The sequence below is a fragment of the Sarcophilus harrisii genome, chromosome 6, assembly GCF_902635505.1.
Source record: "Sarcophilus harrisii chromosome 6, mSarHar1.11, whole genome shotgun sequence".
NCBI classification, from domain to species: domain Eukaryota; kingdom Metazoa; phylum Chordata; class Mammalia; order Dasyuromorphia; family Dasyuridae; genus Sarcophilus; species Sarcophilus harrisii.
In genome coordinates this window covers 231,095,189-231,239,367 of record NC_045431.1, presented here as the reverse complement: position 1 = coordinate 231,239,367, position 144,179 = coordinate 231,095,189, and the positions used below count along the sequence as shown (strand labels likewise).

At 41.2% G+C, this 144,179-nt stretch overlaps 2 protein-coding genes and 1 long non-coding RNA gene across 3 annotated transcripts in view; 2 read left to right on the top strand and 1 right to left on the bottom strand.

The window, feature by feature from the left end:
* LOC100934550 (transmembrane protein 263) overlaps nt 1–14,417 on the bottom strand; it is a 333,570-nt gene extending 319,153 nt beyond the window's left edge. The window contains exon 1 of the mRNA XM_023506380.2: nt 14,217–14,417. Coding sequence (XP_023362148.1) covers nt 14,217–14,222 — 6 coding nt within the window. The 5' untranslated portion in view covers nt 14,223–14,417. The remainder of the gene's footprint in view (nt 1–14,216) is intronic.
* On the top strand, nt 4,697–23,136 carry LOC116419706. The gene is made up of 3 exons (XR_004229995.1): nt 4,697–4,897; nt 6,719–6,789; nt 22,906–23,136. It is a non-coding gene; the product is annotated as an uncharacterized LOC116419706 (long non-coding RNA).
* Nucleotides 23,137–77,776: 54,640 nt separating this feature from the next.
* Nucleotides 77,777–128,277, top strand: SYT13 (synaptotagmin 13). Its single transcript, XM_031941338.1, has 6 exons — nt 77,777–78,460; nt 98,497–98,722; nt 104,258–104,392; nt 110,823–111,118; nt 121,477–121,606; nt 126,744–128,277. Exons 1-6 carry the CDS (start codon nt 78,272–78,274, stop codon nt 127,046–127,048), a joined length of 1,281 nt encoding a protein of 426 aa, XP_031797198.1. The 5' UTR covers nt 77,777–78,271; the 3' UTR covers nt 127,049–128,277.
* Nucleotides 128,278–144,179: the final 15,902 nt, after the last annotated feature.

The window sequence follows — 144,179 nt, the reverse complement described above, 5'->3', positions numbered from 1 at the left end:
ATTAGAAAACACTAGGGAAATGAACTTCCTTCATTTCTCAGAGAATCAATTTCACTTGTTTCTACCAATTGACAAATCTACTCCTTATAAAAGGGTCTTTGAGAACCTCTATAGAGGAGAAAAAGACCATTTGTGTGGCCCACCTGGGAGATGAGAATCTCCAAAGCTAGGGGGCCTGGCTTTGGGCCAGCCCACTTGAGGCTTCCCTGGGGCTGCACTTGGGGCATTACTAGCTTCTGTACCCCAGGAAGAGCCTTAAAGAACTGGGGGTTTGTCTCCTCTGCTTTGACTTTTAATCCCTAGCACCTAGTCCAGTCCCTGGTTTACAGTGGTACCTCCATATGCAAAGCACCAAGCTAGATGCTGAGAAAGAAACAAAGATAAATTAGTAACCCTCAGGCCTCAGGATTGTGGAGAAGGAATACTAGAGGGACTGAGCTCTAATCCAGATTGTGTCATTTACTGACTAGCTGGGTGAGACATTGTGAATCACTTGCCCTCTCTAGCCATAGCAGGGAAAATTAGATTGAATGATTTCTAAAGAACCTTCATCTATAAACCTAATGATTCCATGACCGAAAGGGCTTAATAAACAAGTAGAGCAACTACTAACAGTAGGAGAATCTGCTTCCCGTTATAGCATCTAAGAGGGGGTAAGAATTAAGAAAAGCTACTTGTGGAAAGTGGCCTTTGAACTGATTTTTGAAGCAAACTGGGGATTATCTAAGGCAAAGGGGGATGAAGAGGCATTGGAGATCTAGCAGTTGGCCTGAGGAAAGGCTATAGAGACAGAACACTGAGTGCTGGACCAAAGAGCACATGGAGGGGCACAATACACCATAAAGCTGAAAAAGCAGGCTGGAGCCAGAGGGAGACTTTCAATGCCTGTGAGGTTGATACTATCCCCACTTTACAGATGAGGACAATGAGGCTAAATTAAGTAACTTGTTCAAGAAAGGATAAAAGAACAGAAGGAACAACTATTTAAGCTTCTACTTTGTGTCAGACACTATACTAAGTGCTTTACAAATAGTACCTCACTTGATCTTGGATTCTCATCCAGATGCCGCCCTCTAACCCCAGCTGTCCCACAAGGTTCTGCCTTGGGCCTCCTTCTCTTATCCTATAATGCTTCACTTGGTGATCCCATCAGCTCTCCTAGGTTGAATTATCATCCCTAAACTGATGATACTCATATCTATTTCTCCTGCCCCAATCTCTTGGCTGACCTCCAATCTCATATCTCCTGACTCTTAGCCATCTCAAACTAGATGTCCAGGAGACAGTGTAAACTCAGTGTGTCCAAAACAAAATGCATTACCTTTCTCCTTAAGCCCTCTCCCCTCCCAAACTATTTAGGCACAGGGAAACATCCTTCTCCTAGTCCCTCAGGCTCACAACCTAAGAGTCATTCTGGACTCCTCATTCTCTCTCACCCCCCATGTTTTAAGTTGTTGCCAAGGCTTGTTGATTTTCCCTTCCAGCAACTTTGGATATATCTCCATCATGCTCCCAACCCTAATACTGGTGCAAACCCTCATTGCCACAAACCTGGATTCTTGCAATAGTGGCAGGTAGGTGGTCTTGCCACCATCCAACGACTCCAATCCATCATCTATTCAGCCCCCAAAGTGATTTTCCTCAAGCACAGGTCCAACTATGTCACCCACACATATTCAATACATTCCAGAGGCTCCCAGTCACCTCCAGGAGCAAATACAAAAAGCTGTTTGATGTCCAAAGTCCTTCATCACCTAGCCCCCTCCCTCCTTTCCAGTCTTTATACCTTACTTCCTGACATGTAGTCTTCAATTAAATGACACAGGTTCCTCAAGATTCTCCATCTCTCTGGCTATCCCCCATGCTTGGAATGACTCCCTTGTCCATTTTGATTATGACCTCTCTAGCTTCCTCTAAATCCCAGCTAAAATCTATCTTTTACTGGAAGCTTTTCCCAACCCTTCTTAATTCTAATGCCTTCTTTCTGTTACTTATTTCCTATTACTCTTTTGCTTCTTTCTGTATCCCTAGCATGTAGCACAATGCTCACCACCTAGAAGGCACTTATTAAACATTTATTAACCGATCTTTACAATAACTTCCCCATTTTATAGCTGAAGAAACTGAGAAAGGGAGACAAATTGCCCTCTATCACATATCTCCTAAGTGTCTGAGGCCAGATTTAAGCTCAGGTCTTCTTGAGTCCAGGCCTACCATGTCATTGAGGCAAAATTCAATTTCAGATCCTCCTGACTCCAAGTCTAGCATTCACATTTAAAAATTTTCACTCTATATTTTTGTGTGCAGGGAGACCTGGGTGTCTGCCACAGTTGACTCAAGATCTCAGGATCCAGGCAGTGCCCTAAGTCCCTAATGTATGGATGAATTTCTGAAGTGGATCGGTGGAGGGAATTTCCATCCTGAGAATTCCAAACAAATAAAATCACAGGTATAGGAAGGGGGGAAGCATGAGAGGAGAGGAAGTGGAGGCAGCTTTTTCTAGAAATGTGGTTAGAAAAGGAAAGAGGGAGAGGAAGTCAGCTTGAGGGGATGGTAAGGTGGGGGAGGGCATTAAGAGTGAGATCTAAGCATGGCTGCTGACAACAGGGAATGAGAGAAGAAGATTCTCAAAAGATAATCATGTAGGATAATCTGCTAGAGGGCAAAGGAAGGGGCACAAGTGAAGGATTGATTGATGAGGAGAAAATCATCTCTTTGGGGAAAACAGTACTTACTTCATAGGATTGTGGTAAGGATCCAAAACCCTTTGCAGAGAGTTTCATGAATCTTTTAAGTCCTATTGAAATTGAACTATTATTAATATTACTACATCTAGGATATATAAATCACATCAATTCAATAAGCATGATTTTGCATCTACTATGGGCCAGACAGCATAGACCATGGCATCGAGTAGTGTTTTAAATGGCATGAAAAATTTGAAGTCATTACTCTTTATTTCCCTTCTTTTGACAAGATTGCTTGGAACATTCTGTGCTTTTCAGCCCTGATACAGATTGTACAAGGGAAGGAGACTTTGGCTCCTTGATGTTCAGTACAGTACGTTGCACACATAAGGCACTTCCTGTCTCCTGAATGTGTTTAATACAGAATTACCTGTGCCAGCATCATTTTGTAGGACATAGGGAATTCAAAAAGAGAATCCAGAATCTATACATGGAACAGCTTTCTAGACAGGGTAGTGGATAGCAAGTACTGGATCAGGATTCGATGGTGACCTCAGTTGGGATTCTGCTTTAGACACTTACTGGTCTTATCAATCAGTCATCTTTACTGAACACCTACTATGTGCCAGTTACTATAGGGTTATGTACAAAAGTGAGACTATTCCAGCCCTCAGGGAACTTCTGTTCTTCTTGGAATGACTAGGCATGGTCTTAAAATACAGGATATATGCAAACATAGGGAGACTGAAATTTTCCCTGGTTAAACTACAGCAGAAAATGAAAGATGTTAAAATACAGCACCTAAACACACAGGGTTTACTACTTACCAATATGCACAACAGAGACAAGACTTCAGGCAGTGAGTAGAGAATACTGATCCTGCTTTCTTAGTCTGGCTTATGTTCCTGCTAAGGCTCCACTATGAGTCCAGCCCTGGGTGAAGTGTTTTTATATAAAGGACAAAAGATAGTCGCTTCCTGAGCTTGAGGAGTTCAGTCTAGAGGGGGAGACACCATGCAAACAAGATAGAAACAGAGTAATCTTGAGATAATCAACAGAAGGAAGCCATTAGCATCAAGGGGAATAAGGTAAGACTGCCACAGAAGATGGGATCTTAGCTGAGACTTAAAGAGAGCCAAGAAAGGCCAGGAGGCAGAGATGAGAAGGCAGAGCATGTCAGTATGGGCAGCCAGAGAAAATACCCAGAGCTGAGCAATGGAAGGTCTCACTGGAAGAACAGCAAGAGGCCAGTGGCACTGGGTTATAGAGTTCATGGTGGGAAGTAAAGTATAAGAAGATTGGAAAGACAGGAGGGAGCCATGTTGTGAAAGGCTTTGAATGCCAAATAGGATTTTTATATTTGATCCTGGAGATAAGTAGTCACTGGAGCTTCCAGAACGGGGGAGTGTGTGATGTGCATGACAGTCAGATCTGCTCCTTGGGAAGATTAAATTGGCAGCTGAGTGAAGGACAGATTAGTGGGAAGAGATTTATGGCAAGGAGACCAACCAGTAGCCATTGCAATATTCTAGGTCGGAAGTGCTATGGGCCTGCACCAGAGGATGGCAATGTCACAAGAGAGAAGGGGGAACAAATACGAAATATAAAAAAGGTGAAATTGATAGGATTTAGTAAGGATTGGATATTAGAAAGCAGAGTGAGAACAACTGAGTTGCAAGACTTAATTGGGATTCTGCTTTAGACACTTACTGATCTTATCAGTCATCTTTACTGAACACCTACTATGTGCCAGATACTGTAAGCATATGAATACAAAAGTGAGACTATTCCAGCCTCAGGGAACTTCTGTTCTGTTAGGGATGACTAGGCATGTTCTTAAAATAGAGGATATATACAAACATAGGAATAGGGAAGTTCAGAAGAGAGGATGATTTGGGGAGAAAGATAATGTATTCTATTTAGAACACATTGAATCTCAATTGTCTAGGGGACCTCTAGATCAAGATGTCTGATTGTCAGTGAGAAATGAAAGTATGGAGATTGGGAGAGAGGTTAGGGCATAATATATAAGATTGGAGAATCATCATCATAAGAGAGGATAATTGAATCTATGGGAACTGATGAGATCACCAAGTGAAGTAATATGGAGGGAAAATAAAGGCAGCCAAGGACAGAACCCTGACACCCACTTTAATGGGCGACTTGGATGAAGATCCGGCAAAGGAATCTGAGAAAGAACAGTCAGACAGGTAAAAAGAGAACCAAGAGTATCTAGGGGAAAGGGGTGATTGACAGTGTCAAAGGCTGAAGACTGGTCAAGCAGGATGAAAATTGAAAATGGGCCCTGAGATCCTAGAAATGAGTCAGATTATATAAATCCTAAGATTCTAAGCAACAAAGTCTTTGATCTCACTGCCAATTTGGAGTGAGGAACATTCTGTCTGGCTTTTGTTGGGTGGACGTGGTGATTATGACCATAGGCATATCTGCCCATTGAACACTAATCCCATTGACTTTCCTGGCCAAGTAGTATGTTTTACTCCAGGACATCAAGTATGTTTTACATCCAGGACTCCAGGACCTGCCCATGCTCTTTGGCTGTGAATAAAAAAGGTGTTAGTCTGTCCTTCTCAAACAGAGGTTTAAGTGTTTGCAGCTGAGATGGCTGAACTGACTGTAGAGATGAGCACCTCAGCAGACAAGAGTAAGACCTACCCCCTACCCATAAGAATGGGGCCAAGAGAAAGGCAGTGCTCAGAATGGAGCAAGTCAAATAAGTCTGGTGAAGGGTGATAATTTATTGAGAAAAGCACAATGTCTTCACCAGAAAGCACCAGTGATCATGCAATATCAGAAATATGGGTTGCTTCTCTACACATTTTTCTAATGTGTACATAATCATTTTTCAGGTTTATTCTCTCCACTGGTACTGTGTTTATGTGTTGGAGAGTACACCCTATGTTTACAGGAAAATGTTCTACTTTAAATGTTTGTACTATGCTATTTTGTTAAATGCTTTTGCTTTGAACCATCTCCTTTGGCTAACTAGAAAAAATGTAACCACACAGTAGAAGCTAAGAGCTATTGTTTTGAGTGTACTTACACAGCACATTAAATCTGGGCTGGCTATTACAGGGACCTCACTGTGAGAGAAAGTAATACAGAAACTACATGAAAAAAATGACTGGAGGTGGGCCCTAACAACTTGGGGAATTTAGGAAAGACCTCCTAACAGAGTTGGCCCTTGAGATAAGTCTTGAAGACAGAATATCTAAGAAGCTGAAGGAAGGATATCTTTAACATTCTAAACACAGAGCATAGCATATTCAAAAGCATAGAGACACAGAATATTGTGTATAAGGGATAGAAGGCAAGTCGGTTTGGCCAGAGCATAAAAAGAAGGGGAAAAGAGTAATGTATAATTAGGCTGGAAAGGCAGGTAGGGTGAGAGGCTTAAAATGCCAAACAAAGGAGGTTGCATGTTATCCTGGAGCAAGGAGAAGAAAGCACTAAAAATTCCCGTACAGAAGAATGACATGAGCTGTTGTGTGCTTTAAAAATGTCAATATGGAGAGAATGGAATGGAGCAGGAAGAATGGAGTACAGAAAGACCAATCAGGAGGTTATTGCAATAGTGTAGGCAAGAGGTGATAAAGGCCTGAATCAAAATGGTTGTGGTATGGAAAGAAGAGGGGGATGTAAAAGATAGGGATGAGGGGCAAATCTCTTGGCCTTTCTGCATCCTGATTTCCTTAACTGTAAAGTGGAAAGTCAATAATAATGGTGGCACCTACCTCAGTGGCCATGAAGATTTCCCTAGAGTGCAGAATAACAGCTGCAATTCAATTCTACAAGCAATTATTAACTGTCTGCTATGTGCCAGGCACAGAAATCACAGTGTCTCTAATCTTATACACAGTCACACACTTGCATGCAGGTGAGAATCAAATTAAAATGAACATCGGGGAAATGAGAACCAGGAGAACAACATAAACAATGCCTACAATAATGTTAATAAAAACAACACTTGCAAGGAGGCTGAATTTGACTTGAAATTGATCTTATTCCAGAGGAGAGGATGAAGCGGTCTGTAGAAGTGAGGGGACTCCAAGGCGAAGATGTAACAAGCTGGTGGACGCAGGTGCTTGTTCAATTGCTTTTTTAAAACCATTTTCCAGTCATGAGGATGGGTTGAATGGGATTGAAAATGGGAGTAGGTTTAGAGGGAAATGACTATGTTGCAAATAGGTATCAATAAAAGTTAAAAAGAGGTGAAGAAAGGATAACCTTTGAGACATGTTTGGAAAGAGGAAATTTTTATCCAAAGGTCTGGTGACAGTTGGAAGGTTCAAAGAGGAAATGTAAATTCCTAGAAGGCAGGGATTATTTCATTTTTGCCATTTTGTATATAAACCCAGAACCTAACATTGTACCTGACACATAGTCTGTGCCTAAATCAACAAAATGCTTGCTGATTATTACCTACTCTATGTATAAGATACTTGGGTCTTAATACCAGGTAATATAGTAATAAAATAATAATAAATTCTTTTAAATCAGAGGATTTAGCATTGGAAGGCACCTTATAGCTCAGAGTGCTGAGGTTCAGAAAGGAGACACCAAAATGTTGGGGTTGCAGATCTGTCATGAGGTGTCTCAAAAGAATTTGCAGGCTTGAATCCATATCCAAGTCAAGGAGCAAAGTTTATTGTAATTGTAATGCCAATTGAAGCAGGCTAAGTTCCAAAAGATTTAGCAAAGAACTGGGAGCAAGAAGACAAATTTATAGGAAAAGATAGACAGATCTGGTTCTTTGTGTCACTGATATGCTAATTTTATGGCCCAGAGGTAGATCTGAGGAGTGGTCTATTCACAATTGTCTCAGGAACTTGGTTATCATTGACCTGCAGATTAATCTGACAGTCGGCCATGTTTATAGGACTATTTTAAGACCAGAACATTTTAGAATCATTGATAGATTGCTAGAACAATTGGCATTCTAAGGTGAGGGGACCTCAGGATTATGGCTATATTTCCCCTAAAAGCTATACCTTATCATTAGGTCTAGACGTAGAAGACACATTTGAGGTCAATTAATCCAACCTCTTTTTACAAATGAAGAAAATGGGTCCTAGAGAGAAGTCATAAACCTTCTATCCCCCTGGTAGCAAGTAGGTCACAAGCTGGGGTGCTGGAATCCAAATCCTGACCTAAAGCTTATGAATAAATTGAAGTTTATTGATCTTAGCTTCATGCCAACATAAACAGCATCAATTGCTGGCTCCTACCATTCTCTAGTTATCAGGAAGAATCTTTAATAAAATGATATGATATGGTCAAGTGCTATTTGAGTATAGGAATTATTACGATGCATACATCAGGCACACAAGTTAGTGGGTAGCCCTTAGGAGCAGGCTTCAAAAGAAATTAGTCTGCTTGCTACTCCCTCCTACAAAAAGAAAAATCAGATTTTGGAGAAGTATGAATTTTTAATGAAATCAGAAAAGAAGCCCCATGGCACAAATGTCACATTTAGAATTCTAAAAATTCACAGGGGGAAGGGCCTTAGATATCAGAGTATAGGCGTGCTTAACCATTTTTTTGTGTCGTGGACCCATCTGGCAGTCTGGTAAAGATCGGAAATTCTTCTTGGAATGTTTTTGGAAAAAAATGCTAAATTTCAGTAACAGATTAGTGAAAATAAAGATGCGATTTTTTCTCATTAAAGTTCAAGGACCCATCTAAAACTGAACTCCTTGGAGGGTTGTAGATCTTAGGATAAGGAACTCTCCCTCCCCCCTTCCCCTCCCACCCAAATCTGGTGCAACAACCCCTGCTTTCTAAGACTGACACACAGAAAAATAATACAAGTGCCAAGATCATGCTGTGAATAGATTTCCGAGGGACCAGAAATGAGGTCTCTCACTCTTCAGCACACAGCAATTCTTAAGGCTATTGTTGCTAACTCTAACTTTGTCTAATCCCCTCATTTTACAAATAAGGAAACTAAGACACAGAGATGAGAAGCAATCTGTCCTAAGGCACCTGGATAGTAGATGCTAAAAATCAGAATTTAAACCCTGGTTACAGATCCACAGCTCTTTCCTTGCTGTCTGCCTCCAAGGTATAGCACAACTAGAGCTCACTTCAAAGAATAAGAACTTGTGAATATTCCACATAATGGGTTTTTTGAAAGGTAAGATTTTTAGAGCCCATCTTAAAGCCCTGACCAATTGCTGTTCATAACTTCTTGTGTAAACTACTCCAGGGACCAGTAAAACTGAGGTGTATTGTCCCTGGCCTTGTGACAGGGTAGTCAGCTGCACCCTTATTCACATGCGTACACACACACACACACACCCTTATATGGACACAAAATAATAGCTAACATGCATGGGGTACTTTTTAAGTTTTAAAAAGTGCTTTGTATCATTTAATCTTGTCAACTCTATGAAATAGGTGCTATCATTATCTCTACTTTATAGATGAAAAAACTGAGGGTAAGAAGTTAAATGACTTGTGCTGGGTCATATAGCTCATAAATGTTATGTCTTTGGATCCTTATAAAAACCTTGTGAGGTAACTGCTATTATTAGCCTCATTTTACAGACAAAGAAGCTTAAATCTTCCTGACTCTGATACCCAAATTCCACGTGACACTTAGGTGCCAAGGTAGTTGAAGACCCTGACTGCCTTATGATATATGGGAAAGAGGGGACAAAGATAGCCAAGAATGCAAGTCAGTCATGCGTTATAAATTTATGTGTGTGTGTATAGACATATGTGCTCATATATAATAGATATACACACAAAGAATTTTCAGAGCTTAGTAGAACTGTATTATTTCCAGATAGGCTTAAGCAGACATTCAATCATTGTGTCACTCTAAGCAGTTGTTAAAGGTATAAACTAATTAAAAAATGTAAACTTGTGATTTCATCTTAATCTCACTTACTCATCAACTTTACTTAATATCTCTACATACAATTTAGCTGCTGTCTTCATTTAGATAAATGACTGAGTAGCCTACCTAGTCTTTTTATTAGCTAACCAGTGAACTGCTAACATTCTGCTGCTCATGATTAAAAAAAAAAAAAAAACACACTAATTTAAAAAGCATTTTTATTAGCAACATCATTTCGCTCCAGACACAAAGGAAATACTCTTTAATTAGTATTACATTAAGTCTGCTAACTGTGCAAACAAGTCTTCCTATTCTTTCAGTCAAGTTGCAGTGTGCTGTATGTAAGAGGGAGAGTCAATAAATAAGGTGAACTGAAAAGAGCACCAAAACAGTTTATTACTGAACTAAGAAGATCAACAGTTTTTTTTTCTCCCCCTTTCCTAATTAGGGAATGACCACAAGTTTTGAAGGAATACTGTTGTGCCTTAAAAAGAAATTTCAGAGAATTTTGAACTGATGAAAAGGGAAATGAGCTTAACTAGGACAATTTATACAAAAGAAAAATAATACTATAAAGAAAAACAATTTTGAAAGACTTGGAGAACTGCAATTGATACTGTGTGACAAACCATGTATCCAGAGAAACCATGATGGAGCATGTTACCTCTTTCCTGACAAACAGAGGTGACAGACTCAAGATAAAGAAAGATGTATTTTGGGGGTTACTGAATGGATTTGTTTGGCTTGACTAGATATATCTTAATACATGAGCCTTTCTTTCTTTCTTTATCTTACTTTTAAAATTGAAAGATTGGGAGGAAGAATTAATAATAGTGATGTAAGAAAAAGGGCTACTGAACATTAAAAGGTCATTCAGAAGGAAGCACAGACAAGTGGGGCAGTTTTGAAAGTAATGTAAAAATAATCCTCTGGATTCTTTTTTTTAATGGAAATTTTTTTTAAGTTCAGAATGAAACAAAACAAAACATAAATTAGCATCCTCCTATCTCAGTACATTTGTTCTAACAACCGACAAGTTGTTAGATCCCCTTGATCTTGATCCCTATAGAAGACATTTTTGGTAAAGAGCAGAACCAATTATGTATATCAATCTGATCATTTGTATTAGCCCTGAACTTTAATTCCCTTGAAACATATTTAAGGCCTCAAAACGTGAAAATTTGAAGACAAACCTGAGGTATGTATGGCAGATGTGGTAGGAGTTCAAAATTCCACTTCTCTATGCAATGCCAAGGGGGCAAGGTGGGGATGAGGATTTGCCTGCTAAAGAATGATTCTTAAGCATTGTACCTTTCCCAATAGGATTGCTGACTTCACTGTGTCATAAGGAAATTTTTTAAGGAAATACTTGCCACCATATTCTTGCCTTCATGGAAGTATATCTACCAACATAGGAATAAACTCATCCTCAAACCTCACCACCTTTTACTCTCTGTTGGTGAGGAATGTGTGGGCTACTACCAGAGGGTCTTGGAGATATGATTGTGGACTTACACGTTACCTTCCTTGTTAGTGGACAGCAGAACTATGTCTCCTGTGGCAGTTGGGTGGGTGCTTACCTGCCCCCATGTATGCCATTTCTGTACTGTAGTTTGTTATTCCTGATGACCATGCCTTTTTTTCAGTATTGGGCATATTTTATCTACTGGGATGGAATGGATTTCCTGAATAAGCATGTCTGCATGGAGAAATGTGTTAAGTGCGAACTGCTTCGAGCACTCTAGAGAGGCATCTAGTCACTATGCATGGGCAACCATTTCAGGATGGAGCACATCACGAGTGCCCATTTTTGGAAGTGAATAGCTCTCACGTCCTAGGCCAAGATAGTATAGTAAGTCACTTGGTTTAATGCCTTTGGAAAGCAACAAGCAGGTGAGACATCATCATTCAATTGCTGTGCAATCAAATCAAGTGGCCACCCTTTGGAAAACCCTTCATGAAACTCTGCATAATTTATACAGAAACAATGCATAAATTCAGACAGTCTCATGGGATATGGCAATGAGGACAGAACTGGTATATGTGTCTGTGAAAATTTTTAATTCACTTTAGCAACTGACCTTTCCCGACTTAGAGTGAGTCCTTAGAAAATATTAGCATCCCTCCCCCTGAGTGCAGTCCATTATACAAGCCAAACTGCAAGTTGTGCCAAATTAAGAGGATTCACAACCTTCTCAATTACCTGAGGGCCTCAGCCGTACCCTACAAAAAAAAAAAAAAAAAAAAAAAAAGAATTCAGGCTAAACAGCATCAAAGATGTCACTATATACAAAGTGAATGGAGCTGGTGGAGATGTTAAGAGGGGCTTCAATGTTTCCAAGCAACCGTTCAAGTTAAGGAAATATGGGATGATTTAGGGGCAAACATATTACAAACTGCAAAATCAAATTTCAGCTTAAAAGGAAAAACAGGACAAGCTGCTTTAACAGACTGGATTACCAATTGTTGGCAACATCTTTAAAAGGGATTTCTGGTCAGATGCAGTTTAGATGAGGCAGGATGATGGAAGGGATATATATAGTGGGGTACTTCAGAGTCAGGTCTGGAGTAGAATCCTGTCTCGGAAATTGGCTGAATCACCCAAGAGCAACTTAACCTCCATGGGTCATAGTTACCTCATCTAAAAAAATATTGTAACATGTAGCTCACAGGATTGCTTTAAATATCATAAAATATATACAAACACACAAATATATGTGAATATATGGATCTATGTATATAAAGTGTTTTGCAAACCTTAAGATGATGTGTGTGTATGTGTATATAAACACATATTGATTATTATGCCCTCTGAAATAATTCATCAGGGGATAATGACTATCCAGATTTATCTTACCATGCAAATTTGACAAAACTGTTACTTTCCCAAAATAATGCCTATAGCTCTAGCTCTAGCAAGTGTCGTATGTGCTTAACATGTGTAACAAGAATCTTCAGTACACATTGCATTTTATTGAGTCTTGTGTTAAACCTAGTTTACTAGACACATTTTACTGTGATTATCTGTCCTTTTAACATCTCAAAAATACTCCCAAAAGAGGTGCTGACGCATTTAAATCAGTTATCACTGATTGATAGCTTGGAGAAATGGATCTAGATGGAGAGACTTTGTTCACAGTGTAGCCATATTTGGACTAGAGAGATGAAGAGCTTGGTAGAAATACAACAAAATCTTACTAGAGAGAACACTAGATTCTATCTCCTCATGTTTTTTGGTGACGACTATGTAGACTTAGGTGCTGTAACTCTTATTAACTGGATACTGTTAAGACTTCACTATCCCCCGCTTAGACCCTCTACATTGTCCTGCCTGGGGCCACGTCTTAGTTCAAACAGGCCCAACAATTTCTGTCATTCAAACTGGTTAGTGGTCGGGGAGAAGGAAGGCATTTCTGTCCCGTAATCGTCCCTTCTCACCTCATCTCTGTCAACTTCCCCAATGAAATCCTTATCTACCATTCCCCATCTTCTACTCTTCCTCTCTTCTCTCCATTTCTTAGTCCTTGAGCTTTCTACTTTCCATCATATGACACAGCGAAGAAGCACTGGGCCTAGAGCGAAAAGACCTGGGGTCAAGGTGAAACAACTTGCGGTGCTCAGCAACAAAACTGCTGTGTCTGAGGTAAGGTCCCATGGTCTCCAATTCCAAATCAGAACTGCTACCGCTGGGTCACAACACAGACCATTAATAAGGTCTCCAAAGACCGTCTGGCCATTTCCGGAGAACGCTTCTCAGTACCTCTAAGTAAGGAGAAGGAGCTCAGGTCATTTCTGAAACTGTGCCGACACTTCAACTTCCAAGCACCTGCGCGGCTCCATAACAACGCTGCGGGTTTGCGGCAGGTACAGAGAAGACAACCACCTTGGACACCACGCCCCCCCTCGGGCACTCATGAGCACGGGGCTCGAAGGGAGGAGATCTGACCTAGAACTCCAGATATGCCGCTTCCTACCGCTGTGGTCCTAAAAAAGTCCCTTGTTTTTCCCGAGAGGAGCTGGGGAAGAGGGAGGCTGCAGCCCCTTCCAGTGGGGAGATTTTGGTTTGGTTCCGGACACTCCCCCAGCTCTGTCACTTTCTGTTCTCAGGCCCGGCCGCTTCTGTCATTCTCGGTCCCACAGTCCCTCTCAGCTCCGATCGCTGTGTGCCTAAGGCGCCTTCCGGGGATGAAAGTGTGGGTTCTCTGCCGTTCTAGGCCACTTCCGGCCTCCCGTCCCGACACCCTACGTGCTAGGCCCTCAGCTCTCTCTCAGGTCGAAGACTTTTACAGCTGCAGGCAGGGGCGGCTCCTTCGCGCTCCGACCCACCGTCCGCCTCGGACGCTCTGCGCGTCTAGGCTTCCTCCCAGGCTCCCCGCCCCCCACCCCAGTGACTCCCGCGGCCCCTCCCCCACCCCAGCTCTCCGCTCTCCCTTTCTTCCGGGCACGGGCTCCGTTCGGTGCCTCCTCCTGATCCGCCACCGGGCTCCAAGACGTCCTGGACTTCCGAAGATCAGCCCTTGAAGTCCAAAGGCCTTTCAACCAGTTCTAAGGCCCCTCCCACACTCCGCGTCCTCTGACATCCCTCCCTCCCCACTCCCCACTTCCCGCCCCCTCCCCCTCCTCCTTCCCCGGCCGGGCCGGGGCCGCCTCCCTCCCACACTCACTTTCATGCTGGGCGCTCGGGGCGGGGTCGCCGCGCCGGCAGAGGAGGGTTGGCCAGGGCGGGCAGGGCCGGGTTGGGGCTGGGGCGGAGCCCGGGGGCTGGTCGCGCTCCCGTTTCCCCAGCTCCGCTCCTCCCTCACACCCTCTTAGGCCCCAGCGGAAAGAGGCCGGAGGCGGGGAAGCGGAAATGGCGTCGTGGAGCCGGAAGCGGAAGTCTTCCCCACAGCCGCGCAGGCGCACAACCGCGCCCGTTTCCTCGGCCTTTCCTTGACCCGTGACCCTTGTCTCCCATCAGCCCCACGTTCCATCCTATGTCCTTCTTGGCCCAGTTTCTTGTTTCTCTGGCCCGAGTTTACAGAATGATAGTTCCCGCACAACACTCATTATAATAATAGTGACGAGACCTTTAAGACTTGAAAACTTCTGAAGCTCCATCTGGAGGGGGAGGGGGAGAGGGAAGTAGATGAGACACAGGTGGATGGAGAGAGAGCGGGAAGATGCTTAGGTAGGATCTGAACTCCCGTCTATGGTTTGGAATAACACCAATCTATTTAAACATTTATTAAGCACCTACTGTATACCAGGCTAAGCACCTACTGTATACCAGGCTAAGCACCTACTGTATACCGGGCTAAGCACGAGGGATACAAAAGAGCAAAGTACATTTCCAGATCTCAGGGAGCTTACAAATTTGCTGCTACTGATTTTCTCTGTTTGGATATCTTTGTATCCAAGCGGGGGTATGAGGTCCTCGAGCTATAAATGCTTTTTCCATCTTTAAACTTATTTAAAAATAAGTAAATGTAAAAAATGTAAAACACCTTAGCTTAAATGTAAATGTTCATTCTGAACTTTAAAAAAATGTAAAAACCCTTAGAATATAGAGACAAAAACAAACCCCTGGGAGTTTGCTGTCCTCTGCCTTGTAAGAAAAGAAATAACTGATGAGAAGTGAAATAGGTTCTGTAGACACTGAAGGGAATCAGAGAAGGTTAGTCAAATGCCACAAGTAGTTCAAGGGGGGGAAAAAGAACAGGAAGTTAATCTTCCTTATGTATAGTCAGAGAGGTAGAAAGTTTCTTCTTCAAGAAGGAAGAGTTAGACTACCAGGGGTCCTCAAACTTTTTAAACAGGGGCCCAGTTCACTGCCCCTCAGACTGTTGGAGGGTCGGACTATAGTAAAAACAAAAACTTTGTTTTGTGGGCCTTTAAATAAAGACACTTCATAGCCCTGGGTGAGGGGGATAAACGTCCTCAGCTGCCGCATCTGGCCCACGGGGCCGTAGTTTGAGGATCCCTGGACTAGACTTTTAAGATCTGGTGGAATTTGACTTTTTCTCGGTTTCCCTCCTTCTGGGACTCTCTGCAGCCTTCACCTTCCCTGGCTCCCCTCCTGCTGGATTATTCCTTAGCTGCTTTCGCTGGCTCTTCATGTCACCAGTTGTGGGGGTCAGCTGGGGCTTTGTCCTAGACCTTCATCCTCTCCCACGAATTCAATGATCCTCCCCATGCTGGTGATTCTCATCTCTATTTGTCCAGTCCTAACCTTCCTCCTGACCCCAGTTCCATAACCTGCTTCACAGCTGCCATGTCTTCTGAAGTCTCTGGGCTACTTCAGACCCTTGCTACTTCTCACCTGTACCCTTGCAATACTTATTAATTGTACTCCTGGATTCTAGTTTCTTCTCACTCTTATCCACTACCCACAAAAGCTGCCACAGTAATCTTTCCACAGTTAAAAGTCCCGGCTCAAGAAATTCCTTTGAAGGATTTTCTTCTTCCTTATTGATTCTAGAATAAAATTCAAGTTTATAAAAGTTTAAAAGCATTCGAAGCTCTTAGCTTGGCTCTGCCTATCTTTCTATGATTATTTCATATTATTTCCATTTCATTCCAGTCAAACCTACTATTCCCCAAAGTCATCATTCCATCTTCCAAGTCAAATCTTTTGAGCAGGCCGATCCCTATACCTGGAATGCATTCAGACCTCATCATTTCTTAGAATGGACTCAGAGCCCCTCTAGGCTCTCAGCTTCTGGACCATGTCCTTGGGAAACTTTTCCTGATCCTACTGGTGCTCTTTCCTCAAACCACCATCTATATATTTACCTGTGGCTATATTATATTCTTTTGGTAGGATATAAGCTCAACAGGGAGAATATTTTAAATTTTCTTTTGGTATCCATTGTCTAGCATGGTTCAGTGCCTTGCGTATAATATCTATTGGAAAAGACTGAATTTGATTTCAGCACTGACACTGCTAGTTCCAAGTCTATGAGCCTATAAAATAAGATGGATAATAAAGATGATCAATCTATAAACAGTTTGTGGTGGGGTTTTTTTAACCTGACTTATGATTGCCATGCAACAATTCTAGTTTGTAAATCAAGAGAACTTCCTGAGGCCATTGAGATTTTGAGTAACATCCAGACTGACATGGTCAATATATATCATAGGCAGTACTTGAACCCTGGACTTCCTTGCTTAAGCCAGCGTTTTCTCCCCTAAATTTTCTCTAATACACTAAACTTTATGTTTTGAAGGCAGAAATCCTGTCCTAGTGACTTAAGTTTTGACCTGGGAAAAGTTTGAATAGAGTAGTCAGATACTACTCTCTTATTAGGATGTCTAAAGAGCAAGGTTCCACAGGATAAAGTGATTTTAAAGCATAGTAAGAGGATTCCAATTTGTTTGAGCACTAGTCCCAAATTACCAATTGCCAGATGGACATTGGACCTAGCAGAGAGACATGAGATTATAGAGATGAGTGACTTCAACTATCTAGACATTTTCTGGAGCTCTTTCTGACAAAAGCATTGCAGCTTTGAACCTTTTGACTTAGTGATACTCATCACTACTCTGGATGTGATTCTTACTAACAGAGAGGAACTAATTTATTGGGTGGAAATGATGGAACCTTTGGTGGGGGGGAATGACTACTTCATGATGCAGTTTATAAAAAAGGAAAGAAAAACTGGGAATAATCTAGGTTTAGGGAAAGCAGATTCCAGTTGGCCCAGAGGAAAGTTAGATATATAAAATGGTTCATGTAAAATTAACCCAGTAGGGATAGGAGAAATTCCAGAATGAAATACTGATGACATCAAGGAAAACAATTTCAATGAAGAGGAACAATGAAAAGACCAGTGTGCATTCATGGAGACCTCACTGACTTAGAGTTTATTATGCAGAAGATAGGTGTCAAGGCAGGTCACAGAAGACAAATGTAAGAGCACTGCAAGGTTGTGTGAACATGGTGCCAGGGATGCTAAAACTCAGAATGAGCTAAACTAGAAAGGAAAGGACAACAAGCTTTACAGAGCACTTTACAAATATTTTCTAATTTAATTACTACACTACCCTGCTAAGTAGTGGTTATTATTATCTCCATTTTATAGGGGATGAAACCAAGGCAGAATAATGGTGACTACATGCCTGAGGTTGGATTTAAACTCACATTTCCCTGGCTACCAGTCGGGCATTTTATCTGAGTGCCACCTAGTTATCTAAAATAGACTTTTTGGAGGACAGCTAAATGGTGCCGTGGATAGAGCCCCAGCCCTGAAGCCAGGAGGATGAGTTGAAATCTGGCCGCAGATACTTAACACTATCTGTGTGATCCTGGACAAGTCCCTTAAGCTCAATTGCCTTGTCAAAAAAAAAGAAAAAATAAAAAGACTTTCTAAGATATTTTTGGAGAAAAGGGATTGAAAAAAAGATGCTACTTTTGATTGTGCTAATGAGACAATGATAACAGATAATAAAGAAAAGCAGAGATAGTCATTTCTTATTTTGTTTGCTTTCTTTGCAAAGGAAAATGACTTTTATAGTGGAAATGCCAGACCCAAACTGACATAATAGGGCTTGGATACCCAAGATAAATAGAGATTTCAAGAGATCATTTTGCTGTCATTAATAAGTTTATTATTTGGCCCAGTTGAAATACATCCTTAAGTCTTTGAAAAAACTGTAAAATGTGCCTTGTAAGCCACTGTCCATGATAGTTGAAAGATGGAAACTGAGAAAGGTTCCACAAGATAAAAGTGCAAATATTCTCTCATCTTTCAAAAACAGGGAAGAGAAGAGAATTTACAAATCATGGGCTTAACTTGGATTACTGGGAAAATTCTATTAAAAATAATAATAGCTTTTTATTTTTCCAAATACATGCAAAGATAGTTTTGAATATTCACCTTTGCAAAACCTTGTGTTCCTTTTTTTTCTCCTTCTCTTTCTCCCTCTTCCCTTCCCTAACCAGCAAGTAATCCAATATATGTTAAACATGTGTAATTCTTCTAAACACATTGCCACATTTGTCATGTTGCATGAGAAAAATCAGATCAAAAGGGAAAAAAAAACATGAGAAAGAGAAAAACGATAACAACAATAAAAAAGGATGAAAATTCTATGCTTTTATTCACCAGTCTCCATAGTCCTCTCTCTGGATGCAGATGACTTTCCATCCCAACTGTATTAGAATTGCCTTGGATCACCTCATTGCTGAAAAGAACCAAATCTACTGGGAAAATTCTAGAAAAGATCATTAAACAGTTGACTGATGAATATCTAACAGAACATACTTGACCAACCTCATTTCCTTTTTTGATAGGTAAACTGGTAGATGAGGAGAATAATATGGATATGATTTTCCTAGAATTTGTCAGAGTTTTTTATACAAAGTACAGTCTCTCATATACTGTGCACATGGAGAAGATGGAGTGATACAGATTAGATGTTAATAGAATCAGATGGATTCAGAATTGGTTGGATGATCAGACTTATTCATTGTTCCTGGTTCAATGTCAGCATGACAGGAGTCTTGGCGGAGTGCTCAAAGTAAATTACTTGACCTTGTGCTGCTTCAATTTATATTAATGATTTGGAAAAAGCTCAACTTTGCAGATAAGACACACACACGGATGAGATAGCTGCTGCTGTTGTTTGTCCTTTGTTCTCCAAGAGGACCAGTGACTCAGGAAGGTGATGTCTTGACTTGCAAGTGAATTGGAGTTAATTAAGTGGCAGAACTATGCAATCATCAGCCTCACTCTAAGTCCAATGGCAACATATAGATCAAAATGACCAGAGATGGCTTCAGGTGCAGTGGGAGACCTTGGCTTTTTCCAGCTGAGGTCTAAGATACTAGTTGCCAGAAGCAGAATCCAAAAGGATCTTGATAGATGTTTGGGCTGAATTTAATAGAATAAAATTCAGTAGGGATAAAGACTTACATTTGGGCATAAAAAATCATGGGGAAATCACAGGTGGACAGCTATTTTGTGATTTAATGAGCTGCAAGATTGAAATGAGTCAATAATGGGATGTGGCAACTAAAAAAGCTTGGTCAACATTACGAAGGGCTGTCAGGAATTGGGAGGTGATCATCCAAGTGAATTTTATCTTTTTAAGACCAATTCTGGAGTACTTCATTCACTCGAGGGCATTCTAATTTAAAAAAGATGTTGATCAAACAGAATGTCCAAAACAAGCCTTTATCATGGTGGTGAAGGGTCTTAAGTCCATGATATATATGAGGATCATTTGAAGGAAATGGAGAATGTTTAGTCTGGAGAAGAGAAGATTCAGGGGATGGGGAACCTAATAGGTGTTTTCAAATATCTGAAGATTGTCAGGTGGAAGAAGGATTGGCCTTTATTATTTTTGACCCCACTAATTAGAATCAAAGAAGCAAGTTTATTCTCAAGATCAGGAAAAACTTGGTAACATTTAAAGCTGCCCTAAAATGGTGATGGCTTGCTTTAAGAGGTGTTTGTTTTCTACTACTTAGAGACCTTTTGGCAGAGATTAGACAACCACTTCTCAGGGAGATTATAATAAGGATTGGATGGTCACTGAGGTCCTTTCCTAACTCTCAAATTCTGTGATTTTGTTATTCTATGGTACCTGTGTAACCTTGGACAAATCATTTAATTCAATAACTATTCATTTGCAAGACCTGCTCTTGGGATGGGGATATAGGAATAAAAAGTTTACATCTATTAAATTTCCTAGGGGAAAAACATTTGGGAATCCTACATGTAGACAGATAAGCATAATAAAAGTATGGTGTGATGGGGCAGTTTGTTAGCCTTTAACATGACATGACATGACATGACATGACATGACATAAGGTAAATTGGATTATTTGACTCTTAACGTTCTTTCCAGGTCTAAGCCCGACCCTCCTGCCCTCTTTCTCTTAGCACAATCAGAAGGGTAGGGCAGTAAGGTAAGCAGCCTCTGAGTTTTCCTGTAGCCAGTTTAAGGGATTTTATGAATTTTGGGGTGGTGTTGAACTGGTTTTTACATTATGATTATGGAACTGAGTGTTTCAGAAGAAGGGAGAGTAAAAGAGACCTATTAAACTTGTTTGTGCCAGACAAGTATAGGTTTAAGAAATCATGGTGTCCATTTTGCTTTCCCCATGAGCCTTGAGATCATAGGTACTTTTGTTCTGTCATTTTAATTGTATTCAACTTTTCATGACTCCATTTTGGGATTTTCTTGACAAAGATTCTGCAGTGATTTGCCATTTCCTTTTTCATCTCATTTTATAGATGAGGAATTGAGGCAGTTAGGGTGAAGTGACTTGCCTACAGCCACAGGTAGGAAGTATCTGATTTAGAGCATTTTTCATATGACTAGAAATGGTTTTAATTTCTTTATCTGAAAATTGTCTGTTCATATCCTTTGACTATTTATCAATTGGAGAATGGCTTATATTCTTATAAATTTGAGTCAATTCTCTATATATTTTAGAAATGGGGCCTTTATCAGAACTGTTAGATGTAAATTTCCCCCCCCCCCAGTTTTACTGCTTCCCTTCTAATCTTGTCTGCATTGGTTTTTTTTGGGGGGGGTACAAAAAACTTAATATAATAAAAATTATCTATTTTGCATTCCATAATTTACTCTAGTTTTTCTTTGGCCACAAATAACTTCCTTCTTCACAGATCTGAGAGGTAAACTGTCCTTTGTTCTTCTAAATTGCTTATAGTATCACTCTTTGTGTCTAAATCATGAACCCATTTCAACTTTATCTTGGTATAAGGTGTTAGGTATGGGTCAATAGCTAGTTTCTACCACACTAATTTTCAATTTTCCCAGCAATTTTTGTCAAACAGTGAGTTCTTATCCCAAAAGCTGGGATCTTTGGGTTTATCAAACACTAGATTACTATAGTCAGAGTGACTATTGTGTCTTGTGAACCTAACCTATTCCCCTGATTTCTTAGGCAGTACCAAACGGTTTTGATGATTGCTGCTTTATAATATAGTTTTAGGTCTGGTACAGCCAGGCCACCTTCTTCTGAGTTTTTTTCATTACTTCCCTTGAAATTCTTGACATTTTGTTCTTCCAGATGTACTTGGTTATTACTTCTAGCTCTGTAAAATAATTTCTTGGGAGTTTGAATGGCATGTCACTGAATAAGCAGATTAATTTAGGTAGAATTGTCATTTTTATTATATTAGTCCAGCCTACCCATGAGCACTTGATATTCTTCCAGTTGATTAGATCTGACTTTATTTGTATGGAAAGTGTTTTGTAATTGTATTCATATAGTAATTGTAATTCATATAGTTCCTCACTTTGTCTTGGCAGGTAAGCTAGGAAGTATCTGAGACCAGATGGAAATTCAGAAAGAGGGGTACCTCCTAACTTTCCCCTAGGAACACAATACACCAAAGGTCTAGACAATTATGGATCTATTCCTGACAATACTTTCTGAACTTAACTCTTCTTTCTGGGGAGTGCCTGTCTCAGAAATGGGGTGATCCTTGTAGCCAGCAATCTTTAATTTAATTTATTTTATTTTATAATTTTAATAATTATATATAATATAAAAATAAATTTTATAATAATTTAATTTAATTAACTTAATACTTTTAAAGCCCACCTCAATCTGTCTGACCCTTCTATTAAATTCACACTTTGCCTCTTTCAATTCATTTGATTCCCTCAGATAATCTTCATCTCTTAGGGACAACTGTACCCCCAATCTCTTAGGCCTTCCCCTCATACCTACTGGAAATGATGAGTGAAGAGCTTTTAATGAAATGCTAAGTAGAAGAAAAGAAAGATCTAGTTGAAAGCAGCCTGGCTATCTAGGGTGGAACAAAGAATCTTGGTCCCCAGTGCCCAATTTTTATGTTAGTGACTGTCTCTCATTTTATATAGGTTTGAGAAAAGGAGCAATGGTTTCACTGTGAAAGGGCACTGTGCCTAATCCGCTGTTTGATCTCTGAAGAAACTTCAAAAATAAATGTTTGAAAGAAAGACTCTTAGATTTAGAACATAGAATAATATCAAAGAATTCTCCTTGAGAGAAGCTGTGCCGATCTCCACTTTTTGGTGATCTAATGCTATTCTGCAGGTCATTTGTGACAGGCACATTTATGGCAAAGAAAATTGTTTTACGATTTAACAAGAGGTTTCACCTAACAGACTTCATTGCTTCCTTTGCAAAAGGCCACTTTTTAGAGATCGTCTCATTTTTGCTGCAAAGAATGACCTAACATTTGAACAAAGCCTCACTAAAGTCTACTTTAGAAGTTCAAAATGCTGTACTTTGCCATTTATGTGACACACCACATGAACAGTACTGCTCTCACTGTGTCTATAGCTCAATTAACTGCTGACATGTTGCCTCCTACTGCAGTGATTTCCAAGATTCTCTTCTTTCTCCCTCAGGTTTTTAAAATTTCACAATACCCCCTGAGACATTTAGCAACATCGTGAAGTGTTGCCGAAGCAAGATAGAAGATTCCTGCTTTATTAACTCATTCTTCACCAACTTTTGTGCCATTCAGCACTAAATCAAAGAGATATTTGCACACCTTGGGTAAATTTGAGATTTATATTTCTAGTGTTAGAGTTGAAAATTTTATTATTACATATTGGACTGAAAAAATTAATAACTCACATTCATAGACTGCTTTATAATTTACAAAACACTTTTCTTACAAAAATTTTGTGGGGCAGGTAGTGGACAAATGTTATTCACATGTATAATATAGATTATGTGGAACAGAATTGTATGACATTATATATTAATGAATATATTAACAAGTATGAATATACTAACAAATATGTAAAAAGGAATGTCTTATTATATCCTATATATTAACAAGTATGACTATACTAACAAATTATAAGAAAAAGAATGACTTATTATACCCTTGTGTCCCTTGTTGTATCATGTCCTAGGCAGCTGCCTACCCTTTGGTTATAATTTTATATATTACTTCTTCTAAGTTAAGAATTAATTAATTAATCAGAAACCTCATTTTTCTTTGATGCATAGAGAAAAAGGTAAGAAGAATAGAGAGGCAGAAAAAGGAAGCACTTTGGTTGTAGATGATCTCCAAATGCAGTTATTTGATTTGCCATGACTGAGAGTTCTCTGTGTAGAAATAGACTACAACATTAACAATAGAAGTGTTGTTAGGGCAGACTGAGCATGATGATTTTTGCTTATTGGATTATTTCAAGATAAGAAGTAGACAAAATGAAGCTAGAAAAATTGGAATTTAGTTGAGATGACTCGTCTAACAAAGACAGAGCACTGTTACAGGATAAAGAGCACTAGTTTTGGATTAGAATTAGGTTTGGATATAAATGCACTATCTGGGATAGTTTAATGAACTAATGCTTACTTAGCAGCCCACCTCCCATACCATTGGCTGTGGCTGACAAAAGGACTGTGGGTTTGCAATAAGAGCCAAGGACCCAACAGAAACACATTGAAAACCCAGATTTACACCCTGATGCCAGTACCCTCTCCCTAGTTGCATGGAGAGCCCCATTCCAGGCTACAGAAGTTTGCTTAGGTCACAATAGAGTCAATGTGGAGTCGGCTGCCAGGGACAGGAGCTTTCTAAGACCCAGGTAATGCTGGGGCACGAGTATTCTGTGCTGCAAAGAAACAAAAATCTATAGGAAGGTGGAGAAACTGAGGGAAAGGATACGTCATAGATGCGAAGGGGCAGGATACAAAATGGACTCCACCACAGCCCTTATCCCAGCCCTCCTTTAGAGCCTAAGGGACCCAACCTACCAAATTCAGCCCCATGATACCCCGAGGTGGCTCTCCACTGGAGATGTGGGCCGGAGAACTGAAGAGTTGTTAGTGATGGAGGGCAGGGGCTCTGCAGCAAGCCTGGAGAAAAGGGCCCAGCATCCATCTGGCAGCTGCCGGGTAGAGACCTGGGCCACTGAACGGTGGGTTCTCCAGCACAGGAAGGAGACAGTGAAGCTGTCTTCACTTCACAATAGGAAGCTGAGACATTCTGAGATCCCACCCCCAGGGAAACCACCCTGAGAGGAGGGGGAGACAGTGAGCAATAGGGAGGAATAAAGGGGCAGGGAGAGTGGGGAAACGGGAACCACCAAAGATGTCAGGAAGAAGAAAACTTAAAAACCCGGGGAGAGACAGAGAGACAGAGAGACAGAGAAAGACACACACACACACACACACACACACACACACACACACAGAGAAAGAGAGAGAGAGAGACAGAGAGAGACAGAGAGAGAGAGAGAGAGAGAGAAAGAGAGACAGAGAGAGAGACACAAAGAGACAGAGAGAGACACAGAGAGAGACAGAGAGAGAGAAAGAGAGACACAGAGAGAGAGACAGAGAAAGAGAAAGACAGAGAGACAGAGAGAGAGAGAGAGACAGAGAGATAGAGAGACAGACAGAGACAGAGAGACACAGAGACAGAGACACAGAGACAGAGACACAGAGAGAGACAGAGACACAGAGACAGAGAGAGAGAGACAGAGACACAGAGACAGAGACACAGAGAGAGAAAGAGAGACAGAGAGACAGAGAGAATGGAGAGACACACAGATAGAAACAGACAGAGCAGATAGAGAAACTCAGACACACACAGAGACAGGAGAGAGAGGGAGAGACAGATATAGAGAGAAAAAGACAGAGACAGAGAAAGACACACACAGAGACAGAGACAGAGGCAGAGAGGACAGAAACAGAGACAGAGACACACACAGAGAGAGGCAGAGAGAGAAAGAGAGGGAGGGAAACAGAGAGAGACAGAGAAAGAGAGAAACAGCAGGAGAAAATATGGACTCTAGACCTAGTAATTGAATTCAGGCATCTATGAATAAATACTGTAAAATGAGAAAATGATTCATCTCCCATGAGACAGAACTCTGTGGGATTTGAGGAGAACATGGACCCACCACATATAGTTCCTGAATTGTTTAAGAGAAATGAGAATTATGAGAGTAGAATTTATGTTTTGTACATTAACAATAATGGGCACAATAGAAAAAATGGAACCTGCAATGGCAAATTTTGCCAAAGAAAAGAAAGAATAATAGATTAGGAATGTAAATACAGAGAAGTGAAGGACAATCTAGAAGAAGAGAAACAAAACACTAGCAACATTAAAAGAAAATATGCTCTTTATCCAAGTAAAACACAACTTAAGGATCAGAGGTCTCCTAAAAAAATGACAAAACCAAAAACTTTATGACAATGCAGGCAATAATACAAGAGAGCTGCCAAGTATTTCTGAATAAAAAAAATAAAATACCAATTGGAAGAATTCCACCTCCTCCAGGAAAAAAATAAACAAAATAAAAACAAACAAATCCAAGGCTGCAAAGTCCAAAACACAGAGTGATTTAAATTTAACAATTCAATTCAGGAACAAGTACGACAAGTAATCAGAAGAAAGACTTTCAAATACAAAGGAAAGGACATTTTAATAACTCAAGATTATTCTTTCTACTGGAAAATGAAAAAAGGGAATGGTACAATGTTTTCTGAACAGCTCAGGATGACACTCAAGGTAACCTATCCTAAATCTGAGCTTAACCATAAATAATAAAAGATGGGTGTTCAATAAGAAAGAGGCATTTGAAACATTTTTAGAAAGAAAACCAGACCTGAAGTGATTTTTTGCTTCTCAAACACTCTGAACAATAGAAATGCAGGAGGGGTAAAAATGTAGCAATCAAATTTACAGAGTAACACAAAGAGACCAAGAAGAATCTTTTTTCTAAACATACACAAAGAAACAGCACAAAGGTGAAAGTTAGATGGAAATAACAGTGAAGCGGCAGACCCAGAGCATTATGGGCAGAATTTTGTAACATATTATTTACAATGTGTTTTAAGGGGCTACATTACAAAATTGGAGATTGGATGAAAGTGGGATAGAGGAGTAAGGAGATAAAGGGTGTATGTAACGTGCTTGGTTCAAACTGATGGCTAGCAAATACATGAAGTTGACCCTTATGGTCTTAGGAAGACTCTCTGCAGAGGAATGGGTGAGGAGGAAGGAGGGAGAATTGAAAAGATGAAGAAATGCCCTTATGGATGAAGAGTGATGGTCTGAGAAGATGTTACCTGGAGGATTTGGTACTTGAAAAGAATACTCATCCTACCTCAAAAGAGAGAACTGGAATTTTTAGAGGCACTTAGGAGACTGAGAGGATATGGACTCAAGGAGGAAATGTTGGGATAAATCAATCAACCATTTATCAAACATCTACTGTGTATCAAGCACTGTGTTGAACAATGAGGGATACAAAAAAAGGCAAAATACAGTCCAAACTCTCTTAAGGAGTTTATAATCTAATTGATTATATGCAGATTATATGCCGAATAACCTATAAACAAAATAAATAGAAAATAATTAAATAAGGGAAACCACTGACACTTATTAGAGGGGTTAGGGAAGACATTCTAGAAGATGGGATTTTAGTTGGGACTTAAAAGAAGTTGGTAGTCACAGTGGAGGAGATACTATCTTCCAAGCATATGGAAATAACCTAAATCAGGGAAACCATGTCTACTTCATGGAACAACGAGGAAAAGGCAAAAACTCTTGGTGAGTTGTATAGTCAGTCTGTGTGTAGCATCCTATTCTATTGCTATGTCCTGTTTTCTGTGGGAATTGCTATTGTTTTGAGAGTGAAACACAATGGGAAAAGGTAATCCATGGAGCAACTTCTATAAGAGAAATTGCTTAGAAAGGAAAGCCCCTAAATAGACAACTTAGCAGTTTTGATTCCATGAGAAACACAGAGACTAGATAATAAGGGTTGTAAATGAGAGACTGAGGATTTAGAGAAAAAGAGACTGGATAATGAAAAAAATAAGAGAAAGTCTCCCTGAAAAGGGACACAAAAAAATGAAAATAAAAATAATAACAACGATTAATGAACAAGACTAATTGAACAGGAGGAGAAGAAGGGAAAATCTATTTGACTGAGAGGAAAAAAGGTAGAGAGGAAGAACTAATAAGATGAAATCAAGAAAGAAAAAAGAACTAATAAAACTCTAAAAGAAAAGGAGTTTAAAAAAAAAAAAAGCAGATCAGGTAGGAAGGTGAAAAAGCCAGTGGTAATAGAGCTCCCTTGAAAAAGAATAAGTTAAAATAACTGAAGGAATGTGGTATTGTGTTTATAGTGGAAGAGGAGGAAAACCAAACAACACTTGGATTAAAAAAAGAATTTTAGAGAACAAGAGGAAAATATAAATTTAACTCACAGTTTTAAGTGTGAATGGGTTAAACAATCCCATAAAACAAACAAACAAAAAAGAATAATAGGCTCAATAAGAAAATAAAACCTCACAATCTGTTACTTTCAAAAAACCCATTTAAAAGAAAACAAAGATGTACAAAAATAAAAAAGGATGGGAAAAATTACTATTCATAAAGTGAATTTTTTTTAAAGTTGCAACAATGCTATCTGACAAAGCAAAAACAAACATTCAAAAATAAAAGGAACAAATGATGAACCGACATTATGCTGAAAGGCATCATATGTAACAAACTAATATCAATAAGAAACTTATATGCTCCAAATATCTTAACATCTAAATTTATAAAGGAAATATTAAATACAAAGAGACATAAATACTAACACAGTACTGACAAAAGACTTCAGTATTCTCTCAGTTTTGGATAAATCTAACAAAGATAAAGACAAAATACAGAACAGAACAAATTTCTGGAGAAAATAGAGTTAAAAGATTTATATTGCCTTTTAAATAGAATTGCAAAAACATTTGTCTCAGGACCACATGTAACTTTTATTTTTAAAAGTATATCTTTGTGTCCTGTCATGTATTACTAGGTAATTAAATAATAATGATACCAAACCACATGATCATCTCAACAGATACAGAAAAATGATTTGACAAAGTATATCACTCTTTTATGCTAAAAACCTTACAGTGTATAGGCATAGAGGAACATTTTTTAAATATAAAAAGTATTTACCAAAAATGGAAAGCAAGCATCATGTGCAGTGGGGATATACTAAAATCTATTCTAATAAATATGAGATTGAAACAAGGATGCCAACTTTCCCTGTTATGATATGCAAGGAAATATTGTGGATTCAATTCCAGACCACCACTATAAAGCAAATATTGCAATGAAACAAGTCACACAGATTTTTTGGTTTCCCAGTGCATATAAAAGTTATGTTTATACTATACTGTGGTCTATGAAGTGTGCAATAGTTTAAAAATACAGCATCTTGATTAAAAATACTTTATTACTAAAAATGTGAACCATCATTTGAGCCTTTAATAAACCGTAACTGGTTTTTGTTTTGTTTTGTTTTGCTGGTGAAGGGTCTTGTTTCTAAGTTAATGGCTTCTAGCTGATCAGGATGATGTTCACTGAAGGTGGGGGTGGCTGTGGCAGTTTCTTAAAATAAATTAACAATCAAGTTTCCCACATCAAATAGCTCTTCCATTCATTTCAAAACTTAGAGGCTTTTGTAGGGTTATTCATTGGTGTAATTTCAATACTGTTGCATCTCAAGAAACAGGGAGGTCATTTTGGGCAGCTAGATGGTGCAGCTGATAGACAGCTGGACCTGGAGTCAAGAAGATCTGAGTTCAAATCCAGTCTTAGATAATTTTTAACTGAGTGACCCTGAGCAAATCCCTCTGGGTCTCAGTTTTCTTATCTGTAAAGTGGAAGGAAGGAAGCAAATGGCAAACGAGTCCAGTGTCCTTGCCAAGAAAACCCCCAAAGGGGGTCACAAATGCTTGGACAGGACTGAAAATGACTGGACAACAATAAGTCATCCAGTCTTTGCTTGAAGAACTCCAAGAAGTGGGGAACCCCCGACCTTTTGAGGTATCCTATTGTGTTTTTAGACAGTTTTCATAATAATTTTTTCTTGAACCTCAAGCCTAAATTTGACTCTTTCTAATTCGCTGCCCTCTGGTGCCAAATAGAATAAGGCTCCCCCTTCTCCACATGGCATCCATTCATCTACTTGATCATAATTATTATTTTCCTCCCTGAATCTTCTCTGATCCAGGCTAAACGCACCCAGGTTTTCACCTGATGCTCTTGTGGTCTGGTTTCAATGTCTTTCACCATTCTGATTCCTCTTCTCTCAACATTCACCCCTCCATTGTCCTTCTACTGGATTTTGATGGATATGTCTTCTCTCCTCTCACATTACCCCCACCATGCTGCAGGTCCCCATCACCGCACACCTGGAAAATTGCTGTGGGATGCTTGCTGGTCTGTCTGTTCCTCCGTAGTCTACCTTCCACTTAACTGTCAGGTTAGTCATCCTAGGGTACAGCTCTAACCGTGTCACCCCCACTCAGCAAACTCCAGCGGTTCCCTATTAGCTCCAGGATTGAACAGAAAAATCCTCTATTTGCATTTGAAGCTCTTCAGAATCAACCACCACTACCACTTACCATTTCCAGCCTTTCTATATTTTCTGGGAGCAGAGACACTGGCTCTTTACTATTCTTCTTGCAAGACACTCCAGACATTTTTACTGTCTGTCCTCCAAACCTGTAACACTAGCCCTCCTCATCTCAGCCTTCACGTACCAGCTAAAATACCTCCTTCTATGGGAAGTCCTTCCTCCTCCCGTTTAATGCTGGGATCTTCTTGTGGATTATTTCTTATTTCACATATATGAATATGTTTTATACATACAAATAATTCGTATGTGATTGTTTGCATGTTGTTGTGTCCCCTATTAGATGGTGAGCTTTTTATGGACAGGAACATCTTTAGCCTTTCTTTGTATCCCCAGAGATTAGCACGGTGCCTGGGACATAGTGGGCACCCACTTATTGCTTATCAACTGACTGGCAGCCAGCCATGGCCCGTGTTTGCCCTTTGTGTGTCTTTACATGGTCCTTTATGCGATTTGAAAACTTAATTCTTCTGAAGCTATGAAGCTTCCTGATTCATAGGTACATGACATCAGTGGGAAATTTGGCCACGCTAATTTGTACTTCCAGACACAATGGCAAGGTCCCACAAAGTTTCCTTAGAGTCAGATTATTGGGGATGCATTCAGAGAAGTGGCCAGGTCATGGGGAGGCACTCTATGGTGCTACACCAGCAAGAGCCTTGGGAGGGGAGTTTGTCCCCCAGGTTCTACCTAGCTTTAGCTCCATCACTAACTCAAGTGGGATCTTGCTTAGGGTCCTCAGCTGTAAAATGAGGGAGTCACGTTTCAATTCAACACACATTTAAGTGCTTCCCATGCATAGGACATATTCATGTCCTCGCAGAATTTTGAGTCTATTGTGAGGATGAGCCTTTCATACATAAAAATGAGAGGGACAAGGAAGAGATCTTGACCACGTCCTTTAAGAAAATTTGAGGTAGAAGAGAACACTTTTATTTGGGGAGAGTAGGGAAGACTGTGGGGGAGATTAAACACTAATCCTAACTAAGGCTTGAAGAAATAGGATTTTAATGGAAAGGGCTGGGGATGAGGTGGAATAGAGAATAGAGAATACATTTTTTTTGGTATGGGAAATGGTCTTTGTGAAAGTATGGAGTCAGGAGATAGCAGAATGATAATATCACTCAATTAACAAGCATCATACTGTGTGTGTATACTAAGTACATTGATCAGGTACTTTGCATGTGTCAGGCTCTATGCCATTTGCTGGGGATACAAAAACAAAAAGTAGGTTTTGGTCTCAAGGAAGGTTTGTTCGGACATAGAAAACAGATCCGTCATGATTTGGAGCTTAGGAATTGGACTAGCAATGAGGTCGGGGTCAGAGATCAGAAAAGACCTCATGGATAAGCTGAACTTTAAGGAAATTAGCCATCATCAAAAGCAGGATGATAAATTACTTATGGGAAATTAAAGCCACATAAACTTTGAAAAAATTTGTGATGATTGATTGATTAATAAGTAATTAAGAATTTCTGTTGCAAAAAAAGCAGGATGATGTGAAGAGGGAGAACGTTTGGGGCACAGGAGTCAGACAGAAAGCACGAAGCCATAGAGGTATTGTGTATGGAGAACAGTAAAAGGCCAGTTTGGCTGAACCACAATGTAAGAACATGCAGTAGGGCTGCAAAGGTGAATCAAGGGCAAGTTGTATAGAACTTTAAATTCTAGATAATTTATATTGGATCATTATGGGAAGTGGTTGTTGGAAGTCCCCAAATTTATTTAGGAGGAGATTGCCATGGTTAGAAATGTACTTTTAGAAAATTACTTTGAAGGCTGTGAGAATGATGAGTTGGAGAGAGGAGAGACCTGAGGGAGAAAGAAGAATTAGGTTATTGCAATAGTGAGAAGTGATGAGGTTCAGTATTAGATTGGTGGCTATGTGACTGGAGAGGAGAGTCCAGATTCGAGAGATGTATAGGAAGAAGTGAAGATATTGGGGAACCCAGTGAGCATAAATGAGAATGAATTCAGGGTAATAATTGAGTTAGGAATGAAACACAATCACTGGAAGGTGCTGGTACCTTTTATAGAAATGGGGAAGCTCAAGAAAAGGAGGAAGTTGGGGAGGAGGGAATGGAGATAATGAGTTTGGGTTGGAGTTTGAAGTGTCCAAACAGGTAATTGGTGAGGTAAGTCTCAGAAGAGACTACAGCTAGAAAAGGAGATCTGAGAAGCCTCAGGAAAGAGATGGTGCTGTCGTGGAACCTATGGGAACTGATGAAGTCTCTAAGTATGAGACAGTGAGAACAAAACCTTGAGTCACAATCACAAGTGGAGGGTGAACTGTGGGAGAAGTCGGGAAAGGAGCGTTGGGCAGGAGAGAACAAAAGTGAAAAGGAACAGTTCAAAAGGAGGAGAAAGAATCCAGGAAAAGAGAGCTTGATCTTCTCGAGTTCTAGAAATGCTCATTAGATTTGGACGCTCAGTGAGCACTGGTGACTCTGAAGAGGATGGCTTCTGCTAGAGTAATGAAATCAGCCTGGAAAAGGAGAGGAACTTAGAGGAATTCATGCTTTATTCTATTGGCAACTGGGAGGGACTGAAGGCTTTTGATTAAAGTAATGATATGGTCAGACTTTAGGAAGATTGCTTTGACAGTTGTGTAAAGTATCAATTGATGGTAGGCAAATAAGTTGTGCCCTATTAACAGTAGTCCAAGTGAGAAGTTTAAATCTATATATTTATTTATTGTTCTCTCTCTCTCCCCCATCTCTCTGCCTCTTCTCCTCTCCCTTCTCCCTGTTCCTCCTCTCTCCCCTCTCCCTACTTCCTTCTCCCCCCTCTCCCTCCCTCTTTTCCCCCTTTCCTCCCTCTTTCCTTCTCTCCCCTCCCTCCCTCCCTCTCTCTATTTCTCCCTCTCTCTGTCTCTCCCTCCCTCTTTCTCTCTCCTTCTCCCTTTTCCCTTTTCTCTCTCCCTCTCTCCATCCTTCTGTCTTTGTCTTTGTCCCTCCCAACCTCCCTCCCTCCTTCCTTTTCTTTGTGTCTGTCTCTGTCTCTCTTTCTCTCTCCACACACACACACACACACACACATTTTCTCCCTCCTCTTTCTTTCCTCTTCCCCTTCCCTCTATCTTTTTCATCTTTCATAATTAGTGCTGAAGGCAGAAAGAAAAGGAATGAATATAAAAGATGTGTCTGTAAAAGTCCCAGGTCTTTGTTGCTTGCATCATAATTGTGGAAATACATATAGAAGAATTGCACATATTTAACGCATTTTGGATTGCTTCCTGTATAGGGGAGGGGGTGGGAGAAGGGAGAGAAAAAATTTGGAAGACAAGGTTGTGAATATTGAAAATTACCTGTGCATGTTTTGAAAATAAAAAGCTTTAATTTAAAAAAAAAGGGACTTTGCTTCTGGGGAGGAAAGATTAGGGAGAGGGATAACCTGGAATGTCCCTTCTAGTTTTCATGTGCTGTGATTCTGTGAAGCTGAAGGTTATGAGAATGAGCAATAATTTTATACATAAAGATCAATCTCAAAAATGATGATTATTAGTATTAAATTAAGAATTGAATTAATTTGGCAGTTAGGTGGTAAAGTAGATAGAGTGCTGGCCTGGAGGCAAGAAGACATCTTCCTGAATTCAAATTTGACCTAAGATGCTTCCTAGCTCTGTGATCTTGGGTAAGACACTTAACCCTGTTTGCCTCAGTTTCCTCATTTGTAAAATGAGTTGGAGAAGGAAATGGCAAATCACTCCAGTATGTTTGCTAAGAAAAGCCTCAAAAGGGTAACAAAGAGTCAGACACAACTGAACAACAACACTGAATGAACAATAGGGAGTCATCCGACTCCTATCCTTCCCTCTCCTTTTTTGGATGAGATGATGTTGGTTGCAAAGTTTTGGAGAAATGCCCTCTTTAGGTTTTGAAAGGTGGAGGTCATTTCATACCTTATCACAAAATTCACTTTCATGGGTCTAAGAGGTGCTACCACTATTCTCATTCTATATCAGCTTTCCAGGATCCCCTCAACAGCAGAGGGATCAGGAAGGGTGGAGAGGAAAGATTTCCCCAAGGAGACATGAAGGCACATATTTGGTTCATTGTTCAAGCTGTTAGAGGAGATCAGCCTCGTAATTTTGTAGGTTGGTACTTCTCTTGACTTTGAGCGGAAATGATCAGTTGTGTCCCATGAAACGCATCCTCAGGCAGTGCGTTGCCTTCATCTGGCCTTGGCAAAAAGGTCTTGGGTTTCTGTCGATGGGATTTGGGTCCTAATTCCCTTCAGCTCTGCCTTGTTTTGGATTTGGAAGACCTGCATTTTATAGACTTAATTTTCTACACCAAACAGATAAGCTTTATCTTTATGCTGGCTGAATAGCACCATTGATAAGACATTTAGTATCTTATAACTGTGTTTATTCATTTTATATTTACAAAATTGTTCTGACTCATTGATTTTTATTACACTGTTGATTTTCTTCTTCCCATAGCATGACTCCAGAGCATATTCCTCTACCTTGGTTGCTGTCTGGGGGATTTCCCTCTCTAGAGACTTTAATCATATTTTCTTTGCACGATTACTGTTAAAGAGACTTCATCTTAGGGATTTTTACAAGAATTTCATAGTAATGGGCCCTAGAAGAATTTACGGGGCACATCCATGTGACCACCTGGATGAGCTGTTAATTAGAATTAAGGAAACCAATTGTTTTAGAGCCACAGACTGATTCAAGTAGGCTTGATGCTGATTGACAACACATCCAATCAATGAGGGGTCACTCTAGACTCCTCTCCCTTGACCTGTTCCACTGATCCACTATAAGAAGGGGATCTTGGCCAATGGTCTGATTATTATTTAGTCTCCACTATTGCTTCAAAAATGCCAACCCCCCAGGTTGTCTTTAATATCTCCATATCCATCTTGTAAGCAATTGGCAAAGAGAGTTCACAGCCAAGGGAGATGGGAAAGAAAAGATGACCTTCCATTTGGGATCTAGTGTCCTCTGCTGGGGTCACCTCCTCAAATGATGAATTGATGTAGTTCCACGAACCAGTTCAAACTACAAAGGCACCAAGATATTGGATGAGGGCCTTTCTGCCCTAATTATGATTCATGGATCTTTTCCTTACCTCTGCTTACTTGTTGTTATGCTTATGATTGAGTTGTGGTCTGGAAAAGCTGATATAAATTTTCACAGATTTTCCATTATCCAATTTTCTCTTTCTGACTGCAGTAAATAATCAATTCTAGTGGAAGGGATGCAGATCATCAGACACATAACATTGTTTGCATTTTCTCATTTTCATATAGATGTCATTCTAAATACTTTCATATTTTTCTTCATTTTTGTTTTACTTTCTTTTGAAATCTTTTAATTTTATGTTTCATCCTGTTCTCGATAAATGAAAAAAATTGGTTGGGAAAATGTAGGTAGTTGAGTGTTTTTTTTAACAGTTTATTTTTAATAAAATAATTTATGTACATATATACTATATATTACATACAGCATATACTATAATTTTACATACAATGAAGTAGACATTGACAGATTATTATACAAAAACTAGATTAAGCTACCCTGTTTTCTAGTAGCAGGTTATATAAGGCAACACAATCAAGAAAATCCATACCAACTTTCAGCCTATTTACTTGTACTTAAATCTTTTTATTAATATCTTTTTTCTTTATACATCACCTTCATTCACATATCATAGTTGCACATCCTAATTGCTAAGCATCTATTTTGTTTTCCATTTTTTGCTAGTGAATTTCCAGAGGAATCTCTTATCCTATTCTCTTGGAATTGTCTCCTGTACTCCAGTACATTTAAGACTTAAATTGTACCTAGTTCAAATTAGAATTGGCTTCTGAAACTCTCTAAGAAGGTTGTTAATGTGATTGATAGATATAATTCTACCTTCTTCATCCTTATTAACTTATTGTAGTAATTTTTAGAGACCTTTCTTTTGCTATTGGTCCATATTTGCTGAACCCATTACCCCACTGGTGACATGGCAGCTGCCACAGCAGACCCTTTATTTGAAAATCCTTTTCTTTTTGAAAACCCAGGCCTCCAGTAGCCCAGTTATTGATCTAAGGACAGATGAAGGTAAAGGCGGTCACAGATGACTCCATCCCTGACTGCATCTCTCTATAGCCTTCTAACCTGTTTGGCTATATCAATAAATCATCCTTATCTATTCTAGAGTCACTGTGTATCATTTACTCAAACTCTGTTGTAAATTTCTATGACAATTACTTCAAAAGGGATTTGAACCGTTTCAGGTTCAAACTGAAACACAGTTTCAGAACCAGCAAAAAATGGAGTGAAACAATCTGTTAGCCCAAGAAATTCATAAGGTTAGCAAGAAAGGTCTGTCTCATTTGAGTAAAAGGGGAGCACAGTCCAGGATAGGAGGTGTCCCAGAAAGCCAGCCTTAAGCCCCATGACAACAGACCAGGTACAGATCCTGAGCTCCAGTGCAGTGGAACAGGCAAGCACCAATAATAGGAGCCATGTGCCTCAGAATAGCCAGGGGAAGGGCAGACTCCAGCTCAGAGAAATAGCCCCAGAAAAATTGCAAAAACCCCCAGTAGCCTCAGTATGTGGACCTTGACGCAATACCAGGCAAGCTGCCAGACCCTTAGCAGTGCCAGCTACCCCATATAATGCTCCCTCAGCATAGCACCAGAGACAAGTGTCCCCAGTGGACCTCAGAGTAACATCAATAAACCAGCAGGTAAACAGTCTCTAATATAAGAATTCTGAGAGCACCCCTTCCACCCGGTGAGCAGAACTCAACTTTAAAAGGCAGGAAAAAGATAAAAAAAGATGAGCAAAAAACAACACAAAAAAGAATCTGACCAAAAAGTCATTATGGTGACTGAGAAGATCAAGCTACAAAGTCAAGAAGACAACAAATGTCAAAACACCTATGGGCAAAGCCCCAAAGAAAAACATGAAGTGGTCTCAGGCCCAGAAAGAACTCATGGAAAAGCTCCAAATGGAATTAAAATCATGTAAGAGAGGTAAAAGAAAACTGGAAAAAGAAAGGAGAGTGATGCAAGAGATTTATGAAAACTGAGTCAACAGATTGGAAAAACAAAGAAACTCCTATAAAAGTACCAGTGGTCAAATGTAAAAGGAAATACAAAAGTTAACTGAGAAAAGTGACTCCTTAAAAGTTAGAATTGGGAAAGTAGAAGCTAAAGAAACTTCAAGAAGCAACCAAACAAATTCAAAAGAATAAGAAAACTAGAAGAAAACCTAAAATATCTCATGGGGAAAACAACTGACCTGTAAAATAGATCCAGGAGAGATAATGTCAGGATCATTGAACTACTTTAATCAATTATAATCAAAAAGAAGGACTTGGACAGCATCTTTCAAAAAACAATCAAGAAAAACTGCCCTGATATCCTGGTACCGAAAGAATCTCATGATCACCTCAGGAAAGAGATCCTACATTAAAACTCCAAGGAATATTATAGACAAATATACAGAATTACCAGGTCAAGGAAAAATGATGGCAAGTGGCCAGAAAGAACAATTCAAGTGTTGGAAAACAATAATACTATTATTGTATGATATATAACAATAATATCATTAATCTCTCTTCAGATAGGACTAAATTTTGGCTGTACAAGAAAGTCTGTCTATATCAGATCAGATCTATGAAGAATGCAAGAATTTATGACTAAAAGGAAATATGAATAATTTTGATTACATTAAAATAAAAAAGTTTTTGCACAAAGCCAATATAACCATGATTAGAATGGAAGTAGAAAATTTGGACTAATTTTTACCGCGTTTTTCTGAGAAAAGTCTCTTATCTAAAATATGTAGAAAACTGAATCAAATTTACAAGTCATTCCCCAACCGATAAATGATCAAAGGCTATGAATAGACAATTTTCAGATGAAGAAATTAAAGCTGTTTTTGGTCTTGTTAAAAACATGCTTTAAATCACTATTGATTAGAGAAATGGAAATTAAAACAACTCTGAGGTACCATCTCATGCCTATGTGATTGGTTATACAACAGAAAAGGGAAATTATAAATTTTGGAAAAAATGTAGGAAAATTGGAACATGAATGTATTATTGGTGGAGTGATGAACTGATCTGGAGATTCTAGAGAGTAATTTGGAACTATGCCAAAATGACTATAAAACTGTGATGCCCTTTGACCCAGCAGTGTTTCTACTGGACTTATATATCCCAAAGAGATCTTAAAGGAGGGAAAGGCACCCATATATGCAAAAATGTTTGTGGCAGCTCTCTTTGTAATGGCAAGAAACTGGAAATGAGTGGATGCCCATCAATTGGAGAACAGCTGAATAAGTTGTGGTATATGAATGCTATGGAATATTATTGTTCTGTAAGAAATGACCAGCAGGATGCTTTCAGAGAGGCCTGGGGAGACTGACAGGGACTGATGCTGAGGGAAGTGAGCAGGAGCAGGAGATCATTATACAGGGCAACAACAATAGTCTAACACTTTTTGTTGTTGCTCATTTGCATTTTGTTTTCTTATTCATTTTCTTTTTTTTTTTTTGATCTGATCTTTCTTGTGCAGCAAGATAATTGTATAAATGTTTACATATATTGGATTTAACATATATTTTCACATATATAACATATATTGGATTACTTGCCATCTGAGGAGGGAGTGGGGAAAAGGAGGAGAAAATTTGGCACACAAGAAAATATGTAAAGATCAATGCTGAAAAATTATCTATGCATATCTTTTCAAAATAAAAAGCTTTAATAATAAAAAAGTGAATGTTGAAAACAAACAATTTGTTGCCGTAATAATTGTATTTTCAGGGAGATAACAGGAAAGGGAGACAGGCTGATTCATTAGTTGATGCTAAAAGCAAACACAAAAGTCTACTCTAGAATGTATAGTTCTCTCACAGTACTAGATCTCTACCCACTTGAATCACTGCCCTGCTTCTGCATTTTATAACTCCCACCCCTTAGGTTGCCATTTTATGATTTTTTCTCCCACTCAGGGCAGTCCTTTGATATTAACCTCAAATTACTTTAATTAATCTCACTAGAAATGTGAATCTCTTGGAAGAAGAGGTAGGAAAATAGGCAGAGGTTGGTGAGCACAATCTGACCTTCTAGAGACCATACGCTATCACTAGCTGGGAATTATCAAGGAGCCCAGTACTCCCTGGCCTAGCAATTCTGTGTCCACCTGAGCCACTTGGATTTGAGATGGAGGAGCATTTCTCCACTCTGTCATTTGTTTTTCTCACGCATTTCCATGAAGTTCCAGTCTCACATTTCCCATTATATATTTACCCTACATGACCTGCTGGCCCCTCAGGGTCACCATGCTGTAAACTGAATTCATCTTCCCTTCCAACAAATAAACCCCATTCTCTCAATTTCCCACTTTCAATTGATGACATCACTATCTCGTTATTTCAGGCACCCAGGCTTAAAACCTAAGGGCCATCTTCAATTCTTTCCTTGTTCTCATCATCCAGAATCTAGGCTTATTGATCTTACCTCCAAAATATATCTTAGAACTCTCCTGCTAGTGACCTAGTTTAGTCCTTTTTTATTTTTCACAATAACTACTAAAATAACTTCTTAACTCATCTGGGATATCACAGGTGCAGATGAAAAAAAATAAAAATAAAAACCCAAGTAGGTATTATTGTCTTCCTCCTTTCCTCAATCTATGCTTTGCACAGTTGTCAAAAGAACCCTGCAAAAGTACAATTTTGATTATGTCACTCTCCTAACTCAAACCCCCCTGTTGCCTCCTGGACCAACTACAAGCACCTGAGCTGTCTCCACAGTCTGTCTCCAGTGTCTCTTTTCAGCATTAGTTAATGTTACTTTTGTTCAGGAAAGCTATTTTCCTGTCAAACTAAACTATTATTATCTGTTCTCTAACCCTGACCTGATGTCGCCCATCTCTAAGCATTTGTGCAGAGCATCAACTTGGCCTGAAATGTACTCCCTTCCCATATCAGCTAGCTAAAAATCCTTTTTTTCCTCCAAGGCTCAACTCGAGCATTTCCTCCTCTGAGGCTTTCTCTGATGCCCTCATCTCACAGTAATCTCTCCCTTCTCACTTTTTTCTATCAGAATCTTTTTCATCTTGCTTACACTGTACTTTGTAGAATATTTATTTGTGTACATACTGCATTATCCTAGGAGACTACAAACTCTTTGAGAGTGCTCTCTCTGTCTCTTTGTCTCTCTGTCTCTTTGTCTGTCTCTCTGGCTCTCTCTCTGTCTGTCTGTCTCTCTGTCTCTGTCTCTGTCTCTCTCTGTCTCTGTCTCTCTCTCCCTTTCTCTCTCTCTCTTTCTCCCTCCTCTGTCTCCCTTCCTCCCTCTTTCCCTCTCCCTCCCCCCTCTCTCTGTGTATCTCTCTCTGTCTCTCCCTTTCTCTCTCTCTCTATTTCTTTCTCCCTCCTTTCTCTCCCTCTTTCCCTCCCTCCCTCCTTCTCTCTCCCTCTCTCTCTCTCTCTCATCTCTGTCTCTGTCTCTGTCTCTCTCTCTCTCTCATCTCTGTCTCTGTTTCTGTCTCTGTCTCTCTCTCTCTCTCTCTTCTCTGTCTCTGTCTCTCTGTCTCTCTGTCTCTCATCTCTGTCTGTCTCTCTCTCTCTCACCTTCAGAGTTAGAAAATCTGGATTCAAATCCTTTCCCTGGTGCTTATAACCCATGGGACCATAAACAAGTCACTGAGCTTCCTTGGGTTGAAACGGTTTCATTTATAAAACAAGGGTATTGAACTAATGTCCACTGAAGTCACTTATGGCTCCAGAACCATAAGATTGGTTCTCAAACAACCAAAGATTCAATTCATTGCTGGGTACCTATTCAGAGCTTCTCCAGCCTGGCAAGATCTGCTGGAGTTCAGATCACAATTCTTTAAGACCCAAGCCCTCCTCTATGATGTTATGAAACGCTTGGAGAAGATTAATCCATCTTCCCTCTCTTCCATTCATTTTTCTTTCTTCCCTCCCTTCCTTTGATTATATATGAGTTTGCTATGTCAATCACATTTATTTCTCTATATACCCAGCACCCAACCTGAATCAAACCAAACTTTGTTCAGTGAAAAATAGCTAAAGAAAAATAACCTAAAACTTTTCTTTAAGTTGTACTTTGAGTTATTTGTTTTTTATTTTTTAAAAAAGAGCTTTTTAATTGATTTGTATAATTTTGTAGATTGATTCTCAGATATTTTATGTATTTTGTAGCTATTTTTAATGAGGTTTTCCTTTTTGTTTTTGCCTCTTGAATCTTGTACATATAGAATATATATTCTTATATATATATATGGTATTAATATTTTGTGGGTTTATAGCTTAAGCTATTAATGGTCTCAATGTCTCAATTAGTGTCATTACTGAATCCCTGTATTTTTGTTGGTTGTCCTATTTATGTTTTTTTAAAAATGCAAAATATATACATAGGGATTCTTTTTATTTTCATAAGGGCATCTAAAACCAAAGGTAATCATATAAAATGGAAATATAGTAGAAGCTTTCTCAATGAATACAGGAATAAAACAAGTAGGTATACTCTCCCTATCATTGTTGATATAGTTCTAGAAATCTCAGTAATAGTAATAAGACAAGAGAAAAAAATAAAGGCCTAAGCATAAGCAAAACAAGCATCTTTCCTGATGATAAGATTTTAAAAAGTTTTTTTTAGCAATTCCTAGAGGAAATAACTATTTGGACATGTATATTTATATTGTATTTAATTTATACTTTAACATATAAAACATATCTCAGGAAAGAGATCCTACATTAAAACTCCAAGGAATATTATAGACAAATATACAGAATTACCAGGTCAAGGAAAAATGATGGCAAGAGGCCAGAAAGAACAATTCAAGTGTTGGAAAACAATAATATTATTATTGTATAATATATAACAATAATATCATTAATCTCTCTTCAGATAGGACTAAATTTTGGCTATACAAGAAAATCTGTCTATATCAGATCAGATCAGAACAAGTAGGTCTACTTTCCCTATCATTGTTGATATAGTTCTAGAAATCTCAGTAATAGTAATAAGACAAGAGAAAAAAATAAAGGCCTAAGCATAAGCAAAACAAGCATCTTTCCTGATGATAAGATTTTAAAAAGATTTTTTAGCAATTCCTAGAGGAAATAACTATTTGGACATGTATATTTATATTGCATTTAATTTATACTTTAACATATTTAACATGTATTGGTCAACCTGCCATCTGGGGAAGAGGATGGGGGGAAGGAGGGGAAAAATTGGAACAAAAAGTTTGGCGATTGTCAATGCTTGTAAAATTACCCATGCATATAACTTGTAAATAAAAAGCTATAATAATAATAAAAAAGAAATTCCTAGAGAATAAGCAGATACTACTTGAGGCCATAGTTTTAGCAAAGTGATAGGCTACAAAATAAACTCTCAAAAGTTGACAGCATTGTAATACATAAATATGTAACAGCATATAATAAAAACAGAATTCAAGAAGCAACAATAAAAGGAAAATATCCCTTAAAATAATCATAAAATATCTGGGGATCAAAGCACATTAGATAATTACATAGATTTAATTACAAAATGTTCCTTAAAGAAATAAAGAACAATAAAAAACTAGAGAATATTCAGTGCTCATGGTTGAGCCATGTCAAAATGATAAAAATAATAATATCACATAAGTTAATTTACTGTTTTAATACAATACCAGTCAAATTATCAATGGGACACTTTACAAAACTAGAGGTAATAATAAAACAATTCAATTGGAAAAACAAAGATCTAAAATATCAAGAGAAATAGCTAAAAGGCATAATGATAAAAGGGGAGTAATATTCCCTGACTTCAAACTATATTATAAAGTGGCAATCATTAACACCATTTGATTATGGTTCTAAAAAATTCAAAAGTAAAACAATGGAATAGAATAGTTAAGTAAGAAACAGAAACAACTGGAGTTTATTCCACCCCTGAAGATTTGTGTGTGTTTATTTTATAGCTTTTTATCTTCTGGAAATGATTCTTTTAATTAGGTTTAAATGACTTCCTGAGATCCTCATAGAATCTAACAAATGATCATTTTTTTGTCTGTTTGGCAGAAAGTTTAAAGCAAGAATTTTCTTCCTATACCCTTATAAGCTCTAAAGGAATTTTTGACCTAGATATAAAAAGTTATATAACATAACCAAATTATAGAAGTGAGGAAGAAAATACCTTTCACAGATATGGATGAGGGGAAAAGTTTATGACCAGATGAAAAAAAGAGAGAGTCATGAAAATTAAAATGGATAATTTTATGTACATAAAATTTAAAACTTTTGCACAAAGAAAACATATATAGTTAGAAAAGAAATAGTTCATTAAGAAAAATGGTTGTGGCATTCTGCAAAAAAAAAAAAAAAAACTTTTTTCTAATAAAGGCTTGATACCCCAAAACATAAGGAATTGATTCAGATATATAAGAATTATTGCCATTCTGATCCTGCCTACTCACATAATTAAATGGTAAAAAGTTGTGAACAGGTGGCCCTTAAAAGAAAAAATTGCCAACACCTAATTTTTTTAGATGATCCAAATCACTAATATTTAGAAAAATTCAAACTAAAATAACCTTTAGTTTATACTTCCATATATTAGATTTGCAAAGTTATCAAAAAGGAAAATTGTGATTGCTGGAGAGACTACAGAGAAACAAGCAGTATAATCTACACACTTGGTGGAACTATGATTTGTCTCAATCATTATGGAAAACAATTTGGAACTATTTTTGAGAAGTCACAACAACTATTAGTCCTATAAACCAAAAAGATTTTTTAAAAAAGATCCATACACGCACACACACACACACACACACACACACATATACACACACTCATTTGTAGCAGTCTTTTTGTTATTGCTAAGAACTAAAACCAAAAGTGGAAGACGTATCCATCAAAATGGGAATGGCAAAATAAATTATGACATATGAATGTAAAAGAACATTACTGGGTCAAAAGAATTCATAAAAATTATAGTTTTGGAGAAAACTGGGGAAATATTTTATTAACTGATGAAAAATGAAGTGTGCAGAACGAAGAGAACAATTTATATAACAATGACTTTGGAAAGAAACACAATATTGACTAATGAACTCTGAACCATGTAATAACTAATCAGAAGCCCAGAGGATTTAAGATGAAGGCTGCTATTCATTGAGGGGTGATGGACCCAGAGGGCAGAATGACAAGTACATTTTGGATGTGGCAAATATGTAGATCTGCTTTCTTTGATGATGCTTATTACAAAAAATTGTTTTTCCTTGTATGAAAGGGAAAGTAATAGTATTGCCAAGAAAAATAGAGGGAGAAAGGGGATGAGAGAGAGAGAGAGAGACAGAGACAGAGAGGGAGAAGGAGGGAGAGAGAGCAAGAAGGAAGAAGAAAGAAAAGAAAAAAAAAAAGAAGGAAAGGGAAAGAAAGAAAAAGAAAGTCATTTAGATATTTTAAGTGCACAAAAATGGAATAAATTCATAAAGAAGCACAGACATGCATGACGGCTTTGAAAATAATAGCCCTAGTTCTCTCCTCCCCTTATCCTTCTCTGATCACTCTTTCCACTTTGCTTTTTAAAGCATTACCCTATTTCTAACAATTTCCCCTTCATCCTTTGCCTTCCTTTCACACTTCAGAGTGGTCACTGAAACCTGGCTTTCTCCTTGAACTCTCTCCAGTATCATCCTGTTCACTTTTCATTTCCCTGATTATACAGGTACAGAACAGAACTTGCCCCTCCCTTACTCCTTACCTCTGTTTCTAGAGCCTCCAGTGTATGGTAATATTACCTCCTTTGTAATTTATTTCTTTCCTGATACTTGTTCCTTTGTCTACTGACTTCCACATCTCTTTGGTCCTTCCTATTAATCAGGTCAATACCTGGATAAGTTTTCCTTTGTGTCCTGGCTCCCCTCTCATCCCGACCTCCAAGTTCATCAGTGCCTTCTATTCCCATGACCATTGTCTCAGCTACCTAGTTCAATCATCCTCCTGGGATCTCATGTTTTGGACCCTCCCCATCGCCCGAATAAATTCCATCTCAAAGATCATGGTCTCCAAGATCCTCTTCTGTCCTTTTACAATTTTCCCTTATTTCTATTCTTGTTCCCTCAGTCACTTCCTATTCTCCCAGTCCATCACTGACTTTTTTACAAATTCAATAAACTCTGACTCTCTTCTTGAATTCCTTGGCATTCCACAGTTCATTAATTCAGGGATAATAACAATTATTATTATTATTATTATTTATTAAATAAAAATAAATAATAAAATAAACAAACAAAAAAATTATTAAATAATAAATAATAAAAGCTATTATTTAACAAATAAGAAAAATAATAGAAAATATTAAATAAATAATAAATTAAATAAAAAATATAGCACTTAAGGAGTTATGAAACTTTTTACAAGTTATCTCCTTCTAGTGTTACAATAACTTCATGAATTAGATGTTATTATTATACCATCTAATCTATTATTTTCCTTTTATAGATGTGGAAACTGAAGTTTAAAAAGCTTAACTGACTTGCCTGCCAGAGTCACAAGCTAGTGTCTAAAGTAAGATTTGAATTCATATCCTTCCTAATTCAAAATCCAGTTCTATATCAGTCCCAGCTACTTAAGTGATCAGCAATAAATTACTGAGGAGGAAGCCAAAGGGCTGGGAAGAGAAGAAGTCAATTTCTTTATTTATTGATCCTTCAACATCTCAGCATCCTTTTCCTGGTTTTGAGATGCAGAGAAATGTTGGAAGGACATTCACAATAAAGGGCACTAGAGGGCAGCAGGAGGCCATGATTTCTCAAAGAGCATCTCATTGACTAAAATTCCCATAGTGTATTTAAGAGTTTGGGAGCCCTGTCAACATGATGCTGATGGGAGGGATGGTAGAGCACAAGGTGGTGATGGCGGTATGGCTGTATGGCAGGGGGGATGCACTGGGTATTTAGGAAGCAAATGATGATGGGGAAAGCCAAGAGCCGCTGCTTTGGATCCTGTGGTGTAGACATGAACACTCCAGGAAGGGAAAACTCTAAAACAGTGTCAGTCTAGGATCTCAATCCCTTCTTCCCTGTCAAGTCTTCACTTTGTTGTTCATACATTCCCTTTGTCCTCATATTTCTTCTGGCATTCAATAAAATCTGACTTTCTCTTCAACATGGCCAGAAAATATAGCTTCTGATTCTTACTAGTTATGTCCTTGTAAGCAATAAATCTGATCCTAGAGTTTCCTTATCTTCAAAATAGGGATAATAATCTCTATAAAAACTAGGCCACAGCATTGCTGTAAAAATTAAATATGATCTGTGAATTACTTTGCAAACCTTGATGTTCTTTCTACAAATTTACTGAGCCAGAGTTGAATCCCAAAACTAACACGCGTGAGAAGGAGTCAGTTTACCAAGACAAAGCAAGTCATTAGATGGGAGAGGTGCCTTGGGTTTAGATGTGGCTGTCTGCCTTCTAGCTACCTGCACAGGACAACCAGAACAGGTCCATGGACTGGTTTTGGAATACAGGATTAGGCTCCCCACCCAGAAATCAGTACCTTGGCAATTGGAGTATTAGGGAGCCTTAGATGAAGGGAATCTTTGCATTCTCTTCATTTCCTAGATGGTAATAGATATGGCCAAAAATACCTTTTACCCTCTTCTTAATTACCTTATAAATCCCAAGTTGAAAAACTCAAACATGAACATGTTTACTTAGGTGTCTATGAAAATAAAGAGAATCCCTTAGCTTCCAAAGAAAACAACGAAAGCCAGTGATCCAGTCCTCCTTTAGGGCTGTTAAAATCCCAGCCACTTATAACAAGCAATGATGGGAACTCGAATTGTAACTTTCTGGGACTGGCTTCTGTGTATCAGAACTCTCCTGGTCCCTCTTCAGATCCCAGAAACTGATGTCCAAGCTCTTCTGCTCACCTCAGGTTGACAGTTCTTAAATTATTCCATTCCCTAGAACTCTGATGAGCACCCTTCATGGACTCAATTTATCCTTCCTCCCTGGAGTGCTCCCTCCTCATTTCCCTTTCATTTTCCTTTCTATCCCCTTCCTCCTTGTCTTCTTCCCAGAGTAACAGTTGCCAACTCAGCAAGGTTAAGGTTCCCCATGCAACAGTTCCCTTTGTAGTCCACACTAGGGTCCACAAGTCCTGGCTCCTTCTGGAGCAAAACTTTTCCTTTCCTCTTACTTGTCTGTTTCTTTGGTCTTGGGCTAGAGAATCACCTGCTTGACTCACTGTCCTGTGCTGGCTCCTCTGAGATGAGTTCCATTTAGCTTTGGGATTTCTTTAAAAGTCATTCCTTGAATCTCTCCTACAAGCCCCAAACTAAAGTATTATGGGTCAGAGATGGGAGTGAATTTTTGTCAATGTACATTCACTCCTTTGACTATCCATTCATCATGATACATTCTGTTCTTTCTGAAATCCCTTCCTTCTGCCCATATCATAGGGCTGCTACCTAGGGAGCTCACGGGGAGGCAATGGGGTATAGTAGAAAGAGAGAATACTGTCCTGGGAGTCAGGAGACCAGGCTAAGGCACAAACCATCTGTGTAACTTTGGGCAGGAAACTTCTCAGGTTCATAGGACTGTAGAATAAGAATAGAAAACCTGTCAGGAAATTACAACTCCCTAATTATGCAAAGGAGAAAACAGAAGAAAAGGGACTTGCCCGAGATGGCACAGCTAGTGAGAGGCAGGTCTGGGACTTTGTTTGTACCTTTAGGGGTTTCAGTTTCCCCATCTGTAAATATATGAGTCATTGCATCATGAAAAGAGCAATGAATTTGGAGGAAAATGAACTGTGTTTTGATCCCGACTATGCTACCTGTATGACTTTGAGAAGGACATTTCCTTCTAAGAAAATAAGAGGGTAGGATTAGATGCATCTTTATGTTCCCTTGCATTTTAAAGTCCCATGACCCAAATCTTGGATTCTAATAGTCTAAGATTATAATTCACTGAATTATATGTTGGGCTACTATCCCCAAGAATTCAGATGAGGAAACCTAGCTGGAAAAAGACATCTCAAATTCGAAATTAAGGAACAATTTCCACTGCTGGCAGTTCTCTCCTCCCATCAGGCAGGATGGTCCTTAGAGATGGAAGGAGGCAAACCAAGGGTTAACCTTAGCTCTGGCCAGCTTTGTTTCAGCATCTACAGTCAGTCAGTCAACTATCTCTGTACCAGACATTGTTCCTGGCTCTGAGAATGCAAAGAAAGGGGGAAAAGAAGCAACCAAAAATCAATCCCCACCCCTCAAGAAAACTAAAACAAATTAAAAGGTCTAATAATCTAAGAAAGTTGGATATAACCCCAAGAGGTTTCAAGGATGCTTCCCTAGCTCAGTCAAGTCTCACTGTCAGAGTCAGAATGAAAATATCCCCAGCTTGAAGTGGAGAAATTTTTTGAAACCGATTAGTAAATCAGTTCAGCTGCTGAAAAATTGCCTCCACATCAAGTTTCTGGATGATGCTGAAGATTGCAGGAGCTAAAAGCCAAAGGGCTTGTCCATCAAGATATTCATCCCTGAGGTTGCTGTCATGAATTTAGATGGAACTCACCACAAAGTCAGGAAATCTCCATACATCAAAGACTTTGAATATCAGACAGAGTTAAGATAGAAAATAAGATTTTCCCTTCTTCCCCGCCCCTTCCCTCTCAAGAATTTTCTCCTTGTCTATTTCCATCTGCACAGAAATTTGGGTCAAATGATTCCAGAGAAGTAAATGTTGCATAGTAGATACAGAACTAAATTTGGAATCTGAAAGAATGGGTCTCCAATTCTGCCTTTAACAGCATTATGGTACACTGGACAGAGTCCTGGGTCTGAAATAAAGAAGGCCTGAGTTCAAATACTTGCGTGTGTGAGCATGCAAATTATTTAACTTTGCTGTCCCTCAGTTTCCTCATCTGTAAAATGGGGATAATAATAATACCCACCCTTCAGAATTCTTGTGAGGATCAAATGAGATAATAACGTGCAAAGTGCATTGTGAGCATTACAGTATTATATAAATGCTATTTATTCCTTGATCATAAATGAGCAACCTGCTTAACCTCTCAGAGTTTCAGGCATCTATTTGTGAATTATAAGTTGTAGATGAGTTACAATCTGACTTGGCAGACAGGTCCCACACAAAGAAATAACTAAGATTGTAGATTGAAGGTTCCTTGAATATAAGGACTATTGCCTCTTTTTGTAACCCCAGAGTTTAGCTAAGTGTCTGCATATAGTAGGTATTTAATAAATAGATGAGAATTTAAGATGAAGAAGATGGCCCCAGACTTGGCAGATGTCTCAGGAAAAAAAATCCAAGGTGGTTTTTATATCAGAAGCAAGATAATGCTACCATATTCCATATACCAGTAACAAATTAAAATTGATTAAAAAATGCCTCCTAGCTGGGGAGTGATCCATGTTGAAGGGATCTCTTGAGTCTGGATTCTGGAGTTTCTAGTCTTTTTCCACCATCACAATTAAGAGATCCAATTTGAACATTATGATTCATGCTTCAGTGAGAGAAACGGGGTGGAGAGGAGCTGGTGGCTAGTTCATATGCAGGCTCCCTGCCCCTAACCGGCAGAGAAAAAGGGGTCTCCAGCCATTAGCACAGGTCTCACTCTGACACAGTAAGTTAAGATTCATTTAAAAAAATTTCCTGAAGTTTTCTTTGTTTTGTTTAGGTTCAAAAGGAGACCCTAAAGGTTGGGGTCACAGACTGGGGTTGTGAGGTATCTCAAAAGAATTTGCAGGCTTGAACTTATCTCCAGATCAAGGAGCAAAGTTTATTGTAATTGTAATGCCAATTGAAGCAGGCCAAGTTCCAAAAGGATTTAGCAAAGAACTAGGAGCAAGAAGACAAATTTATAGGAAAAGATAAAGAGATCTGGTTCTTGTGAAAGCTAGTTGGTGCAGTAGATAGAGCACCAGCCCTGAAGTCAGGAGGACCTGAGTTCCAGTCTGGCCTCAGACATGTTACTTCCTAGCTGTGTGACTCTGGGCAAGTCACTTAACCCCAATTGCCTCAGCTAAAAATAAAAAAATAAAAATAAAAAGAGAGATCTGGTCCTTCATGCTAATTTTATGGCCCAGAGGTAGAACTGATGAGTGATCTATATGCACCTCACCATTTGTCTCAGAAACCCTGATATCACTGACCAACAGATTGTTATCTGGCAGTCAGCAAAGGTTCTAGGACTATGCTCTAGTATTCCTACAATCAGGAGACTTTAGGATCATTTACTGATTATTAAAACAACAGCACTCCTATGGTCTGGGGGGGTCTCAGGATTACTGCGATATGTCTCCTAGAAGCTGCTGGGAGGAGACTACTGTCTCTTTTACATTAAACAGAAGTCATAAACACATACAGAGAACCTTTCTAGATACAGGATTTTGAGCTAGAAGATGTTCTAACTTAGGTCAAATTTAAACGAGGAAACAACTCCTGAGAGATTAGGAGCTTGCCCAATGTCAACCAGGGAATAAGTGTTACTGAATTAATCATCAACCTATTATGGATCTACTATGGGTCAAGCATTGTAAATACAGACAAAAATAGATACAGTCTCTTAGCATTGAGGTGTCTCCTTTCTGTGATGGGAGACAAGGCACGGGCATATCTGCTGATCCAGCTAGGAAATAAAGACAGAGTGATTTGAATGGGAGAGCACTAAAAGGGAGGAGGGAGAGAATCAAGGTGACCTCCAACAGGAGGGGGCACCAGAGCTGAACTTGAAGGAAACAAGAGACTTTTAAGAGAGGGAGGTGAGAAGGGAGAGTGTTCTAGGGGCAGGCGACAGTTTATGTCCAGGTGTGGGGGGACTTGACTGGAAGGTAGAAACCCAGGGTTTTTTACTCTGGGTCTAGTTCTTTTCACTGCTACCTAGGGAAGGGACCATCTCCATGGCGTCATCTGCAGAGACAGCTCCTCTGCAAAGAGCCATCGAGGAGCTTAATGAGTTAATGGGCTCCCTGCTTGGAACCTTTGGGGGACCATACTGTTGCTAGTGATTTCATTGTTATTAGCATTCAGTTGGCTGTAAAGATGTGATTTCCCCACCCTGTACCCTTACTGGTTAAATTATGGCTTTCAGGAGACCATCAAATTACATTTGCTTCCAACTGGAGCATTTCAGGGCCTTGGAGGGACTACTTAATGGGGCTGGAACTAGAAGTTCTCCCTCCTTGCTCTTTCTTGTCGGACTCCTGACCCTTTGGTCTGGTCTTTCTGGTTTTCTATGGCAAAGAAGGCCCCTATGAGCAGGTACACACACCATCATCTCCTCTCTCTCTCTCTCCTCTCTCTCTCTCTCTCTCTCTCTCTCTCTCTCTCTCCCTGTCTCTCTGTGTCCCTGCTGTCTATTTTTATCTCTGTCTCTCTGTTTGTTTGTATCTCTCTCTGTTTCTCTGTCTCTGTCTCTCATTATGCTTTTCTCCTTTCCTTTTTCTCTCTCCCTCCCTCTTTCTAGTTCTGTTTGTCTGTTTCTTTTCCCTCGGGAAAACGTGAGTTCAAATCTGAAAAAATGGTGAGTTTGTCTTACGATGATGAATTCTGAAACTCTGCATATTGACCCGGAATCTGATGGTGTCTTTGCTTAACTGCATAAGGATAAGTGATCCTAGATGAATTGGTTAGGAGGGAACTGCCCAGTCTGCCCCAATCCTAGGTGTGCAAATTTGCATATTGTCTGAGATTTCAAGTTGAGAGAACATTGGAGATCATCTGTTCCCTGTACCTCACTGGGGAATGGAAATTGAGGTCCAGAGACCTTGTCCAACGTGGTCTAATGTCGAATTCTATAAGACTTTTGTCTTAACACTAGACACCATTTACTTTGAAGAGAAAGTGAAGCTCATGACTTTGTGCAGCTCCATCTAACCGATTCATGTGCAAGTCCAGAACCACTCTTCTCATGCCATTGGTCCTCTTCAAGAATGGAAGATAATCCACAGCAACAATAACAACAACAATATGGTTCCAGACACTTGAGACAGATCTGAAGATAAAAATGAAAAAGTTCTTGATACTAAAGAACTTTCATTCTATGGAGAGGATACAACTAATACACAAAAAAAGTTAAAAGGAAATATCTTAATTTAAACATTTGATTTCATAGCATGATGAGCTACTACATCAAGAGGAAACTACTTCTCTACCAATGCATATTGACAGCTTGCTCAGAATTTTAGTTTTCCAGACTGTCCAACTAAGAACCTAAATCAGGGGTCCTCAAACTATGGCCCGCAGGCCAGATGCAGCAGCTGAGGATGTTTATCCCCCTCACCCAGAGCTATAAAGTTTCTTTATTTAAAGGCCCACAAAACAAAGGTTTTGTTTTTTACTACAGTCCGGCCCTCCAACAGTCTGAGGGACAGTGAACTGGCCTCCTATTTTAAAAATTTGAGGACCCCTGACCTAAATGGTTTGCTAGGGCTACACAATCCTTATGTGTCAGAGGCAAGACCTGAACCCAGGTCTTTAAGAACGCAAAGTTGATTTTCTGTAGACTATAGCAAGTGTGCACGAATTGGACACTATCAACTGAGAGGAGCATAAATTCATAGGATCATAGTTTTAGGGCTGGAAAGATGTCATCTAGTTCAACTCCCTTTATTTTTACATACAAGGAAACTGAGTCAAAGAGAGGTGATTGGATCAGATTTCCTGTAGGAGATGCATTTGAACTAAGGGTTACACAAAGTGAGGGATCCTAAGACTCTAAGGTTGGCAGGGAAAGCATTCCAAACACAGGGAACAGCCTGTATGAAAGCATGAAAAGGGCACATGTGTAGTGTTATCACAAGGAACGAAGCTAGTTTGGCTAAAACATAGAGTTTCTCAAGGGAAAGAGTATGGAACAACTCTGGAAAGGTAGGCTGCAGCCAGATTGAGATGGGCTGAAAATACCCCCAACTGGAACTTTTATTTTTATCTAAGAGGTAATAGGAACTTCTTGAGCAGGGGAGTGGTGTGCCTAGGCTTGGGTTTTAGTAATACCAATCTGGCAGCTATGTAGAAGATGAGAAGATGGGTTATACATGAAGACACCCTCTATCCATCTATGTATCTATCTGTATCTTCTGTCTGCATCTGTATTTATGTAACTAAGTCTCTTCCTCTCTCCCCTCACCCATCCCTCCTTCTTTCCTTCTCCTTCTCCTCTCCTCCTTTCACTTTACCTCTCTTTCCTCTCTACCTGCCTTTCCTCCTCCCCTCCCTCTCCTTCCCCTCCTTCTCATCTTCCTTCCCTTCTTTCTCCTTCTTCTTGTCTCTTTTCTCCTCCTCCTTCTCCTTCTCTTCCTCTTCCTCCTCCTCTTCTTCCTCTCCCTTTTCCTCCTCCCTCTCTCCCTCCTCTTTCCCTTTCCTCCTCACCTTCCCTTTCCTCCTCCCTCTCTTCCTCCCCCTTTTCTCCCTTCCTTCCCTTTCCTTCCCCTCTTTCTCATACTCCTTCCTCTCTCTCATTCTCCATCTCTTCTTCCTCCTTCTCCTTGTCTCTTTTCTCCTCCTCTTCTTCCTCTTCCTCCTCCTCTTCTTCCTCTCCCTTTTCCTCCTCCCTCTCTCCCTCCTCTTTCCCTTTCCTCCTCACCTTCCCTCCTCCCTCTCTTCCTCCCTTCCTTCCCTTTCCTTCCCCTCCTTCTCATACTCCTTCCTCTCTCTCATTCTCCATCCCTTCTTCCTCCTTCTCCTTGTCTCCTTTCTCCTTCTCCTCTTCCTCTTCCTCCTCTTCCTTTCTTCTTCTTCCTCCTTCTCCTTCTCCTCCTTTCTCGCTCTGTCATTTTCTCTGCCTCAATCTGTGTTTTGTGTGTGTGTGTTTATCTCTGTCTCATTCTTTTTCTCCTAGTACCTAAGAAATCTAGGTCAAACATAAGAATTTTGTATCTGAAATGAGGAGACCATCCCTGCTTCTGATTTCACCCATATCATTAAGTGGTGGAGCTGTCAATCAGCACCAACACAGCCAGCCAGAGTTTAAGTTGCTATATCACTCAGGTTGACTGACAGTTTATCAGCCAATGTCAGACAAAACGGGGCTACTTTCCCTGTCCTCTGCAGTTTCTATGCAAGAAGAAGGTCTTCCTGAAATCCAAGTTTGCAAAGTGATAGTGTTTAATAAATGATTAATGAATGAATCGGTGCATTCACCGATTCATTCATTAATCTTTTATTAAGTAGATGCTTTTTGGTAACCACATATATTCCTGAATCTTAAGCTCTACTTGTTTACTGGCCAGCTCTGGAACCAAGGGAAAATTAGTCATTTACCCTTTTGGGTAAATTGTTGTCTTGATTGTCTTTTCAGAAAAGAGCCTCTTAAACTAGATCACTTTGAACATCCCTTCCAGAATCCAGGATCATCCAAAGAACCAATGTTCCACAACTGCCTGTGATGCCGGGAAAGATTCCAATCTTTGATTCCCAACCCCCCTAGCTAATGTAAATTACCCTTTGACTCACAAATCCTGGTCCCTTTGAATTCCAATAGAAGGTCCAGACCTGTCCCAGCCCCACCCGGATCTGAGCCAACTTTGGGGCTACACCCCAAAGCCCCTCGAGCTAAGTCTCCGACTTAAAAGGACCACACTGGGAACCCCTCTTTGCAGAGATTCCAAACATGGTCGCCATGTGAGGACCCTCTGTCCACTGGACCCTCTGTCCACTGGACCCTCTGTCCAGTGCCCTCCTTATCTCTACCTTCACCTATCTCCTACTTCTAAACTCAATAATAAACCTCTTTTATTAATCTAGCTCTCTGGGCCAATAAATGCTTTTATTGGGAATCCGCGCCGCTATTAGACCTCATATACTGCCGTATCCTTGCGCCGAATCTAAGGGGGTTGCAGGGGAACTCTGACTCCCTGTACCCCAAACCCGCCACTAGACCTAACTAAACCCTAATTTCATTTAGGTACCCCAAATGTAGACCTCAACATGTGGTCTACACCTCAACATTTGGTTCCCTGACGAAACGAACACCGGAAGCTAGATAATTTGGCAACCAAACCGAACCCCAACCTTTTTGGGGCACTCAGAACCAATCTGGGTTTTGAGCTGTTCAGGCAATATTCTTCTGGGAAGAATCTGCGTTCTTTCTTCTCTCTCTCTAAAGGTAGTGGGGAGAATATCTGCGTTCCGTCTCACCCTATTTGACTTTCAGGTGAAAAAGGCCTCTATTCTGACCAGGCAATCCGGAACTCTGGATAAGGTAAAAGACTTTTTTCTTTCCTAATCTTGCAGTGGACGCCCAACGCCCTCGGGTCGGGCTTGGGTCGTCGGTGGGAGCTCTAAGCTCTGGCACAATTCTTGAGGAATTGCTGCGGTTTGACAAAAGGCTTCTTTTGTCGGCTCTCTGTCTCTAAGAGATAGGAGAGAGGCTGCAAGGATTTGGAAAACTAAAAGTTTTTTTCCTGTCCACAATCTAGACACTCCCCTGCCTCTAAAATCTTTCCTGGAGCAGATTCTTTACTTGAGGAAACTCCCTCTGTCCAAATCCTTTCGAGAGACAAAGGCCCTTCCTTTGCATCTCAAAGCATTTCTAATCTTTTTTCATCACTAGAAAGCCCTGCTCTCAGGCAGGGACTCCGAGACTCGAGAGGAAGTGTCTCTTTAACACCCCCCCCAGACCAAGGAGACACATGGCCATTCTGGGGACCCCACCCTTCTCGGGGGTCCCAGGCCAGTGCTCTTTGATCTGTGCTGGGGAGATAACCGGAGAAACGTAAGAGGAGCCGTGTTTGAGCCCTTCTCCCACTCCACTGTTAAATGCAATGGAGTTTCTAATGGTCAGGCCCCAGCCACGAGGAGAAAGGTCCCTGACTTGGGGTGAAGTTAGAGAATGTCTCTGCCCACGGCTGCTACTCCCTGGACAGGGGTGAGCGGTCTCTCCTTCAGGTCTTGCTCTCCCAGCAAGATTTGGGGGCTTAGATGAGCTGCCCCGCCCTCAAGTTCCAGCATGGAATCGCCAGAGGAGCCCTCGCCATTCGGGATGCACCGCGCTGGGTAAGATGGCATCTCTTTCTCCCCCACCCTCGCTCTGGCCTTTCCTCCCCCTCTTCCATGGAGTGGGGAGTGTAGAACTCGAGGCCTGTTTCAGACCTCTCCCATGTGGCTTGGCAACCTGCCGTTTAAATACTCCTATCCTGTCCCCTTCTTGGGGTAACTATACAGTGGGGAGATTGGGGACTCACTCTTAATCTTCTCAAATCTCCGGAAAGGTTTTCACCAACTTTTAAAACAGAACTTTGCTGGCAATCTGAACTACCTGGCTCTTAAAGCCGCAGCTTCCAGCCCTCAGGAAGCGTGCTCAGCCCATACATTTTAAATGGGACTCGGTTTCCCTGATTTGGTCATCCTGTGTTAGAGCAATGCCCCCTCCCGGCACAGCCTTTTAACTGTAGAAGCCTCAGAATTAAGCTTTTGCATGGAGGCTGTCTACAAAGACGGGATTTTAAACTGCTCTGGTTTTTTTCTTAGCTTCAGGGCACTACTTAAAACCTTTTCTCAGCTGCTTGTGGAAAGATAACCTAGGTAAACCAGGCTAGGTCTGTCTCTCTCGCTCTCACTTTCCTACCTAACCCTACAGGTGGGAACTCTTATGCTCCTAATTTTCTCAGTCCTAAAACCTTTTGCTCTTAGCACACTCTGTTCTATTTTCTGGATTGGCGTTCTATGTCCCTGCCAACAATTAAAAGGTTCTTTTCTGGGCTCCAACCCTGGCCAGGTTGCAGCTTCAAGAAAGACCTTTGGAATGATGGCTGGGGAATAAAATTCCAGGTCGAGGCAAATTAAATTCTTTAGAAGATGGCTCTTTTTTCTTTTCTCCCCTCATTCCTTGACTGCAGCAAGAAATGAGTTAATGGGAGAAACTGAAGCCATTTAAGAATTCGGTGAACGCCTTTAGGAAAGAAGTCTGTCTTTCCTGTCTGTGCTTTTCTCAAGCTCTCTAGACTTGTACCCTGTGTCCCTCCCCCATTCCTTGAGACACTTCGGCTCAGGGAGCCTGGGGGCTATAGAATATGCATACTGTCTAGAGTTAAGTGAGGAGCTATTGAAGTGGAGATCACACCCACTCCTACTACACCACACCCACTCCTAGCACACTTCTCCGCTACCTTGCCCTTAATGATGGTGGCCCTCTGAGGAGGTTTTTCACCGAGGCAAGCCCACCACATCACCCTTCTATAACGGGGGGCGGCTCAAAGTCTCGAGCTAATTTGAGCTTGCTGGCAGACTCCGGGAGTCTTGGGGAAATTAGTTGCCTACGAGACGTCGTAGGGACGAAATCCTGGTTTTTCTTTGGCAAACGGCCTTCTAGGAGGCCCTTTGTGACACCTTCTAGAGACGTCTATGAAGGTTACGTTATAGAATGGGAAAGTCTTCGGGTTTGCAATGAATTGGCTTCCCTCCCTCATCCTTGGAGATTTTAAGCTGTGTCAATGCACTGGGCTTGAGAAAAATGCCTTAATCTCAACACCTGAATTCTGAATAGATTAGCTGAATTCCAATCTCTCTAGGGACAAGTCCATCCTTTAAAGTGCTTTTTTCTTTCTAATCCTGGGACTGATTAACACTTGTGCCCTCAGGCAAAAGCGGCGAGCCAAAACACACCCAGCACACTTGTCTCTTTTAAAGCTGAAAAACTGAACCTAATGAAACCTAGGACCCACCCACCACCTCAACTTTTTCGGGGTCCAAAACTCATGTTTCTTCCACTCTGCTGCTAAAACCTGTTTGTTGGTTTCCCTTTACCTCCAACCTGAGACTCTCAGCTCTTTTCTTCTCAGGGCAACTTCTGCCTCATCGGAGCAGAAGCGCCTTTTAATACAAATCTCTCCCAGACTTAGGCCTGTAGGTGTCCCGGAAACTGTCCGAGGAGACCCCAGTCTCTGTCCTGAGTTCGAGCAGGAGGAACACTGGAGAAACTGCGTCACACCACAGGGGCTGAATTGGTCTCCGGCGTCCTGCTCCCCGGTAGGGAATTGGGGTCTGGCCCTGTTTCCCCTTTTATCCCAGGACAATCCCAACACCTCAGGGGCCGGTAAGCTGGGTTGGCAGTGCTGAGATACTTCTAACACTCCCTCTGACCCCTTCTACCCCTCCCCCATAAGAGTGGGGAAAGTGGGGGGAAGGCTCAAGGTCTTTGCTTATTAAGGAACCAACTCTTTTAAAAGAAAGGCAGCACAGTTAAAAGATTTCTAAGAGCTTAAATTGCATTCTTATCTTGACTAGAGATATAGGCCTCTTGCCTACCCTGACTTCTTAGTCCACACCCTTTAATACCAACCCCAGGAGAAATTAGCTTTCCTGGAAATTAAGAATGAAAGGGCTAAACTCTAGGCTACTTAACACTTTTACTATAGACAAATAATCTTTTGCTCCCAGCATTTTCTCCTACTTCTCCTTGTTAGATGGGTTCTTACAGGCAGCCTGATGCATTTCCTGCTGCATCTCCACCCTGGATGACACCCCGGTTTTAACCTGCTCCCGAGATCTGGGCTTCAATCTTTGGACTCGCAACTGCCCTTCAGCCTGGAGAACATGGGACAACTGACTGGGAACAACTGACCGGGACAAGCACCCCTTAAATGCCCTGCTGCCATCCCCAAATCCCATACCTCACGCCTCACCTCCTGGCATGAACCCCAAATCTCTACGACCCTTGCCAGCTCGAAGCAGTTAAGAGGAGATCAGCGCCCCTTTTCCCACATGCCTTTGGAGGTGACTGCTTGAGGGGGGGATGAAGAGGGGACCCCTGAACTTGGAAAATCCTGGAAGGAGAAAATCTTCAATTCTGTCTCAATAACTGACTTTGCCCCATGTCTTTTTCCTTAAATGAATTTAAGTTCCAACTGCTTGAGGGGGGAATGATGCGGGAAAGATTCCAATCTTTGATTCCCAACCCCCCTAGCTAATGTAAATTACCCTTTGACTCACAAATCCTGGTCCCTTTGAATTCCAATAGAAGGTCCGGACCTGTCCCAGCCCCACCCGGATCTGAGCCAACTTTGGGGCTACACCCCAAAGCCCCTCGAGCTAAGTCTCCGACTTAAAAGGACCACACTGGGAACCCCTCTTTGCAGAGATTCCAAACATGGTCGCCATGTGAGGACCCTCTGTCCACTGGACCCTCTGTCCAGTGCCCTCCTTATCTCTACCTTCACCTATCTCCTACTTCTAAACTCAGTAATAAACCTCTTTTATTAATCTAGCTCTCTGGGCCAATAAATGCTTTTATTGGGAATCCGCGCCGCTTTTAGACTTCATATACCGCCGTATCCTTGCGCCGAATCTAAGGGGGTTGCAGGGGAACTCTGTTTGACTCCCTGTACCCCAAACCTGCCACTAGACCTTAACTAAACCCTAATTTCATTTAGGTACCCGAAATGTAGACCTCAACATGTGGTCTACACCTCAACATTCGGTTCCTGACCTCAACACCTGGGGAATTATAGTTCTGCCCAGAATACTTTTGGAAAATCCTTCCTTTATAATATGTTAAAAATACAAAAAAAGGGTCTATTTTGTATCGGAAGCAAATTAGTAAAGAACCTTGTGTGTTTCTCTACTACAACGAGCTTGAATGTAGGGATTTAGTGTGAAAGGAATGGGCTTTTGAATCTGCCCCCTCCAAAGTCGACTAGTCTTGACTAAGCACTTACTAAATGTCAAGTAAGTTTAAACTGTGGGAATTTCATAGAGACAGGAATAAAAGACAGTATCTTCTCTTAAAGAGTTTATATTCTAAAAGAGAAAGGAACTCATAAAAGATGAGAAGGCTCTCTGGATATGTTGGCAAAGAAGTCCAGGAGAGGAACTCACATCAGTTGTAAAAACTTTACCTAGAGGTCTGCAGAAGGGTTCACTTACATAAAGCAAGAACTATCTGTACCAAGTACAGGATTTGGAACATAGTAGGTGCCTAATTTGTCATATAGGCTAGAGGCACTTCTCAGCTGAGGTTTGTCTAAATCCAGCAATGGGGAACTTGACTTCTTAGTAAGGAAGTAGATCGCTCCATTCCTGTAATCATTCATTTATCAAAACCCCATTGATACCATGCTAAGAATAGTTCTATTTTTGCTATAATCTAGCATTTTCCTCAAAATGAGAGAGCATAAGAGGTACTAATAGGTACATTAGAACTCAGAGGACAGTTCAGATATTCTCATGCAGGAAGCAATGATAAACACAAGTATGTTAGTTGGGAGTAAATTATTTAAACATTTTGGGGAAACCCCTCCCCAAAAATCACCGTAAGACTGCTGATTGGCCATGTTACATCTCAGCTCTACAGACATCATCCCATCCAGCATCCAAGCTGGGTCTTTCTGATGGCCTCTTTCTCTGATGCTGACTCTTTCTTTGGGTCCTGTTTACTCTGACACAAGAGAGGGAAAGCTAGCCAGGAAGCCCGGTATAAGCCCAGGGTGAGTCCACGCTCTGTGGGGAGAGCAGCCACATTATCTCAGAATAGAGAAATTGGGAGGGTGGCATTTGTAACCATTAGTAGAAACCAGTTTTTGCGGTTAGGTTGCTGCTCCAAGCCGTTCGCTTTCTGGCTCAGCAACCAATCAGGGCACTCTTTGCAGTGAGTTACACATGGATGAAAGCTGGCTTCCCAGAGATGCCCTGCGGTCCATTAGGAACCAGAGGAGAATATCTACACGTGTTCTTCTGGGGCAGTAGGAGGAAATGAGTCCCATTACATTAAAGATGCTTATTAATTGAATGATAGACATTTATAAAGTCTTTAGGATTTACTAGGTGCTTTACACCCATCATCTCAGACCAGTCTCTCACAGAATCAATGAAGTGACTTAGTCAGGTTCACACAACAGTGAATGGCCAAGGCACAACTAGAATCCAGGACTTCCCTACTTTAAGTCTAGAAGTCAGTCTCTGCATTTTTCACTTTATGGTCCCACTATTCTTACTGAGACACACACACACAGAGCCCACAATAGACTGGCTAATAACTAATTTAAACTATTGTAGGGATGGTCTCCCTCTAATTATTTATGGAATCTTTTTAATAAAAGATTCCTGCATATTCAGGATATCAGAAATGAAAGATCAGAGTGATGGATGAATGGATGGAGAGACAGAAGGATGGGAGGAGAAAGAGAGAGAGACAGAGACAGAGACACAGAGAAAAAGAGACAGAGATAGAGAGAGACAATGAGACAAAGACAAAGACACAAAGAGAGAGAGACAGAGAGAGAAAGAAATACAGAGAGAGACAGAGACAGAGAAAAAGAGACAGAATCAGAAAGAGAGACAGTGAGACAAAGACACACACACAGAGACAGAGAGAGAGACAGACAAAGAGATAAGAGAAACAGAGACAGAGAAATAAAGAGAGAAAGAGAGACACAGACAGAGGCAGATATGCCCAGATCCCAGAGGAAGATGGTGGCAAAATATTTTGGAGATGCTGTTTCCCAAAGCCAACGCCCAGCAAGCAGGCTGTGCTCTGAGCCTGACATAACAAAATCCTCTGCTCTCCGGATGATCACACTAGCAAAGTATATTGCTTTAACCAGCACCAGGTGTTCATTGAAAAATATATAATGTTAGCTCCCCCTGTTTCCCAGGAACCTGAGAGCCACATCTATCATATCTCTTGACATGCTCACAATCCCTGTTTCTTGTAACAGCTAAATGAACTGGACCAGGTGCTCCCCTCCTGTTCCCACCATGCTAACTCTGGTCTATGTATATTTGTGAGAAATTCAACTTGGAGGCTTCCCCAGGACCCCGGAGCACCTGCACTGTCCCTGGGTGAGCCTGCTGTGGGAGCAGCTCGGAATGATTGTGTCACGGTATATAACTGCCTGTGCCCCAGCATGGTGAGCCCCCCTCTTAGGAGGGCAGACGTCTGCTTGCAAGCACTTTTCTCACCTGGAAACTAATCAAACTTGTGTCTGTGTCCTGACTTTCTGTCTCTACCTGTTTTATCTGGTTTCAGCCATTCCTGGTTCCAGTCCAGTTGACAATGGCAAAGCCAGCCCTTAAGTCCAAGGTCTGCAGACTGCACCTGGATGGTTCTATGCTTCCCATTTAGCACACAAGAACATCCCTTCTAAGGCACAGAATCCTGCCCCCAAACCATCCCATCTGATGACTTTTGAGACTTCATGGCAGAAGGGCCAGGGGGCAGGGATGGGGAAAAATGGGAACCACTCCCCAGACTGACTAATATTTCTACTTGACCGTAACTTGGAGAAAATTTCTCCTGCCACTGAAAGCCCTTTGCAGTGGGATCACTGATGTTTGATCAGCTGTTAGAGCTCGTCCCCATTCTGCAAAGTCTGTTCCATCCTCCTGGGTAAAGATGGCCTCCCACTAACTGACGCACTGGCCCAGAATAACTGAGCCCAAGCTGGTCCTGCCGGCTTTATCCCTGGGAGCCGGCCTGCTTGGCCAGTCTTCGTGGTCCCTCCCCTCAAGTCCTGTCCTTCCCTTTCCTTGAACTTGCCGGGCACTGAGAATGAGAGTCAGGAGTGAGGAGACCAGCCAGGGATCTGTCCAGCGTGGGGGTGAGGGGGAAGATGCTGAAATATGGGCTTGAACCAGCCCTGGAAAAGCCAGCTGGAATCCAAGGCTATGTACTCATTAAAGGCAGCTCACGTTTCTATGGTGCACCCAAGCCGAGGAGCTGGGTTAGCTCATTTAATCACAGCCTAGTTTTTCCCAGCCCTTGCAGACTTGCAGTAACATCCATGCAAAGGAGAGTGGAGCTGTAAGTTGAATTAGCCCCATTTATAGATAATGAAATAAGCCCAAAGAATTAGGATCCTAGAATGGGGAAGGGATCATTAATATTACCTATGGCCAAAAGATCATAGATTAAGAACTAAAAAGAACTCCCAGGGTCATTTAATCTAATCTCACTATACAGGTGAGGAAACTGAGGCACAGAGAAAGAAAACGATTGTATGTTTATCATTTAGTCAACCAAGGGATAGAAAGCTACTTCTATAGTCAGGACAGAACTGAGTTCAAATCCCATCTCAGATACTTACCAGCTGCATGATCTTGAGCCAAGTCATTTTAAACTCATCTGCCTATTTTCTCTTCTGTAAAATGGGGATAATAGGGTCCAACTACCAAGGTTGAAAATAACAAGATAACATTTGTAAAGTATAATTTAAATGCTACCTGTTATCATCATCATCATCATTATCATCATCATCATCATCATCATCATCATCATCATCATCACAATTGCCATGTACCAAATGGCTGATCTGGGACCCAGACTCAAGTCTTGTCTCTAAAGCCAATATTCTTCCCAATACACTTAATTTAAAAAGACATGAGCAAAATAAACTAAAACTTTTCAGACACTGACATTTAGCTTCCATTTGTATTTTCTGCCTATGCAAGGAGGAATTGGTGTGGTAAATATTAAACGAATTGATGAATTATGCTACATTTCATAATACAATTATAATACAATAATATAATTAAGTATTATGCTGAATTTCTTTGCATTTGACTAATTAGTGTTTTGACTAGGGAGACCACCTCAATACAACTTCTGTTCACACAAATGGGTCGTCTTTCTGTAGCACATTAAGTTCTCTAACACTTCATCTCTACATCCCCCTGAAGTAAGTAGGGCAAATGTTACAATCATTTTCTAGACGTGGAAATTGGGATACTGGAGAGGTTAAACAATCTGTTGTGAATTATAGCTACTCAGTGATAGAATTGAAATCTTCCCCGATGAAGAACAATTCTCTCTCAGGAAGTGGGTTCTTCCTTGATTGCTTGTTTTTGGCTAAACTGTCTTGACTGTTGGCAATGTTAACTGCTGAAATATATCTGGTTCGGCAGATTTTCAGCCTGAACGATGAACCAAGTCCTCTCCCTTGTAACACATGTACATACAAATATACAACATATTTTATATTATGTACATCTTAGTATACAGATACACAGTATATGTAGATTTGCATTATCTATAATGTGTGTACATATATGAATATAGATATGCATATATGAAATCCCCTCGATGAAATGTTTCAAATCATGTCAAGGAGATTTTTTTTAAGCAAATAGATTCTCTAAGGATCCTTGCAGATGATCAAATCTAGTGTCCTATTTTTTTTTTTAAATGAAGTGGTGATCTGTGTATTTCTCTGAATAAGGAACAACCAGATTGGAAACTTTCTCTAATGATGGGGATCACAAATTAACCATAATTTATATTTCAAACAAATTTCCCAGGGAAACTAGAGGTTAAAGGATTTGGCCAAGGTCATATGGACAATATGTCTCAGAGACAGGGCTTGAATTTAACTCTTCCTGACTCCAAACCTGACCCACTATGTCATGTTGTCTCTTATTCCTCCCCAATGGGCAGGAGAAATGAATGACATTTGAGTCTGCTCATTCAGTTGTTTATCTATTAATCTCGAGACAAGTAGGCTGTACAGTGGGTGAACACTATGGACTTGGAGTCAGGAAGAAGATCTGGCTTCAAACCTGGCCTTCGATACTTACTTACTGCATGACTGGGGAAATTGTTTAGCCTCTGTCTCAATTTTCTCAACTGTAAAATGGGAATAATAAAAGTACTTACTTCACAGACTTATTGTGAAGATAAAATGGGATAATATTTGTAAAATGCTTTACAAACATCAAAACACTACATAAACATTAGTTTAATGGGCAAATACTAATCAATTAAATATTAATGTCAGTTTAATTGATAAATGTTAAATCAATTAATTAAATCTTGATCAGTATTAGTTTAATTGATGAACGCCAAAATAATTAATTGTTGATGAATGATAGTTTAATTGGTAAATACTAATTAATTAAATATTGATAAATGCTGGTTGTCATCCTCCTCCTCCTCATTCTTATTGCCATTTAGATCTCACAGAAAGAGTTATCGGCCCCCTCATTGACTGAGGGCTGACAGATCAGGCGATCTAATGTTTGATTGAAATCAAACATTTCTCCACCCACAGTTTTCCAGCAGAAAGTTTAAGCAAATCACTCCCACCACCCCAAGGACCGCCTCTATTAGCTTTCCAAATGGAGCAGAACGTGCTATCCCATCCACTAGGATGGACATTTTAGCTCTCGCAGAGAAATGTGGAGGATCAAAGCTGACCAGGACCTAGACATTTACAAACTAGGGCAGTCAGGGCTCTCCCTACTCCTTTCACTAGGATTCTGAAGGCTGAGTATCCTGGTGGCCCAACAGCCTCACCCCAGTCCCCTCCTGTCCCTATTGCCTCACGGACGGCATGTATCTGGAAAACGCAGCACAGCATTCTTGCTCCGGATCACAAACGCTGAATTCCTTCTTTCAGAGACTTTCAGAAGGCCATTCAGCAGCTGGTAGTGAGCTCTTTAAGCAGACCATTGTAGTATAAAGTTCTAAACTAGGAGCTAGAAGGCATTTTAGAAGTCACTTATTTCAAATTTCTCATTTTAGTGAAGAGGAAACAGATATTAAATGACTTATCTGAAATCACATGAGTAATAACAGACAAAATCCAGAATATCTTAGTTTAAATCCTGTCTCTGTCCTTTAATAGGTAAGTGATTTTTGAGGAAACCTAGAGTCTAGGCTTTACTCCTCCACTAACCAAATAAAAACCTTGTGCAACCATATGATCATGGAGTTGGTAAAAACACTTAGAGACCATCAACTCCAATCTTCCACCTGATACTTCTTATGATGGGGAGTTCACTACCTCATAAAATCACCCATTCCGTCCTTTGACAGCTCCAGGAGTGGGAATATTCTATTTTATATGGAGGCAATTTCTGCCTTTCTAAAGCTCCTACTCTTTTCTCCTGCTTATGCTCCCTGAAGTCAAGCAATCAAGCATTTGTTAAGTGCCTATTATGTTCGAGGCATTGGGCAGCTAAAAAACATAAGACTAATCTCTCTCCCACATGATAATACTTCACATGTTTGAAGACAACCAATATGGCTCTACCTCTGTCTTTTCTTCACCAGGCTACATATCCACTATTCACCTGGAATAGTTTTAAGCCTTCTAAGTCATCCCAGCCTCTTTTGGATAGACTATCACAGGGAGAGATTAGCATATAGACAGCGCCATCATTGTATGCTTGAAGGGAGGCAGAAGATACATCTGCAGCCTCTTCTTCCCCAACCCTACTTTTTCAGGATTTTCCTTTCTGATAGGAAGGGAAGGAAGAAGCTGGAGTCAGAAGTCACCCTGCTCTCCAGAGAGATAGAGAACTGGCCTAGAATTATTTCTAACTGTTCCCTTAAATATTATTCCTCTAGGAGATATGAGTCCAAACTACATTGCTTTGTCGTTAGGGGGGAGAAACATGACTCCAGGCTTTATATCTAAGACTTAATCCCTTTCCCAACAAATAACAACTCCACAATGAGCATACTAATAAATAGCAAAAATATGGTTTGTCCAAGTCATGGCAAAACAAAACTTGGAGAAAGTACACATTAGAATATATATCAGGCAGTACAGAATGAAGAAGCTGAGATAACCTGGCTCAACCAAGAGAGGGAGTTCTAGATCTTACCCAAGAAGAGAGATCCATACCATTGAGGAGAGAATCCCATATCAGTGGGTTTTGGATCAGAGGTTATGCTCTACTTGGTTAATGGTGTTCAGAGTCAACTGAGAATTCTAAATAGGAGAAAAGCCAGCTGATGGTATGTGGGTGTTTCTGCTGCTGGTGTTGAATAGAATCCCAGGTAGAAGAGGGAGGGGGCTTTGCTAGGTGATCAGCACAAAGACTTGAGGCTCCCCTGTACCATAAAGCTTTTAATTTGTCTGTCTATCCAGGTGAATCAGGTGACAACTTTTCTCTCCTTTCTCACCTTCATTACCTCAATGTTGCCCCTTTATCAATAGGAAGTGCTGTTATAAATCAGAAAGATCCCTTTTCCTGGTCTCCATTCTATGATCTCAGTTACCATTTAACTGCTACAATCTGTGCTTCAGGATCTAAGACCTCTTCCAACTCTGACATTTAATATTCTTGTGTTACTTTCAGCTCTAAAATTTTATATTCTAATGATTAATATGAAGAATTTAGAGAAGCGTGGAAAGACACGTGAATGGACCTTCAGTGAAATAGAAAAAAGAAAATTATATAAACAAGAACTATGACAATATAAATGGAAAGAAAATGAAATCAATACCGCATGATTATAAAGAAAAAGCTTGAATTCAGCAGAATTGGTTGGAGTGTCTTAGTTTTGCTGAACTGACTTTCTTTTTTCTTTTTTTTTTTTTATTTATGGTTACAAGGAATGACTTTCTATACAGGGAGGGGGAGAGAGAGATCCAGAAAGTAAGATTATGTAAAAACCAAAGATATCAATATTTCTGTAAAATTAAAAAAAAATGCAGAAAAATTCCATGTCCTAAGGTCTTTTACGGGTCTAGGAAGAAAGGAAACAAATATTTACTGAGTACCTTCAATATGCCAGGAAGTGTACCAAGTGCTTTATAAATTGTTAAAATGACCTTCCGGGGTAGATGCAAATATCCCTATTTTACATTTAAGGAAACTGAGGCAGAGGATTAAGTGCCTTGCTTAGAATCACACAGCTAGAAAGTATTTGAGTTTAAGCCCATCGCTCTATCCATGGTACCACTTAGCTACATTCCAGCTATAAGTTGAAGGTACAAAAGATGGAATGTTGTGCATAAGAAAGAGAGAATCTTCCAAAGTGATTAAAAGAGAGAATATGCTTTGGTCTATCTAGTTCTTGCTATCTGTGTTATATAGAGTCACCTCTAGCTTTGACCTTCTGTGTTCTAAGTTCCCTTCTGCATCTAACCTCGTATCATTCTGTGATCTCATGTATACAAAAATTAAGAGAGTTGGAAGAGGGACCCACCTTGGGATTTTATGAGAAACTACCATTGATGGGTGGGAAGGACTCCTTGGATCCCTTCCTTGTTCTCCACTGTGGCTAGAATATTTGTCTGGGATTGGCTGGCCAATGGCCAGTAGCGGCCAATCCAATGAATCAATAAACAAACATGGCACACGAGAACAACAAATAAAACAATCTCTGCTCCCAGAGGACACATTTTCTATCAGGAAAGACAAGAAATACTTATACAAGAATGTATGTAGAATAAATGTAAAGTTCTTTGGGAGGAAGAACACCAGCAATTGAAGGGTCCAATAGTGACCAGGAGTCCCAGGACTCCTGTATCCAGTCAAGGAGTGTGCCTTGGATGTAGAAAGAACCTAGGGGTATCCCTTCCCTCCTCTCTTACTCTTTTTGGGGGATTCTGAAGCATATGAGTCAGTCTGTAATAGAATTACTCCAAAGAAACCCTTTTTTTTCTTTCTGAAAAATGATGTCCACCATTTGAATCATCCTCAATAAGAAGTATTTCTTGGGTAATGGACTTTGCTCTAGGTCCTTGCTTTGATCTTTGAAACTAGATGCATTTAATAAATAAACTCTTATTGAATAGACGTGGGAAAGAGTCTCCATCCTTGGAAATCCCTTAATCGAGTAAAACTACTTGGGGAAATCCAAGGTCTTTGCAAAGAAGGACCAGGAGTTCCTGGAGTATGTTTCAGTCACTAGGGCATCCCCTGGGCTGACCAGATAAGGGGTCGATCTGGAGAATTAATCACTGAGGACCCTATTGGGCTTTTCATCTTATTTTGTCATGAGCACTTTCAATTTGAAACTGACCATGAGTAACAATTGCCCATGAAAACTCTTCCCAGAACAATCTGCGAGACTTGACTTCAGACACATTTACAAGCCGGCAGGGATGAGATCTGTAAACCTGGAAAGAGGATGTCAGGGTTGACTCAAAGAGTTATAGAATGTCAGGGCTGAAAGGGAACTTAAGGCCCAGAACACAGAATAAAGGAACTGGAAAAGACCTTAGAACAGAATGTCAGATCTGGGAAGAAACTTAGACTACAGAATGTCAGAGCTGGGAGAGTCCTTAGAACATAGAATGTCATTCCAATAGACTTGGGATGGAAAATGACATTTGCATCTGTGAAAACCGCGTATTTTAAAATCAGCCGGAGTCAGGAATTCAGGTTAGGGGAAAATTGTCAGTCTTTATTCCCAGTGAAGAAAGATCGGAGGTGGAAGAGAATGGGTAATAGCAATGTGTGTAGCTGAGTCAAGAAGCTAGCTAGACCAGCAGCCACAGGACTAGCAGCTAGTAGTATGGACCCAAGGTCAATCTCTCTCAGCTTCTCTTCCTGTCTCTCTCTCTGCCTCCACTGACCAAAATCGTCATTTCCTATACAACACATCAGGACTTGCACAGAGAGTAGGCAGGGACCATTCTTTATCCAATCATGTATATTAATAGGGTATAGTCCAATTACTATTTAGCCTCACGTACTTGGGACCTCAGTGCATCAACTCAAGCCTCAGCCCATTACATGCATCCACAGAGAGATAACTGAATGTGGATTGAAACATATTATATTCACCTTTTAAAATTTGCTTTTTATTTCTCATGGTTTTTCCCTTTTGTTCTGATTTTTCTCCACAACATGACTAATGGAAATATGATTAGAATGATTGTACATGAATAGCCTATATCACTTTGCTTGCTGTTTTGGAGAGGGAGGAAAGTAGTAGAGGGAGGGAGAAAAACATTCGCAACTCAAAATTGGTCAAAAATGAATGCTGAAAACTATCTTTATGTGTAATTGAAGAGATAAAACACTATTGAGAAAAAAAGAACATAGAATATCAGAGCTGGGAGGGAGGGATCTTAGAACTTAGAAGAAAGGTCAGAGCTGGGAGAACCCTGAGAACTCAGGTCAGAGGGGAGGGGACCTTGGAACATAGTGTCATAGATTTTGAGCTGTAAGACATTACTAAAGTCTTTACAAGCTTTTAAGACTTAAAGGCTTCATAATCCATCCTACTCATTCTATAGTAGATGCTTAATAAATAATGAATGAATGAATGTCTATAGACTAAGAAAGGATCAGAGGATCAGAGAAGTTAAGAGGGATTTGCTTAAAGTCACACACAAGAGAAAGTCAGTCAACACACATTAATTAAGTGCTTACTATGTGCCAGGAGACACAGCTGACTTCTGAGATTCCAGGAAAGGCAAATAAACATTCTTTGCCTTCAGGGAAAATACATTCCACTGGGGAAGATGATATGTAAAAAATTCTGTGCCTCCGAGATATATGAAGAGTAGAAGGAAGTCATTAGCAGGGGGAGGGAACTGGAGAGCATCCTGCAGAAGGAAGGAGGTGAGCTTAGAACTGAAGGCTTGTGAGCAAGCTGGGAGGGGATGATGTGAGGCAAGAAGGCGTTCCTGGCATGGGGTAAGCACTGTCCTGTGGAGGGGCAGCAATGGACCTCTGGCTCCTAAGGCACTGCATGGCAGGAAGGGGTCCTAGACCTCTGAACACAGAATATCAGAACTGGGAGCAGCCTTAAAACATTATGAGAGTTGACACTTTTAGAACATTTTTAACATTATCAAAAACGTAAAAATAAACGATTTTTTAATTGTAGCTTTTTATTGACAGAACATATGCATGGGTAATTTTTCAGCATTGACCCTTGCCAAACCTTCTGTTCCAATTTTTCCCTTCCTTCTCCCTATCCCCTCACCTAGATGGCAGTCAGTCTCATATATGTTAAACATTAAAATATATCTTAAATAACAATATAGGTGCATATATTTATACAGTTCTCTTGCTGCTCAAGAAAAATCGGATTTAGAAAGGTGAAAATAACCTGGGAAGAAAAACAAAAATGCAAGCAAACAACCACAGAAAGAGTGGAAATGCAAATAGCTGATTTGTATGTAGCTTTAAAGTTTACAAAGGACAGATATCATCTCCCTTGAGCCTCACAACAATTCCATAATGCTGGTATTATTATTAAGGTGAAGCTGTGGCTGGAGCACTGGACCAGGGGTTAGGAAGATTGAGTTTATGAATCAGAGTATTCTGCAAGGCTGGGGAGGGGGCTTTCTTGGTCACCCGGAGCTAGAAAAGCTAGTCAAGGCAGCAGCAGGGATGGAAAAACATTAGAAGCTCTGGAGGAAACTTCACAGAGGGAGGCCTTTCAGTTCCAATTCTATTAAGCAGCCCCTCTAGGTTCACTTAGAGGCTAATGTATTTTGATGGCCTCCTGAAAGCTGCAGTTCAGCTAGTAAGGAGAAAAGGGGGGAAAATCACATCTTTACAGCCCACTGACTAATGATAACAATGAAATCACTAGCAACAGTATGGTCCCCAAAGGGCTCCAAACACCAAATAGACGTGAACTAATTTAAGTTTTTCTATGGCCTGATCCTGAGGAGCTGTCTCTTGTCTATTCCAGGGGCCCTGTCTCTCTCCTGGAGAGGTAGGTTGAAGGGTTTGAAAGGAACCCCAAACCTAGAGTCCAAAAGCCTGGTCCCAGCCTTCTCTGTTCTAGTCAACCTGGCTTTCTTGTCATTTCCCTGGATGGCACTTCCTCTGTACAGGCCATGTGGCTGGAATACTCTCTTTCATTTAAATTTTAATGATTATTTTTATTTCCTTTTTTAAAAGCTTTTCATTTTGAAAACACATGCACGGATAATTTTTCAACATTGACCCTTGCATAGCCTTGTGTTTCAGATTTTTCCCTCCTTCCCCCACCCCTTCCTGTAGATGACAAGCAATCTAATATGTTATACAAGTTAAAATATATGTAAACATATTTATACGATTCTCTTTCTGTAGAAGAAAAATCAGATCAAAAAGGAAAGAAAATGAGTAACAAAATGTAAGCGAACAACAACAAAAAGGAGAATGTTATACTGTGATCCCCACTCAGTTCCCACAGTTCTCTCCCTGGGTGCAGAAGGCTTTCTTCATCACAAGATCATTGATACTGGCCTCAATCATCTCATTGTTGAGAAGAGCCACATCCATCAGAATTGATCATCATATAGTCTTGTTGCCATATACAGTGTTCTCTTAGTTCTATTCACTTCACTTAGCATCAGTTCATGTAAGTCTCTCCAGGCCTCTTTGATATCATCCTGATCATTTCTTATAGAACAATAATATTCCATAGCATTCATATAATGTAACTTATTCAGCCATTCTCCAACTGATGGGCATCCACTCAGTTTCCAGTTCTTTGCCACCACAAAAAAGGCTGCAACAAACATTTTTTCACTTGTTGGGTCCTTTTCCCTCCTTTAAGATCTCTTTGGGAGGTTGCATTTGAACTCTTTATTCACAAGATTTCTTTGAAGGAGGTAAAGAATCCTAGAAATTATCAGTGCTTTTCAGAGATTGAGGATTGCCTATGCAAAGATAGAGAGGCAAGAGATGATTTGGATGCATATTGTATGATGGGAAATACTAAGCATGGAAAGTGTCAGATTGTAGCTCAGGGGAAGATTTTGTATTTTATCCTAGGGACCAATGAATGTAGAGGCTGTCCCAAAAGTCTCAGTGAAGCTTTTTAGGTTCTTTTGTTTTATAATAATAGCTTTTTATTTTTCACAACATAGGCAAAGGTATTTTCAACATTCACCCTTGCAAGATCTTGTATTCCAAATTTTTTATCCCTCCCCACTTTCCCTTTCTCCTAGATAGCAAGTAATCCAATGTATGTTAAACATGTGCAATTCTTCCAAACTATCATACTGCACAAGAAAAATCAGATCAAAAGTGAAAAAATGGGAAAGAAAACACAAAGCAAGCAAAACACCAACAAAAAGGTGAAAATACTATGTTGTGATCCACACTCAGTCCTGACAATGCTCTCTCTGAATGTAGATGGCTCTCTCCATCATAAGACTATTGAAATTGCCCTGAAGCATCTTATAGTTGAAAAGAACCAAGCCCAACTCAGTTGATATATCACATAATCTTGTTGCTGTGTACAGTGTTTTTTTGGTTCTACCCCTTAGTGTAGTTTTAAACTTTAGTAGTTTAATGCTACATTTTAAAAACATCAGTTTGACACTGTGAGGAAGGATGGATTGGAAAGTAGAGGAATTGGAGTTAGGGAGACCCACTGAGGAGGCTGTTTCAATAGTTCAGGCCTGGATTAGGGTATAGCTATACCAGTGGAGATAAAGGAGGGATGCCAGAGAGGTAGTTGTGATTCTAAAGTTGACCAGACTGGATGAATTGATTAGAAATGAGGATAGAGAGAGAAAGAAGAATCAAGGATGACTCCAACTTTAAGAACCTGAAGTACTGAAAGGATGGTGCTGTTGTTCACAGGTATTCAGTGATGTATTTAACTAAAGCTATTCAAAAGTGAGATGGGCTACCTTGGGAAATAGGAGATTTCCTTATTTTTAGGTGTCTTTAATTGAAGATTGAATTACCACTTGTCAAGTATCTTGAAGAAGGGATTCTTGGTTTGGTAGAACTAGGTAGCTTCTAGCTAACTGTCAAAGGGAAGAGATCAACCAGTCCAAACTTCTCATTTTGCAAATGAGAAAACTAATGGGGAGTGAGTTCCCCAAGATTACTTGATTAGGAAGTTAAAAAAAACCAGAACTCGAATTCAGGACTTTTTACTTTGAAGTCAAGTTCTCCTTCCACCACATCAAAACATCTCACTGATGGAAACTAGAAAACTACATATGAATGAGCATCCTATTGTATTTAGAGATGGAAGAGACTTAGAGATTACTTAGACTCCCATTATTTCAGAGCTGGATGAGCCTTCAAGAAGGGCATTGTCTAGACCAACCCAATCCTGAAGGAGACATGTTTCTATGACACACTGAACAAGTGATTATCCTTTCACTGCTTCAAGACACCAAAGAAGAAAAGGTTACTCTTTCTTGAGATAGTCTAGTCCAATTTTGGGCAACTCTATTTAGAAGGACATTTTTTTTCCTACATCCAACCTCAATTTACCTTATCTAGCCTTTTTTTTTTCTTTTTGGCAACTTCTACCCATTACCTTCATTTCTTTCCTCTGAGAGTCAAATAAAATAAATGTAATCCATCTTATTTTACAAATAAGAAAATTTGTAATAGCCAATGGAAGTAAAGAGTTTCCAAAAGAAACAAAAGTTATGCGTGATTGAGTGGGATTTGAACCCAGCCCTCTACTCCAAATCCTTTGATCCAATAGTTTATTTTGCACTTTAGTCTTAATATTTAGACACCATAGACAAACCACTTTATTTCTGTGGTCTCGGTGTTTTGGACCTGTTAAATGGAGACAAAAATATTTGCCCCATTTTTAAAGAGATGGTATGGAAAAGAAAGCTTAATTGAGTTAAATTCTAAATTAATGATTTTAAAATAAATTAAAATAAAATTTAAATTAAATAATTAAAATAAATTAATATCTAAATAATTTAGTTATTTTAACAATAATAGCTAAAATTGATATAGCACTAGGGACAGCTAAATGACATCATAGATAGGGTGCTGATTTTGAACTTAAAAGGTCCTGTGTTCAAATGTGACTTCAGACACAAGCTATGTACTCCTGGGCAGGTCATTCAACATTGTTTGCCTCAGTTTCCTTATCTGGAAAATGAACTGGAGAAGGAAACAAGCTACTCCAGTGTCTGTGTCAAGAAAATCCCAAAATGAGATCATGAAGAGCCAGACAGGACTGAAAAATGTTTAATAACAATAACAAACATAGCATCTACTAAGTATCAAGTGCTTTACAAATATTACCTTATTTGATCCTCACAACATCTCTATTTTACAGAGGAAGAAACAGAGGCAGAGAGAGATTAAGTGGGTCACACAGTAGTAAGTGAATGAGAGATTGGATTTGAATTCGTCTTCCTGACTCCAGGGTCCAAACTGTATCTACTGCACCACCTTTTTGCTAAACTAAAATAAGTATAAAATGTTGTGCCGCTATGTAAAGAGTGTTGTATTTAAAGTCAGAGGGTTTGGGTTTGAATCAATCATAGTTCTGCTTACTGGGTGACCTTGGGCAAGGTACTTTGGACCTCAGTTTACTCCTCTGTAAAATGAGGACTCGGGCTACATGACCTCCTGAGAGTTTCTGGACAAGGGAGATGCTTTTCATCCCCTCTAGGTGGCAGATTCCTCTCGTTGAGGTGCAAGGACATCTCTGTGTTAAGGGAGGACAAACAGCTTTGGAGAAGGCTTGAGTTTTTCCAAGTTGGGTAACCTGGAAGAGAGTCACATACATCTCTGGCTCTTCTCCTGCCCAGTCAGACCCCTTGTTTGGGGAAGGAGCAGGAGCAAAACCTCCTTCAGTATTCTTGGATCCCAAACAATGGAAAGATTCTTAGAGTGTTTAATAAATGTTCCTGCTTGAGAGATTTCTCTATTGCTGGGAGAAGCTATTATTACAGGGTGGAAAGAATACTGGAGTTGGAGTCAGAATATCTAGGTTCTTATTCTCCTTCTGGCAAATTGTGACCATGGGGAAATCCCTCATCTCTCAAAGCTTGTCCCCTCATCTGTAAAATGGTGATATTAACACTTTTTCGATCTACCATCATCGGGCTATACTATGGAAAACACTTTGCCAACTAATAATGCAAGGCTTTGCTATTTACAAGGATACTAGTTATTTACTAGACTGTACACACTTTAGAGGCAGGGACTCAGTTTTATAGCTTTTTATGATACAATGTCATTAGGAGTTGAGACACATTTGATCTGGAGCAAACCATTTTCCCTCTCTAGTTTTCAAATCCAGTCTCTCAGTCACTTACTAACTGTGTGATCCATTTAGCCTGTCTCTTCCTCAGTTTTTTCCTTTGTGAAAAGGAGATAATAATAGCATCTCTCTCCTGGGATTGTTGTGAGAATCAATATATATGTAAAATACTTGATAAGTAGTAGGTACTATGTTTGGTGGTGTTGTAGTCTAGTCTACCCTCATCCATAAAATGAGAAAGTTGGACTAATGCAGACACTCATCCATTCATTCAACAAAAAAATATTTGTTGGATGAAAGAAAGGGAGGAAGAAAAAAAGAAAGAAGGAATGAAGGAAAGAAAGAAAGAGTAAGAAAGAAGAAGGAAGGAAAGAGAAAAAAGAAAGGAAGAAAGAATGAATGAATGAAATCATCTTCTGGATTTGAAAGTCTTTGTCCTTGAAATAAGAGGCATTTTAACCACTCCGAATTGTACAGTGGCTCATCGGAGAGAAAACGTGAGCATTTTTTAATTTGGTCTAAATTTCAAATATTCAATATTCAAAGACCCAGATTCTTGTCCTGTTTCTGTCATTTGAAAAAGTCTCTTTCCCTCTCTTGTTCTCAAGTTTCTCATCTGAAAAATCAAAGAGGAAAACAATATGATCTCTGAGCTTTTTCCAGGTTTAATATTTCAGTCCTAAGGTTCTTTCCAAAGCTGGAACCCCAAGTTTTTTTTGAAGGTCTCTCCCAGCTTTGATATTCTATATTCAAAAGTCTCTCTGCTTTCTTACTCTAAGTTTTGTCTCTCAAGTCCCTTTGAGTTCTGATATTCTGTTTTACATTTAAATATTTTTATCAGTTTTGACATTCCATGTTCCTTCTAGCTCTAAAATTTTGTGTTCTAGGTTCCAAGGCCCCTTTCATTCTCACATTCTCTCTGTTTTAAGGTTTCTTTCAATTGACATTCTCTATTCTCAGCCCCTTTCCAGTTATAATATTCTCAATATTTGATTTTCTAACCCTGACATTTCACCACAGTCAGAGTCTTTCTCTCCTCTCCCCCTCCCCTTTCTTTTTTAGCCTGGCAGCTTTTGTCTCTGGGTTGTTTCCAGACAGAGCATTCAGGTATTCCCAGATGCTCAGCACCCTCTGCCAACTGCCTCTCTATCAATAAGATTTATCCAGTTTTCAAAGAAAATAGTTCATTGGTTTTCCTGGGGGGAATCTCACCTGGATAAAAATAACCGGGAAGGAAACATCACCCTGTTCCCAAGCTTGTAAGAGGAGAGTGGGGGTGGTCCAGGGAAAGAACAGACTGCCAAGGATTTGCTGTGTGACCTGGGGAAAGACAACTAACTTCTCTGTGACATGTTATAAAGGAGAGGGAATCCTTTCTTTCACACCGGGACCTGTAACCATAGGGTACAAGAGCCTGTCCTGTTCACAGATGTTGCCTTAATCATCTGTCCTGGATACCTTTGAGGACAGTTGTTCTCAGGGAGAATTTCAGACAGCAGGCGGCTCAGAGAAGACGGGTTTAATTAAATATTTTATTTTCCACGGACATTTTGCATTGACGGGCACAGAAACCAAAGAACACTCCAGATCATCTCTTGAGGAAGCCTTTCTTGGAGATCTGCTGAGTTTTAGAGCAGCTGTTGAGGGGGGGGGGGGTGTTCCTGATCCAGGATTTAGGAGAGACAGAGAGACAGAAGAGAAAAGAGACAGAGACACAGAGAGAAGGCAGACAGAGGCATGAAAAAGAGCTATGGAATCAGTGGCCCAGGGTCCAAATCCATTCGGAAAATCTAAGTATCCATTAGGCACACCTTTTCCCTTCCCCCCACCTCAATTCGCCATCTATAAAATAAGATTGGTGGAATGACCTCTAAGATTCTCCCCAGCTCAGAATAAATGATTCTATTATATTAGTTCAACTTTTTCATATTCATATGGGTAAACTGAGAACCAGAGGAGAAAAATGACTCGTCCAGGATCTCTCGACTCCTACTAATTCAGAGGTCTGTCCACCATACAGGCTGATAACCTTTTGCTTCTGGGAGCTGCAGATCCGAGACGAGAGAAAATTCTAAGACTAAGGATTTCCGATTTATTCTCCAGGAGTGAGGAGGTGATTTTCTGATCTATGGGCTAGTGGGGGCTGGGAAGCTGGGAGAACTTGACGTGATACGGTGGGAGTATTATGGGGGAGGGGTGAGGGGAGAGGTGGGAGTGAACCTGGAGGCAGAGGAGAGCTCTGCGGGAGGTCGGGGTTTGGGGGGAGGCGGCAAGGCCGTTCCCCATCTCTGACGTCTTCCTGTCTCCACCGCACAGTGGCTGCTCCCCTCCCCAACCCCTAACCCACCCCCAGCCCCAGCCCCGCCCCTCCCTCCTCTTCCATCCCTTCCCTTCTGGTCTCTGTCTGCCCGATTCAATGAGAGCTGCAGGTTCCGGAGGAGGCCGGGGGGCCGCTGAGCTCCGGCAGCGGGCAGCGGAGGGCGGCGCCAGGGGGCACAAACTGGACCCCGGGGAGCGAGCCCGCACGGCCTAACGTCCCCCTGCCCCTCCCGGGCCGCCCGGCCCCGGGGAGCGCGGGCAGAGGAGCCTCGGGGCGCTCGGGTCCGGGACAGGTCCCGAGCCCTGAGGGGAGCCGAAGGAGCCTCCCCCGCTGGCAGCCCTGCCCCGCGCGGACGGGGAGCCCGGAGTCCTGCCCTGCTGCGCCCGGCGGGACCATGGTGCTGTCGGTGCCCATCATCGCGCTGGGCGCCACGCTGGGCACGGCCACCAGCATCCTTGCCCTGTGCGGCTTCACCTGCCTGTGCCGCCGCCTGAACCCCAAGCCCGGACTCCAGGATCAGGACCGAGGCCAGGATGCCGAGAAGGCGACGGCCGGCGTGCTTCGGCCCGCCCAGCAGCAGCAGGTACCCGGGCGCCTCCACGCACGCGGCTGGGAGCCGGGAACCGACCGCGCCCCCTCCCCTGTCTGGGGGCGGGGCCATCGTCTGCCCCAGGAGGGGGGGGCCCCCGGACTGACCCCCTGGGGAGGGGGGTGACCTCGTGGGCCGAGGGTGGCAGGGGGCTGCAACGGGCACGAGGGCAGCAAAGGGGGGGGCGATACAGAGAAATGGAGGGGTGGGATGGAGGCATGATAAGGGAGACTGAGGAACTGGGACACGGAGGAAGGGATTGAGAGAGGGGCTACGGGTCGGGGAGAGCAGGGTATTCTGGGGGTGAATCGGACCAATGAAGAGGGAGTTGGGGATTGATGAATTCTGGGGGAGGATTAGGGGTCTCTTGAAGAATCCTGCAGGAGAGCATTGAAAGAAGAGGACTAAAGAGAGGTGGACTCCAGGGGGTGAGAGTGAGACTGGGGGGGGGGGCAGTGCAGAGGAGAGTAGGCTCCCAAGGGGGAAAGGAGCGATGTTCCTGCGCGAGGGGAGATGGCCAGTGAAGCCTCTGGGGAAGTGGGGGGTTCTAGTGGGAGCTTTGACTTGGAGTGGCAGGGACATGACAGGAGACAGCAGAACTGGGGAACTGGAGAGGGGAGAAGGGGGTTGGACAACTGTAACAGGATTGGGAAGGTTAATACCAGGAGGAGGGGAGGATTTGGGAAGGAAGGATTCAGTGAGTGGGGTGAGGGTGCTGCGAGGAGGGAGAATTAGGGGAGGAAGGATGGAGTTGTGACAGGAGGAGGAAGTAGGACTGATTGAGAGGATGATTGGGGGATGGGGTAAATAGGGAGATGGGAGAAGTGTAGGATTCCAAGGAAGGACTGAGATAATTAGGGACTGTGGGGAGGGGGTATGAGAGAGCTGCAAGGAGCATAGGGGGAATCATGGATTGGAGGGAGCATTAGGGACTGTAAGGAGTCTTAAGAGGGAAATAAAGGATTCTGAGGGAAAAGTGGAGGGAGGGCTTTGGGAGATGGTGGAGCATATGTGTGTGGGGTGTAAATGGAGATAAAAAAAAAAACCGAACCCAACAATGTATGTGGGTCAGGAACCAAACTGAGTCCTAAACAAAGGAAAATGCAGTGATCTCTCCAGGAGGGAAAATTCTCCCTTGTGGGTAGGAAGGACAGTTTGGAGGGAGGGAAGAACACCTGTGGTTTAAAAGCTTCCAGATATAAGAGAGAGCTTGGAAATAGAAGTGGATAAGACTTTGAAGGTTGGAAAGACATCCCCTGCTTTCACCACGATCTGCCCCCAAACTTCCACTACTGCCCTACAGTCACACAGGCTGGGGTTGACTCCACTTCCTTGAAAGAGATCTCTGGGACTAACAAGAACATGAGCACCTGCATCTGTTCTCCTTGACCTCTGGCTAGCAGGGACTGGAAAGAGCCCTTGGCTGGTAAACTGGAAGGAACTGGAAGGATGGGGATGAGTAGGCAGAGGATGCATGTGTCCTCTGTCCCTGGAAAGCCAAAGAGGCAAGTCACCTTGCTGGGATGATCTGAAGGAAGGGAGTGGGGCTAACTAGAAAGTCTGACCTTGAGTTTCAGAACAGAGTTGTAAACATCTTGCAGTGTACCACGTGGGTACACCCTGGTCCCTGTCTGCAAGATCCACCCTAGAATCCTCTGGCTCTGGGCTCAGATCTCTTCTTGTTCTTTTTCTAGTGGGAGGGTCACATGAATGGAGGAAAGTGTTCAGAGAATCATAGCATGTTCAAATTGCTTCCAGGAAATCCTAGAACAGAGAATGTTTGAACTAAGAGGAGTCTTAGAACATCATCAACAAATGTTTTTTCAGCATCTCCAGGCATTGTGCTAAGTGCCGGGAATACTAAGAAAGGCAAAAACACAGCCCCTACCCTCGAGGAGCTCACCTTCCATGGGAGGAGGTAGCATGTAAATAACAAGGTATACTCAAGACATATACAGAAGAAATGGAAGGTCAGCTAACAGAATATTAATTATTAGAATTAGGAGGCACTGGGGCAGCTAGATGGCACAGTGGATAGAGCACTGGCCATGGTGTCAGGAGGATTGAGTTCAAATTCAGCCTTAGCCACTTAGCACTTACTAGCTGTGTGACCCCTGGCAAGTCACTTAATCCCAATAGCTTCACTTGCCCCCATTTTCAAAAAAGATTAGGAGGCACTTGCAGCATGTGAGGGATCTTAGAATAGAGAATATTGTAGTTGGAAAAGACTGTAGGACATAGAATATCAGAGCTAGAAGGAATGTTAGGACATAGAATATCAGAGCTAAAAGAGATCTTAAACTTCATTATTGGAACTAGAAGAAATCTTAGAACAAATCACACAAAATGTCAAAACTAAAAGAAACATTAGAACATACAGTGTTAGTGCTGAGAGAGACCTTAGGATTGAGCATCTTTAGAGCTGGAAGAAATCTTAGAACATGGATCTGGGAGGCCAGATTTGGAAGGGACATTTGAACACGGACCAAGGGACTTTAGCACAAAGAACATAAAATGTCTTTTTCTGGTTTCCCTGCCTGAAGCATGAATCTTAGGCTTTTTCTACATGAAGTGCCCAATCACTGTGTATTCCAGTCTACAAAAGCTTTTCTTAAAGACCCATTTTACTAAAGAAGGCCTCTGCTGACAGTGTGCACATTGGTTTATGAGGCAGACCTGAGAAATTTCTCCCAGTGCTGAAGGTCACCCCACTCAATGCAATTAAATTCAAGAAACATCTGTCTTTGTAGAGCCCGTGGTACTTAGCACAGGGCCTTCCACCTAAGTGGTGCTCAGTAGTTTATAAAATGCCCTTTCTACCATAAATCAAATGATTTAGAGCTGGAAAGGATCCAGAGGTCATTGGGTACAGCCCTATCACTTGACCAAGGATGAACCTGGGGCTCAAAGGCTTTTTAGTTCACATAAGATAGTAAAGTGGCAGAGGCAGAATTTAGTCCCTGATTGGGTCCAACTGATTCCAGATTCAGACCTTGAAGTCTCACTCCTGATTTGAGAGAAAAGGGAGAACTCTGTGGAAGAATGGCATTTGGGGCTGGCCAGATCAGATTCTTGACATGGGTCCCTGCCAGAGATGAGGAGGAGGCTATTCTGCACATAAAGCACACTGTGGGCAGAGTTGGAAGGAGCAGGATGAGTTTCTTCTGGTTAAGGTGGATTTAACCAGAAGGGAGGTCCTACCCATCACCTTTCAGAACCTTGGTCTCACTCCCAACTCAGCCTTACTTAATGTTAGACTTGGTATGATAAACATGTTGTGGCTGGTTGCTTAGCAATGGGGAAGGCAGCCGGCTGTATGAATTTTTCATCCAGAAATTAGCATGGGTTATTTCAGGGAGATGTGCAGAACACTGCTTACTGGAGACCAAAAGGCGTCCTTGGAAACCTTTGACATGCTGTCAGTTTGTTCTCCAAGGTTGTACTCAAAGCCGGAGTCGGCTGAAGCCTGATGGCATTCTTCCTTTTCTCCTCCTGGTGAGACATGAGAGTGTTCATAATAATTGTTCTTCTTGACTATAGATCCAATAAACATCTTTAACTTTATTCCAACCTAAAGCATTTTTACAGTTTTGGAAATTTTTAAAATCACAGACCACTGGCTTTGGTCAAAATATACTCAAGAGACACTGAGACAGAAAGTAGAGGGAAGAGAGAACAGAGAAGGGAGAGAAAAGGAGAAAAGAGGAGAGAGATATTGACTGAAAGAGACAGAGAGGTAAATAAATATAAAATGAGATGAAAGAGGAAACAGAAGAGAGAGGAGTGAAGAAAAAAAGCGAAGGGAAGAGAGGAGTGGGAAAGAAGAGAGAAGGACAGGAGCAAGAGAAAAGGAAAATGATGGAACAGAGAAACAGAAATTGAGAGATGAAAGACAGGGAGGAAGAAGAGAGTGATAAAGGCTGAAAAGAAAGAACAGAGTATGGTGAAAAGCAAGAAGGGAATGGAGAAAGCAGGGCAGTTGAATGGAGAGGAAAAGAAAAAAGAAGCAGATGGAAAAGTGAAGGAGAGTGGAGAGAGTAGAAAGGATAAACAGGAAAGAGAAATTGAAAGAGAGAGTAGAAAAGAAAAAGAGAGAAGAAAGAGAAGAAAATAAAGAGGAGAAAGGAGGAAATGGAAAGAAAGAGACTAGAGGAGATAGGCAGTAGAGGGGGAGAAAAGAAATGAGCAGAAAGAAAAGATGGGGAGAGATGGAAAAAGAATGGATTGAAAGGAGAAAGAAAATATAAGAGGACAAAAGAGACAATGAGAAGAGAGGAGAAAAATTGGAAAGAACACATAAAAGAGACTGACAGAAACAGGGGAGAGGTAGCAAGAGATTAATTAGTCAATAGAGCAAGAGAGAATATGAGAATGGACAGATATCATGACTTATGTGTGTCATGGATCAAAGGGAAAGAAAGGGAATAAGAGAATCAAATGGAAACAGGGAGACAGATACATAAAAGCTGAGAGTTAATTAGACCTAGTTAGAGAGAGAGAGAGGTAAAGAAGGCAGAAGATGCTATTAAAAAAAGGTCACAGAGAAAGGTAAAGGAAGACTGAGATCAAAACTAAAAGTCAGAGAAAAACAGAGAGGAGCAGCCAGCCCCAGTGACAGTGATACCATTGTGTCCTTTCTTCTGTACTCATCAGACAGTATCACATTGGCTTTACTGTCTCCCAGCACTTAAGAGTATCTCATCCATTGTTCCCATCAGACTATAATTCCCCTATGCTCATTTCTCACTAATTATCTTTGGAAAACCCTGTTGGGGTTGGGGTCGTGAATAACCTCAAAAAAAGGAAGATAATGATTGATGAATCCTAGCTGAATTCCTCCTAGGAGGATTCCTTTCTAGGCGGTGTGGTATAGGGGAAAAGGGGAAATCCTGGATTTAGAGTCATTTCACCTTTGCCATTTCCCACCCTTGGGACTTCCTCTGTAAGGTGACAGAATTGGACCAGATAACTACTAAGTCCTTTCTGGCTGTCACTTTCTGATCCTTTGAACTCTGAAAAACAGGCAAAACTCCAAGTTTGAGGACATTTAAATGAGCATACAATGGTGGCCACAAATATAATTACATTGAAAGTGCTGCAAGAATATCCAGAGAACAAAACAAGCCATGTGTTTTCTCTTTCCCTTTTGTTCTTGGTCTTATTGGCACTGTATATGGTGGAGAATTACAATGAGCATTGTTTAATTTAAGCAAAGTTGTGCTTTTCTTTGTAAATAAGGACTTTCTAGTTTGCTTGCATCCTACGGAAACATGTCCTTAGTCACGAGTGGGGATGAGAAGGAAAGTTAAGGAGAAAGCTGCCATTATAGAGTTAGAAGGTCTTTACATTTTGCCTTAAATTTTGCAAAGTATTTTGCACACATCTGAGCCTCACAAAAATCCTTTGAAGTATGTCCTATTATCTACATTTTACATAGGAAGAAAATGAAACTCACAGAGGTTAAGCAAATGGCTTATTGCAAATTGATCACATGGTTGGAGGTATCAGAAATAGGATTTGAATGGAAATCTCTCCTGATTTTACAGCCAACAACCTTTTTTTCCTTTCCTTTTCTTTTTAATTTTCCCCCAACAACCTTTTAAGCACACTAAGCTCCCGATGCCTTGTGGGGAATAGGAGGAGGGAAGAAAAAAGAGGAGGGAAGAGAGGAGTGGGAAAGTAGAGAGAAGGAGAGGAGCAAGAGAAAAGGAAAATGATGGAACAGAGAAACAGAAATTGAGAGATGAAAGACAGGGAGGAAGAAGAGAGAGATAAAGGCTGAAAAGACAAAACAGAGTCTGGTGAAGAGCAAGAAGGGAAAGGAGAAAGTAAAGTAGTGGAATGGAGACCAAAAGAAAAAAGAAGCAGATGGAAAAGTGTCCTGAGGACATTAGGTCAGAAGAGAGATGGCTCTTTCCCATCCTTGGAAAAAGCAGGAATACTTAGGGGAGAGGAAGACATGCTGGGGGAGAGGAAAATGGTGAGGAGCAATGAACACAGAGCAGCATGGATCAAAGGGAAAGAAAGGGAAGATGGAGATGTCTGGCTTGGACATAACTGGTCCAGGATAAATCAGTGATAGGCCACTAGGGGAGCGCTGCAGAGGATAAAACACCTGGTCTGGAATGAATCTTCCCGAGTTCAAATCCTACCTCAGACACTTACAACTAGCTGTGTGACTCTGGCTAAATAATTTCACTCTGCCTCAGTTTCTCCTTCTGTAAAATGAGGTGGAGAAGGAAATGACAAACCATTTCAGTGTCTTGGCCAAGAAAATCCCAAATGGGGTCACAGAGAGTCAGATATGACTGAAAAAATGACTAAATGTCAGCAGCCACAACAATAAGATCAGTGATGGGAGAAGTAGAGATGGGGAATGACTTGACCCTTTATCCTATTCAAACTAAATTTGGAGGGGAGAATGAGGAGTAACTTTGCCCTTCACTCGCCAAAGACCCTAAATCTCTTTGGAGCCCAATGTGTTCATCCACTGGTGATAATGGCAGGTGCATTAGGCACATGCCTAATGTTAACTCATATCCGTGATCTGTCTTTCCATGTCTCCTTTGTTCACTATTACTCCCATTTTTTAAACAGGAGGAAAATGGGCCAGAGAGTAGTAGACTAATATACTCAGAGTCACAGCTAATAAACAGCAGTCAGTCAATAAGCATTTATTAAGCACTTACTATGTACCAGGCACTGGGCTAAGCTCTGGGAATACAGATACAGGACATGGTCCCTGCCTTCAAGATACTTTAACTTGAACTCAGATCTCCTGACTCCAGATTCTGCCAAAGCTTAGAGCAGCCAGCTTCCTCTGTCCCCCTCTCTATCATAGTTCCTTCTTTTTCTTTCTCTGTTTCTTTGTGCCTTTGTACCCTTTGGGAGAGTCAGATGCTGAGCTTCCTGCCCTGTCTAACAGTCCAGGTTTGGAAAGGTGAGAATGGTGCTGGCCTTTTCTCACCTTAGCCCTGGCCATGAAAGCCAGGAATTGTGAGTGGGTTGGGCCATTGTGTTCTGATTAAATGAGGAGCCAAAGTCAGAAGAGAACAAAGGACCAAGAAGGGGCTCTTCTTCCGTTAATTCAGGTGTGATGGCCAGCATGTTAGAAATCCTAGATTTGTTTCCAACCACTTACCAGCAAGATAACCATTGGCTAACATTCTGAAGCCTCAGTTTCCTTGTCTGTAAAATAGGAATAAGAATGTTCACATTCTCTAGGCAATAAGTTTGTTGTGGTGAGTATAGAGAGAGCAGGATGTGAGGTGTGGTTGCCAAAGAGGGGGCAAACAGCTGGGATCTTGATCCTTGTTGATGACCCTCGGGTCCCCCTCCCAACCCAATAATACTTTGTAGCTTTTCTTTGTGTTTTCATCTCTTATCTCATTGTCTGGCACATAGTACTCACTTAATAAAGGCTTGTTGGTTGCCTGATTCTCCCAAGTCTCTCTAAATTAGGAAATCACTTTGGAAATCCAAGACCATGATAAAGATGAAGTTAAAGACAAGAAATGGAGATTGAGATGCAGGGTGTTCAAGCACACTGAAGCAGGAATAATATAGCTACACTCAAGTCTCCTGTGATCCTAAGTGAGTCCAGACCTAGAATTGGGTGGAACCTAAAGGCTACAAAACACCCTTTCCCCAATTTTATAGAAGAAGAAACTGGGGCCCAAGAAAAAAAAAAGTGTTCCACCTATGGTCTCACTAGGATAATATATCTAGAACTGGAAGGGGCCTCAGAAGTAGTTAAGTCTTCCCTACCTTGGATTTTATAAATGAGGTAACAGACCAAGGTGAAGTGAAATATCTGACCCAATGGCACACAAGTAGGAAGTGGCAGGGCAGAGATTTGAATCCAAGACCAGTTCCACATTTGGGATTTTTTCTCCACCAAGACTCAGACTTTTCTATTTGGCAATTCTACAGTCCTATACAGGTTATTTAATCTTTCTCTCCCTAATGAGCATGACAATACCTAATTCACCAAAGTGTTGTGAGGAAAGAGCTTTGTCAAAGGGTGACCCATTCTTTGTAGACATCTGAGGCAGCCTTAGTCCTCAAACAGGTATTTCCTGTTCAATGAAGTGGGATAAAGCAAAGTCACTAGACTTCATTTATTCAACAAATATTTACTGAGTGCCTGAGAGGTTCCAGTTCTGCCCAAGCAAAAATCAAATAGAACAGAAAACTAATGGTGAGAAATGAAAAAAATACTCTCATTTCAGTTAAAATTAAGTGGAGATAGAAAGAATATGGGACTCAGACACAAGAAATTTGGGTTCAAGACCCAGCTCAGTCATTTAGTGCCTGACATTTATTCGCTGGTTGATAAACACCAAGTTAACATTCTCCTTTCCTGGTCTTCAGGTTCCTCATCTATAAAATGAGGCAGAATAGAAAGAAGGCAAACTCAGTGTCAGAGTATTGAGTCAAAAAACCTGGTTCAGATCTGCTTCTAATACTACCTAAGGAACATGGGAGAAGTCAGTCCATCTCCTTGGGACTCAGTTTTCCCATATATAAAATGAGAGCGTTGGAACCAATGGCCTGTGAAGTTCCTTCTTGACTCAAAGCCTATAATCCCCTGACTAGATCACATCAGAGGATCCTAATTCCTCTGAGCTTTCCAAATAAAGTGGGTGTGTGATTAAATGAGATAATCCAGCTTCCCTGCTCTGGTGCACCACAGAAATGTGAGCTGCCTTTAATGAGCACATAGCCTTGGATCCTGGCTGGCTTTTCCAGGGCCGGTTCAAGCCCATATTTCAGCATCTTCCCCCCACCCCCACGCTGGACAGATCTCTGGCTGGTCTCCTCACTCCTGCCTCTTATTCTCAGGGCCCGGCAAGTTCAAGGAAAGGGAAGGACAGAACTTGAGGGGAGGGACCACGAAGACTGGCCAAGCAAGCCGGCTCCCAGGGACAAAGCCAGCAGGGCCAGCTCTGGCTCAGTTATTCTGGGCCAGTGCGTCAGTTAGTGGGAGGCCATCTTTACCCAGGAGGATGAAACAGACTTTGCAGAACGGGGACGAGCTGTAACAGCTGATCAAACATCCGTGACACAAGTGGCCCCACTGTGAAGGGCGTTCAGTGGGAAACCTGAGAGATTTTCTCCAATTCACAATCAAATGAAAATATTGGTAGGTCTGGGGATTAGTCCCCATTTGCTTTCTCCCTTCCTCACAACTCCCCATGAAGTCTCAAAATCACCAATAGGCACTGCTTTTAGGCAGTTTTCTGTGTCTTAGAAGGGATGGCCTTGTGTGTTAACTGGAAAGCATGGAATCATCCATGTGGAGTCTGAAGATTCCCTGGATTCATTGAGGATTCATGTGGATTCACTACCTGAGTTTTTCACCTTCCTACCTATGGAACCTGCCTTTCCCCTCCATCCTACTCTCTGGTCTTTCATTTCTGAAATCTAGGCCACAACACAGGACTTTGTTATTTAAAAGACTCCACAAATAGTTATAGAATTTGGGGGAAATCAGGCTGAGCTGTCAATCAGCATCCATCACAGTTTGAATTGGTTCTTAGCCAGCCTGCTGTTGGCTTCCCCTCTCTGTGCCTCAGTGGACATGGCAGGGTCATAGCGGGGAAACAGTTCAGGGAACACAGAAACACCTGGATAATTGTTGTACTTTGGATATTTACTTGTGTGATCCTGGCTACTTCATCTCTTCTGTGCCTCTGTTTCCTTGTCTGTAAAATGGGAATTGTAAAATTTGGAGTGCTTACCCAAAGGGTAGTTGTGAGGATCCCATGAGATAACATATATCAAATATCTACGGTCAATTAATTATTGCATTTATTAAGCATTACTAAGTGCCAAGTACCAAGAGCTGTCCGAGGTATCGGGGAAGAAAAGGCATAAATGAAACAGTGCTGGTTCTCAAGGATTTCACAGGGATGGATCCCTTTGGTAACCTGGATCGGTTCTCAGAACAATTTTAAGTAATTAATGGAAATACTAAATTTCAGTTAGAGTTTAGTGAAAATAAAGATGTATTTTCTTCATATAAGTTCATGGGTTTGCCTAAAACCTATTTACAGACTCCTTGAATATCTGCAGACTGCAACTTAAGAATATCTGTCTAGAGATACATAGAATGTGTGTCTACATACATATATATTATGTGATCTTACTATTGTTATTTTATAATTTAGTAACAGTAATCCCAATTTTTCTTTAAAACTGAGAGGAACCTTAAAGACCATGAAATCCAAAGCTCTTGTTTTGCAGATGAAGGCTCGGAGAGCTTAAAGGATATGCCCAAAGTCACACAGATGATGATGTAGACAGACTGGATTCCATCAGCAGACTTCTCTGACTCCTGCAGTCTCGTTCAAAGTGATAAATAGGATACGAGAGGTTCTTTGTTTATTTATATTTAGCCCAAGCTGGCAAATTTTTGTCAAAGGAGGTTCTACACAAAGTATTCTATAATCATCTTGGGGTAAGTGTGGGGCTCTGGTTCCCCGGGGGAAATCTAGGACTTCACCAGGATGTTCCTCCTACTCACTTCTTTATGATCAAAAGATTTGCATCCAAAAATAACTTAAGAAAGGGCCTTGTTGAACTCCCTCACTTTTCATCAGAGAAAACAGGTCCAGTGAGAACAAGCAATTTACTATATAGAAAGTGAGTACATTGGAAATCTACCAACTTATGATGTCTGTAGTTTCCAGAGTAACAGCAGATGCACATATTTGCTCATTTATTCTTTAATTCATTCATTAACCACATATTAAGGACCTACTATGTTGGATACCCTTTGCAGATCTGGACTGCTGCCAGGGACTTGCTTTTTGTATTGAATCAGAAGAAGAGAGAAAAGACAGTCCAATATTCTCTGTCACTGGCTGGCTGAACTGTTAGTCAGCATCGGGCTAGCCAACAACTAATCTAAACAATGAATAATACTCAGCCAGTCAGTGACATGGGTAGCATGAATAGTAGGCATTGTTGACCCCAACCATGTGACTATTTATGGAGGTGTTTTAATAACAAATTCTTGCATGTAACCTAGATTTCAGAACTGAAAGACTAGAGGGATGGATGACTGAAGGAAGGAAGGGGGAGAGACAGAGACAGAGACAGAGAGAAACAGAGATAAAGAGACAGAGATAGAGAGATACAGAGATAGAGAGAGAGAAACAGATAAAGAGACACAGAGACAGAGAGAGAGAAACAGAGATAAAGAGACAGAAAGACAGAGAGACACAGAGACAGAGAGAGATAGAGAGACAGAGACAAAGAAGGAAAGGGAAGAAAAAAGAGAACTTCCTATGTGCTTACTCTGTGTCAAATGTCTTCCACATTTAACCAACCTATCCTTCATAGAGCTGCCATATTGATATTCTAGAACCTAGGTCTAACCATATCACTCTCTTTCTCAAGAAGTTCTGTTGTGTTGTTGTTTGCTTGCTTTTTTGCTTTTTTTCCATTTTTAATCTGGTTTTTGTATAGCAAGATAAATGTGGAAATAGGTTTAGAAGAACTGCACATGTTTAATTTATATTGAATTACTTACTGTCGAGGGGAGGTGGGTAGGGAGAAGGGAAGGAGAAAAATTTGGAACACAAGGTTTTGCAAGAGTGAATGTTTAAAATTATGTTTGTGTGTATTTTGAAAATTGAAAGTTCTCATTAAAAAATAAAAAAAGTTCTGTTTTTTAAAATACAAACTATTCTGAGATTTATAGCCCTACACAATCTGGCTACAGATGATCTTGTAAGGCTGATTACATGTTATTCCAGGTGAACAGTGGAAAGATCATTGGGCCTAGAGTTAGGAAAAAGGCCTGAGGTTCTCTGTTTACCTCAGTTTCTTTATTTGTAAAATGGGCATAATAATAGCACCTCTCTCTTAGGGTGGTTGTGAAATTCAAATGAGATAATATCTGTAAAGCATTTAGGACAGTGCTTGGTATATAGTATAAATGCAGAAAAAAGCAGCACGGCATACTGCTTCAGGCAGCTAGATGGCTCCACAGTGGATAGAATGTGGAACCTGGAGTCAAGAAGACTCATGTTCCTGAGTTCAAATCTAGCCTCAAATACTTACTCACTGTGTGACCCTGGGCAAGTCACTTAACTGTGTCTGCCTCAGTTTCTTCATCTGTAAAATGAATGGAAAAGGAAATGGCCAACCACTCCAGTATTTTTGCCAAGAAAATTCCAACAGAGGTTACAAAGAGACTAAGAACAATTAAAATACTGCTTAGAGAGCTGGCCTCTGAGAGCCAGGAAAACTTGGGTTCAAGGTTTTTCTTTTTAATACAATTTGTGTGACCCTAATTAGGTGATTTCTCTTCTTGGCAGTCCTTGTACCCTACTCTAAATGGCACAAAGAGCCTCCCCAAATGAATGAATGGAGCACCCAGTTTGGAGTCAGAGGACTTAGGTTCAAATCCTAGCTTTGCACTATTTGTGTGACCTTTGTCACTAGTCACATGTCCTTGAGCCAAACAATGATCTCTGAGCTTCAATTCCTTTATCTGTAAAGTGAAACAGTCCTTAAGTCCTTTCCAACTTAGTCCATGATCCAATGCATGAATGAATGAGATCTAAAGATAAATTTATTCCCCTCTTCCAGTTCATTGAATGCAACAGTGATGTTATTATGGATAGAGAGTCAGCAGCAGGGTGGGATAATGGAAAGAATCCTGGCTTTGGAGTCACAAATCTTGATTCTGCTACTTATCTGTGGGACCTTGAGGAAGACCTTTAACCTCTGTGGCACTCACCTTCATCTTTTGCAAAATGAAGGGGTTGAATTCAGTGATCTCTGAAGCCTTTAAATTGCATGATCTTTTCTCCCAAGTGAAAGTCTGAGAATAGAATAAATCAGGTTTGGGGGAAGTTAGAGGAGGGGATAGAAAGGGGATGCCAGCTGGGAGGAGGGGAGAGTAAGAAGAGAAAAGAGCTGTTTTTAGAGTGACTAATTGATGTAATTAAAGTTATTAGTAAAGAAGAGCTTGGTTATTAAGGGGCAAATGAGTCAGCAGCAAGTGGAAGTCAGCAGCCCGGTGCCATGTGGTGTGTCTAGAATTTGTGTATATTTCAGGAATGCATGACCCCCTTGTAGGATGAACACCTTGGCTCTACCATCTGTATGTGGATGAAAATAGCCTTCTTCACATCGGGGGACCTTGGACTTGACCCCAATGGTTGCTAAGGGAAGGGGTCCTTGGGAGAGATAGTGAGTGGTAGAGCCAACTGGTATTAAAGGAGACCCAAGATTTATAGACGTATAAATGCCCCTTCACTAATCTCATAGGGAAATAAATTAAGGCTTGGAAGAAACCTCAGAGTACATCTAAGCTTTTTCCACTTGTGATACCTTTTCACCTGAGAAATTTTACATGACTCTGTGTATATAGAGATTAAAAACAGGTAAACAAATCAAACATTTACTGATAATAAATCATCATTTCATGACCCCCACGTTCAGTTACAAGACCCCATATGGGATTGTGAACCACAGTTTTAGAAGTTGAGATTCTAGTACAACCCTCTGGTTCTATAGAGGAAGAGGTTAAATAATCCATAAGACACAGAGCCAAGTCTTTTGACTTTAAATCCAGTGCTCTTATTTCTGTGTCCCAATGTTCTTCTTATATTGTAGTGGTGATCTGAGCTGTCAAAGGCCAGAAGGACACCAGCTTTGATAGATTTTACCAGTTTGGAAAGGTGTCAAATGAACAATCTTTGTATCTATTTTCTGGAGATCATCCTGGCTAAGTTGGGAAATGCTCATTACCAACCTGGCCACAAAATGATGAACTCATTGGCCCCAGAAACTCTTAATATTTGATGACTTGGTTTAGAGGAATTTTGACCCCTTAGGATAAAATAACTCCTTCTAAGGCTAGCATTTAAAACCTTCCCACAATCCCTTTATAATTGTTTAAAAGATATTACTCTTTTTCCTACACTCTGAATTCTAGTCAAACTGTCCACGATACTCCATTTCCTGTCACCATACTTGTGCCCAAATTGTCCTCCTCTCCCTCCCTCATTAATCATAGATTGTAGAATCTGTACCTCCTCCAAAATACCACATCCTCCACAAGACCTTCCCTTCTGTTATTAGCTCTCTGCCCCCTTGAAATTACTTACCATATAGTCTATGCTTACTTGTGGGACTCTCCCCATTTCCCTATTCCCTGCAGCATCTAGCAAAGTACCCAGAAAATAGTTGGCACTCAGTTATCTATTGAATAAAATTAAATTACAATCTGGCTTCTGACACCATCACTTGACCGAGGCTGCTCTCTCTGAGGTTCCCGGTGAGCTCTTAATTGCTAACTCTAATGGTCTCCTCTCAGTCCCCATCTTTTTGACCTTTGTGATGCTTTAGATTCTGTTGGCGATGTCCTTCTCCTGAAAGTCTTCTTCCCTCACTTTCTGCTTTTCTAATACTGTTTTTCTTGATCTTTCTCCTACCTGTCTGGCCTCTGTTCTGTCTCTGCAGCTAGATCATGATCTATGCTTCATTCCTTCACCTTGGGGAGAGGGGTCCCTCATCCTGAACACTATTGTCTCTGTTTTTCTGTCTCTGTCTCTCTTTGTTTTTGTCTCTCTATTCCCATATACTTTTCCTTCTTTCTGGAAGCTAGCTGATAGTTTACTGGACTTGGATTCAGGAAAACCCGAGTTCAAATCTGACTTCAGACCCCCAAAACTAGTCTCTTAACTTCTGTCTACCTCAGTTTTCTCAACTGTATGATGGAAATAATAATTGCATCTACACTGCATATAAGCATGAAATCATACTTATAAACAGCTTAACACTTTATTACCTAATCAGCATTATATAAATGTCATCATCCTCATCATTATCACTGTGTGTCTGTCTTTCTTGCTGTCTCTCTGTATTTTCATTATTATCTCTGTCTATCTCATATCATATCAGTTTCTCTGCATCTCCTATGCAGTTGGCCTTCTCTTCCCTTTTTCTAACTTTTTGGTTATTCCCTTTCTTCCCATGGATTCTATAGTTATCTCCATGCAGGTGACTCCCAGATCCATATGCAGCCCTCCTCTCTGCTGAGCTGCAATCTTATATCTTCGGATCACAGCCCGACATTTCCAGCTGGATGTCTTTGGACTACCTCAGACATGACTTGTTCAAAATGAAACAGAGCAGCTTGCCTTCTAAGTCTGGCTCTCTTTTTGGAATCTTGTGTCTTTTTCAATAGCGGGACTATTCTTCTCGGCATCTGGGTCTCCAATCTCAGAGCAATCCTTGAATCTTCATTTTTCTTCCCCCTTATGTGAAGCCACCAAAACTTGGGACTTGTTTTTTCATAATTTCTCTCCCATCCATCCCCTTGTTTACCCTGACTTAGCCACCTAAGTTCAGCCCATCATCATCTCTTGCCTAAGCTACTGTGCCATCATTCTATTTGATCTCTCGGTATCAGGAACAGCAAGAAGGCAAGGTTGAATGGAACACAAAGTGCATGAAAGAGAATAGTGTAACAGAGTGGAAAAATAAGCCAAGGTCAGGTTGTAAGGATCTCTGAATGTTAAGTAAAAGATTTGGGCCTTATCCACTGATTGTAGAGGTTGTTATCAGGGGAATAATCATGGCAAACCATTATATTATCTCTGCCAGAACCTCAAATGGGGTTGTGAAGAGTTGGAAATGAATGAAAAACAATCATCACTGCTAGTGCACATAACACAGTGGTTAAAGTAATGGACTTGTAAACAAGAAGTCTCAAATTTGGATCCCACTTCAGACACTAACTAGCTTTGTGACCCTTAGAAAATTACTGAACTACTCTGAGTCTCTCTCTGTTTCCTCATTCTAAAAAGAAAATAATAAATAATAGCACCCACTTCATAGGGTTCTTAAATGAGATATCAGTGCTTTGCAAACCTTAAAGCCTATTATAAATATTGGCTATTATTATTATTTGATTTTTTTCTCGTTATTAGTGAAGGCCTGTACTAAGGTCATCTATAGTACTTTGGGATCAAAGTCCCACATGATTTTGATCAATGGAGCATGTTCCTAGGACATCCCATCTCCCATTGCTTTTCTTTTGTATTGACTTTCACCCTTACCTGAAATGCATCTCTCCTCTTAGAATTTCTAGTTTCAAAATTTAGCTCAAGCATCATCTTCTGTATAATCCATGAGCTATTAGTGTCTTCCCTTCCCTCCCTCCATTAGCTTGTATCTATTTTATATGTAATTTTAAATATACATTTGTCTACTGAAATAGTGTGTATGCTACTTAAGGGCAGGAGTTGTTTTATTTTTGTCTTTATTCCTAATGTCTAGAACGGCACTTAGTAGGTGCTTCATGAATGCTTATTGATTAATTGATTAGTTTGTCATGAAAATACTTTACTCATCAGGGAGGTAGAAGATCTTTGACAGATCTCCTGGCAGATAAATGGCAGATCTAGGCTCTGCCATCGACTGTGAACTTGGGGTTCAGTTTCCTCATCAGTAAAATGAGAATGTAGTAGATCTTGTCCAAAGTCCCTTCCAGTTCCTGTGTTCCATGATTATAATCACAGCCAAAGGCAAAAATCAATGCACCATCAGCTACACTAAGCTAGGTCACAGAAGCTGGGAAAGAAAGGATGTTATTTATAGTAACTAGCAAGCAGCAAGTACTCTGGGGGAAAAAATCTGTTCCAAAGATTTGCAGATGTTCTCCGATCAAACTCTATTTTAATGAATACATGCTATATAGACTACTCAAACATTGACCTTTCTAGGAGAAAAGGAGTTTGCAAATTGCTCCCCTCCTCCTTCAAAAATTGCCTTGTATTCATGTGGTATATGTGTTGCCTCCTATGATGGATCTAAGCTCATTGAGGGTAGGGGCTGTTTGTTTTGTTTTGATTTTTCCTTTGTAATCCCAGTGCCTAAATCAATCATTAAATCACTAAACCAGACTATGGTGATGTCATTCTCATATTTTTAATCAAATCAATGTATAAGAAAATAAAGAGAAATGTATCAGCAGCCTTTCTGCATATTTACAACCAAATCCATAAAGAACAGATTATAAATAGAAATCCCATTGAAAAAAAACAACAGAATATAAAATATTTTGTACTCTATATATCAAATCACCCACTGGAATGATAGAAATACAATAAAAATGCTTTTTGCAAAAGTAAATATAAGCCTAAGTAATTGGAGCAATGTAAATTGCTTGTTTGGGTTTTGCTAGTATAATAAAAATGACAACATGGCCTGAATTAATTTCCTTATTCAGTATGAAACCCAGCAAACCACCAGAGGATTACTTTAGAGAATGAAGGGAATAATAATGAAATTTATCTAGAGGAACAAAGGGATAAGAAGTAGGAAGAAAAGGATTCTAGAAGCACAAGATCTCCAAATATATCATAAAGTAGTAGTCATTAAAACAATTTAGTATTGGTTAAAAATAGAAAGATAATTAGTGAAATATATTGACACAATTTCTAGAAACCAGCATACTATCAAGATTTTCAATAAATCCAAAGACTCCAGCTTCTGGAGTAAGGACTAGACAAAAACTACTGCAAAATCTGGAAAGCAATCTGGCAGAAAATAGGTGTAGAATATTATCTTACATTATACCACACTTTCCAAATATATACGTGATTGAGATATCACATTACAAACAAAACTAGAAGAGAATGGAAATACCTTTTATAACAATGGACAGGGGAAGACTCTTTCAATAAACAAAGGATAGATATTTAATAGTCATGGAAGATAAAATGGAAAATTTGGAGTCCCTAAAATTTTGAGCTTTTGTACAAATAAAATCAGTGCAGTTGAAATCAAAAAGGAAATGTTTACCAAGAAAAAATCAATGGAGTAAGTTCCTGAGATAAAAGTCTCATATTCGAAATAAAGATATATAGGGAATTGATCCAAATATATGAAAAAAAAACTATTTTCCTATTGGAGACAGGTATAGATGGTAAAAGAATATGAACCGATATTTCTCAGGAGAAGCTAGTGATAGCAATGTTAAAAAAAGAAAGAAAGAAAGAAAGAAAAGAACATCTGCAAAGTATTTTTTACAAAATACATATGGGCAACTAGATGACAAAATGGGTAGAGCACCAGGAGGTGCTGAAATCAGGAGGATCTGAGTTCAAATTTGGCTTCGGATATTTAACACTTATTAGCTGTGTGACTCTGGACAAATAAATCACTTAACCCCAATTGCCTCATCAAAAAAAAAAGTACATAGAAGAAAATGTAATGAAAGTCACAAGAGATACAGAAACAAATGCAGTAGCTTTTGGAACATACTAGAATTTAATATATACTTATTTTTTTAAACCAAGCTATTTGTGATGATATTCATAGTTACAATACTTTCTCCCATTCGTTGTATGTGGAGATGTTTATGCTTATTGGTATTTATTTTTCTAGATCAGAATAATGCAATTTTAAAATAATATTTGAAAGATATGGGGAAACTGAGGCTCAGATATTTCAAGAAATTTTTCTTAGATCCAATAAGTGGTGATGAGCAGAGGTGCAAATTTTAGTCCTTTTGCTTTGTCCAGTCAACTTTCCACTTTACAGCATGTAAAGAGTGATTAAACATAGCGGGGCTTTATTGTAACCCCCACATACTGAAGAGACTGTCCCACAGAAGATAGATTAGATTTGTTCTCCTTAGCCCCAGAGAGCAGAAGTGAGGGTGATGGGTGACAAAAACAAAGAAGCAAGTTTGGGTTGTTGAGAGGAAAACCTCTCTGACTAACCCTAAAGCACTTTCTAAGAAGTCCTGTGGATAGTTGCCTTCTCCCTAAACTGTGATGTTTCATTTTAAGCAACAAGGAGGTTCAAGTACTCTCTTCCTTGACATCTTGATGGTAATATGTGCTATTTTGGGACTCATATTGTAATTTGCTGAAGAGTATCCAGAGAGGGTGAATTAAATGTTACAACTCAGTTAATAAACATTTATTAAGCTCCCATGATGTGGTAGTGCTGTGCTGAGTGCTGGAAACACAAAAAGTCTCTGTCCTTAAGGAGCTTACAATCTGATACAATAGAAGGATAAACTGGAGGGAATAAAGATGTTGAGCCTGGAAAAGAATTATCTTGGAGAGGGGGGACATAGTATCTTTAATTCTTTGACATGAAATATTAGACTTCTGAGAACTGAATTAGGAATCGTAAATACAAGCTACAGGAGCCAGATTTCAGTCTCCCATAGGAAAAACATTCTGTCCAGAAATGGAATGGGCCATCAAAGAAGGTAGTAAACTCCCCCTTAATCCAATTAAACCCATATTTATTGACATTTTCTCTGGCCATTACTGGGCTGTGTGTCAGGCTGCAAAGAGAAAGTATTTTTAAGCAAAGGGTAACTGATCACCTTTTAGGGATGCTCTGGGTGGGGGGATATCTTTAGAATGGATCCCTATGCTCCCATCGTCTCTGAAATTCTGTCATGTCCATACAGGGTTCAGAGATGATCTGTCTTAGCCCTCATGGAGCCCTGGATGGGGAGATATCAGAGTTTGGTTTATTTACAGTGTGACCTTAGATAATTTACCAGAGAGCCAAGTAGCATGGGCTTGACTGCCCTAGGAAAAAGGGTTGGTAGAAAGAAAGCTGCCTCCCCACTTAGCTGTTTGCCTCTACTGGTTGTGGCTTTGGGTAGCGCCATTTTGGTATGGGAGAAAGTGGACTTGGATTCTAGTCCTGGTTCTGCCATGTGTTGCCTCTAGGATCTTGAGAGAGGGTCTCTACATCCCCTGTATAAATGAGGAGTTCTGAATGAGATCTGAAATCCTATGCTCCTAAGTTCCAGGGAGAGCTTTAGAAGTCGATTCTTGTCTAGTGCTTGGGATCCATCAATAGACATTTATGGAGCATCTAGTACATGTCAGGAACTATGTTAAATTAAGTATTAGGGATGAAAAAGAGGCAAAATAGTCTTTGCTTTCAAAGATCTTGCAATTTAACGAGAAGTAGTATGGAATTATGGCAAAGGATGTCGTAACCAATCATGGCAACTTGTGTTTCAGTTCAATATTAAAAAATCCACGGAACCCGTTCAGCCCAGAACTCTCCTGAAGTTCCCGGACATCTATGGACCTAAGCCATCAGTGACCGCCCCGGAAGTCATCAACTATGCTGATTATACCCTGAGGACCACTGAGGAAGACCCAGTCCCCGCCAGCACCTCAGCCCTGAATGACAGTCGCCTCAAAAGGCAGGTCACAGAGGAGCTCTTCATCCTTCCTCAGAATGGTAGGCTCCCTCCCTTCCTGCCAGTGCCCCATCTCCCTCCACCAGGGCACCGACTCTGTTGTTCATTGGTCTCACCAAATGGCCTGCCTCTGGCCAGATGTACTGGGACATTCAGAGAGATTGATGGAATCCCAAAATTTCCTGGCTGGGATGGGATTCTCTGATGGAAAAGCAAGTTTCAGGGTCCCAGATTAAGTGGGTGGCCATGGAGATCGCAGGTGTAATGCCCAGTAACAAGCACCCCTCTTTCTCTCTCTATGTTTCCCATTATCTTACTGGGAAATGGAAAATCTCAATCTCACCCAATTCCACAATATGGGGATTGTACCTCCTCTTGCTGGGTACTGCAAGGGATATAAGACGTGTAATAAATAGAGTGTTTAACCACCCTGGAAAGCTCCTTATCTTCACACAGCCATTAAAGCCATTTCCCTTAATTAGGTAAAATAGAAAGTCCTTGAGGATATCGATGATTATTCCCCTTATGTTTGTATCTTCCGCACTTAGCACAGTGATTTCACTGGGGTAGACAGCTCTCCTAGGAGCAGATTCACTCTAAAAATACACTTCCTCTAACAAAGCAGATCAGCCCCAGCTCAGACATATCTGGTCCTGAAGGTTAATTAAGTGACTTTTCCAGGGTCGCACAAGCAGCACATGTTACAACCACACTTGAATCTATGCCTTTCAGATGGAAAATTCGGGGATTCTTAACTTGGGTCCCATGAACTCCCCAGGGTCTGTGAACATGGATGACAAATGGATCTTTGATTTGACTAATCTAGAATTAAAATTTAGTGTTTTCTTTCGTTGTGATTAAAAAAAATTGCATGATTTTTAGCAAGGCCCCATAGGATTCACCAAATTGTAAAAGACATACAAGATACACAAAAACTTGAAAATCTCTGATCTACTGCTTCTCACCTTGCATATAGTCGGCAATTAAATTGAATTGAGTTGGTACCTTTCTGCACCTTAGTGCCCACTCCCATTATCTTCAAGCAAATATAAAAACTCTTTAGTCTGGGCATTCAAGGTCTGCCACAATCCTACCTTCCTAGTCTTATTTAAAAGCCTTTCTATTGAACATTTCATGTTCAAGTCAGGTTGGGTCAATGAGCATTTATTAAACTCCTACTGTGTGTCAGGCACTGTGCTAAGCAATGGGGATGCAATATTGTTGTTCAATAGTGTCCTACTCTTTTAACCCCATTTGGGAATTTCTTGGCAAAGATATAGGAAGTGGTTGGCCATTTCCTTCTTCAGATCAGTTTACAGATGAGGAAACTGAGGCAAACAGGGTGAAATAGTTTACTTAGGGTCACGCAGCTGGCTCAGATTCGAACTCTGGAAGATGGATCTTCTTGACTCTAGGTCAAGTAACTCTTATCTACTTGGACAGCCTAGCTGCCCCACTGAGGACACAAAGAAAGGCAAAGTACTCTCAAGGACCTCCCAGTCTAATGGGGATGGTAAACAACTATTTATGAATAAGATATGAACAGTATAAATAAGAATAATAAAGTCACAGGAGTTTATTAAATGATGGGGAAGGGAGGGAAAGGGACATGGCCATCTTGAATCACTAACCCTACCCATTCTCTGCTTCCATCCACTTGTACATTCCCTTCCCTCCCCTCATCCCCAAAGAATTCCTTCCTTTTCAATTTGTTGAAACTATTCCTTTCCATCAAGGTCCAACTTAGGGGGGAGCACCCTGCCCCCTACCTCTTGGTTCCCCTCCCCCCAAATAAGAGATCCTTCCCCTTTCAAATCTCTCCTGCCTTTATGTTTGACCTCTCCCATGCCCTGATCACAATCAGTTCAGTTTAATTGAACAACTGAATTTGCCCATTATATACTCACTATATGCCAGGGGAGAGAGAAATAAAGGAAAGGAAGGTTCTCAAGTATGGCACAATACGGAGCTTATTCCAAGAGGGAGAGGGGCCCCTTTCCCACCTCATTTCTGCCTCCTGACTCTTCTCAAGCTCCAGCAGCTCCAGCTGAAATATTATCCCCTCCAGGAACCCTCTAAGGGATCCCTTTTGTGACTGTCTATGTAGCACCAACTGGATTCCACATAGCTTCTTTGTGCACAGTTGTTTTCATGATGTCCCCCATTAGACGGAGGGCTGCTCAAGAGTGAGATTGCCTTTTGCCCCTTTTTGTGTCCCAAGAGCTTAGCGCAGTCCCTGGCACAGAGCAGGTGCATTCTAGAAGCTTGCTGGCTAACTGGTTAGAGAGGGGGAAAGGCTGCATCTCAGACCTAGGAGCCACAAATGAAAACAGAAGGCGAAGGAGACAGCCCGGGAGCTGGGGTCTCAATGTAGTGTGTGCGTGAGGGCAAGTGATGGGAAATCAGTCTGTAAAGACAGAAGGGAGCCAAACTGAAGGGCTTTAGATGCCAAAAAATTGGGTTCATGTATATATATGTATGTATGTATATGTGTATATATATTATGTATATATATATGTGTGTGTGTATATATGTGATTATTTTTATTCACCTTATTTCCCTACGACATTGGATATATCTATATATGTATAGATATATCCAATAGATAGATACTAGATATGTAAATGTATTATGTATATATATATATGTGTATGTATATATATGATTATTTTTTATTTATTCACCTTATTTCCCTACTAGATTGGAAGTTTCTTGAGAATAGGTATTCACTTTTTTTTATCCCAGCACCTAGAACAGGGGCTAATTAGCAATTAGCTTAATTGCTAATTAATAAATATTTATTGAATTAGTTAGGATTGACTTTGCTTTTTTGTGGGGGAGGGGATGGGGGAAGCAAAAGCAATTGGCTGTTAGACCCCTTCCCTAATCAGATTGTAACAGTTACTCCACCTCACCCCTAAGACCAAACAAAACAAAAAATATTGGCCACCTGAAATCCTAGACAATCTTCTGCTTAAAGAAATTCCTACCAAAAACCTAATAAAAGTAGCTCCACTTAAAACCTCAGTACTTTCATAGAAGCACAGTTTTAGAGCTGTGCCTTATTTGGAGCCTTATTTTACAAATGGTCAGTGACCTGTCCAAGGTCACACAGCTAGGCAATGGACTTTGATTAGGATCTGTTAAAAGCGCCCCCCCCCCCGGTACTGATATTATGGCTGCTGAGTTTAGTCCTGTCCAGTTATTCATGGCTCCATTTAGGGGTTTCCTGCCAAAGACTTGTTTGCCATTTCCTTCTCCAGCCCCCCTGCTTTTATCCTCTGCAGAAATGCCCAACCTATTCTATGAGGAGAGAATGAAGGGGAAAATGAGGTAATAGGGAGACCCTCAGAGAGAAATCCAGTGGAAAGGACGTTGTTTCTGGAGACGCAAGATGGGAGTTCCAGTCTCGGTGCTAATGCTCGTTGGGTGCCTATGAATTGGGCACTGTGCTAGGTGATGGGGATACAAAGAAAGAATGAAGCTGTCTCTTCCTTCAAGGATTTTACACTTTAATGGGGACAACAGCCTGAAAAACATTATGTGCAAGGCAATTTTGGCCAGGGTCCCCAAGGTCTTGTGTTTTTAAGCTTTAATGCCGTGATTAAGTTTTTAGAACTTTAATAAGCTTTAAGTTTTAATGGCTTAAAACCACAACAAGTCTTTGGGGATCCCCTGGTCACGCAGTAAATTGTTGCTAACCAACAGAGGGGAGTTATTAGCATTGTAGTCAGTTTACCTTCTTGAACCTCAGTGTGATCATCTGTAAAATGGAAGAGTCCCGGAGGCTCCTGCCAGCTCCAGGTCTATGATCCTGTGAGTCAGGAGTACTTGGCTTTGAGTCCCTGGTCCGTGAACCCAACTGATTTAGCCTTGGTGGGGCTTGGTTTCTGCAGCTGTCCAAGGATGATGGCATTATGAGTTTGCCTGCTGGCACACAGGTGGTGTGAGGCTGAAATAAAATGGGGGCCAGAATCTGTTCTCTTGAATTGCCACCTACTACAGTTCCCTGGTCTGCATGAAACACTTGCTACTTATGCTCCAGTAAATCTGCCTGGACCACAGGGATCCCTTCTGGAATGGAATCTTAGAGATCACCTGGTGCAGCCACTTTATTATTCAGATAGGGAAACTGAGGATGCCTAGAAGAAGAGTGAGTGACTTGCACAGAGCTGAGGTCCAAAGCTAAGTTCTTTGATTCCAAATCCAGAGCCATTTGAATGATTCCATCTTTATGGAAGCTCAGTGGGTATAATTGCAGTGGACAGAGTGCTGGAATTAGCAGTAAGACATCTTCCTGAGTTCAAATCTGGCCTCAGATACTGTGTGACTCTAGGTAAGTCACAATACCCTATTTGCCTCAGTTTCCTCATCTGTAAAATGAACTGGAGAAGGATATGGCAAAACCCTCTGGTAGCTTTGCCAAGAAAATCCCTAATGGGCTCATAGAGTCAGACGCGACAGAAACAGCCCAATATTACTTCCAGCAAAGGATTCTCTGCTCCTTGAGCTCGTACTACTGGAGCTCCATTTCAAATTCTGCCTGAGAGTGTCTGAATCCCTGAGTGCGACTCTCCTGAAGGTCTTTGGGGGCCTGGTACTTGTAAAAGCAGCACGCTGGCCTGCTGCCCACATTTTCACCCACTCCCCTATGGGAAAGACCGTCACTAGACCACAATTGATTGTGGAGTCTGGAACCCTCTGAAAGCTAGCCCCACAGGGCATCATGCTTTCCCAGGGGCTTCATTAGTCCCCAGGGCATATGCCACCCAAATGCCCTGGCTCCCAGGATGATGGTCACACTTTTAGAGATTCTAGTAACACTCAGGCCCTCACATTTCCAGCCTTCTCCAGTCTTAAAAGGTGCCCAGAAAATAAAATGCCTTAGAACCTGCCACAAAGAATTCCAGAGCTGGAAAGAACCTTGGATCAGTATGACATAGGATGTCAGAGCTAGGAACGTGGGACATAGAATGTCCTAGCAGGAAGGATCCTTGGAACCTAGAATGACAGAGATGGCAAAGAACTTAGAACATGGAACTTGGGACAATATAAGACATCTAATAGGCTTTTGAGTCTATTTAGTCTAACACCCTCATTTTTAGGTGAGAAAACAAGTTCAGAGAGGAAAACTAACTTGCTCAATGACATAGGATGTTCCAGCTAGGAACACGGGACATAGAATATCCTAGCAGGAAGGATCCTTGGAACCTAAAATGACAGAGCTGGAAAAGAACTTAGAACATGGAAATTAGGATGACTGAGCTGGGACAATATAAGACATTTAGCCCAACGCCCTCATTTTTGGGTGAGAAACAGGTTCAGAGAAGAGAACTAACTTGCCCAAAGATACATAGCTGATGAATGGCATTATACTGACTGATTAACTAATCAAGAAGTATTTCCTGATGCCTGCTCTGTGCCGGGGCCGAGCTAGGCCCTAGATGCATGTGTACCTCTGTATCATGGGATGGTTTTAGGCCGGTTTTGCTGGCAAAGCATTCAGTGGAAGCATGGGGGGACAGATGGGATCCTCGGGGGCGTGGAGATGACTCCTGTGCTCCTTCCCCCCACAGGTGTGGTGGAGGACGTCTGTGTGATCGAGGCGTGGAACCCAGAGAAGGCTGCCAGCTGGAACCAGGCCCCCAAACTCCACTACTCCCTGGGCTACGATCCCCAGAAGGCCCAGCTGTCTGTGACGCTGCTGGAAGGTAAATGTCTCCTCCTTCCCTCTGCCTCCAAATGAATTCTTCACCCCAAAGATTCTTCTTTACAGATCAAGGCAATGGGGGAGAGATGAAGCAACGATTGCAGAGATATTTCATGCTATTTAGAATCTAAAGATTCGGTGCAGGAAGAGACTTTTGAGATCATGCAATTCTTTTTCTTTCAAAAAACTTTTATTATCTTTTGTTTTTGCCTCTACTGCATTTCCCTATGTATCCCTTCCCTTCTACCTCCAGAACAGCCATCCCTTATAAATAAAGAAGAAAGAAGAGAATAAAAAGAAATAATTCAGCAAACCTGATCAATATATCCATTCAATATGGCATTGGATGCCATGTTCCACACAAATCATCCCCCACCTCAGCAAAGAAGAGAGGGAGGTTCGTTTCGATGTCTGCTTTGGGGCTAAACTTCTCATTTTGTAGAAAAAGAAACTGACATATGAAGGGTTTAAATAACTTAGGTAAGGTTACAAGATTAATAAATGGTAGAACAGCTAGATGTCTCAATGGATAAGGCACTGGTTCTAAAGTTAGGAGGATCTGAATTCAAATTCAGCCTCAGACACAACACTTACTGTGTGACCATGGGCAAGTCACTTAACCCCAATTACCTCAAAACAACAACGACAAAAGCAACAAAATCAGTAAATGTAGAGCTGAGCTTCAGACCCAGGTCCATTGACTTCCTCCCACCCAATCCAACATTCTTTCCACTAACCCACCTACCACTTTCCACTTGCCTAAACAGGAATTCTCTCTACAACATACCAGATAAATGATTATCCCAACCCGATTGGATAACATTTAGTGGCAAGGACCTCCCAAGACAGTTATAGCCTTTTTTCCCTGAGGCAATTGGGGTTAAGTGACTTGCCCAGGGTCATAGAACTAGGAAGTGTTAAGTGTCGGAGACCACATTTGAACTCTGGTCCCCCTGACTTCAGGGCTGGTGCTCTATCCAGACAGCTCCAAGTATTTGGAAAGTTTTTCTTTGCATTTTGCTGAAACCTGAGTCTCTGTGGATTCTACCCACTAAGATGCTCTGAGGTGGTGAAGGTTAGAGTACTGGGCTTGTAGCCAAGGAGACAAATTCAAATCCTGACTCATATACCTATAAGCTTGACTCTTTATGGCTCAGTTTCCTCCTTTGTAAAATGAATCTCTAAGGTCTCTCCCAGTTCTCATTATCCTTTGAGTTTCTTTCTGGCCAGCAATGTCTATAGAACTTTCCCCTTGGTTCTGATTTCATGATTGTAGCTATTATTTTAATGGTATATTAAGCATTTCAGAGGGCACAGTGGAAGGGGTGGCCAGAACAGGAGAAAGACTTAAGTGAAGAATGGCTGAGGTGGCTGAGAATTTGAGACCAGCAAATGGTGGCAGGAGGAGGGAGTTTTTAACCTATGTAGTCTGCATTTCCAACTCAGAAGAGATCTGGGAGAGTGAATTTTCTCATTCTAGCCCCTTCCTAGTGACTGCTCAGACTTTCCCCTTCCTTCCATCTCCAAGTCTGTGATTCTGGGATCACCCTGCCTGGAGGGATGCTTGGATTTCAATCACTAGGATCTTGTAAGCAATAGGAGGATATTATGGTGACCTTGACTCACGAGTCCAGGACACGAATGAGAAAGGGATTATTGGCAGTTGGCAGATAAGCTTCTGCGTTCTTTGTGTTCCAAACACTAAATGACAGGAGTCACCTCTTCAAAGGAACAGGGAGTCCCCAGATCTCCTTTCCTCCACTTAAACAAAAAAAAAGCTGGCCAAGGACCAAGAAGTATATATTCATCGTGAAATGCTGCATCGGGTCTAGAGTTGGAGACTTGGGATTGGGAGGAGAGTGAGTTTTCTTTTGTAGCTCTTTTGAGATGATCATTTGAGAGCAGCCTGCTAGAAGGCAAATTAGGAGGTAAGACATTAAGAATCTAGGCTTAAATTCCAGTTATGACACTTCTTAGGCAATTGAAGAATTTTTTTTCTCTCTGGGTCTTGTTTTTCTCCATCTGAAAAATGGGAATAATTATCCTCCTATTACCTACACTTTCTGCTTTATAAAGGTTAAAGTAGTATGGAAATGTTCATTTTCTCCAGAGTTCCTATTTCTAACCTTCTCTAGACTTTTTCTCTTCTTTTCTTTAAAAGAAAGAACAACCCCCCAAATCAATAAATATCACACTCATTTCTGAGGATATCCATCTGCAATCCTCCCTCCCAAACAGGTAGGAATCTCTTGTTAAAAAAAAAATTGAAGAAAGAAGAAAAATAAAGTAATTCATCAAAATGTCCACAATCCTTCTGGTGTTCTGCAGGCACCATTTCCCCTGCAAAGAAAAAGGAGAGATGTATTTCTTCTCTCTTCTCTGCAGGCAGCTGCCCGACAAGGTAGGTAGAGCTCTGGGTTTGGAACCAGACAAACCTGAATTTAAATCTGCCCCAAGCTTTCACTTACCAGCTGTGTGAACCTGGACAAGTCCCATAATCTTTATCTCACTCACTAATAGTCTGTGTACATTTACTAAGCACCTACTAGATGTCAGGAATTGTGTTTAATGCTGAGGATGCAAAGAAAGGCAAGAGACAGTCCCTGCCCTCTACGATTTTACAATCTAACAAGGACAGTTTTGTGAAGACTACTTCAAATGACATGAACCGCACCGTGTCGGGCACATCGTGGGCACTTAATAAATGTTTGGTCCCTTCTTTCTCCACCTCCCCAGGCTCAGCAGTTATAATTATATGATCATCTTTTTTTTTTAATGAAAATAAGTGATTAGATTGTGGTGAGCCCAGTGAGAGAAGGGACCGTTTTTGTTTTTCTTTGCATCTCCAGAACGTTCAGTGAATACCTGGCACAGAGTAGGTTCTTCATAAATACTTGTTGTTGACCTGACTGATCAGTTGGGGCACACTCAATGGTCCCCGCTTGAACCTTGAGTTTAACTTTTCAAAGTGCTTTCACCTAGATTATCCAACAAGTATTGGAAGCTCAGATCTGATCCCTCTCAGGCTCAAAGACCCTCTGTGGCTACCTATTGCTTCTAGAACAAAATGAAAGCACTGCAGCTTGGCATTGGAAGTCCTACCCTGACTCTAACCTACCTTTCTAGGCTTACTATCACTCCCCTTCTCAGAATCTGACATAGAACCTCTCACCTCTATGCTTTTGCCCAGCCTGTGGTCCATGTTTGGGATGTGCTCCCAATTCACCATCTTCTCTTAAAGTCCTTCAGCCACCAGCTCGTGTGTTCCCTGTAATGGGAAGCCTTTCTTGATTTCCTCCTTTATGGTGGCTCCTTCCTCCTCTTCCTTCCTTCTCTTCCTCTTCCAATTTTCATGCTTGTTTACATCCTCCATTGTCTCCTCCAGAAGAATACAAGTCCCTGGAGGCCACACAGGCTTACTTTATTTTTTTCCCCTGTATCTCTAGCACCTGACATTATTAATATTAATTATTAATTACTATTATTACTAAGTCATTAGTAAATGCTTATTGTATGCATATAATGAGAATAAAATAGAAAATAAGAATGGAAATGCGTTAGATTAGCTTAAAATGGAATGGATTCTATTGATTGAATAGGATTAGGTTGTATTAGTTCCATCAATATAATGATTACAATCTACTGTCTTTGTTTCCACTTTATAGGTAGGGAAACTGAGCTTAGTTGATCTCTGAGGGTTCTGTAGCTAGACTCTGGCTGTCCAGGTCACCTGACTCCCAAACCAGCTTTGACACTTCCCTGATGTTACTTAGATTTCTTATGCGCCCTGACATCTTTTCCCCAGTCAAAGCCTAATTGGGAGCTCCTAGGTAAGACAGGGATGTGCTACTGTTGTTCAGTGTGAGCATCAACACCCCAGAAATGGGCAGGTGCGATGGGTCGGGGCTTGATTTATTTTTTTATTGTCCAGATTTTAAAAAGTGATAGAATATCTAAAATTTAAAATAAGCATAAAACTGTGTTGTGAGCACATATAGAAAAACATTGTAAAGCCAGTTGTTAAACATTTACCAGCCCCTCTCTGGGTAAGAAGCATGCTTAGGGATGCAGTTATGATGATAGGGATATTTGGCTGGGAATTATGATGTACTTCCCGGGACTGTAGCTGCATCTCTCTTTTGGCTGACCTCTCTTGCAGGGAGGCCTGGAAACTGTCATTTTTCCAGGAAGTAGGGAGCAGGAGCTAACATTTTCCTGCCAGCCTGGGTGCTCAGTCCTGGGTTGTCCCTTCCCTGAAGGCTTTGAGCCAGTGCAATCTAAAGCCAAGTGGTCCCATTTCAAACCCCCCAAACTATCCTGGTTTCCTTCCTTCAGAGCATTGCTCTTCTCCTTAAGCCTCAGTTTCCTCCCCTGTAAGATGAGATGAAAAAATGGAATCTTTCCTACTCACTCCACTGGTGGTGGGGGACGGGAGGGAACGCACCAATGTGCACTGCATTCTCTGAGAGCCTTCTGTGCCAGGGTCTGGATAAGCAGAAATTAAACCCCATTAAGAAATGGGTGATGAGAATACAAAATCACGGTAATAAGCGGTCATCCCAACGATTCCCTTTACAAATAGTTTTGTGTGAATATTTTAATCTAAATAATCTAATTATTATTTTTATTGGGTAGCAAAAACAACAAGCAATTTGGCCCTAGTGCCCTGCTAGCGATAAAATCTTATGGCAGGAAAATCTCCGGAGGAACAAGTCATAGAGAGAGTCATGGGATCACAGGGTTTAGAGGTGAAGGGAAAATAGAACCTAGGATGTCACATCTGGGAAGGTCCTTAGAACACAGAATGTCAGGGCTGGGAGGTAGCTTAGAACACAGAATGTCAGGGCTGAGACTATCCTTAGAACATAGAATGTCAGATCGGGGAGGGAGCTTAGAACACAAACTGTCAGACAGAGAATGTAGAATGTTTGATCTGAAAAGGACTTTAGGCATAGAATGTTCCAGCTGGAAGAGGTCGTAGAAGGCAAAACACAAATTGTCAAACCTAGAAGAGGTTTTGTAATATAGAACACTGTGAAAGAGCTAGAAGGGGACATAGCAACAGAACTTAGAAGATTAGAGCTGTCATGTACCATTAAACATAGAATATTAGTGGCAGAAAAAGAGTGATAAATTAGAGATTAGAGACTAGAAATGCCAGTTAGAAGACACTATAGGCTTTGTAACCCAACTTCTTAATTTTTAAGAATCAAGAGACTGAGGTTCAAGCACAAAGCTCATGTCACCTGAAGGAGGGAAGGAAGGAAGGAAGGAAGAAGGGAAGGAGTGAAGGGAGAAAAGAAGGGAGGAAGGAAGGAGGGGAGAAAAGAGGAAGGGAGGAAGGGAGGGAAGAAAGGAGGAAAGGAAGAAAGAAACCAACCTTTATTAAACACTTAATTAACTATGTTCCAGACGTTATGCTAAATGCTTTACAAATATTATTTCACTCAACCCTCACAACTGTATGAGGAAGATGTTGTTATGACTCCCATTTTGCAGATGAGGAAAATGAGGCAAATTAATGTTATGTGACTTACTCTAGGTCACACATGCTAAGTATCTGAAGCGGAATTTGAATTCAGATCTTCCCGACTCAAACCCAGTGCTCTATCCATGGTGCTGAATAGCTACTGAAGAGGAAACTTCCTGAATTTCAGTTCAGTGTTCTTTCCATTATTCTCTCCTCCCATTTTCTCCTGTTTCAAGAAGGCTTTGAGGTTTACCAATTCCTCTCATTTTAACCACTTTAGCTTAGGGGAGATGGCTTGTCAGATATCACCCCCCCTTTTTTTAATTGAGAGATTGAAGTTTGCAGAATCAGAGGGACTTGCCTCGGATCATGCAGCTGATGAGAGATGGAGCCAAGCAAGACTCATGTCTGTTGGCTTCAGGTCCATGGCTCTTGGCCTGATCCCCACAACCAGAATGTCCTGGCCCCAGTGGGTTTTTTCCCCAAGCTCTCTATAGAAGATGTTTGCTTTGAGGGAATGGCCTACAGGGGTGAGTGCTGGGACTCGGGAGCTGGAGTTTCATCCTGGGTTTGCTCCGACTTTGCCCAGGTAACTTATCTATAAGAATGAAAAGGGACGGATCAGATGGATTCTGAAGTCTCATTCCGCTCTAACAGCCTCCATTGTATTTCTGACCTCTAATAGGAAGTTCTTCCATCAATACAATTTCCATTGTGTCCATGTGTACCTAAAATAGATTGCCAGGCCGAGGTTTACAATGAGAAAACCTGAGTTGCAACCTCATCTCTGTTCCTTGCTTCTGGTTCCCCCTTTGTCAGATCGGGGTGGGTTAGCTAAGTGAACTCTCAGTCCCAGAGTTCCTCAGTCCCATTCTATGACACAGCACAGGACATTCCCTTGCTGGCCATGGCTTCAATCCTGTTTTCATTGTTTATTCCCTGTCCCTTTGCTTTCCTGCAGCTGTGACAGCGGACCATGATGTGGGCTGTGATTGCTACATCCAAGGAAGCTTGGCAAGTGGGTCGGCCACTGTTGAGGCACAGACAGCCCTGAAGAAGAGGTTGCCACATACCACCTGGGAGGAGACTCTGGTTTTCCCCCTTCCTGAGGAGCAGCGGCCAGCGGCCACCTTGACCTTGACTTTGAGAACCTGCGACAGGTTCTCCCGGCACAGCGTGGTGGGTGAGCTCCAGCTGCACCTGGATGGGCTACCCCTGGGGACAGCCCAGTGGGGGGAGCTGAAGACCTCAGCCAAGGTATGTCCATCCCACTCTGCTTTTGGGGCCTTTTTCTGGTAGGGAAAAAAGGTAGACTTTCCTATCCAGCCTGATGGAGAGCATGAAAGCAGAGGAAAAGCCTGTGACGTGATCTGGACCAGATACTCAACTCAATTATTTTCCAGCTGTGTGACCTTAGTCAAGTCACTTCATTTTTTCAAAACTCAGTGTCTCCATCTGATAAATAAGGATCTTAATCCCTCCTGCCTTTCCCACAGGGTAGTTATAAGATACTTTGTAAAACCTTAGGCACTATAGAAATATGAATTAATATTGTTACTTGGCTTGTGAGAGGATAGAGTCATTGTGAGGATGAAACAGGTGAATATTCAATTCCAGAGTCCCAGATTGGGGGGCTAGAAGGGACCCGAGAACTCCTCCTCCCCACCAGCTGTTCTAGATTTCTTTTCTCTCTTTAAGTATCTCATTCACTCCCATTCCATAATTTATATTTAACTTACAAAATCAGGTCATTTACTATGAATTGCTCCCTCCACATTCCTCCTCATCTAACAACCTTACCTGCCTACACATCTTGGATCTCCCCCAGTTTTCTCTTTTATGCCTGTCTTTGATGAAGAGGTGGCCCTTCTCCATACTGAATCCAACCCTCCTTCTGGTACCCTTTCATTGTTGTTGTTCAGTCACATCTGACTTTTTGTGACCCCATTTGGGGTTTTCTAGGCAAGGATACTGGAGTGGTTTGCCGTTTCCTTCACCAGCTCATTTTACAGATGGAGAAACTGAGGCAAAAAGAGTTCAATGATTTGAGCAGGGTCACATACCCAGTATCTGAGGCTGGATCTGAATTCAGGAAAATGAGTCTTCCTGAGCTCAAGCCCAGTGCTCGGTGCACTATGGCACTACCTAGCTGCCCTTGGTCCCCATCAATCCTCTATTACCCAACAGATTGCCCAGCTATCATCTCTCCTCTTTCTAATCTTACATCTTTCCCCATCAACTAGTCCCTTCCTGCTACTATCATTGCTCCTTAAGACTCCACCATCTCCATTAAACCTAAAATCCCTTATCTTTCAGCCAAAATCCTTCGAAAAATTACATTCACTTAAAATTTCTGCTTCCTCCCTTTTTTAGCAAGGCTGTATTTGAATTCAAGTCCTGCTTCTTCTAGGGCCCGTGTTCTGTTCACTGTACCATCTAACTGCCCTTCTCTTAACTTTTTGCGAAGTGGTTCCAAACTCATCATCCCATTGAAAATTACATTCTCCCAAGTGCCCAATGAGTGCTTCATTTCCTAGCTTTTTGTCAGATCTCATCCTTCGATATCTGACACGGTCAATCCTGCCTCCTCCTGAACACTCTGTGCTCTAGGTCTGCAACTGTCTTTCAGAACCATTTGTTGGCTTATCACCCACGTCATATCCCTGAACCCTCTTTTGGGCGCCCATTTCTTCAGTCTTTGCAGTCTCACCAGCTACATAGACTCAATTATCATCTCTTTTCCTGATACTGCCAAGATCTGTTCAAGATCCAGAGGTACTGTGTGTATCCTTGGCTCCAGTTCTTCCCTCTCCACTTAAAGGACACTTCAAATGAGATGTCCTGTAGACATTTCAGGCTCAGTATGTCTAAAACAGAACTCAGGATTTCCCCTCCAACCCACCTTTCTTTCAAATACTCATTTCTGCCAAGGGCATCCTTCTGGTCATCCAGCTTCCTAATTACAACATCCTCCCCATCCTCTCTGAACATCTCCCAAATCTTACCCCCCATCTCCATCTCTGTCTTATATGCTCTCTTCTCCCTACTCACACAGTTGTCACTCCGTTAAGTCTCTCATCACTTCTTACCCGGACTATCACAATAGTTTCCTTTTTAATCTTCTTACACTCCAATTCACCTCCTACAGGCAAGTGGGCAGCTCCTACAGAGCTGCCAAAGTAATTTTCTGAAAGGACCATATCATCCCCTTCCTCAGAAAACTTCAATGGCTCCCTATTATCTCTTTTGCCCACCATTTAAAGTTCTCTACAACTTGGCTTCCTCTTACCTTTATAGTCTTTTTACACTTTCCACTTTTCCTCTCCACCCTCCATGGTCTAGCCAAACAACTTTGTGCTGTTCTGCCCACACCATGATCCATCTCCCATCTCCACACCTTTGTATTATTTGCCCCCGTGCTACCTATATGCTTCCTCCTCACATCATCTCTTGGAATCCTTAGGTTTTCTTCCAGCTTCCTTTCAGCCCATTGCCAACTCCTCCCTCGCCTGTGGAGGTTAAGTGATTTTCCAATTTCTCTGGGTCTCCGTTTCCTCTTTTATAAAATGAGTTTCCTCCTATGTAACAACAGAATTGAACTAGATGATATTGATTCCATCTCTAAAAAACTATAATCCTATGACTTCATGAACTTTTGGAGGTTTTCCTAGAGAAAGCTAAGGAATTTATCAAGCCAATACTGAATCAGAGAGTCCAGAGGCATGGGATGTTAGGGTTAAAAACAGGAACAGCATTAATACTTCCTGGCTGTGTGACTCTGGCAAGTCACTTAACCCCAACTGCCTCAGCAAAAATAAAAATAAAAAAGAATTGGACTAAATCGATTAATCCATCTACAAACATGTATTAAAAGTGCTAATCAAGGTTCTAGGCACTAGGATACAAAAACAAAGAACACAATAACCTTTACTCACAAAGTTTACAGTGTAACAAAGAAAAAGAGTATGGTTTCTGAATATGTGCAGACTATATACAAAAGCAATATAAGGTAATCTGGGGAGAGCGGCCACTAGCAACACACAGTTGGGGTGGGGAGTCCCACAAGTAGGAAGCATCAGAAATAGGATTTGAACTCGCACCCTCTGAATACAAATACAGAATTCTCTAGCTTTGACAGTCAATTCTCTAAGGCCCCTTCCAGACTCAAAGTCTTTTCCAATATTTTTTTGAGGCAGTTGGGCTTAAGTTACTTGTCCAGGGTCACACAGCTAGGAAGTATTGAGTGTCTAAGATCAGATTTGAACTCAGTTCCTCCTGAATTCAACACCGGTGCTCTATCCATTGCACTATCTAGCTGCCCTGCCAATTTGAACTTTCAAATGAAAAAGTTTCCAACCACCAGTCAGTATTTTCTCCCACATTTACTTTTATGGCAGATGCCTCCCTCAAATAGATGACTGAATTTCATGAGAGAACTAGGCACTTATGCTTCCCACCTTGCCCATTGCTTGTGCTTTTGTAATTCCCTCTTTCCCTTTTAACTATGAAGAATTGGTCTTAGAAAGTCCATCAAGTTTGTAGGAAGCTGAGACCACAGATCAACTCCAGAGCTGAAGCCTGGCATGTAATAAGCTTTTTCACTCAGATTTTCTGGACAATCATTGACTGCAGGCCTGGGGTGGTGGACTTACATTTTTGCTTGTTAAGTTAATAAGCACGCCATCCCTGGAGATGGCAGTGTTCCTCAGTTATGGCTTTTGAGACTTTCTAGTTGCCCGCAGTGCTAATAATATCTGGCAGAGTTGGGGACAGGGATTAGCAAAGCCACTGAGGAAATGGAGTACCAGTCTCACTAGAATTTGGGGTGGGGGAAAATGTGAAAATATGATGAGAGGTATTGAAAGGTCTGGGCCTGGGTCTCAGAGGCAGAATAATTCCTTAAATCCTCTTCCTATGTTACCAGCGCCAGTCTCCCCATCTCATGTGGGAGAAGATAGCTCTAAATCTTTGAACAATCTTTAAAGACCCTTCTACTTCTGACTTTTTTTGTAGTCTAAAATTCCCTCCAGTATTAGGGGCTTTTTTCTACTTCTGCCTATAGGAAACCTTATCTCTGACCTAGGAATACAAATGTCATACAGAGTTAAATGGCTTTCCCAGGGTCACACAGCCACTAAGTGTCTGGGGTTGGATTTGAATTCAGGGAGACGGGTCTTTCTGACTTCTGGCTGGGTACTCTGTATGCTACGGTCCCTCCCAGCTGCCACTGGGACCTCATATATAAAATAAAAATAGTCAATATGGATCAGTGGAAAGATAGCTGGCTTTAGCATCTGAAGATCTGGATTCAAATCTTGTCTCTCATGCTCATTAGCTGTGTGACTGGTCAAGAACCTTGACTTCCCCGAGTCTGTTTCCTCATCCCTAAAATGAGGTTCAATTCCATAATCTCTGAAGTCCCTTGTGGCTCCAAATCTATAGTTAGGTTATCTTTAAAGGTCCTTCTGCTTCTCAATTTCTCTATATAAGAGAAAACATTGGAGCTCTCTTCTAGTTCTGCCATTCTATGTTCTATGTTCTAGGCCCTTTATATCTCTGCTACCCCAGTATCTTTCCCAAATTAAATCACTTAACAAAAGTGAAGTTCTTTTCGAATCTTAAACACACAATGTAATCATCAGTTATTGTCATTATTATTCAGCATACACACACACAAATGTCTGTGACATGGCAGCCAAAAAACCCTCAGGGAGTACATAAGAGAAGGAAGCTCCCCAGAACAGGGAGTGGGCCTAGATGGCTGCTAAGACCCTTTCAAGTTTCTGATCCAGACTGGAAGCACAAGGCTCCTAGCATGAGCTCTCAGCAGGAGGGCAGGGTTAAGGCTGGCAAGTCACTCATTCCCTGATTGAGTGATACTCTGCAGGTACCATGAAAACAATGGCCAAGATGCTATATCCGGGCAGGAAGGAGTTAAGAGCAGGAAGAGTGGTAGGTGAAAGCTGTGCCCTAATTCTACCGGAAGATGCTCAGCGAAGAGTCAGGTTTGCGTCACCGGGGACCCTGGAGAGCTGTATGCTGCCGAAATGCACAACTTGAATCATTCATTGAGAATGGGAGGCGAGGGACAAGGGAGCAGGAGAGAGAAAAAGGGCTGGGAAACAATGAAAAGGGGAGAAGAGTTATTTTAGTCAGCATATCCTCTGATGGAAGAGAATGGGTCAGGCAGGTGTGAGAAACAAACAGCAAGGGGCTGATGGGAATCAGAACTCATGTTTCTCTCCAGTCTCAGTCCAGTCACTTATTAGTTGTGTGACTTGCTACAAATAACCTGCTTTCTCTGGGACTCAGTTTCCTCATCTGTAAAATGAACAACTTCTAAATTTTCTTTTGGTGCTGATGTTATAAGATTTGGAGTTGGAAGGGACCTTAGTTTATCCCTTCTCATTTTACAGATGAGGAAACTGACGTCTAAGTGAAGATTTTCCACTGGTCACACAGATATTTAGACAGTGAGTATTTGAACTGATGCCCTCTCATTCCTAATCTAAGATTATACTAAAATAGATTATTTCAAGTTTTAGATATCTGCCCAATCAATCAATAAGCATTTATTAAGTACTTACTATATACCTAGACACTGTACAAAGAATTGAGGAAAGGAAAAGCAAAAACAGTCCCTGCCCTCAAGGAGCTGTTAAGGATCTGAATTTATGTTTCTTTCAAGTCTCAGTCCAGCCACTAAATAGTTGTGTGACTCAGTACAAATAACCTGCCCTCTCTGGGACTCAGTTTCCTTATCTGTAAAATGAAGGACTTCTAAATTTCCTTTTGGTGCTGATGTTATGGTTATAGGGTTTGGAGTTGGAAAGGACCTCATTTTGCCCCTTCTCATTTTACAGATGAGAAAACTGAGGTCTAAGTGAAAGATTTTCCAGAGGTCCCACAGGTATTTAGACATAGAGTGAGAATTTTGAACTGATACCCTCTCATTCCTAATCTAAGACTGTACTAAAATTGTATTTTAAGTTTTAGCTATCTAAACAATGAAATCAATAAGCATTAATTAAGTACTTTCTGTGTACATAGATACTGCATAGAGTTGAGAAAAGGAAAAGAAAAATCAGTCCCTGTCCTCAAGGAGCTTACATTTTAATGGGGGAAATCAACAAGTACTTAAATAAGTATATATGATACATACATAAAAGTGCTATAAAGTAACACTAATATTTTATTATTGAACAAAAATCTTTGTTTTTTGTTTTCTTATCTGAAAAATAGAGATGATAATAATAATGACAACAATAGTAATAGTAATAAATAACATCTGCCTTCCAGGTTTGTTTTGAAGATCCAGAGAGAAAAGATTTATAAAGCACTTTGTAGCTCTTTAAGCACTATATTGATGATGATGATGATGATGATTACTATTGTTATACAGGGTGGCCACCCTATATTTGTGTAGGGTTGACACGCCTATAGTTAGCAAAATAATTTTTCTAAGGATTGTCTCCCCTGATCGTCATGATTTCCTAGTGATTGAGGTGCTAGATGTGTTATTCCATTCTACAGATGAGGAAATTGAAGTCAAAGAGGAGAAATCACTTTCAGAGGCAGAAATTGATCTCTAACTCCTGCCTCTCTAAGTCTTTTCTTCCATCCACCATGTTATAATTAGACAGCATTGCTTTTTGGAAAGGAAACAGCATGGTACAGTGGAGAAAGGAGTTAGGGCTGTGTCCCAGCTCTGTGACTCACCAGCTCCGACTTTGGACATCACACCTCCCTCCCTGAGCCCGGGGTTCTTCATCTGAAGAATGAGATTAACCTCCCTGGAAGAGCTGTTTGGGAGGGAGTTGCTGGTGACCCAGAAAGAGCTAAAGAAAGGAGAGCTTTTTCTACTTCCGGAAGCGCATCATTTCCCACAGTCCCTCCTGAAGTGACACATCAGCAGCCTCTGTTGACCATCACCCACTCACCACACATTTTATTAAGTCTTTGTTTGCTCTTGCTCCCACTCACAGCCTGACATCTGCTAGAGGTAGTTGGACCCCAGGAATAAGCTTGCTCTCACCCTACTTAGGAATAATAGGAGGTAGCAAAGGGAAGAGAGCTCAACTCTCTATCAGTCATAGAATGGAGAGGAAGGAGCTGCTGAGAATGAGGAGGGAGGAGAAGGAGGTTCATCAGTTCCTCTGGAGTCCATATCTGTGGGGCACTTCCAGGATTTTCTTTGAAATGACTCACATGGAAAAATAAGGACATGGCTCTGGAGTCAGGAGGACCAGAGTTCAGATTTGGCTTCAGACATCTACTAGCTGTGTGACTCAGAACAAGTCATTTAATCCCGATTGCCTCCCCCCCTAAATCCATCCCCTCAACAACACATTAGCCCCTTGCTTGATAGAAATGACTATCTTTCTTTTTTAAATTTGTATTTATATGGATTAAAACAAGCGTTTCTATAAGACAGTACAATAAAAAAAGATTGTAAATGAAAGTGCAAATCTACTATGTACAACTTGCTATTCCTTTCAAATATACAAGACAATTATCATGTAAATTTCTTTTTTCCTTCCCCACTCCTTCATTAGAGATGGTTACCACAAATAGGTATATGTATATGGAAAATTATTTGATACATCTATTTGTCCTTGCTTTTTCTGGATGCCAATAGCATCTTCCTTCTGTCCTTTATGGTTCATTTGGGTGTTTATTATAGACATGTTTAAAGTCATTTAAAAAATAATATTGCTGTTATTACATACAGTGTTCTCGTTTCTGCTCATTTCCCTCTTCATTATTTCATGCAAGTCTGGATGCAGAGAGCATCTTCCTTCATTTGTCCTTTATGGTTAATTTGAATATTTATAATAACCACAATACCTTGGTCACTCAAAGTCATTCTTTAAAAAATATTGCTATTACTGTTACTGTAACAATGTTCTCTTGTTTTTGCTCATTTCCCTCTTCATTATTTCATGCAAGTTTTTCCATATTTTTTCTAAGATCGTTGAGCTCATCCTTTCTTATGCATATTATATATTATATAATATTCTATTCTTATATACATATTATATTATACATTACATTATAGTATATACAATTATATGCTTATATAATTATCTACAATTATATACTACAATTATATATACTTGTTCAAGCTTTCCCCCGTTACCAGTATTTCTATCTTTCTCCTCTCTCTTCCTCCCATGGACCAGCTAAGGGATCATATGGTGGAAGGAGCACAGGGACTTTAGAGTGAGAAGTCTCTCTTCTGACTTTAGCCCTACATCTCCAATGGGAGTTTCTGGAAATACTTCACACTCCCCAGGTGTAAAGAGCTTCCCTTATATCGAAGCTTTCTCCTCTTCCAAATTTGCCTTTTTCTGCTGAAGGTATTCTTCCAAGTTGTTAGGTTCATATCCTTGTTCTATACACTCAGCTCTTCCTGTTCCCTCATCCCACGTAGCCAATCAGCTTCTGTCCCTCTACCTCTCATAGCTGTTGTGATAGGAGAGTCCCCTGCCAGTGGCTGCTAGGGGTCTAACTCAGACCTGTAGAATGGGTCTCTTCACGTGAGAGGATGACGATGATACAAGGAGACTGAGAGGCCATTGCTTTGTCTGACCTCTCTCCTCTTCCCTCTGCCTCCAATTTATCTCATTCCCAGTCCACAAGCAACACCTGTGTCAATCAAGGCTGCCCAGCAGCTCTTTCAAGTTTATGATCCACAGATGTGGAGGATCTCAGAGAACCGATCTGTCCCTTCATCCAGGCATGGTCCTTAACACATACCCAGCTCTTTCTCCCTCATGCAGTTGCCGCCCTCATTGCTGGTGGTCTGGATTATAAACAAGCCTCCTGCTTGGTCTCCCTGCCTTCTATCACTACCCCACTCAATCTTCCATATCACTGAGTGATTTTTCTTAAGCACAGATTCACCAAGTCATACCCCTGCTTATGTCATAACCTCTTTCCTCTAGATAATATGCGTTTCTATATTTACATATTTAATAAATATTCAATAATATTTATTAAAACATTATTTAAAATAATAATTATTATTCATATTTATCAATTTAACTGGTTAATTAAAATTACTATTAATGATTAATAAATTAGAATATATTTATTAATAAAAATAAAATATAAAATATTTAAAAATAAAAAATAAAACTATTTAAATATTATTAAGAATAAAGCAATAAAATAAATAAAATTTTTTAAAAAATTAATTCCTCTATTTAATTTTTAATACCCTTCACAACCTGGCTCCAACCTATCTTTCTAGCCCATTGGCTTACACTCTGTGATCCAACCAAATGAACCTCACTCCCTTTCTCACAAAGGAAAGCCTTCCTCTAAAAAAATGTTCAAACTTAACCTTTCACTAAAAGTGATGCTGCTCATGTCCTGTCTTCTTAATTACCTTGTATTTAATGACTTTCTATTTATTTCATGATTCTCTCTTTTTTTTTCCATATATACTCACACAATATCCCCAAAGTCTTAATGTACATAAAGCTTTACTAGTTTAAATGCACAAAGACTTTTGGGACACTCTGTATAAATTCTTATCTCCTCTATTGGAATAGTGAGCTCCTGTTGAAGAGGGATTCTCCCAGTTATTGTCTTTGACTCTCCGGTGCAGAGCTGCTTTGCTTTTAGTGTATGTGTATGTGTGTATACATACATACATACATATATACATACATATACATATGGATGTATGGATGGCTTATAGTAAGTGCTTAATAAACGCTTGCTTGACCTTAGTTTAAATTTGACTCTTTTCTTCTTCCTCTGATCAAGTTGCTTCTTAATTTTTACCTAACGATTTTGAAAACCTGGAGGCCGAAAAGACCTTGGAAATGACAACTCACTCCTCTCATTTTGCAGATGAGGAAATAGGACCATATAATTTGGGGACATTATGTGTTCAAGGTCTCTCTCTCTCTCTCTCTCTCTCTCTCTCTCTCTCTCTCTCTCCCTCCCTCCCTCCCTCTCTCTCTCTCTCTCTCTCTCTCTCTCTCTGTCTCTCTGTCTCTGTTTCTGTCTCTGTCTCTCTGTCTCTGTTTCTGTCTCTGTCTCTCTGTCTCTGTCTTTGTCTCCCTCTGTCTCTCTCTGTCTCTGTTTCTGTCTCTGTCTCTCTGTCTCTGTCTTTGTCTCCCTCTGTCTCTCTCTGTTTCTGTCTCTGTCTCTCTGTCTCTGTTTTTCTCTCTCTCTCTCTTTCTGTCTCTGTCTCTCTCTGTCTCTGTTTCTGTCTCTGTCTCTCTGTCTCTGTCTTTGTCTCCCTCTGTTTCTCTCTCTCTGTTTCTGTCTCTGTCTCTCTGTCTCTGTTTCTGTCTGTCTCTGTCTGTCTCTGTCTCTGTCTCTGTCTCTCTCTCTCTTTCTCTCTCTCTCTCTCTCTCACACACACACACACACACACACACACACACACACACCAGTTAGGTTTTGAGTCCAGACTTGATGCTCTTTCTGCTGATTTGAGGATCTGGATAGAAAACTGATGAACTACTGTTGCCATGGTTGTAAGATTTCCTGATCACCAGACTTCATAATAGGTGGTTGATGCCGATCCTGCTTCATTCAGACTGAAGCCGGCTCGGAATCGACCTTTTCACATGGATGTCCCCTTCCCTTCCCAGGCCCTGGCCACTGGCTCCGGCGAAGTCCTTCTCTCCATCAGCTACCTCCCGGCGGCCAACCGACTCCTCGTGGTCCTGATCAAGGCGAAGAATCTGCATTCTAACCAATCCAAAGATGTCCTGGGGAAGGGTGAGTAGGGCAGCACTGGGAGCAATGGGAAGGGAAGCCCCCGGGGCCCTGGCTGAAGAGAGCCTGAAGGGGCAGGCGTGTGGCACAGCAGGATTTTGGATCCAAAGACTTGGGTTTGAAGATGGACACACGTATACACTCTCCACACACACATGTACACATGCACAGATATATTCTTGCACACACATGCATATATACACATCAAGATTACACAATACACATGACACTTGCTACACAATAAATGCATCCATGTACTTGCACATATGTATGTATACATATAAACTGATTACATATGTAGAGGTGAACATATGTACTTACACATATACATATGACACGCATGTATTTTTGCTGCAAAATACCTGTATACATATACTTGCATATATATATATATATATATGTACACATGCACACTGGCTACATATGTATGCATGCACATGTATACCTACACACATATATAACACATATATACACTTGTTACCACAATGCATGTATACATATATTTGCACACATTTATGTACACATGCACTGGCTATGTATATACACGTAAACTTGCATACATAAGTGTACATATACACATATACCCTAGCATACACACACATGCACACACTCATACACTCACACACACACACACAGACACACAGACCCTTATCCTCTTGCAGGTTGCTTCACATACATTCACAAACCATGTTAAAAGCATAGTTTTTTAGATTTAGAATTGTCTTTCATTTCTTCACCAGGAGCCTTTTCCTTTCTCCATCCCACAATCCTTCCCTGTCAAAGAAAAACAAGTCTGTGGGAGTGAATGACCTCGCAGCGGGTCCACCCTCCTGTACCATATCTAGCATCCCAGTTCTATGCTCTCTGGAGTCAGGGCTGATCACTGCATTGATTCTGAATTCAGCTGCCTATTCTGTGTACTGTATTTTTATTGCCTAGATAGCTTTTCTAGTCCTGATTCCTTCAACTGTAGCCATTTATAGAACTTCATCTATAAGAATATGTTGGTTTCCTTGCCACCACATACACACCCACTCATTGGTGAATAATAAGAATAACAACAACAATAATTAGCATTTAGCAAAGCTTTAAAGTTGGTAAAATACTTTATATACATGTGTGTGTATGTGTAATCCCTTTTGATCCTCACAATAAACCTAGGAGATAGGTGTATAATTATTATTTCCATTTTACTTGTGGGGAAACTGAGGCACAAAGTGATGCTGTGACTTACCTAGGAATTATGCCCGACAGCATTTGGATTAAGGTCTTCCTGATCCCAAGTTCAGCCATCTGGACACTATATCGGGGACACAACCTTTGTCTAGTTCCAATCTTCCTTCTCCTTTGCCAGTTCTCCCATACCAGCTGAGTTTATGCGATGGCAGAAGGTGTGTGGGGGCCTGAGACAGGGAGAATCTGCTTGTTACAAGGACCGGTGTGCCCAGAGTGCCCACCCAAATGGCCATCTTTCAGACTCAGAAGCCTGCGACTTTCTTTATCCATGCCAGGGCTCCCAGAGTCTCTGAGAGGAATCATCTTCCTTTGGGACTAGTATGGGCTCATGGGCCAATGGTGTGACTCAGAAGGAACAGAACCTTAGAAATGAGAGTTGGAATGGCCCCAGAAGTCATTAATTTCTATTCCCTCATTTTACAAGAGAAAACTGAGACTCAGGGAATAGTGACACATCCAGTTCACAGCTAACAAATAACAGAGCCCCTTCGAATCTGGATCCTGTCTCCCAACTTATAGATTTTCCCACTAAACCATACCAAGAGAACGGGAATCTCTCGGTCATTATCCCCAAGCCCCACTGGGCTCCCAGAATGGAGAATCAGAGAACGATACAACCTCCGAGTGGGAAGGGATGGCAGCAACCACCTGGTCCAACGTGTTATCAAGAATGAGCTCCCCAGAGTCCATAATGAGTACATACTCAGCCTTTGCTTGAAAATATCCCTTGAGGGGCAGCCCCCCTCGTCCAGAGGCAGCCCCTTTGCAATAGTTCTAATTGTTAGGAAGAAACTGTACTCTGAAAGGGAGCGATCACCTGTATAAGCCTGAGATAAGAAGTCTTGTCCCATGATTCCTAGACTGACAATCTTTCCATGACATCTTTTAGGGATTGTCTTAGATTTTTGGGACCTTTTTAGCTACAAAATGGAGATCTTGCCTGTCTTTTCCCACTAAATTGTAAGTTCCTTGAGGGCAAGGACTGTGTTTCTTTTTATTAATAGTTATTTCCAGCTCCTAACATAGTGCCTGGCACAGAGTAGGTGCTTAATACATGTTTATTGGATTTACTGGATTTTTTTTTTCTACTGAAGCAATTGGGGTTAAATGACTCCCAGGGTCACACAGCTAAGAAGTGTAAAGTGTCTGAGACCAGATTTGAACTCAGGTCCTCCTGACTTCAGGGCTGGTGCTCGGTCCACTGCACCCACCACCTTGCTGCCCCTTTACTGGATTTTTTTATAACTCACTCAGGTCAATTCTCTTACAGCACTTACTTATCTCTCAAATACTATTGGCAAAGGGAAGCACTAACCACCCGAGGGTGATAATTATACTAATAAACATTGAGTTGTAATTACTCTCCCATTAGCTTCCATAACCCTGAGTTCATTGAAACTGGCTTTGGCTGTTAGATTATATATGAAAATGGAGCATAATGGGAAATATATTACATTTGATTTTAGGAGAATCTGGGATTGAAACTTTGCCTTTTGTGATCTTGGCCAAGCCCCTTCCCCACTTTGGGTCTCAGTTTCTTTACCTGGAATATAAGACAGTTAGACCAGATGGTCCTAAAGGCTGCTCCAACTTTGAATAGTGTGAATTCCTATGTTGGCCATGGTCTTAAAATTCTGGGAGAAGCTTCTGGCAGTGTCCAGAATCTTTTCTTTCTCGGGGAGGGAGAAATGAAGGGAGAAAGGGAGAGAGGGAGGGAAGAAGGGAGGGAGAAAGGAAAGAGGGAAGGAAGGAAGGAAGGAAGGAAGGAAGGAAGGAAGGAAGGAAGGAAGGAAGAAGGAAGGAAGGAAGGGAAGGAAGGAAGGAAGGAAGGAAAGGGAAGGAAGGAAGGAAAGGAAAGGAAGGAAGGAAAAGAAAGGAAGGAAGGAAGGAAAGGAAGGAAGGAAGGAAGGAAGGAAGGAAGGAAGGAAGGAAGGAAGGAAGGAAGGAAGGAAGGAAAGGAAGGAAGGAAGGGAAGGAAAGGAAGGAAGGAAAGAAAGGAAGGAAGGAAGGAAAGGAAGGAAGGAAGGGAAGGAAGGAAGGAAGGAAGGAAGGAAGGGAAGGAAGGAAGGAAAGGGAGGGAGGGAAGGAAGGAAGGAAGGAAGGAAGGAAGGAAGGAAGGAAGGAAGGAAGGAAAGAAGAAAGGAAGGGAAGGAAGGAAAGGAGGGAGGGAGGGAAAGAAGGAAGGAAGGAAGGAAGGAAAGAAGAAAGGAAGGGAAGGAAGGAAAGGAGGGAGGGAGGGAAAGAAGGAAGGAAGGAAGGAAGGAAAGAAGGAAGGAAGGAAGGAAGGAAAGGAAGAAGAGAGGAAGGAAGGAAGGAAAGGAAGAAGGGAGGGAGGGAGGAAGGAAGGAAGGAAGGAAGGAAAGAAGGAAGGGAGGGAGGGAAGGAAGGAAAGAGGCAGCAATGGAAGGGAGGTCTACTTTGGCTTGGGTTGGGTATGCAATGTGGAACAGTGGGAAGTTTGGAAGAGGTGGGTTTGAAGTCTAAGAAGCAAGCAGAATAGTGGTTCTGGGCTTAGAGGAGTTGGGTTCAAATCCCATCTCTGACACTTACTATCTGGGTGACCTTAGGAGCAGTATTAAAATTCAGTTTCCTCACCTGTAAAATGAGATGTTGGAATTGATTTGAGGTCTATGATTGGCAAAGTCATTGCTTATCTCAGGCTTTGTTTCCCTTACTGTTAAATGAAGGAAAAGATCTCTCAGATCTCTTGTAGCTTTAAAGTGAGGCGTGCAGAGCCAACTGAAAAAGTCTTTTTCAAAGAACAAGAAAACAGATGAGAGGATCCAGGCAGCTACTCAGCCAGGAGACGCATCATCTCAATGGATTTGGAAGGACATTGAAAACAAGTGAGAAGAGGATGAGTGCTGGCTATTCCCAGCTCCCATCTGCACTTGGAGGGCTGCCTTCTCCAGGAAGCCATCTCTCTTCTCCCCATCCCCATCCTCAGCTCTTTCTCTCCTTTTGATACAGAGGAAAAGCTGCTGATTCAGGATCCAAAGCCCTCCTCAAATACTTATTACTATCTGTATGACCTTGGACAAGTGCTTAGCTTAGCACAGTACCTGGCACAGAGTAAGTGCTTCATAAATGGTTATTGAACCCAATTATTGAAATGAAGTCACTTCCCTTCCTGGGCCTCAGTTCTGTAAAAAGAAGAAGCTGAATTAGAACGCCTCTAAATCTATGACCCTTTCATCTCTGATTCTCACAGTGCCATGTTTGAAACCCTTCCCCTTCACTTAGCAGAATCTGATGTGTGACTGTGAGTAGCTCTCAGACCTGGGCTGGTTTTCCATACCTCAGGAGGCTTCCTGATCCCAGGAGCTCCTCATCTTCTTCTTCTTCTTTTATTTTTTTACATGCCAGATCCAATATGTATACACATATTCACACAACCATCCGGCTCTTCATCTTCTTGATGGACACCCAATAGACTTAGCCTGCTATAGCTCAGACTCCTGAGCTCAAGCAATCCACTGGTTTCAGCCTTTCTCAGCAGCAGGAATTAAAAGCAAGGACGTCCGCCATGTCCAACGTTCTTACCAGCTTAAAATCTATAATCCCCAAAAGGGAATCCCACTAAGAGAATCTCTGTGCCAGTGTTCCTAGGAATAAAGGGATGGAGGGGGAGGAATGTATGGGTGAGAAGTTGGGTTCCTTGGTGCACATTATGCTCTTCAACTCTATAAAATAGGAGGCTGGATCAGGTGAGCCCCCCAGATTTTTCCCAGATTCCAAATTCTAGGATTTTATGGTTAGTTCCATTCTGTCTCCTGTTACCTGGCTGTTGTCTAAGCTGGGGCCCCAGGAAATTTCGGAGGGCACCATGGCTCTCCTCTAGAGCAGTGTTAAAATTCACCAGTTTGTGTGTCTTATCCTCCCCTCCACCTTTATGCCTTTGCAGATGTCTCCGTCAAGGTGACCTTGAAGCATCAGGCCCTGAAACTCAAGAAGAAGCAGACCAAGCGGGCCAAACATAAGCTGAATCCAGTGTGGAATGAGATGATTATGTTCGAGGTGCCCGACGACCTCCTGCGGGCTTCCAGCGTGGAGCTGGAAATGCTGGGCCAGGACGAGGCCGGTCAGAGCCACGTGCTCGGCCGCTGCAGCCTGGGCCTGCACTCCTCTGGCACCCAGCGCAGCCACTGGGAAGAGATGCTCAAGAACCCCCGCCGGCAGATCGCCATGTGGCACCAGCTCCAGATGTAGCCTCCGCCGGGATGGCAAGCCCTGTCTTCCTTGTCTCGCCCACCCTCCTCCATCTGTCTCCCTCCTTCTCCCCATTTCACCCTCAGTCAGTCGTGGGTTCAGATGACTCTGGAAGGTGTTTGGGAAGGTTGTGTTTGGGAAGGTCGATCCCTGTGCCGTCAGTCAGGTCGTCTCTCAGTGAGCATTAATTAAACAGTTACTGTATACTGAGAAAAAAAGCCTTTGATCTCTGACCACAGAGCCCAAATGGGACCTCTGTGGTTGTGCTACTGAGTACAGCCAGTAATTCCCTTCCTACTTACCAAAAAGATGGGTGAGTTACAGCCTGTGTGCATGAGACAGCCCACACACAGATGGGCAGACAGGCCCTGGAAAAAGGCAAAGGAAAGCTTGATCTGACAAACATTTCATTATTTTTGAAATGCCTATTCTTGAACACCGTGTTCTTTTTTATTGAGTAAATAAAAGTTTCCCTATTTTTTTAAGAATTAAAAGAACCCCAGAATGTCAATGGGGAAGCACTTTCAAGGTCATGCAGTCCCACCCCAATAACCCAGGAATAAACTCTTCAGTATCCCTGAAACATAGTCAAATTAATCAAGAAACAACTATTAAACACAGGTCCATCCTCTGCTTGAATCCATCCGGTGATGGAGAACTGGAGGGGTAGAAAGAGGGCTGAGTTTGCAGTCACAGAATCGGGGTTCCAATCTTGACTATTTCTTAGTTCCTGTGTTACCTGGAGCAAGAGAGGCTGTTAAAGGAGGTTTAATTATATGATCTCTAACATCCCTTCCAGCTCCAAATCTATGATCCTAATGAGGCAATGAGCTGTTTTTTAAAATAAATTTTATTGATTCTTTTTTGTTTTTAAACCACGATTCTAGATATACCTCTCTCCCTCTTCCAGCTTTAAATCCAAAGCCCTCTGAACAAATAATAATCTGGATTCTTGTTCTGGCTCTATCACTTGCTTTCCTTGTATTTATAGTTACATTGTGCCTCTGGGTCTCAGTTTCCTTATCTGTCAAATGGAGGCACTCAAGCTACTACCTATCTTGCAGGGTGAGAAAACTCCTTTTGTAAGGAATAAAGTACTGCAGAAGTATCAGCCACCATTATTAACTTAATTACATAGTCCTTGAATCAAGCTTTTCTCTGCATTTTGGCAGTGCATGCAAGGGTCCACCCATTAGCAAACGGGCAATTTCCCAGGGCTTAGTGACATGTACATCAAATACAATGTCTGAGCCCAATCAGTGTCTTTGTTCACATTATAAAAAAGTGGCTTCTGGGAAATGTTAAGCCTAACCTTGTTGGCCAAAATGTTGGGAGGCAGTTATGTATGGTACAATGGGGAAATCCTGGCTCTGGAGCCTCTGACATTGATTACCTATGTGACACCGGGCAAGCCCCCTCTCAGGATCTCAGGTTCCCCATGATAAGAATGAAGGGGTCGACTGATGTTCCTTCTGCTCTAGATCTGGGAACCTCCTTCTCTAGCAGGAGAACAGCCAAAGAGCGGGCCATGTGAATAGAGTATGCGTCAAGAAATGAGATGGCTGAGTGGATGGATGGAGCCCAGGGACACCTGAGATTTCTTTGTTGCCCTCCTTTGATTCAGCGAGGAGCACTGGGGAATTCACTCAGTCTTTAATTGTCTCGGTTTGGCCCTATCTAAAACTGGATGAATGACACTTGACCGGAGTTGTAGGTGGACCTTCTGGAGAATTGGGGGTTTTAGTGAGGACTCCAAAGGCTATTATTGGCTTGTGTCATTGTCTTTCCCTTCTGGTTTTCTAGCAGGGAGCATCAGAAAAGCTGGAGCAGTGTGCATGGCTACGACTTCTAGATAAGAGAGTATCTGGACTTTGGAGTTCTATTAGTCAAACACTTATCTTTCAGTGTTGGAACAGACTAAAAAGCAGAACCCTTGCTGCAATGGGGAAAAGAAAGTCTAGAACCCAAAGACTAGCCTTCAGAAAGGGGACTTTGCACTCTGGAACATAGTATTCTAGAGCCAACAAGGCTTTACAAAGTAGAACAGAATGTCACAGCTAGAAGGGGCCTTAAAACATAGGATGTGGGATGTTAGAGTGGGAAGAGCCCTTAGAACATAGAATTGGAAGGGACTTTAGGACATAGAATATCAGAACTGGGAGGAGCTTTTGAACATAAAAGGAAGAACTTTAGAACACAGACTGTCTCAGATAGGAAGGACTTTAGGACAAAGAAGGTCAGACTTGGTAGGGCTCTTAGAAGATAGAATAATAGAGGTGGAAGGGACTTTTGAACATAGAAAGTAAGATCTGAGAAGGACCTTAGAACCTTGTCAGGTTTGGGAGGCCCCTTATAATATAGAATGTCTAATTTAAAGGGACTTTAGAACATAGAAGGTCAGACCTAGGAAGAACCTTAGAACACAGAATGGTATACCTGGGAAGGACCTTATGACATAGAAGATCAGACCTGGAAAGGATTTTAGAACATGAGTTGTCAGAGCTGGGAGGGCCCTTATAATATAGAATGTTAGAGGTGAGAGGGCCCTTAGAACATAGAATTTCAGAGCTGTGAGGGGCCTTAGAACATAGAATGCCAGAGCTGGGAAGTCTCAGAATATAGAATAATGGAGCTGAAGGGCGTTTGGAGATTATTTACTCTGTCTTTTATTGAATATTTAGGGAAACTGAGACCCCGGGAAGGGAAGAGACTTGCCTGAGCTTACAAAGGGAGTGAGTAGCAGACTTAGGACTTGAAACCATGTCTCCTGGGGTCCCTCCTAGTGGGAGTGCTGTATTAACATAATATCAATATAAATAAGTGCATTCGAAAGATAACAGAGCAAATGAAAAGTTATTTGAGGATACTAGCAGTTTTATGGGGGAAGTGGGATTGGGTGGGTTAGGAAAATCCTAAGGAAACTGGGATTTGAGCTGACTGTCTTGAAGGAAGTCAGGTGGCTAAGAAGTAGAGGTGATGAAGGAGGGCCTTCTGGGCATGGGAGACAAGTACTTCAGAAGCTCAGAGATGGGACTGAAAGAAAAGCAAGGTGGCCAATGTCACAGGGTACCTTGGCCCAGTAATTAAAAGGGAATAAAGTATATGAAGATCAGAAAGGAAGGAAGAGACTGAGTTACAGAGAACTTTAACTGCTAAAGTAAAGAATCTATATTTAATCCTGGAGGTGACAGGGTGATTGACAGAGTAGAAGGGTTGACGTGGTCATAGAAAAATCACCTTGGCAAGCTGAGTGGAGGATGGATTAAAGTGGCAGGAGCAAAGTGGAGAGGGAAATTAGAAGAATATTTTAGTAACGCAGGTGAAAGGCAATGACCTAGAGTGGTAGTTGGGTGAAGGACATAGACATACATATCTACATACATACAGACTTACATATATATATATATATATATATTATACAATATGTGATATAATACAGATTTATCTATATGTGTGTGAGAGAGAGAGAAAGGAGAGAGAAAGACAGAGAGACAGAGAGACAAAAAGAAACTGAGACAGACAGACAGAAAAAGAGAGATAAAGAGAGAGACAGACAGACAGACAAAAAGAGACAGAAAAAGAGAGAAAGAGAGAGGGGGGAGAGGGAGAGGGAGAGAGAGAGGGAGAGACAGAGACAGACAGATAAAAAGAAAGACATACAGAAAAAGAGAGAGAGAGACAAAGAAAGAGAGAGAGGCAGAGAGAGACAGACAGACAGACAAAAAGAGACAGAGACAGAAAAAGAGAGGGAGAGGGAGAGGGAGAGAGAGGAGACATGGTAATGGATTGCATGTTTGGTGGTGAGGGAGAATGAGGGGCAAGGAAGTTGTAATCGGTGATTAGGAAGTTGATGGTGCCCTCAACAGTAACAGGAAAGACAATTTGGAAGAGGGGAGGGTGTACAAAGGAAAGCCAATGAGCTGGTCTGAAGTGTCCTAAAGGCTGCTGGTAATTTAAGATGAAGGTTCAGGAAACTCTAGAGCTGGAGATATAGATCTTGTAATCATCTCTATAGATGATAACTGAGTCCACGGAAATTGATGAGTTTACTAAGCGAGATAAGATAAGAGGACCCAGGATAGAACCTGAGGGCAGGCACCCACATAGTTAACATGTGTGTGTGTGACATGAATGAAGAACCAGTAAGTGAGACCAAGAAAGATATATCTGAGGAAAGCCGGGAGAAAACAGCATCACTAAAACCCAGAGAAAAGAGACTAGCCTAGAGAATGCGGTCAGTGCTCTCAGATGCCACAGAGCGGTCGTCAAGGTTGAAGATGAAGAATAGTCCATTAGACCTGGTAATTAAGTTTGCTGGGACCTGTGGTTTTCCTGGCACCTCTTGGGCACTTCTAGGCAGTGAAGATCAATCTGCTGTATCAATCTGCTTTACTGCTTTAGGTTCACAGGATGAAGCATCCTGAAGGGATCTTAGGGATGAACTAATCCAGACTCTCTGTCTAATAGATGGGTATTTTTGAGGGTCAGTCTTGCTGTTCTGTGTCCTGAGTTGTGTATTCAGTTTTGTTTTAAAGGGAAATTAAGAATTAATTATATCTGAAGAAAAGCAATGGGGAAAGCCTGTGGTAGAAGGAATCAGAGCTGGATAGTCTGGAGAAGTCTTAGTGGGAATGGGAAAGATTTGATAGCCATTTGTGGATGGGAGTCACACCTTTGTGATGTTGCACACATTATTTCATTTCTCTGAGCTTCAGGTTCCCTCATCTAGAAAAGGAGAGAATCAGACTCAGTGATCTTTTAGGTTTCTTTCAGCTGTTTATGAAATCCCTCACTTTATGAAATACGGTCCCATCACTTTATGAAATAGTCAGAGAAGAAGAAAGACCACAAATTCCATCTTTTTGGCCCAAGTCAGATGACATTTATCTTATCCTTAAAGACTGGGCTCTCAATATAAAATGTCAAGGCTGGAAGGCACCTTAAAACAATGGCAAGGGTAGAAGGAACCTTAGACTAAAGGGTTGTTGAATGTTAAAGTAGACAGAAATGTTTCAAAATGCAAAACAGAGTGCCAGCATTAGGAGGATCCGATAGCAGTTGAATATCTGAGAGAGGGAGGGTTGAATGTCATAGATGAATGGGACTTCACAATGTAGAATATTATAGCTATGTTGTGTCAGTAAATATAAAATGTCAGAGCCGGGAGGGACCTGGAAGCAAAGTTTGGAATGTCAAAACTGGAAGGGATTTTAGAACATAGAAAGCAGAATGTCAGATCTGGAAGGGATCTTTAAAAGAGAATAATAGAAATGGAGGGGGAACTGATAACATAGAACATGGGATGTCAAAACTGGGAGGGACTTTAGAACATAGAAAACAGAATGTCAGATCTGGAGGGCACCTTAAAGAGAGAATATTAGAAATGAATGGGAAGCTTAAGAACATAAGAACATAATGTCAGTGGTAAGAAGGACCTCAGAACACTGAATGTCAGAGCAGAATGAGACCTTAGACCGTTGCATATTATGGAATGTTAGAACTTAGCATTCTATGTACATTGATGTGTATCCATATCTTTAGATCAGGGAATGTGGATATACATTGTGGATTCAGAAGGTCTTTTGACTTTAGTTCTGTTCAGCAAACATTTACTAGTCAGTTAACCAGAATTTATTAAGCATCAATTATGTGTCAGATGGATTAAGTGCCAAAGTCAAAAAATAAGAAAAAGAAAAAAAAAAGAAAGGCAAAAGGTCTCTGCCTCCAAGAGCGTGTATTCTAATGGGTGAAATGCCATATAAATAAATAGAAGCATAAAAATATGGGCAGAATAGATGGAAGGCCGTTTCAGAGAAAAGACATTAAAGCTGAGGAGACCGAGAAAGACTTCTTGTAGAAGGAAGGATTTGAGCTGAGTCTTGAATGGGGGCAGGAAGGAGAGAGAGCATTCCAGGCATGGAGGATGACCACCATTAGGACACTATCCACAAAGTGGGGCAGCTAGGACGTGCCATAGTGCATAGAGTATCAGGTCTGGAGTCAGGACCCAAATGGGGTCATGAAGAGTTGGACATGACTGAAGAACAACATGTGCTTTTACCTTTTAGACTTCTTCCAGCCCTTCATGAAATCCCTTTACTTTGTGAAATACAGTCCCATCACTTTATGAAATAAAGTCAGTGAAGAAGAAAGACCACAAATTCCATCTGCCTGTTTTGGGAACTGAGGGTAAAAGTTGAAACAGAGGCTAAGTGATCCTCTTAAAACGCATCTTTGCATATTCATGTCTCCAATCCCCTTCACTTGTGGATGTGTTGAGCAATAATACGATGCAGAACAAAGATCTGATGTATATGTCATTATCAAGGAAGTGGGTTCGGGTACACAGTTTACCTAAACCGTCTGTGGGTGCTGATGTAACTTAAAGATACTGGCTACTTCCTGATCAAGACTAGAATGAGCTTTATAGACATAGCAACTTTTAGATAAGCTTTCCAGGTAATGCAAATATGGTTGTGGGATCTGGAAATGAGAACATAATGATATCTCAACCTCTATGACAGTCTCGAGGGTTCACACAGTTTATGCTTGCTTACTTCCAGTAATAAGGAACTCATTACCACATAAGGGAACCCACACCATTATTGGACAAGTCTAGTTGTTAGAAAGTTTTTTTTTTTCTGATTTGTGAATCAAAATCTGTCTCCTTAAAACTCCTCTTCATTGCTGCTGGTTCTTCTCTCACAGGTCTTATACTCTCCTACATGGTAGGACTTAAGAATTGGAAGATATTAACCCCATCCCTCATTCTTCATCCCTCTCCACATTTTCTCTGCAAACTTTATATCCCCAGTTCCCTTAATCATAATATTTCACATTTATATAGCTCATTAAATTCTGCTAGCTGTTTTCCTCACAGGTAGTAATTAGTGAAAATGTTATCTTGATTTTATAGATAAGTCGACTAAGGCCTAACTGTGGCCCAGTTATATTTTAATCAAGTTATGCTATGAACTTGCTATGAGTTTTGTGGGCAAAGCCACCTTTTCATTATTTTATGTGTTCTTGGACCAGAAGACCTGAAGTCCTTCTGAGGCTGGCAGCTCTTTACTATATTTTCAGGGTTCATGTAGAAAGTTTGCTAAGATACACAACCTGGACTCGCCAATCATGACTCATTGATTTCTCATATCATTTTAATGAAATACCAGTTTTCATATAATAAGAATTGGGACATTGAAGGTGACCAGCTGTGTAGAGGCTGAACTTTCTGAAAGGAACCAACACATTCAAGAATTATTCCTTAAATCATCATCTTCTTACCTGACAATGCTTTTAAGCATGTTGGGCCATAGGAACTTCAGTAGTTCTGCTTCCTCCCTCTCACCAAAAGCCCTCTAAGCCTGACTCTTAAATTGTGCCCATTTTTGTTGCCCCCATTATTGTGGACTTGAGATATTTCAAATGAGATGCTTTAATAATAATGGAGAGTGTTAGATATGAAATCACAGGACCTGAGTTTGCATCCATTTAGAGTTCTAAAATAAAAAAGATCATGTTTTAGCTATTGGCTCCCAAGTTCAGAATTCATAATCCAGATTTCATTATAATTATCTTGGTTTCACTTATTGAAACTGGAATTAAATATCTTTTGTATAGTGGATAGAATGCTGGATTGAAAAGTAGAAAGACCAAGGTTGAAATCCTCCCTCAGATATATACTAACAGTGTAATTCTGGTGAAATCATCATTTCTTCTACTCTACTTCTACTCTACTCTAAAGGAGGTTTGTAGAGTGTCATCTAGCTCAACCCCCATTTTAGAGGTCATGATACAAAAAAAATGGTGAAATGACTTATCTGATGTCACACAGAGTGAAGCTGGCTCTGGGATTTTCAGGCTCATCTCTTTCTACGGTGCCTTTCTGCTTCCTAATGATGTAACACCTCTAAACCTCAGTTTACTCATGTTTGAAATGGAGAAAACAATAGTACCTTTCTCAGAATTGTTGAACAGACCAAATGAGATAATGGGTTGCTTTGCAAACCATAAATGTGAATTTATGGTTCAACCTTGAAAATGTGAATTAAGAATAAAAATAAATGTCTACTAGTCTTAAAGGCAGGAAAGCTTAGGTTTAAGACCCCATTTGACCACATATTGGCTATATGGCCCTGGACAATTCAACTTCTAAGTGTCTGAGGCAATTCACTGAAGCAAAAACAAAAATTGCCATGAAGGTGCCGATCTGTATTGGTAGAAGAAATTACTTATTGTGTGGGGGAGGAGAGTATCCCTAAAGATTGAAATCACAGATCTGTTAAAAAAAAGTTGAGCTTTTTTCTCCCTAATTTTTCTCATTTTAATGTTTGGATATAAAAAGTACAGGATCAATTTATTATTGTCTTTTCATGTTTCATATTTGGTCAACTATCGCACTGTTGGAGAAAGTGACTGATTTTGTAATTGAATCAAAGGGTTGGGATCAAGTCTCATCTGTAGATTCAGAGAATTGTTGTTGTTATTGTTATATCATTAATGTCTCTATTATTATTAGAAGGCAACTTGATGTAGCAGAAAGTTGGCTTTGGAGTCAGTCGAGCTGGGTCCAAATCTTGGAGCTGACATTTACTATCAGGATAGACATGGGCAAGTTGTATCAATTCCATATTCCTCCAAGTCTCTGGACATCATTGACAAATGCTCCCTACCTTACAGAGTTGTTGGTAAAGAAAAAGTTTTGCAAACCTACATGTTATCTATGTATATTGTTATATTGATGTAATGAACAATAGAGAATATCTCACCATAGCTGAAATCCTCTATCTCTGTCTCAGTGAATGTTCAACCTCTGATTGCTCTAAGTTGCCCTTGTGTGTGTGAGAAGATCCTTGTGTCATCTGACCACGTATTGGACTTGTTTGTGATGTCCCCAAAGCCAGGGTATTTGACCCCATGCAAAGTCAGTGCATCAGTCTGGGACAGACCTATGCACATTTCACTATGGAGGAGTTTCTAAATAATTGAATGAAGGACATGGAATCAAAGATGAGACGAGTGAGATACTAGCTCAGGCAGGGACACAGTTACCTGTAAATTCAAAAGAAAAAATCTGCTTCCTCCAGAGTTCAACGTGAGCTCTGACCGTTATGTCTTGCACTGAATCCAAATGGATCAGCCACCATTTGCTGGGCACCTGCTATGGACAAGGGATGCTGCGTGCATATGTGTGTCTATTCCAGATGTGATCCTAGATGCAAATCCTCCAGTAAAATGACAGATGGAATCCCAGGAAGTATTTTTTTAACCAGGAACCTGGTTGCTGTTGGACCTCAAGGAGACCAGGATGTGAGAGGTGAACGAAAAGACAAATGGCATTGGGGTATAGAAGCTGAACAAGAGAGTCCTATCCCTGGTGACCCTGTATTCCTATTTCCTGTTGTCTATTCAGTGCTAAGTGTTTTGGTCTTTGTATTTCAATAATGATGTGAAGCACAAGGAGACAGCATGGGGCTTCTGTTGTCATGTGTCTGGTGTGATGGTGCCAGACAACAGAAACATCCTGTGGTAAATAAATAACCTTCAACTGGGAGATCTGAGTGACAGTTTCTTTCTTTTTCAGGCTCTGATGGGACTATCTGTACTTGGAGCCTTTTCAATTCAGTTCAGTTATATTCAACAAATACTTTAAAATCATTTTAATTAAATCTTATTTTATTTTCAAATGAAGATCTGTCTTTTTTGCTTTCAACTTCCCCTGCTCACCCACCATTGACAAAGCAAGAAAAACAAAATCTCTATGACCAAAATGTACAGTAAAATAAAAACAAATTCTGCATCAGTCATGTCCAAAGAAAAACAAAATCTCTTCTACCAAAATGTACAATAAAATAAAAACAAATTCTGCATCACTCATGTCCAAAAGAATAAGCTCCAAATGTATTCTGAGACCATCATCTCTCTGTCTGGAGAGGAATAGCATGTTTCATAGAGTCCTCTGAAATTGTGGTTGGCTACTGTGTCGATTAGCATTCCTAATCTTTTGAATAACAACAATATTGCACAGACAGCTTTGTGCAATATTGTATATGTTTTTCTTCTAGTTCTGCTCACCTCTGCATCAATTCATATCAGTCTTCCTGGCTTTCTTAAAATGTCCCCTTTATCTCTTTTTAGAACACAGTAGTATTCTATCACATACATGTACCATACCTTGCTCAGTCATTCCCCAATTGACAATCATCCCTTAGTTTCTCTTTTTATTTTCCATCATAAAAAGAGCTGCTATAAATAGTTTTGTACGTGCAAATCCTTTTCTTCTTCCTTTGATCTCTGGGATAAAGGCCTAGTATTGACATTTCTGGGTCAAAGCAGTATACAGTTTCATAGCTTTGGGGAATGGTTACAAACTCCTTCCCAGAATGACCGAATAAGTTTATAGCTGGACTAGCAGTACACTACTCTACCTGTTTCTTCCCAATCCTTAGTCATTGCCATCTGGGGAGATCAGCTTTGCCAATGTGATGCATGTGAAGCTAAAACCCATTTATTAAGTGATTATTGGGTTCAAGATTAAAGGCGTAGTAGATGGAATATTAGAGTTGGAGATAGAAAAACCCAGTTTACAATCTGACCACTCCCAGGGACTGATTGTTTACTATGAGCAAGTCACAGACTTTCTGAGCCTCTAGTCCCTCTCTAAGATTTAGTTATTAAGTTAATCTTCTGACCCACCCCATACTTTAATCAGTGAAGTTTAAACCATTCAGGAGTATCCATTAGTTGGATTTACTAAGTTATGACTGGTTGTCATCTTTAGTTGAAAGTCCCTCTTTAGTTGAAATCCTAAAGCCTTGTTTTATTAAGTATTTTATTTTATTTTTTTTTACTTTATTACTTTTTTACTTTTTACTTTAGTTTATTATTACTTTATTAAGTAAATTAAAACATTAAGCCATTGGGTTGTATATTTTTTCAAGAATAGGGGTGGGTGGGTGGGAACAATACCACCCCTGGTTTCAAGAGGTTCATAGTCTATTTGGGTAGAGAGAGAGAGAGAAGAGAATGACATGTACTTGTGTTAGATTCCAAAGTCAGAAAGCCCACACAGAATTTGAGTAGGAGGCAATGTGGTACAGAGGAAAGAATATTGGCACTTCAGACAAATTGGAAGGGACTTTAGAGATTATTTTAGTATGACGTCCTCATTTTACAGGTGAGGAAACTGAATCCTGGGTCTAAGTGATTTGTCCAAGGTCCCACAGGTAGCTGGGATTCAAACTCAGGATCTGTGACTCCAAGTTCAGCCCATCTTTTCCCTGAATCACACAGTCCAGGGTTTGAATTCTGGTACTTCTTCTATTCCTTGACTCATGTGACCTTGGGGCAACATATTTCATCTTTAGAGCTCTCAGTGTCTTCCTCTATAAAATAAGTAGAGTTCAACAAGATCATTAAGGCCTTCCTCTGCATCCTTTGGTCCCAGTATCCTAAGAGATGTGTCACAAAGAGATCTTTATGATCCCGGCAAATAAAAAAAGTCAGGAAGCCACATCATCTTCCTTGGATAAAAAGTTGGAGAAACTGGGCTGATGTCCATATGCCCAAGAGCAAGAGGGGAACAAATGCATTGCTGAAATCCATTCATCTTGGGCTAGCAGAGATGCTATCAAGATGCCATCGTGGCAAACTCCTCGGTCATTGCCTCTCTCTGCTGTGTCCCCTAGAATCCCCACTGGAGCTCCAGCACTTTCATGTTGATCAGATCTAGAGCTTTCTCTTTATGGTAAAGATTTCTAGGACTTGGGGAAAACTTCACACAATATGGAAGGAGGACTTTACCGGTGCTGTTTGTCTATACCTATGTGCTAAAAACTTCCCTTCTGGAGCACTTAGCTCAGACACTCCCAGTCCCCCCTAGATCCCCAACATTACCCGTGCTCTGACTATCCCGGTGACTGCCCTTCCTCATCCCCAGATGGATCAGCTCACTTCTAACATCCCTTTGAGCTTCTACATTCAATGTTCTGTACTCTAAAGAGCATTCCAACTCAGACATTGTATGTTTTTTGGACTAATGCCTTTTCCAACTCTAATGGTTTTCCCGACTGGCCATCACATCCATTGTCCTATGTTTCAATCACCCTTCCAACTCAAATATTTTTTGTTATATGATCAAAGGTCCCTGTTAGCCCTGACATTTTTTCCTAAGTTCCTTCCAGATCTGATATTCTGTGTTTTAAGTTCCGATGCCTCTAGCTTTAATTGTGCTGTGCTCTGATGGCCTTTGGGGTTTGAAGAGCATATTTTAGGTTTGAATGTATCTTTTGGCCATGACATTCTATGCTCTAATATTTCTGTCAGCTCAAACATTTAGTTTTCTGGAGCCCTTCCAGGGCTTGGCCCTCTGCCCTTAGCCATGTCACTTAAGGACCTGGATCAACCGTTTCTCATTTGTTTAAGTGCCCAAGTGGTATTTTCCACCACTTTCTAGATCTATAAAGCCAGTTGGAAACACTCCACCCCCCACGGGCAGGATAGGCAAACCATAAGATCCCATCTTCCTTCCAGGGCAGACACCTGGCAAGGGGAGAGGCCCAGAATGTGGTAGGCAGCAGCTTCAGGGCTCCAGCCATTTTCCTGATGGAAGTACTGGATCATTGCCCCTATTTTCTCCTCCTTCACCCTGTGAAGGTGAGTCAGCCCAGATGGCCCTTTTGGCACGAGCTCTTCCCTTAGCAAGTCCCTCTAGTCCAATGGAGGAGGCACCTGCCTGTGAAGGGGATAGAGCAGAGGTAGCCCTTGGCTTTGAAAGCAAGTGTTGCCATAGAAACCAACCTAGAGTCAACCTGTTTCCCAATGGAGAATCTCATACTGAAGAATCTCATCACATCAGTTCTGCCCACTCTCTACCCATCTCTCACAGTCCCTCCGTTCTGCCCACTCTCTGTCTCTCACAGACCCCTGGTTCTGCCCACTCTCTATCCGTCTCTCACAGACCCCCAGTTCTGCCCACTCTCTGACTGTCTCTCACAGACCCTCGGTTCTGCCCACTCTACCCATCTCTCATAGACCCTTGGTTCTGCCCACTCTCTACCCGTCTCTCAGACTGCTGGTTCTACCCACTCTCTGACTGTCTCTCACAGACCCTCAGTTCTGCCCACTCTCTGTCTCTCACAGACCCTGGGTTCTGCCCACTCTCTACCCGTCTCTCACAGACCCTTGGTTCTGCCCACTCTCTAACCATTACTCAGACATTTCATTTAGATCCTTGTGTATTGCTCTCTCATTCCCTCAGTCTCTTCTTGGGAGCCCATTATCAAGAGAGCAGTGACAGAGATTGTGCCCCATAGAAGCTCTATTACAGCTAGAAAAACTGACCCAGTGGGTGGACCTGGAGGGACTTGGTTATTAAAGGAATAAATGACTCTCTGCCCTCTCCTCCAATTGCTGAGTGTTCTAATGGTTTCAAAGGAAATTTGGGTAATAGAAGGGGGAGAGGGGGAAGAACTACAGACCTCAACGTGCTTCTGAAAAGTAGGTGGCTGAAATGGATTTGGTTCTAGTCATCAAATGAAGCATTATAGTTACATAATCTCCAGCTTGGCATCTGGGCAATCTCAGGAAATGGCTACCATTTTGCTAAAAGAGCCATTATGGCATAAGACAGTGAAATCTCTCTGCCCTGGGTATCATCAGGAGTCATGAGGGGGAAATGCTGTTAGCAAGGAACAGCAAAAAACTCTTCTGCTCTCATCCCAAAGAAATTTAAGAAGCCATAATAGCCAGGTGGAGGAAACTGATTACTCTGGGCCGTAGGAGACTTGGTTTAAATGACAGCTTATATATTTACTAGCCATAGGGTCCTGTGCAAAAAACTTAATATTTCTGAAAGGCAATTTCTTCACCTGTAAAACGAAGGGGTCGGACTAGGTGATCTCTCCGGTTTCTTCTGGCTCTAACATTCTAAGTTCTGATTGGATCCCCCGACAACTCTGACATTCTATGTTCTAAGAGATCTTTCAGTGCTTTGATATTACCCAGAAAAAGATGCAAGTTAATGGAGCAGAAGGAAAATCTGCCAGCAGCTCTGGATTAAAATCCCAGTTTAGCCATTTGACAAGTCAGTTTTCCAAAAAGTGAGAGAGTCGGGGTGGGATGGTCTCTGGGGTTCCTCCCACCTCTAAAGGACCTCTGCAACTGACATTTGATGCTCTAAACTCTGTGATCTAGAGTTTATGAACCTTATGATCTAAGGTTCTGACACTTTATACTTTCTGTTCTAAGGTCCCTGCCAGTCCCAACCCTAAGGACTGTGACTGCTTCTCTGCATCCAATTGTCTCCAAACTAAGATGAGAATTGTTCTAATTTAGCTTGGCTTTAATCGTGGAACTAACATCCAACAGTTCCTCTCTTCTGGCCTCTTGCCCCTGCCAACTTCCTTTCCCAGGGAGAGAGTTTGGGATTTGATGACATGAAGATGGAGGCCTCCCTATGTTCTAGCAGGTTTTCTCTTTCTGTAGTTACTGTGATCACTATTATTGCTTTGGTCTGAGCTTACACTTCCAGAGGAACAGTGATGTCCATCATGAGGAAGCTCCCTCCCTCGGTGCAGACTATCATCTGTTTGACAGGCAATTTATAGTCAGAATTGACTGAAGACTGGAGGGTTAATTGAATTGCCCACAGTAATACAGCTGACAGAGGATTTGAATCCAGGTCCTGCCCTGGAGGCTTGCTTCTCTCCATTAAGTCATGCTGCCTCCCCATACTAATATTACATGTAATATTATACCATCAATAAAAAATCATTTATTTAAGGCTGATGTCAGGCACTGTGTTAAGGGCTAGGTAGACAAAGAAGAGCAAAAACAGTACCTGCCCTCAAGGAGCTTACATTCTTTTTTTTTTTTTTTCTTTTTGCTGAGGCAATTGGGGTTAAGTCACTTGCCAGGGTCACACAGCTAGGAAGTGTTAAGTGTCTGAGACCAGATTTGAACTCGGGTCCTCCTGACTTCAGGGCTGGTGCTCTATCCACTGCCCCACCCAGCTGCCCCAAGAAGCTTGCATTCTAAGGGAAGAAACAGTATGGACAGGATCTTAGAGAACAGGAGTTCAGGATTCGTTTTGGCAGGTGTCCATCAATTCTATCTCAATATCTCTCAAATCTATTTCCTTCCCTCCATGTATGTGGTAATTAACTTAGTCCTGTGCTCCTTACCCTCAGTTTTATACATGGCACACTGTAGGTACTAAATAAGTGTTTACTGTTACTGGTTCTGACAAACAACGGAGAACCCCAGGACGGACATTGAGAGATGGCAAGGGGGAAAGACAAGAATCGGAGACCAGCAAATAATAGATTTAAATGATTTTATTAACAATCATCTTACATTACAAGGATAATATGACAAAAGGAAAGTCTCCGTGTACATACTATGATATACCAACATAGCTCTATTTGTATCCAGTGTTCTAGGGCCCCTCACACAGGTACTATAAAGCAGAGTCTGTCAAATAATAACATTGAGAGGTTTTTATTTTCTTTTGGAAAGGTGATATTAACATATTAATACATATGTAATAATAGACTTCTAGATACTCCCCTTTCCCCCCCTTTTTATTTTAGCTTTTCTGGGTGATTGAAATGAACTGTTCAGCAGCAAAGGGAGAGAGAGGGAGGAGAGAAAACAGGGTGGGAAAAGCCCCAAAATCAATCTCTTGATTTTCCCAAAGAGACAAAAGTGAAGGTCTGGAGAGAGGGGATGGATGGACGTGGGGAAACCTGTGCCTTCACTTTTTTTCAGCATTGTCCCTCCAGGGCCCCCCTGTCTTCTCTCCCGGAGGGTCTGGGATGGCCTCCATGCCCCAAGGAGCTGAGGTACAGTGCATAGGGGATCCCCACCTACCCAGAATGCCCCATTTCCTGACAGCCCACTTGATTGGTTTTCTACGGAAGGAGAGGCAGAGACCAAGCCAGGACTGTATGTATCTCAAGCTGGGCACCGAAGGGCTTCGGAAAGCCTGTTTGGCAGTTGTAGCCCAGCAGAGACCACGCTGGATTGGGTGGCGGGGAGCACTGGTGGAGCCGGGAGGTTGGCACGCTAGAGGCAAGATCCCAGGACCCTGGATTGCAGTAGAAATGGGGATCTACTGGAAGATGAGGTACATCGGTAGAATGGTGGGGAGGAGGGGACAGGGCTGGGGTCAGAGGAGGCTGCTTCATCTCTGAGTCTCAGTTTCTTCATCTGTAAAATGAATTGGGGAGAGGGGATTGGACCGGAGGACCTGGCTCAGAGGTTCTAGGAAGTGACCCAGTCTGAGAGCTGGAGAGTGGAGTGAGCCGAGGGGCCATCCAGCTGCCCACGTCTGGGGTGACCGCCATACCTCTTCTGACCCCTCCCTCCTGTAGAAAGTAAACTAATCAGCTGCAGGTGCTTCTGATCCCGTCAGGGCTGCTTCAGCCCTCCGTCTACGGTACATACAAGCTGCTCGATGGACGGGGCCACGGCTGCCCCGCTTTCCGGGAGCCGGGGAAGTGCGGGAGGAAAAGGCCCCGCTGCCGGGACCCCAGGCCCCAGCCCTGGAATCACAGAATCACAAGAGTGACTAAATAAACCTGCCTAGGGTGGGGTCGGGCTGAACCTCAAGAGGAGGAAGAGGAAGAGGATGGGGGAAAAAGTGCTGTCCTGAGCTGAAGCCAGGTTGTGCAAAGTTGACTGGGCTGAAGCCCTTGGATCTGAACTTGAGTAGTTAGTGTGTGTATGTGTGTGTGTGTGTGTGTGTGTGTGTGTGTGCTGACCCCATTCTAGCAGCAGGTGCCTTCTCTGACCACACGGCACATCTTCACCTGCAAGGACGCCGGTGAGTCCCCCGAGAGGCAGACCTGGGCTGCAGGGCTGGGGCTGAGGAGGTTTAGGGGAGCTCACCGAGCTCTGACTTGTTCTGCTTGCCGGCCCCACTGTAGTACCCGGTGCCATCCTCTACCTCGTGTCCCTCGGGTACTAGGCACTCTTGGGTGGCGGCCCCTCTGAAAGTCCTCGGCCAAATTCCCAAGGCCCCAGGAGTCCCTGGCCTGGGAGTCGGGAGAGGAAGAGACGCTACCTTGGAGACTCCCGTCCATCTCCCTGTTCAAGACAATGGACGGTCGGTCCCCTCGGTGGGCACGGG

Coding starts and splice junctions, on each gene's coding strand:
- SYT13 (XM_031941338.1), top strand. CDS start 78,272: ATGGTGCTGTCGGTGCCCATCATCGCGCTGGGCGCCACGCTGGGCACG. Junction 98,723..104,257: donor CTTCATCCTTCCTCAGAATG/GTAGGCTCCCTC, acceptor TTCCCCCCACAG/GTGTGGTGGAGGACGTCTGT. Junction 121,607..126,743: donor CAAAGATGTCCTGGGGAAGG/GTGAGTAGGGCA, acceptor ATGCCTTTGCAG/ATGTCTCCGTCAAGGTGACC.